The sequence below is a fragment of the Stegodyphus dumicola genome, chromosome X1 (assembly GCF_044657685.1).
Source record: "Stegodyphus dumicola isolate Sdum_Otavi_A_Nest chromosome X1, ASM4465768v1".
Taxonomy (NCBI): domain Eukaryota; kingdom Metazoa; phylum Arthropoda; class Arachnida; order Araneae; family Eresidae; genus Stegodyphus; species Stegodyphus dumicola.
In genome coordinates, this window is record NC_140780.1 from 6050869 (window position 1) to 6195047 (window position 144179).

General features: G+C 32.4%; 1 long non-coding RNA gene across 1 annotated transcript; it reads left to right on the top strand.

Annotated features, from left to right (window-relative positions):
• The first annotated feature begins 15943 nt into the window (after positions 1-15943).
• On the top strand, positions 15944-102285 carry LOC118204021 (uncharacterized). Its single transcript, XR_015038753.1, has 16 exons — positions 15944-16067; positions 20398-20515; positions 24844-24961; positions 29289-29406; positions 33734-33851; positions 42626-42743; positions 47071-47188; positions 51516-51633; positions 55961-56078; positions 60406-60523; positions 64852-64969; positions 69298-69415; positions 78179-78296; positions 82620-82737; positions 101473-101819; positions 101979-102285. It is a non-coding gene; the product is annotated as an uncharacterized LOC118204021 (long non-coding RNA).
• The last annotated feature ends 41894 nt before the right edge of the window (positions 102286-144179 follow it).

Here is a 144179-nt window from a genome sequence, read left to right on the forward strand (position 1 = left end):
GGTACTTCTACACGCGAAATCACGCTTTACAAGTCTGCGCTGAGCAAGTACCTGCCATATTAAAAATGATAAACTACGAAATGTGACTTTAAGAATCGTATGAGATATGTGGAATGCAGATTGGGAGTTAAGTCGTGATAAGTAAACAGTCTATACAGATGACCGGAAATAATAAAAATTTAGATGGGTGTACTATAAAGTATTTTACTCCTGGACCATGGATTAGTCATAAACAGTACTTGTGTAAAAACAGATTAAAGTATATGAATTCCCTGTTTAAGAAAGGAATTTTTCTCTGACAGTATGCAGTCTGTACCATAGCTGGAATAGCGAGGTATTGCGCCTTCAGGGAAACAAAATCTGTTATTCTGTAATTTTTACTGAAAATGAGTGTTTAAATTTTGTTACCTATATAACCTATATTTAACTCTTTCTATATGAAAATGAAACCAAATACAGACAAATAAATAAAATTGCATTCCTTCCCTTGGTGCAGTTATGCACAACTTTAACTTAATGGGGGCCAAATTTAAGTTTAGAAAATTTTGGCTAGCTGCAATTATATATTGCACTTTTTCATATTTCCGTTACAAGTGCATATAAGTGCATTCAACAAAGTATAAAAATGTGTGTTATAATATGTTAAAGAAAAGGTATACTCTTTGTATTATTTACAAGAAATTCAGCAAGATGAAAATTAAATACAGGGAAATCATATTTTAATGTGAAATTTAACACTGCATTTCTTCTGAGAGTTTTTTTTTTTTTTCCCTCTGGTGCATGCAATGTTATGGCTATATCCATGCAGTCGTTCGGATGTTTGTTTGTTATCCTGTACCTGAACATTGATTTTAACAAGTTCGTTCCTGAAAATCCTCTTTCACATTTTTAAGTAGATCAAAAGCAGTAATATATCTTTTTAAAAGATTAACAGTTCATGATTTTTCTGATCTAGGACTATTCAAATGGCTTTTTGTGATGTTCTTGATCTTAATTAGGATGAAAATCAGTTATTTCCATTTCTAGATCAGTAGAATTGTTATTTAACATATTTGCAATCTTTTACCAGTTTTCTTAAATACTAATATTATGTAATGGGTTTGAAGTGAATGAAGTAGTTGGCCTAATTTTAAATACACTCAAAACAGCTAATTTAGAAACTGATTTAAGTTCGATGAGATTTTCCAAATGTTTGTTTCAGGTTTCTTATATTTCACGCTTTAGTTCTCCAGATTTTCAAATTGGCAAAACGTACATTACATTATGGTGAAAATGTATATTCCTTATATTTGTGTAATATTTTCACAAAATTAATTTTGATTTAAAGTGCATTTAAAATACCCTTGAATTCAAAGACTCTAGTTTAGTTCTCTCCTCCCACTCAAGTTTAAGATTTTAGTTATTATGTCTGTAAGAATGACTTAATCATAGAACCAAATATAGTCAATAATTTCTTCATAAGTTTCGTTTCTGGATTTTTAAAATTCTTCTATGAAACTTTTGTAACAGAAGCTGGGATGGAACCCAGGCAGCCAGACAGAATGTCCCTTCCCTGAGTGAAAATTTTTATCATTTCACTGAAAGTGGCATTATAATATTTCAGAATAAACCCTCATAACACTAATAAATGTATATAGATTTTTTTTTACTGTTTGTATAATGCGTGTTTGGCTCTTACAATATTTTGAGCTATTATATTACTAATTCTGTATGTGAATTAAGACAGTTTAGTATAGAACACCTGCTTCAAGGCTAAAAGTAAAGTATCTGAATTGTATGTTTTACCTTTCGTGTGTTTTCAGACGTAGGTTCTATTCTACATTTTACAGAATTTCTCCGTATTGGACATCTCACATAGCTGAGTAAATTTCATTCCTATGTTTAGGTTTTATAGTACAATAAGTTGAGCGCCCCTACAATAGTATATGACTTTGATTCCTTCGAAAGAAAAAGAGTATCTTAGTTTTCTTTAATTTTTGGTCAAAATTTTAGTATAGGTAATTACAATAGCTCTTCCATGAAATTGCATTTAAATTTTTTGCATCATTTCAAAATGCTGTGTCATTCAATGGCATTTGATGTGTTTGGGCTTGCTGTATTAAAGCTGGGCTGGAACCCGGGCAGCTAGACAATATGTTCTTTCCCTGAGTGAAAAATTGCTATCATTTCATTAAAGTGACGTGGTAATATTTCAGGATAATTTCTTGTACATTGGACTAAGCGTTCCTCTCTCATGGATGAGAATACCTAAGTAAAGAACTTAAAATTAGAAACGGTTCTTACGTTAAAATTCTGAATAAAATATTTCTTTTATGGTTTATGACTTTTGTTTTCAAGATGTTCTTCAAAATCCGTTTTTAGAATGGTGTTTTTGAGCCCTTTTTTAAAAAAAAAATCTTTAAAAGTATATATGTATAGCTCTTTTTAATAATAATATATTGCGAGTTTGATTCTTACTCTTTTTTGATCTGTTATGTCACTAATTCTGTGTGTGAATTAAGAGAGTTTAATATATAACACACTTCAAAGCTAACAGTAAAGTTTATTTTGTTTATTTGTCATTTAAAATTACCTGCTTATTGTCTTTTCGTGCCATCTTTCTACCAGCGCTGAAATTATTTACTCTTCTCGAGGATCATTATCCATAACAACTGTCTAATTTTTTTTCTTTCATTGTTCATGTTGTACCCATACATTAAAAACCCCTTTCGCTTACTGTGCTTCTGTCGTATTAGGGAAATCATTTGCTTTTCTATCGACTGCATATTAGTAACAATGTAGCACATTGCTGGAATTTAAACCAAAGAAGCTACTTTTGAAGTTTTATATATTAAGAAACAATATTAGATAGTTCTCTTTGTGTATAATTATTCTTTAATTTCAAAGTAGTTAAAATCTAATGATTCCTTTTTTCCCCCCTTGGCCTCTTCTAGTGTGTTTTGTCATCATTTTTGTACACTCTTGGATTGCAGAACATGATATCGTGAAAGAAAAAGAACGGAGAAATAGTGCAGAGCAAAAAGACAGCTGTGGCTGGTAATTCTTGTTTTATATTAACTTTATTTCCACAAGAAATGCGTGAATGTTATAATTTGTACGTCCCTTTTCACATGTTGCTTTATATTAGAGTTTTACTAGTTATTTATTTTACATGAACGCTTCATATTACGTTTTAATGTTTAGGGTAGCATTTATGCATTAATTTCTTAGGTTTTGAATTCCGTATTGAGGTGTCTGAATCGGTGCCTTCTTTATATTGTGTTGTAATATTCGAAGTGAGGTCGAACTGTTAATCACACTATAATTATCAGAAGTCTGATTTTTGTTAGGGGTCTGTTGCTTTGTAATGGTTTCAAAATTACTGCTGTTGTGTAATTTTTTCCCAAGTGGCCTCCTTTTGCAGTACGAGGAGGAGGCTAAACATTTTCTTCTCTGTGTGGCCTAATATTTTCCCTGTCCAACAGGGTCTTCTCTTCACGACAGGTCAGTATAATTGCACTGCCTGTGTATAAACCAATTTTGTTTCAGTTTTTTCCGAATTTAGATTCTCTCTAACAAGTGCTGTTTCTCTTAAAACAATTGAAGGTTAAATGTTGAACAAAAGAAAAATGTAAATAAAAATTTAATGAGTACTCGTAAAGAAAGTTAGTGCAGCCAAATTGTCTTCTGTTAAAGCTGCTCAAAATGTGCTTTTTCTTAGTTGTTTTAAGCATACTTTATTATATTTTTCCCTTAATCTGAACTATTTCGGAATATTGTGAAGTTTTATGAACCAATTTGCGAAGATTTATTTAAAATTGATTTCATAAATTAAAATTCATTTTGAAATCAAATCCGAGATGTTTTATTATTATCGAAGTAAAATTCTGCAGATTAACTTTCAACTTTGTTTTGAAAAGCACTCTGAAAGTTTCTTTTGGACTTCTTTCTGTTCTCTTGGCAAATGCATGACAGGATTATTTTTTGAAAAAGCTGATGTCTTTTGCTTACAAATGGGTATACAAGAATGACTGAGGCAACTGTAACCGTGTCGCTGTAAAGAGCACGTTTCCCAGTAGCTCTTTTAAAGTATCCTGTTTTTTCTTTAATTGGGTCATTCTCTGCTAGAAGATCAGACGTTGCTTTTGTGTTATTTATCAATTCCTTCATCTTATCTTCAGTTAAAATCTCTTCTTCGTAATGAGCGCTTTTATTATCAAAGGGTTTTATAAGCACCCAATTCTTCTTTTCTCATTTTCTGATTTATTGTTTGACTTCTCTGTCTTCCATATGTGAAAATTCTTTGGTATCCTTTGCTTTTGAGATTTGTAAGATTTTTTGGATTTCATTTTCAGTCGATGGAAATTGTTTACTTTCCGGTGTTGGTGGATGAATGTCGAACCACGTATGAATGAAATTCTAGCAGTGGACAAATTAAATGGAATCCTTTAAGGTACTTCTACACGCGAAATCACGCTTTACAAGTCTGCGCTGAGCAAGTACCTGCCATATTAAAAATGATAAACTACGAAATGTGACTTTAAGAATCGTATGAGATATGTGGAATGCAGATTGGGAGTTAAGTCGTGATAAGTAAACAGTCTATACAGATGACCGGAAATAATAAAAATTTAGATGGGTGTACTATAAAGTATTTTACTCCTGGACCATGGATTAGTCATAAACAGTACTTGTGTAAAAACAGATTAAAGTATATGAATTCCCTGTTTAAGAAAGGAATTTTTCTCTGACAGTATGCAGTCTGTACCATAGCTGGAATAGCGAGGTATTGCGCCTTCAGGGAAACAAAATCTGTTATTCTGTAATTTTTACTGAAAATGAGTGTTTAAATTTTGTTACCTATATAACCTATATTTAACTCTTTCTATATGAAAATGAAACCAAATACAGACAAATAAATAAAATTGCATTCCTTCCCTTGGTGCAGTTATGCACAACTTTAACTTAATGGGGGCCAATTTTAAGTTTAGAAAATTTTGGCTAGCTGCAATTATATATTGCACTTTTTCATATTTCCGTTACAAGTGCATATAAGTGCATTCAACAAAGTATAAAAATGTGTGTTATAATATGTTAAAGAAAAGGTATACTCTTTGTATTATTTACAAGAAATTCAGCAAGATGAAAATTAAATACAGGGAAATCATATTTTAATGTGAAATTTAACACTGCATTTCTTCTGAGAGTTTTTTTTTTTTTCCCTCTGGTGCATGCAATGTTATGGCTATATCCATGCAGTCGTTCGGATGTTTGTTTGTTATCCTGTACCTGAACATTGATTTTAACAAGTTCGTTCCTGAAAATCCTCTTTCACATTTTTAAGTAGATCGAAAGCAGTAATATATCTTTTTAAAAGATTAACAGTTCATGATTTTTCTGATCTAGGACTATTCAAATGGCTTTTTGTGATGTTCTTGATCTTAATTAGGATGAAAATCAGTTATTTCCATTTCTAGATCAGTAGAATTGTTATTTAACATATTTGCAATCTTTTACCAGTTTTCTTAAATACTAATATTATGTAATGGGTTTGAAGTGAATGAAGTAGTTGGCCTAATTTTAAATACACTCAAAACAGCTAATTTAGAAACTGATTTAAGTTCGATGAGATTTTCCAAATGTTTGTTTCAGGTTTCTTATATTTCACGCTTTAGTTCTCCAGATTTTCAAATTGGCAAAACGTACATTACATTATGGTGAAAATGTATATTCCTTATATTTGTGTAATATTTTCACAAAATTAATTTTGATTTAAAATGCATTTAAAATACCCTTGAATTCAAAGACTCTAGTTTAGTTCTCTCCTCCCACTCAAGTTTAAGATTTTAGTTATTATGTCTGTAAGAATGACTTAATCATAGAACCAAATATAGTCAATAATTTCTTCATAAGTTTCGTTTCTGGATTTTTAAAATTCTTCTATGAAACTTTTGTAACAGAAGCTGGGATGGAACCCAGGCAGCCAGACAGAATGTCCCTTCCCTGAGTGAAAATTTTTATCATTTCACTGAAAGTGGCATTATAATATTTCAGAATAAACCCTCGTAACACTAATAAATGTATATAGATTTTTTTTTACTGTTTGTATAATGCGTGTTTGGCTCTTACAATATTTTGAGCTATTATATTACTAATTCTGTATGTGAATTAAGACAGTTTAGTATAGAACACCTGCTTCAAGGCTAAAAGTAAAGTATCTGAATTGTATGTTTTACCTTTCGTGTGTTTTCAGACGTAGGTTCTATTCTACATTTTACAGAATTTCTCCGTATTGGACATCTCACATAGCTGAGTAAATTTCATTCCTATGTTTAGGTTTTATAGTACAATAAGTTGAGCGCCCCTACAATAGTATATGACTTTGATTCCTTCGAAAGAAAAAGAGTATCTTAGTTTTCTTTAATTTTTGGTCAAAATTTTAGTATAGGTAATTACAATAGCTCTTCCATGAAATTGCATTTAAATTTTTTGCATCATTTCAAAATGCTGTGTCATTCAATGGCATTTGATGTGTTTGGGCTTGCTGTATTAAAGCTGGGCTGGAACCCGGGCAGCTAGACAATATGTTCTTTCCCTGAGTGAAAAATTGCTATCATTTCATTAAAGTGACGTGGTAATATTTCAGGATAATTTCTTGTACATTGGACTAAGCGTTCCTCTCTCATGGATGAGAATACCTAAGTAAAGAACTTAAAATTAGAAACGGTTCTTACGTTAAAATTCTGAATAAAATATTTCTTTTATGGTTTATGACTTTTGTTTTCAAGATGTTCTTCAAAATCCGTTTTTAGAATGGTGTTTTTGAGCCCTTTTTTAAAAAAAAAATCTTTAAAAGTATATATGTATAGCTCTTTTTAATAATAATATATTGCGAGTTTGATTCTTACTCTTTTTTGATCTGTTATGTCACTAATTCTGTGTGTGAATTAAGAGAGTTTAATATATAACACACTTCAAAGCTAACAGTAAAGTTTATTTTGTTTATTTGTCATTTAAAATTACCTGCTTATTCTCTTTTCGTGCCATCTTTCTACCAGCGCTGAAATTATTTACTCTTCTCGAGGATCATTATCCATAACAACTGTCTAATTTTTTTTCTTTCATTGTTCATGTTGTACCCATACATTAAAAACCCCTTTCGCTTACTGTGCTTCTGTCGTATTAGGGAAATCATTTGCTTTTCTATCGACTGCATATTAGTAACAATGTAGCACATTGCTGGAATTTAAACCAAAGAAGCTACTTTTGAAGTTTTATATATTAAGAAACAATATTAGATAGTTCTCTTTGTGTATAATTATTCTTTAATTTCAAAGTAGTTAAAATCTAATGATTCCTTTTTTCCCCCCTTGGCCTCTTCTAGTGTGTTTTGTCATCATTTTTGTACACTCTTGGATTGCAGAACATGATATCGTGAAAGAAAAAGAACGGAGAAATAGTGCAGAGCAAAAAGACAGCTGTGGCTGGTAATTCTTGTTTTATATTAACTTTATTTCCACAAGAAATGCGTGAATGTTATAATTTGTACGTCCCTTTTCACATGTTGCTTTATATTAGAGTTTTACTAGTTATTTATTTTACATGAACGCTTCATATTACGTTTTAATGTTTAGGGTAGCATTTATGCATTAATTTCTTAGGTTTTGAATTCCGTATTGAGGTGTCTGAATCGGTGCCTTCTTTATATTGTGTTGTAATATTCGAAGTGAGGTCGAACTGTTAATCACACTATAATTATCAGAAGTCTGATTTTTGTTAGGGGTCTGTTGCTTTGTAATGGTTTCAAAATTACTGCTGTTGTGTAATTTTTTCCCAAGTGGCCTCCTTTTGCAGTACGAGGAGGAGGCTAAACATTTTCTTCTCTGTGTGGCCTAATATTTTCCCTGTCCAACAGGGTCTTCTCTTCACGACAGGTCAGTATAATTGCACTGCCTGTGTATAAACCAATTTTGTTTCAGTTTTTTCCGAATTTAGATTCTCTCTAACAAGTGCTGTTTCTCTTAAAACAATTGAAGGTTAAATGTTGAACAAAAGAAAAATGTAAATAAAAATTTAATGAGTACTCGTAAAGAAAGTTAGTGCAGCCAAATTGTCTTCTGTTAAAGCTGCTCAAAATGTGCTTTTTCTTAGTTGTTTTAAGCATACTTTATTATATTTTTCCCTTAATCTGAACTATTTCGGAATATTGTGAAGTTTTATGAACCAATTTGCGAAGATTTATTTAAAATTGATTTCATAAATTAAAATTCATTTTGAAATCAAATCCGAGATGTTTTATTATTATCGAAGTAAAATTCTGCAGATTAACTTTCAACTTTGTTTTGAAAAGCACTCTGAAAGTTTCTTTTGGACTTCTTTCTGTTCTCTTGGCAAATGCATGACAGGATTATTTTTTGAAAAAGCTGATGTCTTTTGCTTACAAATGGGTGTACAAGAATGACTGAGGCAACTGTAACCGTGTCGCTGTAAAGAGCACGTTTCCCAGTAGCTCTTTTAAAGTATCCTGTTTTTTCTTTAATTGGGTCATTCTCTGCTAGAAGATCAGACGTTGCTTTTGTGTTATTTATCAATTCCTTCATCTTATCTTCAGTTAAAATCTCTTCTTCGTAATGAGCGCTTTTATTATCAAAGGGTTTTATAAGCACCCAATTCTTCTTTTCTCATTTTCTGATTTATTGTTTGACTTCTCTGTCTTCCATATGTGAAAATTCTTTGGTATCCTTTGCTTTTGAGATTTGTAAGATTTTTTGGATTTCATTTTTAGTCGATGGAAATTGTTTACTTTCCGGTGTTGGTGGATGAATGTTGAACCACGTATGAATGAAATTCTAGCAGTGGACAAATTAAATGGAATCCTTTAAGGTACTTCTACACGCGAAATCACGCTTTACAAGTCTGCGCTGAGCAAGTACCTGCCATATTAAAAATGATAAACTACGAAATGTGACTTTAAGAATCGTATGAGTTATGTGGAATGCAGATTGGGAGTTAAGTCGTGATAAGTAAACAGTCTATACAGATGACCGGAAATAATAAAAATTTAGATGGGTGTACTATAAAGTATTTTACTCCTGGACCATGGATTAGTCATAAACAGTACTTGTGTAAAAACAGATTAAAGTATATGAATTCCCTGTTTAAGAAAGGAATTTTTCTCTGACAGTATGCAGTCTGTACCATAGCTGGAATAGCGAGGTATTGCGCCTTCAGGGAAACAAAATCTGTTATTCTGTAATTTTTACTGAAAATGAGTGTTTAAATTTTGTTACCTATATAACCTATATTTAACTCTTTCTATATGAAAATGAAACCAAATACAGACAAATAAATAAAATTGCATTCCTTCCCTTGGTGCAGTTATGCACAACTTTAACTTAATGGGGGCCAATTTTAAGTTTAGAAAATTTTGGCTAGCTGCAATTATATATTGCACTTTTTCATATTTCCGTTACAAGTGCATATAAGTGCATTCAACAAAGTATAAAAATGTGTGTTATAATATGTTAAAGAAAAGGTATACTCTTTGTATTATTTACAAGAAATTCAGCAAGATGAAAATTAAATACAGGGAAATCATATTTTAATGTGAAATTTAACACTGCATTTCTTCTGAGAGTTTTTTTTTTTCCCCTCTGGTGCATGCAATGTTATGGCTATATCCATGCAGTCGTTCGGATGTTTGTTTGTTATCCTGTACCTGAACATTGATTTTAACAAGTTCGTTCCTGAAAATCCTCTTTCACATTTTTAAGTAGATCGAAAGCGGTAATATATCTTTTTAAAAGATTAACAGTTCATGATTTTTCTGATCTAGGACTATTCAAATGGCTTTTTGTGATGTTCTTGATCTTAATTAGGATGAAAATCAGTTATTTCCATTTCTAGATCAGTAGAATTGTTATTTAACATATTTGCAATCTTTTACCAGTTTTCTTAAATACTAATATTATGTAATGGGTTTGAAGTGAATGAAGTAGTTGGCCTAATTTTAAATACACTCAAAACAGCTAATTTAGAAACTGATTTAAGTTCGATGAGATTTTCCAAATGTTTGTTTCAGGTTTCTTATATTTCACGCTTTAGTTCTCCAGATTTTCAAATTGGCAAAACGTACATTACATTATGGTGAAAATGTATATTCCTTATATTTGTGTAATATTTTCACAAAATTAATTTTGATTTAAAATGCATTTAAAATACCCTTGAATTCAAAGACTCTAGTTTAGTTCTCTCCTCCCACTCAAGTTTAAGATTTTAGTTATTATGTCTGTAAGAATGACTTAATCATAGAACCAAATATAGTCAATAATTTCTTCATAAGTTTCGTTTCTGGATTTTTAAAATTCTTCTATGAAACTTTTGTAACAGAAGCTGGGATGGAACCCAGGCAGCCAGACAGAATGTCCCTTCCCTGAGTGAAAATTTTTATCATTTCACTGAAAGTGGCATTATAATATTTCAGAATAAACCCTCGTAACACTAATAAATGTATATAGATTTTTTTTTACTGTTTGTATAATGCGTGTTTGGCTCTTACAATATTTTGAGCTATTATATTACTAATTCTGTATGTGAATTAAGACAGTTTAGTATAGAACACCTGCTTCAAGGCTAAAAGTAAAGTATCTGAATTGTATGTTTTACCTTTCGTGTGTTTTCAGACGTAGGTTCTATTCTACATTTTACAGAATTTCTCCGTATTGGACATCTCACATAGCTGAGTAAATTTCATTCCTATGTTTAGGTTTTATAGTACAATAAGTTGAGCGCCCCTACAATAGTATATGACTTTGATTCCTTCGAAAGAAAAAGAGTATCTTAGTTTTCTTTAATTTTTGGTCAAAATTTTAGTATAGGTAATTACAATAGCTCTTCCATGAAATTGCATTTAAATTTTTTGCATCATTTCAAAATGCTGTGTCATTCAATGGCATTTGATGTGTTTGGGCTTGCTGTATTAAAGCTGGGCTGGAACCCGGGCAGCTAGACAATATGTTCTTTCCCTGAGTGAAAAATTGCTATCATTTCATTAAAGTGACGTGGTAATATTTCAGGATAATTTCTTGTACATTGGACTAAGCGTTCCTCTCTCATGGATGAGAATACCTAAGTAAAGAACTTAAAATTAGAAACGGTTCTTACGTTAAAATTCTGAATAAAATATTTCTTTTATGGTTTATGACTTTTGTTTTCAAGATGTTCTTCAAAATCCGTTTTTAGAATGGTGTTTTTGAGCCCTTTTTTAAAAAAAAAATCTTTAAAAGTATATATGTATAGCTCTTTTTAATAATAATATATTGCGAGTTTGATTCTTACTCTTTTTTGATCTGTTATGTCACTTATTCTGTGTGTGAATTAAGAGAGTTTAATATATAACACACTTCAAAGCTAACAGTAAAGTTTATTTTGTTTATTTGTCATTTAAAATTACCTGCTTATTCTCTTTTCGTGCCATCTTTCTACCAGCGCTGAAATTATTTACTCTTCTCGAGGATCATTATCCATAACAACTGTCTAATTTTTTTTCTTTCATTGTTCATGTTGTACCCATACATTAAAAACCCCTTTCGCTTACTGTGCTTCTGTCGTATTAGGGAAATCATTTGCTTTTCTATCGACTGCATATTAGTAACAATGTAGCACATTGCTGGAATTTAAACCAAAGAAGCTACTTTTGAAGTTTTATATATTAAGAAACAATATTAGATAGTTCTCTTTGTGTATAATTATTCTTTAATTTCAAAGTAGTTAAAATCTAATGATTCCTTTTTTCCCCCCTTGGCCTCTTCTAGTGTGTTTTGTCATCATTTTTGTACACTCTTGGATTGCAGAACATGATATCGTGAAAGAAAAAGAACGGAGAAATAGTGCAGAGCAAAAAGACAGCTGTGGCTGGTAATTCTTGTTTTATATTAACTTTATTTCCACAAGAAATGCGTGAATGTTATAATTTGTACGTCCCTTTTCACATGTTGCTTTATATTAGAGTTTTACTAGTTATTTATTTTACATGAACGCTTCATATTACGTTTTAATGTTTAGGGTAGCATTTATGCATTAATTTCTTAGGTTTTGAATTCCGTATTGAGGTGTCTGAATTGGTGCCTTCTTTATATTGTGTTGTAATATTCGAAGTGAGGTCGAACTGTTAATCACACTATAATTATCAGAAGTCTGATTTTTGTTAGGGGTCTGTTGCTTTGTAATGGTTAATGAGTACTCGTAAAGAAAGTTAGTGCAGCCAAATTGTCTTCTGTTAAAGCTGCTCAAAATGTGCTTTTTCTTAGTTGTTTTAAGCATACTTTATTATATTTTTCCCTTAATCTGAACTATTTCGGAATATTGTGAAGTTTTATGAACCAATTTGCGAAGATTTATTTAAAATTGATTTCATAAATTAAAATTCATTTTGAAATCAAATCCGAGATGTTTTATTATTATCGAAGTAAAATTCTGCAGATTAACTTTCAACTTTGTTTTGAAAAGCACTCTGAAAGTTTCTTTTGGACTTCTTTCTGTTCTCTTGGCAAATGCATGGCAGGATTATTTTTTGAAAAAGCTGATGTCTTTTGCTTACAAATGGGTGTACAAGAATGACTGAGGCAACTGTAACCGTGTCGCTGTAAAGAGCACGTTTCCCAGTAGCTCTTTTAAAGTATCCTGTTTTTTCTTTAATTGGGTCATTCTCTGCTAGAAGATCAGACGTTGCTTTTGTGTTATTTATCAATTCCTTCATCTTATCTTCAGTTAAAATCTCTTCTTCGTAATGAGCGCTTTTATTATCAAAGGGTTTTATAAGCACCCAATTCTTCTTTTCTCATTTTCTGATTTATTGTTTGACTTCTCTGTCTTCCATATGTGAAAATTCTTTGGTATCCTTTGCTTTTGAGATTTGTAAGATTTTTTGGATTTCATTTTCAGTCGATGGAAATTGTTTACTTTCCGGTGTTGATGGATGAATGTCGAACCACGTATGAATGAAATTCTAGCAGTGGACAAATTAAATGGAATCCTTTAAGGTACTTCTACACGCGAAATCACGCTTTACAAGTCTGCGCTGAGCAAGTACCTGCCATATTAAAAATGATAAACTACGAAATGTGACTTTAAGAATCGTATGAGATATGTGGAATGCAGATTGGGAGTTAAGTCGTGATAAGTAAACAGTCTATACAGATGACCGGAAATAATAAAAATTTAGATGGGTGTACTATAAAGTATTTTACTCCTGGACCATGGATTAGTCATAAACAGTACTTGTGTAAAAACAGATTAAAGTATATGAATTCCCTGTTTAAGAAAGGAATTTTTCTCTGACAGTATGCAGTCTGTACCATAGCTGGAATAGCGAGGTATTGCGCCTTCAGGGAAACAAAATCTGTTATTCTGTAATTTTTACTGAAAATGAGTGTTTAAATTTTGTTACCTATATAACCTATATTTAACTCTTTCTATATGAAAATGAAACCAAATACAGACAAATAAATAAAATTGCATTCCTTCCCTTGGTGCAGTTATGCACAACTTTAACTTAATGGGGGCCAATTTTAAGTTTAGAAAATTTTGGCTAGCTGCAATTACATATTGCACTTTTTCATATTTCCGTTACAAGTGCATATAAGTGCATTCAACAAAGTATAAAAATGTGTGTTATAATATGTTAAAGAAAAGGTATACTCTTTGTATTATTTACAAGAAATTCAGCAAGATGAAAATTAAATACAGGGAAATCATATTTTAATGTGAAATTTAACACTGCATTTCTTCTGAGAGTTTTTTTTTTTCCCCTCTGGTGCATGCAATGTTATGGCTATATCCATGCAGTCGTTCGGATGTTTGTTTGTTATCCTGTACCTGAACATTGATTTTAACAAGTTCGTTCCTGAAAATCCTCTTTCACATTTTTAAGTAGATCGAAAGCGGTAATATATCTTTTTAAAAGATTAACAGTTCATGATTTTTCTGATCTAGGACTATTCAAATGGCTTTTTGTGATGTTCTTGATCTTAATTAGGATGAAAATCAGTTATTTCCATTTCTAGATCAGTAGAATTGTTATTTAACATATTTGCAATCTTTTACCAGTTTTCTTAAATACTAATATTATGTAATGGGTTTGAAGTGAATGAAGTAGTTGGCCTAATTTTAAATACACTCAAAACAGCTAATTTAGAAACTGATTTAAGTTCGATGAGATTTTCCAAATGTTTGTTTCAGGTTTCTTATATTTCACGCTTTAGTTCTCCAGATTTTCAAATTGGCAAAACGTACATTACATTATGGTGAAAATGTATATTCCTTATATTTGTGTAATATTTTCACAAAATTAATATTGATTTAAAATGCATTTAAAATACCCTTGAATTCAAAGACTCTAGTTTAGTTCTCTCCTCCCACTGAAGTTTAAGATTTTAGTTATTATGTCTGTAAGAATGACTTAATCATAGAACCAAATATAGTCAATAATTTCTTCATAAGTTTCGTTTCTGGATTTTTAAAATTCTTCTATGAAACTTTTGTAACAGAAGCTGGGATGGAACCCAGGCAGCCAGACAGAATGTCCCTTCCCTGAGTGAAAATTTTTATCATTTCACTGAAAGTGGCATTATAATATTTCAGAATAAACCCTCGTAACACTAATAAATGTATATAGATTTTTTTTTACTGTTTGTATAATGCGTGTTTGGCTCTTACAATATTTTGAGCTATTATATTACTAATTCTGTATGTGAATTAAGACAGTTTAGTATAGAACACCTGCTTCAAGGCTAAAAGTAAAGTATCTGAATTGTATGTTTTACCTTTCGTGTGTTTTCAGACGTAGGTTCTATTCTACATTTTACAGAATTTCTCCGTATTGGACATCTCACATAGCTGAGTAAATTTCATTCCTATGTTTAGGTTTTATAGTACAATAAGTTGAGCGCCCCTACAATAGTATATGACTTTGATTCCTTCGAAAGAAAAAGAGTATCTTAGTTTTCTTTAATTTTTGGTCAAAATTTTAGTATAGGTAATTACAATAGCTCTTCCATGAAATTGCATTTAAATTTTTTGCATCATTTCAAAATGCTGTGTCATTCAATGGCATTTGATGTGTTTGGGCTTGCTGTATTAAAGCTGGGCTGGAACCCGGGCAGCTAGACAATATGTTCTTTCCCTGAGTGAAAAATTGCTATCATTTCATTAAAGTGACGTGGTAATATTTCAGGATAATTTCTTGTACATTGGACTAAGCGTTCCTCTCTCATGGATGAGAATACCTAAGTAAAGAACTTAAAATTAGAAACGGTTCTTACGTTAAAATTCTGAATAAAATATTTCTTTTATGGTTTATGACTTTTGTTTTCAAGATGTTCTTCAAAATCCGTTTTTAGAATGGTGTTTTTGAGCCCTTTTTTAAAAAAAAAATCTTTAAAAGTATATATGTATAGCTCTTTTTAATAATAATATATTGCGAGTTTGATTCTTACTCTTTCTTGATCTGTTATGTCACTAATTCTGTGTGTGAATTAAGATAGTTTAATATATAACACACTTCAAAGCTAACAGTAAAGTTTATTTTGTTTATTTGTCATTTAAAATTACCTGCTTATTGTCTTTTCGTGCCATCTTTCTACCAGCGCTGAAATTATTTACTCTTCTCGAGTATCATTATCCATAACAACTGTCTAATTTTTTTTCTTCCATTGTTCATGTTGTACCCATACATTAAAAACCCCTTTCGCTTACTGTGCTTCTGTCGTATTAGGGAAATCATTTGCTTTTCTATCGACTGCATTTTAGTAACAATGTAGCACATTGCTGGAATTTAAACCAAAGAAGCTACTTTTGAAGTTTTATATATTAAGAAACAATATTAGATAGTTCTCTTTGTGTATAATTATTCTTTAATTTCAAAGTAGTTAAAATCTAATGATTCCTTTTTTCCCCCCTTGGCCTCTTCTAGTGTATTTTGTCATCATTTTTGTACACTCTTGGATTGCAGAACATGATATCGTGAAAGAAAAAGAACGAAGATGAAAAGAACGGAGAAATAGTGCAGAGCAAAAAGACAGCTGTCGCTGGTAATTCTTGTTTTATATTAACTTTATTTCCACAAGAAATGCGTGAATGTTATAATTTGTACGTCCCTTTTCACATGTTGCTTTATATTAGTTTTACTAGTTATTTATTTTACATGAACGCTTCATATTACGTTTTAATGTTTAGGGTAGCATTTATGCATTAATTTCTTGGGTTTTGAATTCCGTATTGAGGTGTCTGAATTGGTGCTTTCTTTATATTGTGTTGTAATATTCGAAGTGAGGTCGAACTGTTAATCACACTATAATTATCAGAAGTCTGATTTTTGTTAGGGGTCTGTTGCTTTGTAATGGTTTCAAAATTACTGCTGTTGTGTAATTTTTTCCCAAGTGGCCTCCTTTTGCAGTACGAGGAGGAGGCTAAACATTTTCTTCTCTGTGTGGCCTAATATTTTCCCTGTCCAACAGGGTCTTCTCTTCACGACAGGTCAGTATAATTGCACTGCCTGTGTATAAACCAATTTTGTTTCAGTTTTTTCCGAATTTAGATTCTCTCTAACAAGTGCTGTTTCTCTTAAAACAATTGAAAGTTAAATGTTGAACAAAAGAAAAATGTAAAGAAAAATTTAATGAGTACTCGTAAAGAAAGTTAGTGCAGCCAAATTGTCTTCTGTTAAAGCTGCTCAAAATGTGCTTTTTCTTAGTTGTTTTAAGCATACTTTATTATATTTTTCCCTTAATCTGAACTATTTCGGAATATTGTGAAGTTTTATGAACCAATTTGCGAAGATTTATTTAAAATTGATTTCATAAATTAAAATTCATTTTGAAATCAAATCCGAGATGTTTTATTATTATCGAAGTAAAATTCTGCAGATTAACTTTCAACATTGTTTTGAAAAGCACTCTGAAAGTTTCTTTTGGACTTCTTTTTGTTCTCTTGGCAAATGCATGACAGGATTATTTTTTGAAAAAGCTGATGTCTTTTGCTTACAAATGGGTGTACAAGAATGACTGAGGCAACTGTAACCGTGTCGCTGTAAAGAGCACGTTTCCCAGTAGCTCTTTTAAAGTATCCTGTTTTTTCTTTAATTGGGTCATTCTCTGCTAGAAGATCAGACGTTGCTTTTGTGTTATTTATCAATTCCTTCATCTTATCTTCAGTTAAAATCTCTTCTTCGTAATGAGCGCTTTTATTATCAAAGGGTTTTATAAGCACCCAATTCTTCTTTTCTCATTTTTTGATTTATTGTTTGACTTCTCTGTCTTCCATATGTGAAAATTCTTTGGTATCCTTTGCTTTTGAGATTTGTAAGATTTTTTGGATTTCATTTTCAGTCGATGGAAATTGTTTACTTTCCGGTGTTGATGGATGAATGTCGAACCACGTATGAATGAAATTCTAGCAGTGGACAAATTAAATGGAATCCTTTAAGATACTTCTACACGCGAAATCACGCTTTACAAGTCTGCGCTGAGCAAGTACCTGCCATATTAAAACTGATAAACTACGAAATGTGACTTTAAGAATCGTATGAGATATGTGGAATGCAGATTGGGAGTTAAGTAGTGATAAGTAAACAGTCTATACAGATGACCGGAAATAATAAAAATTTAGATGGGTGTACTGTAAAGTATTTTACTCCTGGACCATGGATTAGTCATAAACAGTACTTGTGTAAAAACAGATTAAAGTATATGAATTCCCTGTTTAAGAAAGGAATTTTTCTCTGACAGTATGCAGTCTGTACCATAGCTGGAATAGCGAGGTATTGCGCCTTCAGGGAAACAAAATCTGTTATTCTGTAATTTTTACTGAAAATGAGTGTTTAAATTTTGTTACCTATATAACCTATATTTAACTCTTTCTATATGAAAATGAAACCAAATACAGACAAATAAATAAAATTGCATTCCTTCCCTTGGTGCAGTTATGCACAACTTTAACTTAATGGGGGCCAATTTTAAGTTTAGAAAATTTTGGCTAGCTGCAATTATATATTGCACTTTTTCATATTTCCGTTACAAGTGCATATAAGTGCATTCAACAAAGTATAAAAATGTGTGTTATAATATGTTAAAGAAAAGGTATACTCTTTGTATTATTTACAAGAAATTCAGCAAGATGAAAATTAAATACAGGGAAATCATATTTTAATGTGAAATTTAACACTGCATTTCTTCTGAGAGTTTTTTTTTTTCCCCTCTGGTGCATGCAATGTTATGGCTATATCCATGCAGTCGTTCGGATGTTTGTTTGTTATCCTGTACCTGAACATTGATTTTAACAAGTTCGTTCCTGAAAATCCTCTTTCACATTTTTAAGTAGATCGAAAGCGGTAATATATCTTTTTAAAAGATTAACAGTTCATGATTTTTCTGATCTAGGACTATTCAAATGGCTTTTTGTGATGTTCTTGATCTTAATTAGGATGAAAATCAGTTATTTCCATTTCTAGATCAGTAGAATTGTTATTTAACATATTTGAAATCTTTTACCAGTTTTCTTAAATACTAATATTATGTAATGGGTTTGAAGTGAATGAAGTAGTTGGCCTAATTTTAAATACACTCAAAACAGCTAATTTAGAAACTGATTTAAGTTCGATGAGATTTTCCAAATGTTTGTTTCAGGTTTCTTATATTTCACGCTTTAGTTCTCCAGATTTTCAAATTGGCAAAACGTACATTACATTATGGTGAAAATGTATATTCCTTATATTTGTGTAATATTTTCACAAAATTAATTTTGATTTAAAATGCATTTAAAATACCCTTGAATTCAAAGACTCTAGTTTAGTTCTCTCCTCCCACTGAAGTTTAAGATTTTAGTTATTATGTCTGTAAGAATGACTTAATCATAGAACCAAATATAGTCAATAATTTCTTCATAAGTTTCGTTTCTGGATTTTTAAAATTCTTCTATGAAACTTTTGTAACAGAAGCTGGGATGGAACCCAGGCAGCCAGACAGAATGTCCCTTCCCTGAGTGAAAATTTTTATCATTTCACTGAAAGTGGCATTATAATATTTCAGAATAAACCCTCGTAACACTAATAAATGTATATAGATTTTTTTTTACTGTTTGTATAATGCGTGTTTGGCTCTTACAATATTTTGAGCTATTATATTACTAATTCTGTATGTGAATTAAGACAGTTTAGTATAGAACACCTGCTTCAAGGCTAAAAGTAAAGTATCTGAATTGTATGTTTTACCTTTCGTGTGTTTTCAGACGTAGGTTCTATTCTACATTTTACAGAATTTCTCCGTATTGGACATCTCACATAGCTGAGTAAATTTCATTCCTATGTTTATGTTTTATAGTACAATAAGTTGAGCGCCCCTACAATAGTATATATATGACTTTGATTCCTTCGAAAGAAAAAGAGTATCTTAGTTTTCTTTAATTTTTGGTCAAAATTTTAGTATAGGTAATTACAATAGCTCTTCCATGAAATTGCATTTAAATTTTTTGCATCATTTCAAAATGCTGTGTCATTCAATGGCATTTGATGTGTTTGGGCTTGCTGTATTAAAGCTGGGCTGGAACCCGGGCAGCTAGACAATATGTTCTTTCCCTGAGTGAAATATTGCTATCATTTCATTAAAGTGACGTGGTAATATTTCAGGATAATTTCTTGTACATTGGACTAAGCATTCCTCTCTCATGGATCAGAGTACCTAAGTAAAGAACTTAAAATTAGAAACTGTTCTTACGTTAAAATTCTGAATAAAATATTTCTTTTATGGTTTATGACTTTTGTTTTCAAGATGTTCTTCAAAATCCGTTTTTAGAATGGTGTTTTTGAGCCCTTTTTAAAAAAAAAAAAATCTTTAAAAGTATATATATATAGCTCTTTTTAATAATAATATATTGCGAGTTTGATTCTTACTCTTTCTTGATCTGTTATGTCACTAATTCTGTGTGTGAATTAAGATAGTTTAATATATAACACACTTCAAAGCTAACAGTAAAGTTTATTTTGTTTATTTGTCATTTAAAATTACCTGCTTATTGTCTTTTCGTGCCATCTTTCTACCAGCGCTGAAATTATTTACTCTTCTCGAGTATCATTATCCATAACAACTGTCTAATTTTTTTTCTTCCATTGTTCATGTTGTACCCATACATTAAAAACCCCTTTCGCTTACTGTGCTTCTGTCGTATTAGGGAAATCATTTGCTTTTCTATCGACTGCATTTTAGTAACAATGTAGCACATTGCTGGAATTTAAACCAAAGAAGCTACTTTTGAAGTTTTATATATTAAGAAACAATATTAGATAGTTCTCTTTGTGTATAATTATTCTTTAATTTCAAAGTAGTTAAAATCTAATGATTCCTTTTTTCCCCCCTTGGCCTCTTCTAGTGTATTTTGTCATCATTTTTGTACACTCTTGGATTGCAGAACATGATATCGTGAAAGAAAAAGAACGAAGATGAAAAGAACGGAGAAATAGTGCAGAGCAAAAAGACAGCTGTCGCTGGTAATTCTTGTTTTATATTAACTTTATTTCCACAAGAAATGCGTGAATGTTATAATTTGTACGTCCCTTTTCACATGTTGCTTTATATTAGAGTTTTACTAGTTATTTATTTTACATGAACGCTTCATATTACGTTTCAATGTTTAGGGTAGCATTTATGCATTAATTTCTTAGGTTTTGAATTCCGTATTGAGGTGTCTGAATTGGTGCTTTCTTTATATTGTGTTGTAATATTCGAAGTGAGGTCGAACTGTTAATCACACTATAATTATCAGAAGTCTGATTTTTGTTAGGGGTCTGTTGCTTTGTAATGGTTTCAAAATTACTGCTATTGTGTAATTTTTTCCCAAGTGGCCTCCTTTTGCAGTACGAGGAGGAGGCTAAACATTTTCTTCTCTGTGTGGCCTAATATTTTCCCTGTCCAACAGGGTCTTCTCTTCACGACAGGTCAGTATAATTGCACTGCCTGTGTATAAACCAATTTTGTTTCAGTTTTTTCCGAATTTAGATTCTCTCTAACAAGTGCTGTTTCTCTTAAAACAATTGAAAGTTAAATGTTGAACAAAAGAAAAATGTAAATAAAAATTTAATGAGTACTTGTAAAGAAAGTTAGTGCAGCCAAATTGTCTTCTGTTAAAGCTGCTCAAAATGTGCTTTTTCTTAGTTGTTTTAAGCATACTTTATTATATTTTTCCCTTAATCTGAACTATTTCGGAATATTGTGAAGTTTTATGAACCAATTTGCGAAGATTTATTTAAAATTGATTTCATAAATTAAAATTCATTTTGAAATCAAATCCGAGATGTTTTATTATTATCGAAGTAAAATTCTGCAGATTAACTTTCAACTTTGTTTTGAAAAGCACTCTGAAAGTTTCTTTTGGACTTCTTTCTGTTCTCTTGGCAAATGCATGACAGGATTATTTTTTGAAAAAGCTGATGTCTTTTGCTTACAAATGGGTGTACAAGAATGACTGAGGCAACTGTAACCGTGTCGCTGTAAAGAGCACGTTTCCCAGTAGCTCTTTTAAAGTATCCTGTTTTTTCTTTAATTGGGTCATTCTCTGCTAGAAGATCAGACGTTGCTTTTGTGTTATTTATCAATTCCTTCATCTTATCTTCAGTTAAAATCTCTTCTTCGTAATGAGCGCTTTTATTATCAAAGGGTTTTATAAGCACCCAATTCTTCTTTTCTCATTTTCTGATTTATTGTTTGACTTCTCTGTCTTCCATATGTGAAAATTCTTTGGTATCCTTTGCTTTTGAGATTTGTAAGATTTTTTGGATTTCATTTTCAGTCGATGGAAATTGTTTACTTTCCGGTGTTGATGGATGAATGTCGAACCACGTATGAATGAAATTCTAGCAGTGGACAAATTAAATGGAATCCTTTAAGGTACTTCTACACGCGAAATCACGCTTTACAAGTCTGCGCTGAGCAAGTACCTGCCATATTAAAAATGATAAACTACGAAAAGTGACTTTAAGAATCGTATGAGATATGTGGAATGCAGATTGGGAGTTAAGTCGTGATAAGTAAACAGTCTATACAGATGACCGGAAATAATAAAAATTTAGATGGGTGTACTATAAAGTATTTTACTCCTGGACCATGGATTAGTCATAAACAGTACTTGTGTAAAAACAGATTAAAGTATATGAATTCCCTGTTTAAGAAAGGAATTTTTCTCTGACAGTATGCAGTCTGTACCATAGCTGGAATAGCGAGGTATTGCGCCTTCAGGGAAACAAAATCTGTTATTCTGTAATTTTTACTGAAAATGAGTGTTTAAATTTTGTTACCTATATAACCTATATTTAACTCTTTCTATATGAAAATGAAACCAAAAACAGACAAATAAATAAAATTGCATTCCTTCCCTTGGTGCAGTTATGCACAACTTTAACTTAATGGGGGCCAATTTTAAGTTTAGAAAATTTTGGCTAGCTGCAATTATATATTGCACTTTTTCATATTTCTGTTACAAGTGCATGTAAGTGCATTCAACAAAGTATAAAAATGTGTGTTATAATATGTTAAAGAAAAGGTATACTCTTTGTATTATTTACAAGAAATTCAGCAAGATGAAAATTAAATACAGGGAAATCATATTTTAATGTGAAATTTAACACTGCATTTCTTCTGAGAGTTTTTTTTTTTTTCCCTCTGGTGCATGCAATGTCATGGCTATATCCATGCAGTCGTTCGGATGTTTGTTTGTTATCCTGTACCTGAACATTGATTTTAACAAGTTCGTTCCTGAAAATCCTCTTTCACATTTTTAAGTAGATCGAAAGCGGTAATATATCTTTTTAAAAGATTAACAGTTCATGATTTTTCTGATCTAGGACTATTCAAATGGCTTTTTGTGATGTTCTTGATCTTAATTAGGATGAAAATCAGTTATTTCCATTTCTAGATCAGTAGAATTGTTATTTAACATATTTGCAATCTTTTACCAGTTTTCTTAAATACTAATATTATGTAATGGGTTTGAAGTGAATGAAGTAGTTGGCCTAATTTTAAATACACTCAAAACAGCTAATTTAGAAACTGATTTAAGTTCGATGAGATTTTCCAAATGTTTGTTTCAGGTTTCTTATATTTCACGCTTTAGTTCTCCAGATTTTCAAATTGGCAAAACGTACATTACATTATGGTGAAAATGTATATTCCTTATATTTGTGTAATATTTTCACAAAATTAATTTTGATTTAAAATGCATTTAAAATACCCTTGAATTCAAAGACTCTAGTTTAGTTCTCTCCTCCCACTCAAGTTTAAGATTTTAGTTATTATGTCTGTAAGAATGACTTAATCATAGAACCAAATATAGTCAATAATTTCTTCATAAGTTTCGTTTCTGGATTTTTAAAATTCTTCTATGAAACTTTTGTAACAGAAGCTGGGATGGAACCCAGGCAGCCAGACAGAATGTCCCTTCCCTGAGTGAAAATTTTTATCATTTCACTGAAAGTGGCATTATAATATTTCAGAATAAACCCTCGTAACACTAATAAATGTATATAGATTTTTTTTTACTGTTTGTATAATGTGTGTTTGGCTCTTACAATATTTTGAGCTATTATATTACTAATTCTGTATGTCAATTAAGACAGTTTAGTATAGAACACCTGCTTCAAGGCTAAAAGTAAAGTATCTGAATTGTATGTTTTACCTTTCGTGTGTTTTCAGACGTAGGTTCTATTCTACATTTTACAGAATTTCTCCGTATTGGACATCTCACATAGCTGAGTAAATTTCATTCCTATGTTTATGTTTTATAGTACAATAAGTTGAGCGCCCCTACAATAGTATATGACTTTGATTCCTTCGAAAGAAAAAGAATATCTTAGTTTTCTTTAATTTTTGGTCAAAATTTTAGTATAGGTAATTACAATAGCTCTTCCATGAAATTGCATTTAAATTTTTTGCATCATTTCAAAATGCTGTGTCATTCAATGGCATTTGATGTGTTTGGGCTTGCTGTATTAAAGCTGGGCTGGAACCCGGGCAGCTAGACAATATGTTCTTTCCCTGAGTGAAAAATTGCTATCATTTCATTAAAGTGATGTGGTAATATTTCAGGATAATTTCTTGTACATTGGACTAAGCGTTCCTCTCTCATGGATCAGAGTACCTAAGTAAAGAACTTAAAATTAGAAACTGTTCTTACGTTAAAATTCTGAATAAAATATTTCTTTTATGGTTTATGACTTTTGTTTTCAAGATGTTCTTCAAAATCCGTTTTTAGAATGGTGTTTTTGAGCCCTTTTTAAAAAAAAAAAATCTTTAAAAGTATATATATATAGCTCTTTTTAATAATAATATATTGCGAGTTTGATTCTTACTCTTTCTTGATCTGTTATGTCACTAATTCTGTGTGTGAATTAAGATAGTTTAATATATAACACACTTCAAAGCTAACAGTAAAGTTTATTTTGTTTATTTGTCATTTAAAATTACCTGCTTATTGTCTTTTCGTGCCATCTTTCTACCAGCGCTGAAATTATTTACTCTTCTCGAGTATCATTATCCATAACAACTGTCTAATTTTTTTTCTTCCATTGTTCATGTTGTACCCATACATTAAAAACCCCTTTCGCTTACTGTGCTTCTGTCGTATTAGGGAAATCATTTGCTTTTCTATCGACTGCATTTTAGTAACAATGTAGCACATTGCTGGAATTTAAACCAAAGAAGCTACTTTTGAAGTTTTATATATTAAGAAACAATATTAGATAGTTCTCTTTGTGTATAATTATTCTTTAATTTCAAAGTAGTTAAAATCTAATGATTCCTTTTTTCCCCCCTTGGCCTCTTCTAGTGTATTTTGTCATCGTTTTTGTACACTCTTGGATTGCAGAACATGATATCGTGAAAGAAAAAGAACGAAGATGAAAAGAACGGAGAAATAGTGCAGAGCAAAAAGACAGCTGTCGCTGGTAATTCTTGTTTTATATTAACTTTATTTCCACAAGAAATGCGTGAATGTTATAATTTGTACGTCCCTTTTCACATGTTGCTTTATATTAGAGTTTTACTAGTTATTTACTTTACATGAACGCTTCATATTACGTTTTAATGTTTAGGGTAGCATTTATGCATTAATTTCTTAGGTTTTGAATTCCGTATTGAGGTGTCTGAATTGGTGCTTTCTTTATATTGTGTTGTAATATTCGAAGTGAGGTCGAACTGTTAATCACACTATAATTATCAGAAGTCTGATTTTTGTTAGGGGTCTGTTGCTTTGTAATGGTTTCAAAATTACTGCTGTTGTGTAATTTTTTCCCAAGTGGCCTCCTTTTGCAGTACGAGGAGGAGGCTAAACGTTTTCTTCTCTGTGTGGCCTAATATTTTCCCTGTCCAACAGGGTCTTCTCTTCACGACAGGTCAGTATAATTGCACTGCCTGTGTATAAACCAATTTTGTTTCAGTTTTTTCCGAATTTAGATTCTCTCTAACAAGTGCTGTTTCTCTTAAAACAATTGAAAGTTAAATGTTGAACAAAAGAAAAATGTAAATAAAAATTTAATGAGTACTCGTAAAGAAAGTTAGTGCAGCCAAATTGTCTTCTGTTAAAGCTGCTCAAAATGTGCTTTTTCTTAGTTGTTTTAAGCATACTTTATTATATTTTTCCCTTAATCTGAACTATTTCGGAATATTGTGAAGTTTTATGAACCAATTTGCGAAGATTTATTTAAAATTGATTTCATAAATTAAAATTCATTTTGAAATCAAATCCGAGATGTTTTATTATTATCGAAGTAAAATTCTGCAGATTAACTTTCAACTTTGTTTTGAAAAGCACTCTGAAAGTTTCTTTTGGACTTCTTTCTGTTCTCTTGGCAAATGCATGACAGGATTATTTTTTGAAAAAGCTGATGTCTTTTGCTTACAAATGGGTGTACAAGAATGACTGAGGCAACTGTAACCGTGTCGCTGTAAAGAGCACGTTTCCCAGTAGCTCTTTTAAAGTATCCTGTTTTTTCTTTAATTGGGTCATTCTCTGCTAGAAGATCAGACGTTGCTTTTGTGTTATTTATCAATTCCTTCATCTTATCTTCAGTTAAAATCTCTTCTTCGTAATGAGCGCTTTTATTATCAAAGGGTTTTATAAGCACCCAATTCTTCTTTTCTCATTTTCTGATTTATTGTTTGACTTCTCTGTCTTCCATATGTGAAAATTCTTTGGTATCCTTTGCTTTTGAGATTTGTAAGATTTTTTGGATTTCATTTTCAGTCGATGGAAATTGTTTACTTTCCGGTGTTGATGGATGAATGTCGAACCACGTATGAATGAAATTCTAGCAGTGGACAAATTAAATGGAATCCTTTAAGGTACTTCTACACGCGAAATCACGCTTTACAAGTCTGCGCTGAGCAAGTACCTGCCATATTAAAAATGATAAACTACGAAAAGTGACTTTAAGAATCGTATGAGTTATGTGGAATGCAGATTGGGAGTTAAGTCGTGATAAGTAAACAGTCTATACAGATGACCGGAAATAATAAAAATTTAGATGGGTGTACTATAAAGTATTTTACTCCTGGACCATGGATTAGTCATAAACAGTACTTGTGTAAAAACAGATTAAAGTATATGAATTCCCTGTTTAAGAAAGGAATTTTTCTCTGACAGTATGCAGTCTGTACCATAGCTGGAATAGCGAGGTATTGCGCCTTCAGGGAAACAAAATCTGTTATTCTGTAATTTTTACTGAAAATGAGTGTTTAAATTTTGTTACCTATATAACCTATATTTAATTCTTTCTATATGAAAATGAAACCAAAAACAGACAAATAAATAAAATTGCATTCCTTCCCTTGGTGCAGTTATGCACAACTTTAACTTAATGGGGGCCAATTTTAAGTTTAGAAAATTTTGGCTAGCTGCAATTATATATTGCACTTTTTCATATTTCTGTTACAAGTGCATGTAAGTGCATTCAACAAAGTATAAAAATGTGTGTTATAATATGTTAAAGAAAAGGTATACTCTTTGTATTATTTACAAGAAATTCAGCAAGATGAAAATTAAATACAGGGAAATCATATTTTAATGTGAAATTTAACACTGCATTTCTTCTGAGAGTTTTTTTTTTTTTCCCTCTGGTGCATGCAATGTCATGGCTATATCCATGCAGTCGTTCGGATGTTTGTTTGTTATCCTGTACCTGAACATTGATTTTAACAAGTTCGTTCCTGAAAATCCTCTTTCACATTTTTAAGTAGATCGAAAGCGGTAATATATCTTTTTAAAAGATTAACAGTTCATGATTTTTCTGATCTAGGACTATTCAAATGGCTTTTTGTGATGTTCTTGATCTTAATTAGGATGAAAATCAGTTATTTCCATTTCTAGATCAGTAGAATTGTTATTTAACATATTTGCAATCTTTTACCAGTTTTCTTAAATACTAATATTATGTAATGGGTTTGAAGTGAATGAAGTAGTTGGCCTAATTTTAAATACACTCAAAACAGCTAATTTAGAAACTGATTTAAGTTCGATGAGATTTTCCAAATGTTTGTTTCAGGTTTCTTATATTTCACGCTTTAGTTCTCCAGATTTTCAAATTGGCAAAACGTACATTACATTATGGTGAAAATGTATATTCCTTATATTTGTGTAATATTTTCACAAAATTAATTTTGATTTAAAATGCATTTAAAATACCCTTGAATTCAAAGACTCTAGTTTAGTTCTCTCCTCCCACTCAAGTTTAAGATTTTAGTTATTATGTCTGTAAGAATGACTTAATCATAGAACCAAATATAGTCAATAATTTCTTCATAAGTTTCGTTTCTGGATTTTTAAAATTCTTCTATGAAACTTTTGTAACAGAAGCTGGGATGGAACCCAGGCAGCCAGACAGAATGTCCCTTCCCTGAGTGAAAATTTTTATCATTTCACTGAAAGTGGCATTATAATATTTCAGAATAAACCCTCGTAACACTAATAAATGTATATAGATTTTTTTTTACTGTTTGTATAATGTGTGTTTGGCTCTTACAATATTTTGAGCTATTATATTACTAATTCTGTATGTCAATTAAGACAGTTTAGTATAGAACACCTGCTTCAAGGCTAAAAGTAAAGTATCTGAATTGTATGTTTTACCTTTCGTGTGTTTTCAGACGTAGGTTCTATTCTACATTTTACAGAATTTCTCCGTATTGGACATCTCACATAGCTGAGTAAATTTCATTCCTATGTTTATGTTTTATAGTACAATAAGTTGAGCGCCCCTACAATAGTATATGACTTTGATTCCTTCGAAAGAAAAAGAATATCTTAGTTTTCTTTAATTTTTGGTCAAAATTTTAGTATAGGTAATTACAATAGCTCTTCCATGAAATTGCATTTAAATTTTTTGCATCATTTCAAAATGCTGTGTCATTCAATGGCATTTGATGTGTTTGGGCTTGCTGTATTAAAGCTGGGCTGGAACCCGGGCAGCTAGACAATATGTTCTTTCCCTGAGTGAAAAATTGCTATCATTTCATTAAAGGGACGTGGTAATATTTCAGGATAATTTCTTGTACATTGGACTAAGCGTTCCTCTCTCATGGATGAGAATACCTAAGTAAAGAACTTAAAATTAGAAACGGTTCTTACGTTAAAATTCTGAATAAAATATTTCTTTTATGGTTTATGACTTTTGTTTTCAAGATGTTCTTCAAAATCCGTTTTTAGAATGGTGTTTTTGAGCCCTTTTTTAAAAAAAAAATCTTTAAAAGTATATATGTATAGCTCTTTTTAATAATAATATATTGCGAGTTTGATTCTTACTCTTTTTTGATCTGTTATGTCACTAATTCTGTGTGTGAATTAAGATAGTTTAATATATAACACACTTCAAAGCTAACAGTAAAGTTTATTTTGTTTATTTGTCATTTAAAATTACCTGCTTATTGTCTTTTCGTGCCATCTTTCTACCAGCGCTGAAATTATTTACTCTTCTCGAGTATCATTATCCATAACAACTGTCTAATTTTTTTTCTTCCATTGTTCATGTTGTACCCATACATTAAAAACCCCTTTCGCTTACTGTGCTTCTGTCGTATTAGGGAAATCATTTGCTTTTCTATCGACTGCATTTTAGTAACAATGTAGCACATTGCTGGAATTTAAACCAAAGAAGCTACTTTTGAAGTTTTATATATTAAGAAACAATATTAGATAGTTCTCTTTGTGTATAATTATTCTTTAATTTCAAAGTAGTTAAAATCTAATGATTCCTTTTTTCCCCCCTTGGCCTCTTCTAGTGTATTTTGTCATCGTTTTTGTACACTCTTGGATTGCAGAACATGATATCGTGAAAGAAAAAGAACGAAGATGAAAAGAACGGAGAAATAGTGCAGAGCAAAAAGACAGCTGTCGCTGGTAATTCTTGTTTTATATTAACTTTATTTCCACAAGAAATGCGTGAATGTTATAATTTGTACGTCCCTTTTCACATGTTGCTTTATATTAGAGTTTTACTAGTTATTTACTTTACATGAACGCTTCATATTACGTTTTAATGTTTAGGGTAGCATTTATGCATTAATTTCTTAGGTTTTGAATTCCGTATTGAGGTGTCTGAATTGGTGCTTTCTTTATATTGTGTTGTAATATTCGAAGTGAGGTCGAACTGTTAATCACACTATAATTATCAGAAGTCTGATTTTTGTTAGGGGTCTGTTGCTTTGTAATGGTTTCAAAATTACTGCTGTTGTGTAATTTTTTCCCAAGTGGCCTCCTTTTGCAGTACGAGGAGGAGGCTAAACGTTTTCTTCTCTGTGTGGCCTAATATTTTCCCTGTCCAACAGGGTCTTCTCTTCACGACAGGTCAGTATAATTGCACTGCCTGTGTATAAACCAATTTTGTTTCAGTTTTTTCCGAATTTAGATTCTCTCTAACAAGTGCTGTTTCTCTTAAAACAATTGAAAGTTAAATGTTGAACAAAAGAAAAATGTAAATAAAAATTTAATGAGTACTCGTAAAGAAAGTTAGTGCAGCCAAATTGTCTTCTGTTAAAGCTGCTCAAAATGTGCTTTTTCTTAGTTGTTTTAAGCATACTTTATTATATTTTTCCCTTAATCTGAACTATTTCGGAATATTGTGAAGTTTTATGAACCAATTTGCGAAGATTTATTTAAAATTGATTTCATAAATTAAAATTCATTTTGAAATCAAATCCGAGATGTTTTATTATTATCGAAGTAAAATTCTGCAGATTAACTTTCAACTTTGTTTTGAAAAGCACTCTGAAAGTTTCTTTTGGACTTCTTTCTGTTCTCTTGGCAAATGCATGACAGGATTATTTTTTGAAAAAGCTGATGTCTTTTGCTTACAAATGGGTGTACAAGAATGACTGAGGCAACTGTAACCGTGTCGCTGTAAAGAGCACGTTTCCCAGTAGCTCTTTTAAAGTATCCTGTTTTTTCTTTAATTGGGTCATTCTCTGCTAGAAGATCAGACGTTGCTTTTGTGTTATTTATCAATTCCTTCATCTTATCTTCAGTTAAAATCTCTTCTTCGTAATGAGCGCTTTTATTATCAAAGGGTTTTATAAGCACCCAATTCTTCTTTTCTCATTTTCTGATTTATTGTTTGACTTCTCTGTCTTCCATATGTGAAAATTCTTTGGTATCCTTTGCTTTTGAGATTTGTAAGATTTTTTGGATTTCATTTTCAGTCGATGGAAATTGTTTACTTTCCGGTGTTGATGGATGAATGTCGAACCACGTATGAATGAAATTCTAGCAGTGGACAAATTAAATGGAATCCTTTAAGGTACTTCTACACGCGAAATCACGCTTTACAAGTCTGCGCTGAGCAAGTACCTGCCATATTAAAAATGATAAACTACGAAAAGTGACTTTAAGAATCGTATGAGTTATGTGGAATGCAGATTGGGAGTTAAGTCGTGATAAGTAAACAGTCTATACAGATGACCGGAAATAATAAAAATTTAGATGGGTGTACTATAAAGTATTTTACTCCTGGACCATGGATTAGTCATAAACAGTACTTGTGTAAAAACAGATTAAAGTATATGAATTCCCTGTTTAAGAAAGGAATTTTTCTCTGACAGTATGCAGTCTGTACCATAGCTGGAATAGCGAGGTATTGCGCCTTCAGGGAAACAAAATCTGTTATTCTGTAATTTTTACTGAAAATGAGTGTTTAAATTTTGTTACCTATATAACCTATATTTAATTCTTTCTATATGAAAATGAAACCAAAAACAGACAAATAAATAAAATTGCATTCCTTCCCTTGGTGCAGTTATGCACAACTTTAACTTAATGGGGGCCAATTTTAAGTTTAGAAAATTTTGGCTAGCTGCAATTATATATTGCACTTTTTCATATTTCTGTTACAAGTGCATGTAAGTGCATTCAACAAAGTATAAAAATGTGTGTTATAATATGTTAAAGAAAAGGTATACTCTTTGTATTATTTACAAGAAATTCAGCAAGATGAAAATTAAATACAGGGAAATCATATTTTAATGTGAAATTTAACACTGCATTTCTTCTGAGAGTTTTTTTTTTTTTCCCTCTGGTGCATGCAATGTCATGGCTATATCCATGCAGTCGTTCGGATGTTTGTTTGTTATCCTGTACCTGAACATTGATTTTAACAAGTTCGTTCCTGAAAATCCTCTTTCACATTTTTAAGTAGATCGAAAGCGGTAATATATCTTTTTAAAAGATTAACAGTTCATGATTTTTCTGATCTAGGACTATTCAAATGGCTTTTTGTGATGTTCTTGATCTTAATTAGGATGAAAATCAGTTATTTCCATTTCTAGATCAGTAGAATTGTTATTTAACATATTTGCAATCTTTTACCAGTTTTCTTAAATACTAATATTATGTAATGGGTTTGAAGTGAATGAAGTAGTTGGCCTAATTTTAAATACACTCAAAACAGCTAATTTAGAAACTGATTTAAGTTCGATGAGATTTTCCAAATGTTTGTTTCAGGTTTCTTATATTTCACGCTTTAGTTCTCCAGATTTTCAAATTGGCAAAACGTACATTACATTATGGTGAAAATGTATATTCCTTATATTTGTGTAATATTTTCACAAAATTAATTTTGATTTAAAATGCATTTAAAATACCCTTGAATTCAAAGACTCTAGTTTAGTTCTCTCCTCCCACTCAAGTTTAAGATTTTAGTTATTATGTCTGTAAGAATGACTTAATCATAGAACCAAATATAGTCAATAATTTCTTCATAAGTTTCGTTTCTGGATTTTTAAAATTCTTCTATGAAACTTTTGTAACAGAAGCTGGGATGGAACCCAGGCAGCCAGACAGAATGTCCCTTCCCTGAGTGAAAATTTTTATCATTTCACTGAAAGTGGCATTATAATATTTCAGAATAAACCCTCGTAACACTAATAAATGTATATAGATTTTTTTTTACTGTTTGTATAATGTGTGTTTGGCTCTTACAATATTTTGAGCTATTATATTACTAATTCTGTATGTCAATTAAGACAGTTTAGTATAGAACACCTGCTTCAAGGCTAAAAGTAAAGTATCTGAATTGTATGTTTTACCTTTCGTGTGTTTTCAGACGTAGGTTCTATTCTACATTTTACAGAATTTCTCCGTATTGGACATCTCACATAGCTGAGTAAATTTCATTCCTATGTTTATGTTTTATAGTACAATAAGTTGAGCGCCCCTACAATAGTATATGACTTTGATTCCTTCGAAAGAAAAAGAATATCTTAGTTTTCTTTAATTTTTGGTCAAAATTTTAGTATAGGTAATTACAATAGCTCTTCCATGAAATTGCATTTAAATTTTTTGCATCATTTCAAAATGCTGTGTCATTCAATGGCATTTGATGTGTTTGGGCTTGCTGTATTAAAGCTGGGCTGGAACCCGGGCAGCTAGACAATATGTTCTTTCCCTGAGTGAAAAATTGCTATCATTTCATTAAAGGGACGTGGTAATATTTCAGGATAATTTCTTGTACATTGGACTAAGCGTTCCTCTCTCATGGATGAGAATACCTAAGTAAAGAACTTAAAATTAGAAACGGTTCTTACGTTAAAATTCTGAATAAAATATTTCTTTTATGGTTTATGACTTTTGTTTTCAAGATGTTCTTCAAAATCCGTTTTTAGAATGGTGTTTTTGAGCCCTTTTTTAAAAAAAAAATCTTTAAAAGTATATATGTATAGCTCTTTTTAATAATAATATATTGCGAGTTTGACTCTTACTCTTTTTTGATCTGTTATGTCACTAATTCTGTGTGTGAATTAAGATAGTTTAATATATAACACACTTCAAAGCTAACAGTAAAGTTTATTTTGTTTATTTGTCATTTAAAATTACCTGCTTATTGTCTTTTCGTGCCATCTTTCTACCAGCGCTGAAATTATTTACTCTTCTCGAGTATCATTATCCATAAACACTGTCTAATTTTTTTTCTTCCATTGTTCATGTTATACCCATACATTAAAAACCCCTTTCGCTTACTGTGCTTCTGTCGTATTAGGGAAATCATTTGCTTTTCTATCGACTGCATTTTAGTAACAATGTAGCACATTGCTGGAATTTAAACCAAAGAAGCTACTTTTGAAGTTTTATATATTAAGAAACAATATTAGATAGTTCTCTTTGTGTATAATTATTCTTTAATTTCAAAGTAGTTAAAATCTAATGATTCCTTTTTTCCCCCCTTGGCCTCTTCTAGTGTATTTTGTCATCGTTTTTGTACACTCTTGGATTGCAGAACATGATATCGTGAAAGAAAAAGAACGAAGATGAAAAGAACGGAGAAATAGTGCAGAGCAAAAAGACAGCTGTCGCTGGTAATTCTTGTTTTATATTAACTTTATTTCCACAAGAAATGCGTGAATGTTATAATTTGTACGTCCCTTTTCACATGTTGCTTTATATTAGAGTTTTACTAGTTATTTACTTTACATGAACGCTTCATATTACGTTTTAATGTTTAGGGTAGCATTTATGCATTAATTTCTTAGGTTTTGAATTCCGTATTGAGGTGTCTGAATTGGTGCTTTCTTTATATTGTGTTGTAATATTCGAAGTGAGGTCGAACTGTTAATCACACTATAATTATCAGAAGTCTGATTTTTGTTAGGGGTCTGTTGCTTTGTAATGGTTTCAAAATTACTGCTGTTGTGTAATTTTTTCCCAAGTGGCCTCCTTTTGCAGTACGAGGAGGAGGCTAAACGTTTTCTTCTCTGTGTGGCCTAATATTTTCCCTGTCCAACAGGGTCTTCTCTTCACGACAGGTCAGTATAATTGCACTGCCTGTGTATAAACCAATTTTGTTTCAGTTTTTTCCGAATTTAGATTCTCTCTAACAAGTGCTGTTTCTCTTAAAACAATTGAAAGTTAAATGTTGAACAAAAGAAAAATGTAAATAAAAATTTAATGAGTACTCGTAAAGAAAGTTAGTGCAGCCAAATTGTCTTCTGTTAAAGCTGCTCAAAATGTGCTTTTTCTTAGTTGTTTTAAGCATACTTTATTATATTTTTCCCTTAATCTGAACTATTTCGGAATATTGTGAAGTTTTATGAACCAATTTGCGAAGATTTATTTAAAATTGATTTCATAAATTAAAATTCATTTTGAAATCAAATCCGAGATGTTTTATTATTATCGAAGTAAAATTCTGCAGATTAACTTTCAACTTTGTTTTGAAAAGCACTCTGAAAGTTTCTTTTGGACTTCTTTCTGTTCTCTTGGCAAATGCATGACAGGATTATTTTTTGAAAAAGCTGATGTCTTTTGCTTACAAATGGGTGTACAAGAATGACTGAGGCAACTGTAACCGTGTCGCTGTAAAGAGCACGTTTCCCAGTAGCTCTTTTAAAGTATCCTGTTTTTTCTTTAATTGGGTCATTCTCTGCTAGAAGATCAGACGTTGCTTTTGTGTTATTTATCAATTCCTTCATCTTATCTTCAGTTAAAATCTCTTCTTCGTAATGAGCGCTTTTATTATCAAAGGGTTTTATAAGCACCCAATTCTTCTTTTCTCATTTTCTGATTTATTGTTTGACTTCTCTGTCTTCCATATGTGAAAATTCTTTGGTATCCTTTGCTTTTGAGATTTGTAAGATTTTTTGGATTTCATTTTCAGTCGATGGAAATTGTTTACTTTCCGGTGTTGATGGATGAATGTCGAACCACGTATGAATGAAATTCTAGCAGTGGACAAATTAAATGGAATCCTTTAAGGTACTTCTACACGCGAAATCACGCTTTACAAGTCTGCGCTGAGCAAGTACCTGCCATATTAAAAATGATAAACTACGAAAAGTGACTTTAAGAATCGTATGAGATATGTGGAATGCAGATTGGGAGTTAAGTCGTGATAAGTAAACAGTCTATACAGATGACCGGAAATAATAAAAATTTAGATGGGTGTACTATAAAGTATTTTACTCCTGGACCATGGATTAGTCATAAACAGTACTTGTGTAAAAACAGATTAAAGTATATGAATTCCCTGTTTAAGAAAGGAATTTTTCTCTGACAGTATGCAGTCTGTACCATAGCTGGAATAGCGAGGTATTGCGCCTTCAGGGAAACAAAATCTGTTATTCTGTAATTTTTACTGAAAATGAGTGTTTAAATTTTGTTACCTATATAACCTATATTTAACTCTTTCTATATGAAAATGAAACCAAAAACAGACAAATAAATAAAATTGCATTCCTTCCCTTGGTGCAGTTATGCACAACTTTAACTTAATGGGGGCCAATTTTAAGTTTAGAAAATTTTGGCTAGCTGCAATTATATATTGCACTTTTTCATATTTCCGTTACAAGTGCATGTAAGTGCATTCAACAAAGTATAAAAATGTGTGTTATAATATGTTAAAGAAAAGGTATACTCTTTGTATTATTTACAAGAAATTCAGCAAGATGAAAATTAAATACAGGGAAATCATATTTTAATGTGAAATTTAACACTGCATTTCTTCTGAGAGTTTTTTTTTTTTTCCCTCTGGTGCATGCAATGTCATGGCTATATCCATGCAGTCGTTCGGATGTTTGTTTGTTATCCTGTACCTGAACATTGATTTTAACAAGTTCGTTCCTGAAAATCCTCTTTCACATTTTTAAGTAGATCGAAAGCGGTAATATATCTTTTTAAAAGATTAACAGTTCATGATTTTTCTGATCTAGGACTATTCAAATGGCTTTTTGTGATGTTCTTGATCTTAATTAGGATGAAAATCAGTTATTTCCATTTCTAGATCAGTAGAATTGTTATTTAACATATTTGCAATCTTTTACCAGTTTTCTTAAATACTAATATTATGTAATGGGTTTGAAGTGAATGAAGTAGTTGGCCTAATTTTAAATACACTCAAAACAGCTAATTTAGAAACTGATTTAAGTTCGATGAGATTTTCCAAATGTTTGTTTCAGGTTTCTTATATTTCACGCTTTAGTTCTCCAGATTTTCAAATTGGCAAAACGTACATTACATTATGGTGAAAATGTATATTCCTTATATTTGTGTAATATTTTCACAAAATTAATTTTGATTTAAAATGCATTTAAAATACCCTTGAATTCAAAGACTCTAGTTTAGTTCTCTCCTCCCACTCAAGTTTAAGATTTTAGTTATTATGTCTGTAAGAATGACTTAATCATAGAACCAAATATAGTCAATAATTTCTTCATAAGTTTCGTTTCTGGATTTTTAAAATTCTTCTATGAAACTTTTGTAACAGAAGCTGGGATGGAACCCAGGCAGCCAGACAGAATGTCCCTTCCCTGAGTGAAAATTTTTATCATTTCACTGAAAGTGGCATTATAATATTTCAGAATAAACCCTCGTAACACTAATAAATGTATATAGATTTTTTTTTACTGTTTGTATAATGTGTGTTTGGCTCTTACAATATTTTGAGCTATTATATTACTAATTCTGTATGTCAATTAAGACAGTTTAGTATAGAACACCTGCTTCAAGGCTAAAAGTAAAGTATCTGAATTGTATGTTTTACCTTTCGTGTGTTTTCAGACGTAGGTTCTATTCTACATTTTACAGAATTTCTCCGTATTGGACATCTCACATAGCTGAGTAAATTTCATTCCTATGTTTATGTTTTATAGTACAATAAGTTGAGCGCCCCTACAATAGTATATGACTTTGATTCCTTCGAAAGAAAAAGAATATCTTAGTTTTCTTTAATTTTTGGTCAAAATTTTAGTATAGGTAATTACAATAGCTCTTCCATGAAATTGCATTTAAATTTTTTGCATCATTTCAAAATGCTGTGTCATTCAATGGCATTTGATGTGTTTGGGCTTGCTGTATTAAAGCTGGGCTGGAACCCGGGCAGCTAGACAATATGTTCTTTCCCTGAGTGAAAAATTGCTATCATTTCATTAAAGTGATGTGGTAATATTTCAGGATAATTTCTTGTACATTGGACTAAGCGTTCCTCTCTCATGGATCAGAGTACCTAAGTAAAGAACTTAAAATTAGAAACTGTTCTTACGTTAAAATTCTGAATAAAATATTTCTTTTATGGTTTATGACTTTTGTTTTCAAGATGTTCTTCAAAATCCGTTTTTAGAATGGTGTTTTTGAGCCCTTTTTAAAAAAAAAAAAATCTTTAAAAGTATATATATATAGCTCTTTTTAATAATAATATATTGCGAGTTTGATTCTTACTCTTTCTTGATCTGTTATTTCACTAATTCTGTGTGTGAATTAAGATAGTTTAATATATAACACACTTCAAAGCTAACAGTAAAGTTTATTTTGTTTATTTGTCATTTAAAATTACCTGCTTATTGTCTTTTCGTGCCATCTTTCTACCAGCGCTGAAATTATTTACTCTTCTCGAGTATCATTATCCATAACAACTGTCTAATTTTTTTTCTTCCATTGTTCATGTTGTACCCATACATTAAAAACCCCTTTCGCTTACTGTGCTTCTGTCGTATTAGGGAAATCATTTGCTTTTCTATCGACTGCATTTTAGTAACAATGTAGCACATTGCTGGAATTTAAACCAAAGAAGCTACTTTTGAAGTTTTATATATTAAGAAACAATATTAGATAGTTCTCTTTGTGTATAATTATTCTTTAATTTCAAAGTAGTTAAAATCTAATGATTCCTTTTTTCCCCCCTTGGCCTCTTCTAGTGTGTTTTGTCATCATTTTTGTACACTCTTGGATTGCAGAACATGATATCGTGAAAGAAAAAGAACTAAGATGAAAAGAACAGAGAAATAGTGCAGAGCAAAAAGACAGCTGTCGCTGGTAATTCTTGTTTTATATTAACTTTATTTCCACAAGAAATGCGTGAATGTTATAATTTGTACGTCCCTTTTCACATGTTGCTTTATATTAGAGTTTTACTAGTTATTTACTTTACATGAACGCTTCATATTACGTTTTAATGTTTAGGGTAGCATTTATGCATTAATTTCTTAGGTTTTGAATTCCGTATTGAGGTGTCTGAATTGGTGCTTTCTTTATATTGTGTTGTAATATTCGAAGTGAGGTCGAACTGTTAATCACACTATAATTATCAGAAGTCTGATTTTTGTTAGGGGTCTGTTGCTTTGTAATGGTTTCAAAATTACTGCTGTTGTGTAATTTTTTCCCAAGTGGCCTCCTTTTGCAGTACGAGGAGGAGGCTAAACGTTTTCTTCTCTGTGTGGCCTAATATTTTCCCTGTCCAACAGGGTCTTCTCTTCACGACAGGTCAGTATAATTGCACTGCCTGTGTATAAACCAATTTTGTTTCAGTTTTTTCCGAATTTAGATTCTCTCTAACAAGTGCTGTTTCTCTTAAAACAATTGAAAGTTAAATGTTGAACAAAAGAAAAATGTAAATAAAAATTTAATGAGTACTCGTAAAGAAAGTTAGTGCAGCCAAATTGTCTTCTGTTAAAGCTGCTCAAAATGTGCTTTTTCTTAGTTGTTTTAAGCATACTTTATTATATTTTTCCCTTAATCTGAACTATTTCGGAATATTGTGAAGTTTTATGAACCAATTTGCGAAGATTTATTTAAAATTGATTTCATAAATTAAAATTCATTTTGAAATCAAATCCGAGATGTTTTATTATTATCGAAGTAAAATTCTGCAGATTAACTTTCAACTTTGTTTTGAAAAGCACTCTGAAAGTTTCTTTTGGACTTCTTTCTGTTCTCTTGGCAAATGCATGACAGGATTATTTTTTGAAAAAGCTGATGTCTTTTGCTTACAAATGGGTGTACAAGAATGACTGAGGCAACTGTAACCGTGTCGCTGTAAAGAGCACGTTTCCCAGTAGCTCTTTTAAAGTATCCTGTTTTTTCTTTAATTGGGTCATTCTCTGCTAGAAGATCAGACGTTGCTTTTGTGTTATTTATCAATTCCTTCATCTTATCTTCAGTTAAAATCTCTTCTTCGTAATGAGCGCTTTTATTATCAAAGGGTTTTATAAGCACCCAATTCTTCTTTTCTCATTTTCTGATTTATTGTTTGACTTCTCTGTCTTCCATATGTGAAAATTCTTTGGTATCCTTTGCTTTTGAGATTTGTAAGATTTTTTGGATTTCATTTTCAGTCGATGGAAATTGTTTACTTTCCGGTGTTGATGGATGAATGTCGAACCACGTATGAATGAAATTCTAGCAGTGGACAAATTAAATGGAATCCTTTAAGGTACTTCTACACGCGAAATCACGCTTTACAAGTCTGCGCTGAGCAAGTACCTGCCATATTAAAAATGATAAACTACGAAAAGTGACTTTAAGAATCGTATGAGTTATGTGGAATGCAGATTGGGAGTTAAGTCGTGATAAGTAAACAGTCTATACAGATGACCGGAAATAATAAAAATTTAGATGGGTGTACTATAAAGTATTTTACTCCTGGACCATGGATTAGTCATAAACAGTACTTGTGTAAAAACAGATTAAAGTATATGAATTCCCTGTTTAAGAAAGGAATTTTTCTCTGACAGTATGCAGTCTGTACCATAGCTGGAATAGCGAGGTATTGCGCCTTCAGGGAAACAAAATCTGTTATTCTGTAATTTTTACTGAAAATGAGTGTTTAAATTTTGTTACCTATATAACCTATATTTAATTCTTTCTATATGAAAATGAAACCAAAAACAGACAAATAAATAAAATTGCATTCCTTCCCTTGGTGCAGTTATGCACAACTTTAACTTAATGGGGGCCAATTTTAAGTTTAGAAAATTTTGGCTAGCTGCAATTATATATTGCACTTTTTCATATTTCTGTTACAAGTGCATGTAAGTGCATTCAACAAAGTATAAAAATGTGTGTTATAATATGTTAAAGAAAAGGTATACTCTTTGTATTATTTACAAGAAATTCAGCAAGATGAAAATTAAATACAGGGAAATCATATTTTAATGTGAAATTTAACACTGCATTTCTTCTGAGAGTTTTTTTTTTTTTCCCTCTGGTGCATGCAATGTCATGGCTATATCCATGCAGTCGTTCGGATGTTTGTTTGTTATCCTGTACCTGAACATTGATTTTAACAAGTTCGTTCCTGAAAATCCTCTTTCACATTTTTAAGTAGATCGAAAGCGGTAATATATCTTTTTAAAAGATTAACAGTTCATGATTTTTCTGATCTAGGACTATTCAAATGGCTTTTTGTGATGTTCTTGATCTTAATTAGGATGAAAATCAGTTATTTCCATTTCTAGATCAGTAGAATTGTTATTTAACATATTTGCAATCTTTTACCAGTTTTCTTAAATACTAATATTATGTAATGGGTTTGAAGTGAATGAAGTAGTTGGCCTAATTTTAAATACACTCAAAACAGCTAATTTAGAAACTGATTTAAGTTCGATGAGATTTTCCAAATGTTTGTTTCAGGTTTCTTATATTTCACGCTTTAGTTCTCCAGATTTTCAAATTGGCAAAACGTACATTACATTATGGTGAAAATGTATATTCCTTATATTTGTGTAATATTTTCACAAAATTAATTTTGATTTAAAATGCATTTAAAATACCCTTGAATTCAAAGACTCTAGTTTAGTTCTCTCCTCCCACTCAAGTTTAAGATTTTAGTTATTATGTCTGTAAGAATGACTTAATCATAGAACCAAATATAGTCAATAATTTCTTCATAAGTTTCGTTTCTGGATTTTTAAAATTCTTCTATGAAACTTTTGTAACAGAAGCTGGGATGGAACCCAGGCAGCCAGACAGAATGTCCCTTCCCTGAGTGAAAATTTTTATCATTTCACTGAAAGTGGCATTATAATATTTCAGAATAAACCCTCGTAACACTAATAAATGTATATAGATTTTTTTTTACTGTTTGTATAATGTGTGTTTGGCTCTTACAATATTTTGAGCTATTATATTACTAATTCTGTATGTCAATTAAGACAGTTTAGTATAGAACACCTGCTTCAAGGCTAAAAGTAAAGTATCTGAATTGTATGTTTTACCTTTCGTGTGTTTTCAGACGTAGGTTCTATTCTACATTTTACAGAATTTCTCCGTATTGGACATCTCACATAGCTGAGTAAATTTCATTCCTATGTTTATGTTTTATAGTACAATAAGTTGAGCGCCCCTACAATAGTATATGACTTTGATTCCTTCGAAAGAAAAAGAATATCTTAGTTTTCTTTAATTTTTGGTCAAAATTTTAGTATAGGTAATTACAATAGCTCTTCCATGAAATTGCATTTAAATTTTTTGCATCATTTCAAAATGCTGTGTCATTCAATGGCATTTGATGTGTTTGGGCTTGCTGTATTAAAGCTGGGCTGGAACCCGGGCAGCTAGACAATATGTTCTTTCCCTGAGTGAAAAATTGCTATCATTTCATTAAAGGGACGTGGTAATATTTCAGGATAATTTCTTGTACATTGGACTAAGCGTTCCTCTCTCATGGATGAGAATACCTAAGTAAAGAACTTAAAATTAGAAACGGTTCTTACGTTAAAATTCTGAATAAAATATTTCTTTTATGGTTTATGACTTTTGTTTTCAAGATGTTCTTCAAAATCCGTTTTTAGAATGGTGTTTTTGAGCCCTTTTTTAAAAAAAAAATCTTTAAAAGTATATATGTATAGCTCTTTTTAATAATAATATATTGCGAGTTTGATTCTTACTCTTTTTTGATCTGTTATGTCACTAATTCTGTGTGTGAATTAAGATAGTTTAATATATAACACACTTCAAAGCTAACAGTAAAGTTTATTTTGTTTATTTGTCATTTAAAATTACCTGCTTATTGTCTTTTCGTGCCATCTTTCTACCAGCGCTGAAATTATTTACTCTTCTCGAGTATCATTATCCATAACAACTGTCTAATTTTTTTTCTTCCATTGTTCATGTTGTACCCATACATTAAAAACCCCTTTCGCTTACTGTGCTTCTGTCGTATTAGGGAAATCATTTGCTTTTCTATCGACTGCATTTTAGTAACAATGTAGCACATTGCTGGAATTTAAACCAAAGAAGCTACTTTTGAAGTTTTATATATTAAGAAACAATATTAGATAGTTCTCTTTGTGTATAATTATTCTTTAATTTCAAAGTAGTTAAAATCTAATGATTCCTTTTTTCCCCCCTTGGCCTCTTCTAGTGTATTTTGTCATCGTTTTTGTACACTCTTGGATTGCAGAACATGATATCGTGAAAGAAAAAGAACGAAGATGAAAAGAACGGAGAAATAGTGCAGAGCAAAAAGACAGCTGTCGCTGGTAATTCTTGTTTTATATTAACTTTATTTCCACAAGAAATGCGTGAATGTTATAATTTGTACGTCCCTTTTCACATGTTGCTTTATATTAGAGTTTTACTAGTTATTTACTTTACATGAACGCTTCATATTACGTTTTAATGTTTAGGGTAGCATTTATGCATTAATTTCTTAGGTTTTGAATTCCGTATTGAGGTGTCTGAATTGGTGCTTTCTTTATATTGTGTTGTAATATTCGAAGTGAGGTCGAACTGTTAATCACACTATAATTATCAGAAGTCTGATTTTTGTTAGGGGTCTGTTGCTTTGTAATGGTTTCAAAATTACTGCTGTTGTGTAATTTTTTCCCAAGTGGCCTCCTTTTGCAGTACGAGGAGGAGGCTAAACGTTTTCTTCTCTGTGTGGCCTAATATTTTCCCTGTCCAACAGGGTCTTCTCTTCACGACAGGTCAGTATAATTGCACTGCCTGTGTATAAACCAATTTTGTTTCAGTTTTTTCCGAATTTAGATTCTCTCTAACAAGTGCTGTTTCTCTTAAAACAATTGAAAGTTAAATGTTGAACAAAAGAAAAATGTAAATAAAAATTTAATGAGTACTCGTAAAGAAAGTTAGTGCAGCCAAATTGTCTTCTGTTAAAGCTGCTCAAAATGTGCTTTTTCTTAGTTGTTTTAAGCATACTTTATTATATTTTTCCCTTAATCTGAACTATTTCGGAATATTGTGAAGTTTTATGAACCAATTTGCGAAGATTTATTTAAAATTGATTTCATAAATTAAAATTCATTTTGAAATCAAATCCGAGATGTTTTATTATTATCGAAGTAAAATTCTGCAGATTAACTTTCAACTTTGTTTTGAAAAGCACTCTGAAAGTTTCTTTTGGACTTCTTTCTGTTCTCTTGGCAAATGCATGACAGGATTATTTTTTGAAAAAGCTGATGTCTTTTGCTTACAAATGGGTGTACAAGAATGACTGAGGCAACTGTAACCGTGTCGCTGTAAAGAGCACGTTTCCCAGTAGCTCTTTTAAAGTATCCTGTTTTTTCTTTAATTGGGTCATTCTCTGCTAGAAGATCAGACGTTGCTTTTGTGTTATTTATCAATTCCTTCATCTTATCTTCAGTTAAAATCTCTTCTTCGTAATGAGCGCTTTTATTATCAAAGGGTTTTATAAGCACCCAATTCTTCTTTTCTCATTTTCTGATTTATTGTTTGACTTCTCTGTCTTCCATATGTGAAAATTCTTTGGTATCCTTTGCTTTTGAGATTTGTAAGATTTTTTGGATTTCATTTTCAGTCGATGGAAATTGTTTACTTTCCGGTGTTGATGGATGAATGTCGAACCACGTATGAATGAAATTCTAGCAGTGGACAAATTAAATGGAATCCTTTAAGGTACTTCTACACGCGAAATCACGCTTTACAAGTCTGCGCTGAGCAAGTACCTGCCATATTAAAAATGATAAACTACGAAAAGTGACTTTAAGAATCGTATGAGTTATGTGGAATGCAGATTGGGAGTTAAGTCGTGATAAGTAAACAGTCTATACAGATGACCGGAAATAATAAAAATTTAGATGGGTGTACTATAAAGTATTTTACTCCTGGACCATGGATTAGTCATAAACAGTACTTGTGTAAAAACAGATTAAAGTATATGAATTCCCTGTTTAAGAAAGGAATTTTTCTCTGACAGTATGCAGTCTGTACCATAGCTGGAATAGCGAGGTATTGCGCCTTCAGGGAAACAAAATCTGTTATTCTGTAATTTTTACTGAAAATGAGTGTTTAAATTTTGTTACCTATATAACCTATATTTAATTCTTTCTATATGAAAATGAAACCAAAAACAGACAAATAAATAAAATTGCATTCCTTCCCTTGGTGCAGTTATGCACAACTTTAACTTAATGGGGGCCAATTTTAAGTTTAGAAAATTTTGGCTAGCTGCAATTATATATTGCACTTTTTCATATTTCTGTTACAAGTGCATGTAAGTGCATTCAACAAAGTATAAAAATGTGTGTTATAATATGTTAAAGAAAAGGTATACTCTTTGTATTATTTACAAGAAATTCAGCAAGATGAAAATTAAATACAGGGAAATCATATTTTAATGTGAAATTTAACACTGCATTTCTTCTGAGAGTTTTTTTTTTTTTCCCTCTGGTGCATGCAATGTCATGGCTATATCCATGCAGTCGTTCGGATGTTTGTTTGTTATCCTGTACCTGAACATTGATTTTAACAAGTTCGTTCCTGAAAATCCTCTTTCACATTTTTAAGTAGATCGAAAGCGGTAATATATCTTTTTAAAAGATTAACAGTTCATGATTTTTCTGATCTAGGACTATTCAAATGGCTTTTTGTGATGTTCTTGATCTTAATTAGGATGAAAATCAGTTATTTCCATTTCTAGATCAGTAGAATTGTTATTTAACATATTTGCAATCTTTTACCAGTTTTCTTAAATACTAATATTATGTAATGGGTTTGAAGTGAATGAAGTAGTTGGCCTAATTTTAAATACACTCAAAACAGCTAATTTAGAAACTGATTTAAGTTCGATGAGATTTTCCAAATGTTTGTTTCAGGTTTCTTATATTTCACGCTTTAGTTCTCCAGATTTTCAAATTGGCAAAACGTACATTACATTATGGTGAAAATGTATATTCCTTATATTTGTGTAATATTTTCACAAAATTAATTTTGATTTAAAATGCATTTAAAATACCCTTGAATTCAAAGACTCTAGTTTAGTTCTCTCCTCCCACTCAAGTTTAAGATTTTAGTTATTATGTCTGTAAGAATGACTTAATCATAGAACCAAATATAGTCAATAATTTCTTCATAAGTTTCGTTTCTGGATTTTTAAAATTCTTCTATGAAACTTTTGTAACAGAAGCTGGGATGGAACCCAGGCAGCCAGACAGAATGTCCCTTCCCTGAGTGAAAATTTTTATCATTTCACTGAAAGTGGCATTATAATATTTCAGAATAAACCCTCGTAACACTAATAAATGTATATAGATTTTTTTTTACTGTTTGTATAATGTGTGTTTGGCTCTTACAATATTTTGAGCTATTATATTACTAATTCTGTATGTCAATTAAGACAGTTTAGTATAGAACACCTGCTTCAAGGCTAAAAGTAAAGTATCTGAATTGTATGTTTTACCTTTCGTGTGTTTTCAGACGTAGGTTCTATTCTACATTTTACAGAATTTCTCCGTATTGGACATCTCACATAGCTGAGTAAATTTCATTCCTATGTTTATGTTTTATAGTACAATAAGTTGAGCGCCCCTACAATAGTATATGACTTTGATTCCTTCGAAAGAAAAAGAATATCTTAGTTTTCTTTAATTTTTGGTCAAAATTTTAGTATAGGTAATTACAATAGCTCTTCCATGAAATTGCATTTAAATTTTTTGCATCATTTCAAAATGCTGTGTCATTCAATGGCATTTGATGTGTTTGGGCTTGCTGTATTAAAGCTGGGCTGGAACCCGGGCAGCTAGACAATATGTTCTTTCCCTGAGTGAAAAATTGCTATCATTTCATTAAAGGGACGTGGTAATATTTCAGGATAATTTCTTGTACATTGGACTAAGCGTTCCTCTCTCATGGATGAGAATACCTAAGTAAAGAACTTAAAATTAGAAACGGTTCTTACGTTAAAATTCTGAATAAAATATTTCTTTTATGGTTTATGACTTTTGTTTTCAAGATGTTCTTCAAAATCCGTTTTTAGAATGGTGTTTTTGAGCCCTTTTTTAAAAAAAAAATCTTTAAAAGTATATATGTATAGCTCTTTTTAATAATAATATATTGCGAGTTTGATTCTTACTCTTTTTTGATCTGTTATGTCACTAATTCTGTGTGTGAATTAAGATAGTTTAATATATAACACACTTCAAAGCTAACAGTAAAGTTTATTTTGTTTATTTGTCATTTAAAATTACCTGCTTATTGTCTTTTCGTGCCATCTTTCTACCAGCGCTGAAATTATTTACTCTTCTCGAGTATCATTATCCATAACAACTGTCTAATTTTTTTTCTTCCATTGTTCATGTTGTACCCATACATTAAAAACCCCTTTCGCTTACTGTGCTTCTGTCGTATTAGGGAAATCATTTGCTTTTCTATCGACTGCATTTTAGTAACAATGTAGCACATTGCTGGAATTTAAACCAAAGAAGCTACTTTTGAAGTTTTATATATTAAGAAACAATATTAGATAGTTCTCTTTGTGTATAATTATTCTTTAATTTCAAAGTAGTTAAAATCTAATGATTCCTTTTTTCCCCCCTTGGCCTCTTCTAGTGTATTTTGTCATCGTTTTTGTACACTCTTGGATTGCAGAACATGATATCGTGAAAGAAAAAGAACGAAGATGAAAAGAACGGAGAAATAGTGCAGAGCAAAAAGACAGCTGTCGCTGGTAATTCTTGTTTTATATTAACTTTATTTCCACAAGAAATGCGTGAATGTTATAATTTGTACGTCCCTTTTCACATGTTGCTTTATATTAGAGTTTTACTAGTTATTTACTTTACATGAACGCTTCATATTACGTTTTAATGTTTAGGGTAGCATTTATGCATTAATTTCTTAGGTTTTGAATTCCGTATTGAGGTGTCTGAATTGGTGCTTTCTTTATATTGTGTTGTAATATTCGAAGTGAGGTCGAACTGTTAATCACACTATAATTATCAGAAGTCTGATTTTTGTTAGGGGTCTGTTGCTTTGTAATGGTTTCAAAATTACTGCTGTTGTGTAATTTTTTCCCAAGTGGCCTCCTTTTGCAGTACGAGGAGGAGGCTAAACGTTTTCTTCTCTGTGTGGCCTAATATTTTCCCTGTCCAACAGGGTCTTCTCTTCACGACAGGTCAGTATAATTGCACTGCCTGTGTATAAACCAATTTTGTTTCAGTTTTTTCCGAATTTAGATTCTCTCTAACAAGTGCTGTTTCTCTTAAAACAATTGAAAGTTAAATGTTGAACAAAAGAAAAATGTAAATAAAAATTTAATGAGTACTCGTAAAGAAAGTTAGTGCAGCCAAATTGTCTTCTGTTAAAGCTGCTCAAAATGTGCTTTTTCTTAGTTGTTTTAAGCATACTTTATTATATTTTTCCCTTAATCTGAACTATTTCGGAATATTGTGAAGTTTTATGAACCAATTTGCGAAGATTTATTTAAAATTGATTTCATAAATTAAAATTCATTTTGAAATCAAATCCGAGATGTTTTATTATTATCGAAGTAAAATTCTGCAGATTAACTTTCAACTTTGTTTTGAAAAGCACTCTGAAAGTTTCTTTTGGACTTCTTTCTGTTCTCTTGGCAAATGCATGACAGGATTATTTTTTGAAAAAGCTGATGTCTTTTGCTTACAAATGGGTGTACAAGAATGACTGAGGCAACTGTAACCGTGTCGCTGTAAAGAGCACGTTTCCCAGTAGCTCTTTTAAAGTATCCTGTTTTTTCTTTAATTGGGTCATTCTCTGCTAGAAGATCAGACGTTGCTTTTGTGTTATTTATCAATTCCTTCATCTTATCTTCAGTTAAAATCTCTTCTTCGTAATGAGCGCTTTTATTATCAAAGGGTTTTATAAGCACCCAATTCTTCTTTTCTCATTTTCTGATTTATTGTTTGACTTCTCTGTCTTCCATATGTGAAAATTCTTTGGTATCCTTTGCTTTTGAGATTTGTAAGATTTTTTGGATTTCATTTTCAGTCGATGGAAATTGTTTACTTTCCGGTGTTGATGGATGAATGTCGAACCACGTATGAATGAAATTCTAGCAGTGGACAAATTAAATGGAATCCTTTAAGGTACTTCTACACGCGAAATCACGCTTTACAAGTCTGCGCTGAGCAAGTACCTGCCATATTAAAAATGATAAACTACGAAAAGTGACTTTAAGAATCGTATGAGTTATGTGGAATGCAGATTGGGAGTTAAGTCGTGATAAGTAAACAGTCTATACAGATGACCGGAAATAATAAAAATTTAGATGGGTGTACTATAAAGTATTTTACTCCTGGACCATGGATTAGTCATAAACAGTACTTGTGTAAAAACAGATTAAAGTATATGAATTCCCTGTTTAAGAAAGGAATTTTTCTCTGACAGTATGCAGTCTGTACCATAGCTGGAATAGCGAGGTATTGCGCCTTCAGGGAAACAAAATCTGTTATTCTGTAATTTTTACTGAAAATGAGTGTTTAAATTTTGTTACCTATATAACCTATATTTAATTCTTTCTATATGAAAATGAAACCAAAAACAGACAAATAAATAAAATTGCATTCCTTCCCTTGGTGCAGTTATGCACAACTTTAACTTAATGGGGGCCAATTTTAAGTTTAGAAAATTTTGGCTAGCTGCAATTATATATTGCACTTTTTCATATTTCTGTTACAAGTGCATGTAAGTGCATTCAACAAAGTATAAAAATGTGTGTTATAATATGTTAAAGAAAAGGTATACTCTTTGTATTATTTACAAGAAATTCAGCAAGATGAAAATTAAATACAGGGAAATCATATTTTAATGTGAAATTTAACACTGCATTTCTTCTGAGAGTTTTTTTTTTTTTCCCTCTGGTGCATGCAATGTCATGGCTATATCCATGCAGTCGTTCGGATGTTTGTTTGTTATCCTGTACCTGAACATTGATTTTAACAAGTTCGTTCCTGAAAATCCTCTTTCACATTTTTAAGTAGATCGAAAGCGGTAATATATCTTTTTAAAAGATTAACAGTTCATGATTTTTCTGATCTAGGACTATTCAAATGGCTTTTTGTGATGTTCTTGATCTTAATTAGGATGAAAATCAGTTATTTCCATTTCTAGATCAGTAGAATTGTTATTTAACATATTTGCAATCTTTTACCAGTTTTCTTAAATACTAATATTATGTAATGGGTTTGAAGTGAATGAAGTAGTTGGCCTAATTTTAAATACACTCAAAACAGCTAATTTAGAAACTGATTTAAGTTCGATGAGATTTTCCAAATGTTTGTTTCAGGTTTCTTATATTTCACGCTTTAGTTCTCCAGATTTTCAAATTGGCAAAACGTACATTACATTATGGTGAAAATGTATATTCCTTATATTTGTGTAATATTTTCACAAAATTAATTTTGATTTAAAATGCATTTAAAATACCCTTGAATTCAAAGACTCTAGTTTAGTTCTCTCCTCCCACTCAAGTTTAAGATTTTAGTTATTATGTCTGTAAGAATGACTTAATCATAGAACCAAATATAGTCAATAATTTCTTCATAAGTTTCGTTTCTGGATTTTTAAAATTCTTCTATGAAACTTTTGTAACAGAAGCTGGGATGGAACCCAGGCAGCCAGACAGAATGTCCCTTCCCTGAGTGAAAATTTTTATCATTTCACTGAAAGTGGCATTATAATATTTCAGAATAAACCCTCGTAACACTAATAAATGTATATAGATTTTTTTTTACTGTTTGTATAATGTGTGTTTGGCTCTTACAATATTTTGAGCTATTATATTACTAATTCTGTATGTCAATTAAGACAGTTTAGTATAGAACACCTGCTTCAAGGCTAAAAGTAAAGTATCTGAATTGTATGTTTTACCTTTCGTGTGTTTTCAGACGTAGGTTCTATTCTACATTTTACAGAATTTCTCCGTATTGGACATCTCACATAGCTGAGTAAATTTCATTCCTATGTTTATGTTTTATAGTACAATAAGTTGAGCGCCCCTACAATAGTATATGACTTTGATTCCTTCGAAAGAAAAAGAATATCTTAGTTTTCTTTAATTTTTGGTCAAAATTTTAGTATAGGTAATTACAATAGCTCTTCCATGAAATTGCATTTAAATTTTTTGCATCATTTCAAAATGCTGTGTCATTCAATGGCATTTGATGTGTTTGGGCTTGCTGTATTAAAGCTGGGCTGGAACCCGGGCAGCTAGACAATATGTTCTTTCCCTGAGTGAAAAATTGCTATCATTTCATTAAAGGGACGTGGTAATATTTCAGGATAATTTCTTGTACATTGGACTAAGCGTTCCTCTCTCATGGATGAGAATACCTAAGTAAAGAACTTAAAATTAGAAACGGTTCTTACGTTAAAATTCTGAATAAAATATTTCTTTTATGGTTTATGACTTTTGTTTTCAAGATGTTCTTCAAAATCCGTTTTTAGAATGGTGTTTTTGAGCCCTTTTTTAAAAAAAAAATCTTTAAAAGTATATATGTATAGCTCTTTTTAATAATAATATATTGCGAGTTTGATTCTTACTCTTTTTTGATCTGTTATGTCACTAATTCTGTGTGTGAATTAAGATAGTTTAATATATAACACACTTCAAAGCTAACAGTAAAGTTTATTTTGTTTATTTGTCATTTAAAATTACCTGCTTATTGTCTTTTCGTGCCATCTTTCTACCAGCGCTGAAATTATTTACTCTTCTCGAGTATCATTATCCATAACAACTGTCTAATTTTTTTTCTTCCATTGTTCATGTTGTACCCATACATTAAAAACCCCTTTCGCTTACTGTGCTTCTGTCGTATTAGGGAAATCATTTGCTTTTCTATCGACTGCATTTTAGTAACAATGTAGCACATTGCTGGAATTTAAACCAAAGAAGCTACTTTTGAAGTTTTATATATTAAGAAACAATATTAGATAGTTCTCTTTGTGTATAATTATTCTTTAATTTCAAAGTAGTTAAAATCTAATGATTCCTTTTTTCCCCCCTTGGCCTCTTCTAGTGTATTTTGTCATCGTTTTTGTACACTCTTGGATTGCAGAACATGATATCGTGAAAGAAAAAGAACGAAGATGAAAAGAACGGAGAAATAGTGCAGAGCAAAAAGACAGCTGTCGCTGGTAATTCTTGTTTTATATTAACTTTATTTCCACAAGAAATGCGTGAATGTTATAATTTGTACGTCCCTTTTCACATGTTGCTTTATATTAGAGTTTTACTAGTTATTTACTTTACATGAACGCTTCATATTACGTTTTAATGTTTAGGGTAGCATTTATGCATTAATTTCTTAGGTTTTGAATTCCGTATTGAGGTGTCTGAATTGGTGCTTTCTTTATATTGTGTTGTAATATTCGAAGTGAGGTCGAACTGTTAATCACACTATAATTATCAGAAGTCTGATTTTTGTTAGGGGTCTGTTGCTTTGTAATGGTTTCAAAATTACTGCTGTTGTGTAATTTTTTCCCAAGTGGCCTCCTTTTGCAGTACGAGGAGGAGGCTAAACGTTTTCTTCTCTGTGTGGCCTAATATTTTCCCTGTCCAACAGGGTCTTCTCTTCACGACAGGTCAGTATAATTGCACTGCCTGTGTATAAACCAATTTTGTTTCAGTTTTTTCCGAATTTAGATTCTCTCTAACAAGTGCTGTTTTTCTTAAAACAATTGAAAGTTAAATGTTGAACAAAAGAAAAATGTAAATAAAAATTTAATGAGTACTCGTAAAGAAAGTTAGTGCAGCCAAATTGTCTTCTGTTAAAGCTGCTCAAAATGTGCTTTTTCTTAGTTGTTTTAAGCATACTTTATTATATTTTTCCCTTAATCTGAACTATTTCGGAATATTGTGAAGTTTTATGAACCAATTTGCGAAGATTTATTTAAAATTGATTTCATAAATTAAAATTCATTTTGAAATCAAATCCGAGATGTTTTATTATTATCGAAGTAAAATTCTGCAGATTAACTTTCAACTTTGTTTTGAAAAGCACTCTGAAAGTTTCTTTTGGACTTCTTTCTGTTCTCTTGGCAAATGCATGACAGGATTATTTTTTGAAAAAGCTGATGTCTTTTGCTTACAAATGGGTGTACAAGAATGACTGAGGCAACTGTAACCGTGTCGCTGTAAAGAGCACGTTTCCCAGTAGCTCTTTTAAAGTATCCTGTTTTTTCTTTAATTGGGTCATTCTCTGCTAGAAGATCAGACGTTGCTTTTGTGTTATTTATCAATTCCTTCATCTTATCTTCAGTTAAAATCTCTTCTTCGTAATGAGCGCTTTTATTATCAAAGGGTTTTATAAGCACCCAATTCTTCTTTTCTCATTTTCTGATTTATTGTTTGACTTCTCTGTCTTCCATATGTGAAAATTCTTTGGTATCCTTTGCTTTTGAGATTTGTAAGATTTTTTGGATTTCATTTTCAGTCGATGGAAATTGTTTACTTTCCGGTGTTGATGGATGAATGTCGAACCACGTATGAATGAAATTCTAGCAGTGGACAAATTAAATGGAATCCTTTAAGGTACTTCTACACGCGAAATCACGCTTTACAAGTCTGCGCTGAGCAAGTACCTGCCATATTAAAAATGATAAACTACGAAAAGTGACTTTAAGAATCGTATGAGTTATGTGGAATGCAGATTGGGAGTTAAGTCGTGATAAGTAAACAGTCTATACAGATGACCGGAAATAATAAAAATTTAGATGGGTGTACTATAAAGTATTTTACTCCTGGACCATGGATTAGTCATAAACAGTACTTGTGTAAAAACAGATTAAAGTATATGAATTCCCTGTTTAAGAAAGGAATTTTTCTCTGACAGTATGCAGTCTGTACCATAGCTGGAATAGCGAGGTATTGCGCCTTCAGGGAAACAAAATCTGTTATTCTGTAATTTTTACTGAAAATGAGTGTTTAAATTTTGTTACCTATATAACCTATATTTAATTCTTTCTATATGAAAATGAAACCAAAAACAGACAAATAAATAAAATTACATTCCTTCCCTTGGTGCAGTTATGCACAACTTTAACTTAATGGGGGCCAATTTTAAGTTTAGAAAATTTTGGCTAGCTGCAATTATATATTGCACTTTTTCATATTTCTGTTACAAGTGCATGTAAGTGCATTCAACAAAGTATAAAAATGTGTGTTATAATATGTTAAAGAAAAGGTATACTCTTTGTATTATTTACAAGAAATTCAGCAAGATGAAAATTAAATACAGGGAAATCATATTTTAATGTGAAATTTAACACTGCATTTCTTCTGAGAGTTTTTTTTTTTTTCCCTCTGGTGCATGCAATGTCATGGCTATATCCATGCAGTCGTTCGGATGTTTGTTTGTTATCCTGTACCTGAACATTGATTTTAACAAGTTCGTTCCTGAAAATCCTCTTTCACATTTTTAAGTAGATCGAAAGCGGTAATATATCTTTTTAAAAGATTAACAGTTCATGATTTTTCTGATCTAGGACTATTCAAATGGCTTTTTGTGATGTTCTTGATCTTAATTAGGATGAAAATCAGTTATTTCCATTTCTAGATCAGTAGAATTGTTATTTAACATATTTGCAATCTTTTACCAGTTTTCTTAAATACTAATATTATGTAATGGGTTTGAAGTGAATGAAGTAGTTGGCCTAATTTTAAATACACTCAAAACAGCTAATTTAGAAACTGATTTAAGTTCGATGAGATTTTCCAAATGTTTGTTTCAGGTTTCTTATATTTCACGCTTTAGTTCTCCAGATTTTCAAATTGGCAAAACGTACATTACATTATGGTGAAAATGTATATTCCTTATATTTGTGTAATATTTTCACAAAATTAATTTTGATTTAAAATGCATTTAAAATACCCTTGAATTCAAAGACTCTAGTTTAGTTCTCTCCTCCCACTCAAGTTTAAGATTTTAGTTATTATGTCTGTAAGAATGACTTAATCATAGAACCAAATATAGTCAATAATTTCTTCATAAGTTTCGTTTCTGGATTTTTAAAATTCTTCTATGAAACTTTTGTAACAGAAGCTGGGATGGAACCCAGGCAGCCAGACAGAATGTCCCTTCCCTGAGTGAAAATTTTTATCATTTCACTGAAAGTGGCATTATAATATTTCAGAATAAACCCTCGTAACACTAATAAATGTATATAGATTTTTTTTTACTGTTTGTATAATGTGTGTTTGGCTCTTACAATATTTTGAGCTATTATATTACTAATTCTGTATGTCAATTAAGACAGTTTAGTATAGAACACCTGCTTCAAGGCTAAAAGTAAAGTATCTGAATTGTATGTTTTACCTTTCGTGTGTTTTCAGACGTAGGTTCTATTCTACATTTTACAGAATTTCTCCGTATTGGACATCTCACATAGCTGAGTAAATTTCATTCCTATGTTTATGTTTTATAGTACAATAAGTTGAGCGCCCCTACAATAGTATATGACTTTGATTCCTTCGAAAGAAAAAGAATATCTTAGTTTTCTTTAATTTTTGGTCAAAATTTTAGTATAGGTAATTACAATAGCTCTTCCATGAAATTGCATTTAAATTTTTTGCATCATTTCAAAATGCTGTGTCATTCAATGGCATTTGATGTGTTTGGGCTTGCTGTATTAAAGCTGGGCTGGAACCCGGGCAGCTAGACAATATGTTCTTTCCCTGAGTGAAAAATTGCTATCATTTCATTAAAGGGACGTGGTAATATTTCAGGATAATTTCTTGTACATTGGACTAAGCGTTCCTCTCTCATGGATGAGAATACCTAAGTAAAGAACTTAAAATTAGAAACGGTTCTTACGTTAAAATTCTGAATAAAATATTTCTTTTATGGTTTATGACTTTTGTTTTCAAGATGTTCTTCAAAATCCGTTTTTAGAATGGTGTTTTTGAGCCCTTTTTTAAAAAAAAAATCTTTAAAAGTATATATGTATAGCTCTTTTTAATAATAATATATTGCGAGTTTGATTCTTACTCTTTTTTGATCTGTTATGTCACTAATTCTGTGTGTGAATTAAGATAGTTTAATATATAACACACTTCAAAGCTAACAGTAAAGTTTATTTTGTTTATTTGTCATTTAAAATTACCTGCTTATTGTCTTTTCGTGCCATCTTTCTACCAGCGCTGAAATTATTTACTCTTCTCGAGTATCATTATCCATAACAACTGTCTAATTTTTTTTCTTCCATTGTTCATGTTGTACCCATACATTAAAAACCCCTTTCGCTTACTGTGCTTCTGTCGTATTAGGGAAATCATTTGCTTTTCTATCGACTGCATTTTAGTAACAATGTAGCACATTGCTGGAATTTAAACCAAAGAAGCTACTTTTGAAGTTTTATATATTAAGAAACAATATTAGATAGTTCTCTTTGTGTATAATTATTCTTTAATTTCAAAGTAGTTAAAATCTAATGATTCCTTTTTTCCCCCCTTGGCCTCTTCTAGTGTATTTTGTCATCGTTTTTGTACACTCTTGGATTGCAGAACATGATATCGTGAAAGAAAAAGAACGAAGATGAAAAGAACGGAGAAATAGTGCAGAGCAAAAAGACAGCTGTCGCTGGTAATTCTTGTTTTATATTAACTTTATTTCCACAAGAAATGCGTGAATGTTATAATTTGTACGTCCCTTTTCACATGTTGCTTTATATTAGAGTTTTACTAGTTATTTACTTTACATGAACGCTTCATATTACGTTTTAATGTTTAGGGTAGCATTTATGCATTAATTTCTTAGGTTTTGAATTCCGTATTGAGGTGTCTGAATTGGTGCTTTCTTTATATTGTGTTGTAATATTCGAAGTGAGGTCGAACTGTTAATCACACTATAATTATCAGAAGTCTGATTTTTGTTAGGGGTCTGTTGCTTTGTAATGGTTTCAAAATTACTGCTGTTGTGTAATTTTTTCCCAAGTGGCCTCCTTTTGCAGTACGAGGAGGAGGCTAAACGTTTTCTTCTCTGTGTGGCCTAATATTTTCCCTGTCCAACAGGGTCTTCTCTTCACGACAGGTCAGTATAATTGCACTGCCTGTGTATAAACCAATTTTGTTTCAGTTTTTTCCGAATTTAGATTCTCTCTAACAAGTGCTGTTTCTCTTAAAACAATTGAAAGTTAAATGTTGAACAAAAGAAAAATGTAAATAAAAATTTAATGAGTACTCGTAAAGAAAGTTAGTGCAGCCAAATTGTCTTCTGTTAAAGCTGCTCAAAATGTGCTTTTTCTTAGTTGTTTTAAGCATACTTTATTATATTTTTCCCTTAATCTGAACTATTTCGGAATATTGTGAAGTTTTATGAACCAATTTGCGAAGATTTATTTAAAATTGATTTCATAAATTAAAATTCATTTTGAAATCAAATCCGAGATGTTTTATTATTATCGAAGTAAAATTCTGCAGATTAACTTTCAACTTTGTTTTGAAAAGCACTCTGAAAGTTTCTTTTGGACTTCTTTCTGTTCTCTTGGCAAATGCATGACAGGATTATTTTTTGAAAAAGCTGATGTCTTTTGCTTACAAATGGGTGTACAAGAATGACTGAGGCAACTGTAACCGTGTCGCTGTAAAGAGCACGTTTCCCAGTAGCTCTTTTAAAGTATCCTGTTTTTTCTTTAATTGGGTCATTCTCTGCTAGAAGATCAGACGTTGCTTTTGTGTTATTTATCAATTCCTTCATCTTATCTTCAGTTAAAATCTCTTCTTCGTAATGAGCGCTTTTATTATCAAAGGGTTTTATAAGCACCCAATTCTTCTTTTCTCATTTTCTGATTTATTGTTTGACTTCTCTGTCTTCCATATGTGAAAATTCTTTGGTATCCTTTGCTTTTGAGATTTGTAAGATTTTTTGGATTTCATTTTCAGTCGATGGAAATTGTTTACTTTCCGGTGTTGATGGATGAATGTCGAACCACGTATGAATGAAATTCTAGCAGTGGACAAATTAAATGGAATCCTTTAAGGTACTTCTACACGCGAAATCACGCTTTACAAGTCTGCGCTGAGCAAGTACCTGCCATATTAAAAATGATAAACTACGAAAAGTGACTTTAAGAATCGTATGAGTTATGTGGAATGCAGATTGGGAGTTAAGTCGTGATAAGTAAACAGTCTATACAGATGACCGGAAATAATAAAAATTTAGATGGGTGTACTATAAAGTATTTTACTCCTGGACCATGGATTAGTCATAAACAGTACTTGTGTAAAAACAGATTAAAGTATATGAATTCCCTGTTTAAGAAAGGAATTTTTCTCTGACAGTATGCAGTCTGTACCATAGCTGGAATAGCGAGGTATTGCGCCTTCAGGGAAACAAAATCTGTTATTCTGTAATTTTTACTGAAAATGAGTGTTTAAATTTTGTTACCTATATAACCTATATTTAATTCTTTCTATATGAAAATGAAACCAAAAACAGACAAATAAATAAAATTGCATTCCTTCCCTTGGTGCAGTTATGCACAACTTTAACTTAATGGGGGCCAATTTTAAGTTTAGAAAATTTTGGCTAGCTGCAATTATATATTGCACTTTTTCATATTTCTGTTACAAGTGCATGTAAGTGCATTCAACAAAGTATAAAAATGTGTGTTATAATATGTTAAAGAAAAGGTATACTCTTTGTATTATTTACAAGAAATTCAGCAAGATGAAAATTAAATACAGGGAAATCATATTTTAATGTGAAATTTAACACTGCATTTCTTCTGAGAGTTTTTTTTTTTTTCCCTCTGGTGCATGCAATGTCATGGCTATATCCATGCAGTCGTTCGGATGTTTGTTTGTTATCCTGTACCTGAACATTGATTTTAACAAGTTCGTTCCTGAAAATCCTCTTTCACATTTTTAAGTAGATCGAAAGCGGTAATATATCTTTTTAAAAGATTAACAGTTCATGATTTTTCTGATCTAGGACTATTCAAATGGCTTTTTGTGATGTTCTTGATCTTAATTAGGATGAAAATCAGTTATTTCCATTTCTAGATCAGTAGAATTGTTATTTAACATATTTGCAATCTTTTACCAGTTTTCTTAAATACTAATATTATGTAATGGGTTTGAAGTGAATGAAGTAGTTGGCCTAATTTTAAATACACTCAAAACAGCTAATTTAGAAACTGATTTAAGTTCGATGAGATTTTCCAAATGTTTGTTTCAGGTTTCTTATATTTCACGCTTTAGTTCTCCAGATTTTCAAATTGGCAAAACGTACATTACATTATGGTGAAAATGTATATTCCTTATATTTGTGTAATATTTTCACAAAATTAATTTTGATTTAAAATGCATTTAAAATACCCTTGAATTCAAAGACTCTAGTTTAGTTCTCTCCTCCCACTCAAGTTTAAGATTTTAGTTATTATGTCTGTAAGAATGACTTAATCATAGAACCAAATATAGTCAAAAATTTCTTCATAAGTTTCGTTTCTGGATTTTTAAAATTCTTCTATGAAACTTTTGTAACAGAAGCTGGGATGGAACCCAGGCAGCCAGACAGAATGTCCCTTCCCTGAGTGAAAATTTTTATCATTTCACTGAAAGTGGCATTATAATATTTCAGAATAAACCCTCGTAACACTAATAAATGTATATAGATTTTTTTTTACTGTTTGTATAATGTGTGTTTGGCTCTTACAATATTTTGAGCTATTATATTACTAATTCTGTATGTCAATTAAGACAGTTTAGTATAGAACACCTGCTTCAAGGCTAAAAGTAAAGTATCTGAATTGTATGTTTTACCTTTCGTGTGTTTTCAGACGTAGGTTCTATTCTACATTTTACAGAATTTCTCCGTATTGGACATCTCACATAGCTGAGTAAATTTCATTCCTATGTTTATGTTTTATAGTACAATAAGTTGAGCGCCCCTACAATAGTATATGACTTTGATTCCTTCGAAAGAAAAAGAATATCTTAGTTTTCTTTAATTTTTGGTCAAAATTTTAGTATAGGTAATTACAATAGCTCTTCCATGAAATTGCATTTAAATTTTTTGCATCATTTCAAAATGCTGTGTCATTCAATGGCATTTGATGTGTTTGGGCTTGCTGTATTAAAGCTGGGCTGGAACCCGGGCAGCTAGACAATATGTTCTTTCCCTGAGTGAAAAATTGCTATCATTTCATTAAAGGGACGTGGTAATATTTCAGGATAATTTCTTGTACATTGGACTAAGCGTTCCTCTCTCATGGATGAGAATACCTAAGTAAAGAACTTAAAATTAGAAACGGTTCTTACGTTAAAATTCTGAATAAAATATTTCTTTTATGGTTTATGACTTTTGTTTTCAAGATGTTCTTCAAAATCCGTTTTTAGAATGGTGTTTTTGAGCCCTTTTTTAAAAAAAAAATCTTTAAAAGTATATATGTATAGCTCTTTTTAATAATAATATATTGCGAGTTTGATTCTTACTCTTTTTTGATCTGTTATGTCACTAATTCTGTGTGTGAATTAAGATAGTTTAATATATAACACACTTCAAAGCTAACAGTAAAGTTTATTTTGTTTATTTGTCATTTAAAATTACCTGCTTATTGTCTTTTCGTGCCATCTTTCTACCAGCGCTGAAATTATTTACTCTTCTCGAGTATCATTATCCATAACAACTGTCTAATTTTTTTTCTTCCATTGTTCATGTTGTACCCATACATTAAAAACCCCTTTCGCTTACTGTGCTTCTGTCGTATTAGGGAAATCATTTGCTTTTCTATCGACTGCATTTTAGTAACAATGTAGCACATTGCTGGAATTTAAACCAAAGAAGCTACTTTTGAAGTTTTATATATTAAGAAACAATATTAGATAGTTCTCTTTGTGTATAATTATTCTTTAATTTCAAAGTAGTTAAAATCTAATGATTCCTTTTTTCCCCCCTTGGCCTCTTCTAGTGTATTTTGTCATCGTTTTTGTACACTCTTGGATTGCAGAACATGATATCGTGAAAGAAAAAGAACGAAGATGAAAAGAACGGAGAAATAGTGCAGAGCAAAAAGACAGCTGTCGCTGGTAATTCTTGTTTTATATTAACTTTATTTCCACAAGAAATGCGTGAATGTTATAATTTGTACGTCCCTTTTCACATGTTGCTTTATATTAGAGTTTTACTAGTTATTTACTTTACATGAACGCTTCATATTACGTTTTAATGTTTAGGGTAGCATTTATGCATTAATTTCTTAGGTTTTGAATTCCGTATTGAGGTGTCTGAATTGGTGCTTTCTTTATATTGTGTTGTAATATTCGAAGTGAGGTCGAACTGTTAATCACACTATAATTATCAGAAGTCTGATTTTTGTTAGGGGTCTGTTGCTTTGTAATGGTTTCAAAATTACTGCTGTTGTGTAATTTTTTCCCAAGTGGCCTCCTTTTGCAGTACGAGGAGGAGGCTAAACGTTTTCTTCTCTGTGTGGCCTAATATTTTCCCTGTCCAACAGGGTCTTCTCTTCACGACAGGTCAGTATAATTGCACTGCCTGTGTATAAACCAATTTTGTTTCAGTTTTTTCCGAATTTAGATTCTCTCTAACAAGTGCTGTTTCTCTTAAAACAATTGAAAGTTAAATGTTGAACAAAAGAAAAATGTAAATAAAAATTTAATGAGTACTCGTAAAGAAAGTTAGTGCAGCCAAATTGTCTTCTGTTAAAGCTGCTCAAAATGTGCTTTTTCTTAGTTGTTTTAAGCATACTTTATTATATTTTTCCCTTAATCTGAACTATTTCGGAATATTGTGAAGTTTTATGAACCAATTTGCGAAGATTTATTTAAAATTGATTTCATAAATTAAAATTCATTTTGAAATCAAATCCGAGATGTTTTATTATTATCGAAGTAAAATTCTGCAGATTAACTTTCAACTTTGTTTTGAAAAGCACTCTGAAAGTTTCTTTTGGACTTCTTTCTGTTCTCTTGGCAAATGCATGACAGGATTATTTTTTGAAAAAGCTGATGTCTTTTGCTTACAAATGGGTGTACAAGAATGACTGAGGCAACTGTAACTGTGTCGCTGTAAAGAGCACGTTTCCCAGTAGCTCTTTTAAAGTATCCTGTTTTTTCTTTAATTGGGTCATTCTCTGCTAGAAGATCAGACGTTGCTTTTGTGTTATTTATCAATTCCTTCATCTTATCTTCAGTTAAAATCTCTTCTTCGTAATGAGCGCTTTTATTATCAAAGGGTTTTATAAGCACCCAATTCTTCTTTTCTCATTTTCTGATTTATTGTTTGACTTCTCTGTCTTCCATATGTGAAAATTCTTTGGTATCCTTTGCTTTTGAGATTTGTAAGATTTTTTGGATTTCATTTTCAGTCGATGGAAATTGTTTACTTTCCGGTGTTGATGGATGAATGTCGAACCACGTATGAATGAAATTCTAGCAGTGGACAAATTAAATGGAATCCTTTAAGGTACTTCTACACGCGAAATCACGCTTTACAAGTCTGCGCTGAGCAAGTACCTGCCATATTAAAAATGATAAACTACGAAAAGTGACTTTAAGAATCGTATGAGTTATGTGGAATGCAGATTGGGAGTTAAGTCGTGATAAGTAAACAGTCTATACAGATGACCGGAAATAATAAAAATTTAGATGGGTGTACTATAAAGTATTTTACTCCTGGACCATGGATTAGTCATAAACAGTACTTGTGTAAAAACAGATTAAAGTATATGAATTCCCTGTTTAAGAAAGGAATTTTTCTCTGACAGTATGCAGTCTGTACCATAGCTGGAATAGCGAGGTATTGCGCCTTCAGGGAAACAAAATCTGTTATTCTGTAATTTTTACTGAAAATGAGTGTTTAAATTTTGTTACCTATATAACCTATATTTAATTCTTTCTATATGAAAATGAAACCAAAAACAGACAAATAAATAAAATTGCATTCCTTCCCTTGGTGCAGTTATGCACAACTTTAACTTAATGGGGGCCAATTTTAAGTTTAGAAAATTTTGGCTAGCTGCAATTATATATTGCACTTTTTCATATTTCTGTTACAAGTGCATGTAAGTGCATTCAACAAAGTATAAAAATGTGTGTTATAATATGTTAAAGAAAAGGTATACTCTTTGTATTATTTACAAGAAATTCAGCAAGATGAAAATTAAATACAGGGAAATCATATTTTAATGTGAAATTTAACACTGCATTTCTTCTGAGAGTTTTTTTTTTTTTTCCCTCTGGTGCATGCAATGTCATGGCTATATCCATGCAGTCGTTCGGATGTTTGTTTGTTATCCTGTACCTGAACATTGATTTTAACAAGTTCGTTCCTGAAAATCCTCTTTCACATTTTTAAGTAGATCGAAAGCGGTAATATATCTTTTTAAAAGATTAACAGTTCATGATTTTTCTGATCTAGGACTATTCAAATGGCTTTTTGTGATGTTCTTGATCTTAATTAGGATGAAAATCAGTTATTTCCATTTCTAGATCAGTAGAATTGTTATTTAACATATTTGCAATCTTTTACCAGTTTTCTTAAATACTAATATTATGTAATGGGTTTGAAGTGAATGAAGTAGTTGGCCTAATTTTAAATACACTCAAAACAGCTAATTTAGAAACTGATTTAAGTTCGATGAGATTTTCCAAATGTTTGTTTCAGGTTTCTTATATTTCACGCTTTAGTTCTCCAGATTTTCAAATTGGCAAAACGTACATTACATTATGGTGAAAATGTATATTCCTTATATTTGTGTAATATTTTCACAAAATTAATTTTGATTTAAAATGCATTTAAAATACCCTTGAATTCAAAGACTCTAGTTTAGTTCTCTCCTCCCACTCAAGTTTAAGATTTTAGTTATTATGTCTGTAAGAATGACTTAATCATAGAACCAAATATAGTCAATAATTTCTTCATAAGTTTCGTTTCTGGATTTTTAAAATTCTTCTATGAAACTTTTGTAACAGAAGCTGGGATGGAACCCAGGCAGCCAGACAGAATGTCCCTTCCCTGAGTGAAAATTTTTATCATTTCACTGAAAGTGGCATTATAATATTTCAGAATAAACCCTCGTAACACTAATAAATGTATATAGATTTTTTTTTACTGTTTGTATAATGTGTGTTTGGCTCTTACAATATTTTGAGCTATTATATTACTAATTCTGTATGTCAATTAAGACAGTTTAGTATAGAACACCTGCTTCAAGGCTAAAAGTAAAGTATCTGAATTGTATGTTTTACCTTTCGTGTGTTTTCAGACGTAGGTTCTATTCTACATTTTACAGAATTTCTCCGTATTGGACATCTCACATAGCTGAGTAAATTTCATTCCTATGTTTATGTTTTATAGTACAATAAGTTGAGCGCCCCTACAATAGTATATGACTTTGATTCCTTCGAAAGAAAAAGAATATCTTAGTTTTCTTTAATTTTTGGTCAAAATTTTAGTATAGGTAATTACAATAGCTCTTCCATGAAATTGCATTTAAATTTTTTGCATCATTTCAAAATGCTGTGTCATTCAATGGCATTTGATGTGTTTGGGCTTGCTGTATTAAAGCTGGGCTGGAACCCGGGCAGCTAGACAATATGTTCTTTCCCTGAGTGAAAAATTGCTATCATTTCATTAAAGGGACGTGGTAATATTTCAGGATAATTTCTTGTACATTGGACTAAGCGTTCCTCTCTCATGGATGAGAATACCTAAGTAAAGAACTTAAAATTAGAAACGGTTCTTACGTTAAAATTCTGAATAAAATATTTCTTTTATGGTTTATGACTTTTGTTTTCAAGATGTTCTTCAAAATCCGTTTTTAGAATGGTGTTTTTGAGCCCTTTTTTAAAAAAAAAATCTTTAAAAGTATATATGTATAGCTCTTTTTAATAATAATATATTGCGAGTTTGATTCTTACTCTTTTTTGATCTGTTATGTCACTAATTCTGTGTGTGAATTAAGATAGTTTAATATATAACACACTTCAAAGCTAACAGTAAAGTTTATTTTGTTTATTTGTCATTTAAAATTACCTGCTTATTGTCTTTTCGTGCCATCTTTCTACCAGCGCTGAAATTATTTACTCTTCTCGAGTATCATTATCCATAAACACTGTCTAATTTTTTTTCTTCCATTGTTCATGTTATACCCATACATTAAAAACCCCTTTCGCTTACTGTGCTTCTGTCGTATTAGGGAAATCATTTGCTTTTCTATCGACTGCATTTTAGTAACAATGTAGCACATTGCTGGAATTTAAACCAAAGAAGCTACTTTTGAAGTTTTATATATTAAGAAACAATATTAGATAGTTCTCTTTGTGTATAATTATTCTTTAATTTCAAAGTAGTTAAAATCTAATGATTCCTTTTTTCCCCCCTTGGCCTCTTCTAGTGTATTTTGTCATCGTTTTTGTACACTCTTGGATTGCAGAACATGATATCGTGAAAGAAAAAGAACGAAGATGAAAAGAACGGAGAAATAGTGCAGAGCAAAAAGACAGCTGTCGCTGGTAATTCTTGTTTTATATTAACTTTATTTCCACAAGAAATGCGTGAATGTTATAATTTGTACGTCCCTTTTCACATGTTGCTTTATATTAGAGTTTTACTAGTTATTTACTTTACATGAACGCTTCATATTACGTTTTAATGTTTAGGGTAGCATTTATGCATTAATTTCTTAGGTTTTGAATTCCGTATTGAGGTGTCTGAATTGGTGCTTTCTTTATATTGTGTTGTAATATTCGAAGTGAGGTCGAACTGTTAATCACACTATAATTATCAGAAGTCTGATTTTTGTTAGGGGTCTGTTGCTTTGTAATGGTTTCAAAATTACTGCTGTTGTGTAATTTTTTCCCAAGTGGCCTCCTTTTGCAGTACGAGGAGGAGGCTAAACGTTTTCTTCTCTGTGTGGCCTAATATTTTCCCTGTCCAACAGGGTCTTCTCTTCACGACAGGTCAGTATAATTGCACTGCCTGTGTATAAACCAATTTTGTTTCAGTTTTTTCCGAATTTAGATTCTCTCTAACAAGTGCTGTTTCTCTTAAAACAATTGAAAGTTAAATGTTGAACAAAAGAAAAATGTAAATAAAAATTTAATGAGTACTCGTAAAGAAAGTTAGTGCAGCCAAATTGTCTTCTGTTAAAGCTGCTCAAAATGTGCTTTTTCTTAGTTGTTTTAAGCATACTTTATTATATTTTTCCCTTAATCTGAACTATTTCGGAATATTGTGAAGTTTTATGAACCAATTTGCGAAGATTTATTTAAAATTGATTTCATAAATTAAAATTCATTTTGAAATCAAATCCGAGATGTTTTATTATTATCGAAGTAAAATTCTGCAGATTAACTTTCAACTTTGTTTTGAAAAGCACTCTGAAAGTTTCTTTTGGACTTCTTTCTGTTCTCTTGGCAAATGCATGACAGGATTATTTTTTGAAAAAGCTGATGTCTTTTGCTTACAAATGGGTGTACAAGAATGACTGAGGCAACTGTAACCGTGTCGCTGTAAAGAGCACGTTTCCCAGTAGCTCTTTTAAAGTATCCTGTTTTTTCTTTAATTGGGTCATTCTCTGCTAGAAGATCAGACGTTGCTTTTGTGTTATTTATCAATTCCTTCATCTTATCTTCAGTTAAAATCTCTTCTTCGTAATGAGCGCTTTTATTATCAAAGGGTTTTATAAGCACCCAATTCTTCTTTTCTCATTTTCTGATTTATTGTTTGACTTCTCTGTCTTCCATATGTGAAAATTCTTTGGTATCCTTTGCTTTTGAGATTTGTAAGATTTTTTGGATTTCATTTTCAGTCGATGGAAATTGTTTACTTTCCGGTGTTGATGGATGAATGTCGAACCACGTATGAATGAAATTCTAGCAGTGGACAAATTAAATGGAATCCTTTAAGGTACTTCTACACGCGAAATCACGCTTTACAAGTCTGCGCTGAGCAAGTACCTGCCATATTAAAAATGATAAACTACGAAAAGTGACTTTAAGAATCGTATGAGTTATGTGGAATGCAGATTGGGAGTTAAGTCGTGATAAGTAAACAGTCTATACAGATGACCGGAAATAATAAAAATTTAGATGGGTGTACTATAAAGTATTTTACTCCTGGACCATGGATTAGTCATAAACAGTACTTGTGTAAAAACAGATTAAAGTATATGAATTCCCTGTTTAAGAAAGGAATTTTTCTCTGACAGTATGCAGTCTGTACCATAGCTGGAATAGCGAGGTATTGCGCCTTCAGGGAAACAAAATCTGTTATTCTGTAATTTTTACTGAAAATGAGTGTTTAAATTTTGTTACCTATATAACCTATATTTAATTCTTTCTATATGAAAATGAAACCAAAAACAGACAAATAAATAAAATTGCATTCCTTCCCTTGGTGCAGTTATGCACAACTTTAACTTAATGGGGGCCAATTTTAAGTTTAGAAAATTTTGGCTAGCTGCAATTATATATTGCACTTTTTCATATTTCTGTTACAAGTGCATGTAAGTGCATTCAACAAAGTATAAAAATGTGTGTTATAATATGTTAAAGAAAAGGTATACTCTTTGTATTATTTACAAGAAATTCAGCAAGATGAAAATTAAATACAGGGAAATCATATTTTAATGTGAAATTTAACACTGCATTTCTTCTGAGAGTTTTTTTTTTTTTTCCCTCTGGTGCATGCAATGTCATGGCTATATCCATGCAGTTGTTCGGATGTTTGTTTGTTATCCTGTACCTGAACATTGATTTTAACAAGTTCGTTCCTGAAAATCCTCTTTCACATTTTTAAGTAGATCGAAAGCGGTAATATATCTTTTTAAAAGATTAACAGTTCATGATTTTTCTGATCTAGGACTATTCAAATGGCTTTTTGTGATGTTCTTGATCTTAATTAGGATGAAAATCAGTTATTTCCATTTCTAGATCAGTAGAATTGTTATTTAACATATTTGCAATCTTTTACCAGTTTTCTTAAATACTAATATTATGTAATGGGTTTGAAGTGAATGAAGTAGTTGGCCTAATTTTAAATACACTCAAAACAGCTAATTTAGAAACTGATTTAAGTTCGATGAGATTTTCCAAATGTTTGTTTCAGGTTTCTTATATTTCACGCTTTAGTTCTCCAGATTTTCAAATTGGCAAAACGTACATTACATTATGGTGAAAATGTATATTCCTTATATTTGTGTAATATTTTCACAAAATTAATTTTGATTTAAAATGCATTTAAAATACCCTTGAATTCAAAGACTCTAGTTTAGTTCTCTCCTCCCACTCAAGTTTAAGATTTTAGTTATTATGTCTGTAAGAATGACTTAATCATAGAACCAAATATAGTCAATAATTTCTTCATAAGTTTCGTTTCTGGATTTTTAAAATTCTTCTATGAAACTTTTGTAACAGAAGCTGGGATGGAACCCAGGCAGCCAGACAGAATGTCCCTTCCCTGAGTGAAAATTTTTATCATTTCACTGAAAGTGGCATTATAATATTTCAGAATAAACCCTCGTAACACTAATAAATGTATATAGATTTTTTTTTACTGTTTGTATAATGTGTGTTTGGCTCTTACAATATTTTGAGCTATTATATTACTAATTCTGTATGTCAATTAAGACAGTTTAGTATAGAACACCTGCTTCAAGGCTAAAAGTAAAGTATCTGAATTGTATGTTTTACCTTTCGTGTGTTTTCAGACGTAGGTTCTATTCTACATTTTACAGAATTTCTCCGTATTGGACATCTCACGTAGCTGAGTAAATTTCATTCCTATCTTTAGGTTTTATAGTACAATAAGTTGAGCGTCCCTACAATAGTATATGACTTTGATTCCTTCGAAAGAAAAAGAGTATCTTAGTTTTCTTTAATTTTTGGTCAAAATTTTAGTATAGGTAATTACAATAGCTCTTCCATGAAATTGCATTTAAATTTTTTGCATCATTTCAAAATGCTGTGTCATTCAATGGCATTTGATGTGTTTGGGCTTGCTGTATTAAAGCTGGGCTGGAACCCGGGCAGCTAGACAATATGTTCTTTCCCTGAGTGAAAAATTGCTATCATTTCATTAAAGTGATGTGGTAATATTTCAGGATAATTTCTTGTACATTGGACTAAGCGTTCCTCTCTCATGGATCAGAGTACCTAAGTAAAGAACTTAAAATTAGAAACTGTTCTTACGTTAAAATTCTGAATAAAATATTTCTTTTATGGTTTATGACTTTTGTTTTCAAGATGTTCTTCAAAATCCGTTTTTAGAATGGTGTTTTTGAGCCCTTTTTTAAAAAAAAAATCTTTAAAAGTATATATGTATAGCTCTTTTTAATAATAATATATTGCGAGTTTGATTCTTACTCTTTTTTGATCTGTTATGTCACTAATTCTGTGTGTGAATTAAGATAGTTTAATATATAACACACTTCAAAGCTAACAGTAAAGTTTATTTTGTTTATTTGTCATTTAAAATTACCTGCTTATTGTCTTTTCGTGCCATCTTTCTACCAGCGCTGAAATTATTTACTCTTCTCGAGTATCATTATCCATAACAACTGTCTAATTTTTTTTCTTCCATTGTTCATGTTGTACCCATACATTAAAAACCCCTTTCGCTTACTGTGCTTCTGTCGTATTAGGGAAATCATTTGCTTTTCTATCGACTGCATTTTAGTAACAATGTAGCACATTGCTGGAATTTAAACCAAAGAAGCTACTTTTGAAGTTTTATATATTAAGAAACAATATTAGATAGTTCTCTTTGTGTATAATTATTCTTTAATTTCAAAGTAGTTAAAATCTAATGATTCCTTTTTTCCCCCCTTGGCCTCTTCTAGTGTATTTTGTCATCGTTTTTGTACACTCTTGGATTGCAGAACATGATATCGTGAAAGAAAAAGAACGAAGATGAAAAGAACGGAGAAATAGTGCAGAGCAAAAAGACAGCTGTCGCTGGTAATTCTTGTTTTATATTAACTTTATTTCCACAAGAAATGCGTGAATGTTATAATTTGTACGTCCCTTTTCACATGTTGCTTTATATTAGAGTTTTACTAGTTATTTACTTTACATGAACGCTTCATATTACGTTTTAATGTTTAGGGTAGCATTTATGCATTAATTTCTTAGGTTTTGAATTCCGTATTGAGGTGTCTGAATTGGTGCTTTCTTTATATTGTGTTGTAATATTCGAAGTGAGGTCGAACTGTTAATCACACTATAATTATCAGAAGTCTGATTTTTGTTAGGGGTCTGTTGCTTTGTAATGGTTTCAAAATTACTGCTGTTGTGTAATTTTTTCCCAAGTGGCCTCCTTTTGCAGTACGAGGAGGAGGCTAAACGTTTTCTTCTCTGTGTGGCCTAATATTTTCCCTGTCCAACAGGGTCTTCTCTTCACGACAGGTCAGTATAATTGCACTGCCTGTGTATAAACCAATTTTGTTTCAGTTTTTTCCGAATTTAGATTCTCTCTAACAAGTGCTGTTTCTCTTAAAACAATTGAAAGTTAAATGTTGAACAAAAGAAAAATGTAAATAAAAATTTAATGAGTACTCGTAAAGAAAGTTAGTGCAGCCAAATTGTCTTCTGTTAAAGCTGCTCAAAATGTGCTTTTTCTTAGTTGTTTTAAGCATACTTTATTATATTTTTCCCTTAATCTGAACTATTTCGGAATATTGTGAAGTTTTATGAACCAATTTGCGAAGATTTATTTAAAATTGATTTCATAAATTAAAATTCATTTTGAAATCAAATCCGAGATGTTTTATTATTATCGAAGTAAAATTCTGCAGATTAACTTTCAACTTTGTTTTGAAAAGCACTCTGAAAGTTTCTTTTGGACTTCTTTCTGTTCTCTTGGCAAATGCATGACAGGATTATTTTTTGAAAAAGCTGATGTCTTTTGCTTACAAATGGGTGTACAAGAATGACTGAGGCAACTGTAACCGTGTCGCTGTAAAGAGCACGTTTCCCAGTAGCTCTTTTAAAGTATCCTGTTTTTTCTTTAATTGGGTCATTCTCTGCTAGAAGATCAGACGTTGCTTTTGTGTTATTTATCAATTCCTTCATCTTATCTTCAGTTAAAATCTCTTCTTCGTAATGAGCGCTTTTATTATCAAAGGGTTTTATAAGCACCCAATTCTTCTTTTCTCATTTTCTGATTTATTGTTTGACTTCTCTGTCTTCCATATGTGAAAATTCTTTGGTATCCTTTGCTTTTGAGATTTGTAAGATTTTTTGGATTTCATTTTCAGTCGATGGAAATTGTTTACTTTCCGGTGTTGATGGATGAATGTCGAACCACGTATGAATGAAATTCTAGCAGTGGACAAATTAAATGGAATCCTTTAAGGTACTTCTACACGCGAAATCACGCTTTACAAGTCTGCGCTGAGCAAGTACCTGCCATATTAAAAATGATAAACTACGAAAAGTGACTTTAAGAATCGTGTGAGTTATGTGGAATGCAGATTGGGAGTTAAGTCGTGATAAGTAAACAGTCTATACAGATGACCGGAAATAATAAAAATTTAGATGGGTGTACTATAAAGTATTTTACTCCTGGACCATGGATTAGTCATAAACAGTACTTGTGTAAAAACAGATTAAAGTATATGAATTCCCTGTTTAAGAAAGGAATTTTTCTCTGACAGTATGCAGTCTGTACCATAGCTGGAATAGCGAGGTATTGCGCCTTCAGGGAAACAAAATCTGTTATTCTGTAATTTTTACTGAAAATGAGTGTTTAAATTTTGTTGCCTATATAACCTATATTTAACTCTTTCTATATGAAAATGAAACCAAATACAGACAAATAAATAAAATTGCATTCCTTCCCTTGGTGCAGGTATGCACAACTTTAACTTAATGGGGGCCAATTTTAAGTTTAGAAAATTTTGGCTAGCTGCAATTATATATTGCACTTTTTCATATTTCCGTTACAAGTGCATATAAGTGCATTCAACAAAGTATAAAAATGTGTGTTATAATATGTTAAAGAAAAGGTATACTCTTTGTATTATTTACAAGAAATTCAGCAAGATGAAAATTAAATACAGGAAAATCATATTTTAATGTGAAATTTAACACTGCATTTCTTCTGAGAGTTTTTTTTTTTTCCCCTCTGGTGCATGCAATGTTATGGCTATATCCATGCAGTCGTTCGGATGTTTGTTTGTTATCCTGTACCTGAACATTGATTTTAACAAGTTCGTTCCTGAAAATCCTCTTTCACATTTTTAAGTAGATCGAAAGCGGTAATATATCTTTTTAAAAGATTAACAGTTCATGATTTTTCTGATCTAGGACTATTCAAATGGCTTTTTGTGATGTTCTTGATCTTAATTAGGATGAAAATCAGTTATTTCCATTTCTAGATCAGTAGAATTGTTATTTAACATATTTGCAATCTTTTACCAGTTTTCTTAAATACTAATATTATGTAATGGGTTTGAAGTGAATGAAGTAGTTGGCCTAATTTTAAATACACTCAAAACAGCTAATTTAGAAACTGATTTAAGTTCGATGAGATTTTCCAAATGTTTGTTTCAGGTTTCTTATATTTCACGCTTTAGTTCTCCAGATTTTCAAATTGGCAAAACGTACATTACATTATGGTGAAAATGTATATTCCTTATATTTGTGTAATATTTTCACAAAATTAATTTTGATTTAAAATGCATTTAAAATACCCTTGAATTCAAAGACTCTAGTTTAGTTCTCTCCTCCCACTCAAGTTTAAGATTTTAGTTATTATGTCTGTAAGAATGACTTAATCATAGAACCAAATATAGTCAATAATTTCTTCATAAGTTTCGTTTCTGGATTTTTAAAATTCTTCTATGAAACTTTTGTAACAGAAGCTGGGATGGAACCCAGGCAGCCAGACAGAATGTCCCTTCCCTGAGTGAAAATTTTTATCATTTCACTGAAAGTGGCATTATAATATTTCAGAATAAACCCTCGTAACACTAATAAATGTATATAGATTTTTTTTTACTGTTTGTATAATGTGTGTTTGGCTCTTACAATATTTTGAGCTATTATATTACTAATTCTGTATGTCAATTAAGACAGTTTAGTATAGAACACCTGCTTCAAGGCTAAAAGTAAAGTATCTGAATTGTATGTTTTACCTTTCGTGTGTTTTCAGACGTAGGTTCTATTCTACATTTTACAGAATTTCTCCGTATTGGACATCTCACGAAGCTGAGTAAATTTCATTCCTATCTTTAGGTTTTATAGTACAATAAGTTGAGCGTCCCTACAATAGTATATGACTTTGATTCCTTCGAAAGAAAAAGAGTATCTTAGTTTTCTTTAATTTTTGGTCAAAATTTTAGTATAGGTAATTACAATAGCTCTTCCATGAAATTGCATTTAAATTTTTTGCATCATTTCAAAATGCTGTGTCATTCAATGGCATTTGATGTGTTTGGGCTTGCTGTATTAAAGCTGGGCTGGAACCCGGGCAGCTAGACAATATGTTCTTTCCCTGAGTGAAAAATTGCTATCATTTCATTAAAGTGATGTGGTAATATTTCAGGATAATTTCTTGTACATTGGACTAAGCGTTCCTCTCTCATGGATCAGAGTACCTAAGTAAAGAACTTAAAATTGGAAACTGTTCTTACGTTAAAATTCTGAATAAAATATTTCTTTTATGGTTTATGACTTTTGTTTTCAAGATGTTCTTCAAAATCCGTTTTTAGAATGGTGTTTTTGAGCCCTTTTTTAAAAAAAAAAATCTTTAAAAGTATATATATATAGCTCTTTTTAATAATAATATATTGCGAGTTTGATTCTTACTCTTTCTTGATCTGTTATGTCACTAATTCTGTGTGTGAATTAAGATAGTTTAATATATAACACACTTCAAAGCTAACAGTAAAGTTTATTTTGTTTATTTGTCATTTAAAATTACCTGCTTATTGTCTTTTCGTGCCATCTTTCTACCAGCGCTGAAATTATTTACTCTTCTCGAGTATCATTATCCATAACAACTGTCTAATTTTTTTTCTTCCATTGTTCATGTTGTACCCATACATTAAAAACCCCTTTCGCTTACTGTGCTTCTGTCGTATTAGGGAAATCATTTGCTTTTCTATCGACTGCATTTTAGTAACAATGTAGCACATTGCTGGAATTTAAACCAAAGAAGCTACTTTTGAAGTTTTATATATTAAGAAACAATATTAGATAGTTCTCTTTGTGTATAATTATTCTTTAATTTCAAAGTAGTTAAAATCTAATGATTCCTTTTTTCCCCCCTTGGCCTCTTCTAGTGTGTTTTGTCATCATTTTTGTACACTCTTGGATTGCAGAACATGATATCGTGAAAGAAAAAGAACTAAGATGAAAAGAACAGAGAAATAGTGCAGAGCAAAAAGACAGCTGTGACTGGTAATTCTTGTTTTATATTAACTTTATTTCCACAAGAAATGCGTGAATGTTATAATTTGTACGTCCCTTTTCACATGTTGCTTTATATTAGAGTTTTACTAGTTATTTATTTTACATGAACGCTTCATATTACGTTTTAATGTTTAGGGTAGCATTTATGCATTAATTTCTTAGGTTTTGAATTCCGTATTGAGGTGTCTGAATTGGTGCCTTCTTTATATTGTGTTGTAATATTCGAAGTGAGGTCGAACTGTTAATCACACTATAATTATCAGAAGTCTGATTTTTGTTAGGGGTCTGTTGCTTTGTAATGGTTTCAAAATTACTGCTGTTGTGTAATTTTTTCCCAAGTGGCCTCCTTTCGCAGTACGAGGAGGAGGCTAAACATTTTCTTCTCTGTGTGGCCTAATATTTTCCCTGTCCAACAGGGTCTTCTCTTCACGACAGGTCAGTATAATTGCACTGCCTGTGTATAAACCAATTTTGTTTCAGTTTTTTCCGAATTTAGATTCTCTCTAACAAGTGCTGTTCTCTTAAAAGAATTGAAAGTTAAATGTTGAACAAAAGAAAAATGTAAATAAAAATTTAATGAGTACTCGTAAAGAAAGTTAGTGCAGCCGAATTGTCTTCTGTTAAAGCTGCTCAAAATGTGCTTTTTCTTAGTTGTTTTAAGCATACTTTATTATATTTTTCCCTTAATCTGAACTATTTCGGAATATTGTGAAGTTTTATGAACCAGTTTGCGAAGATCTATTTAAAATTGATTCCATAAATTAAAATTCATTTGGAAATCAAATCCGAGATGTTTTATTATTATCGAAGTAAAATTCTGCAGATTAACTTTCAACTTTGTTTTGAAAAGCACTCTGAAAGTTTCTTTTGGACTTCTTTCTGTTCTCTTGGCAAATGCATGACAGGATTATTTTTTGAAAAAGCTGATGTCTTTTGCTTACAAATGGGTGTACAAGAATGACTGAGGCAACTGTAACCGTGTCGCTGTAAAGAGCACGTTTCCCAGTAGCTCTTTTAAAGTATCCTGTTTTTTCTTTAATTGGGTCATTCTCTGCTAGAAGATCAGACGTTGCTTTTGTGTTATTTATCAATTCCTTCATCTTATCTTCAGTTAAAATCTCCTCTTCGTAATGAGCGCTTTTATTATCAAAGGGTTTTATAAGCACCCAATTCTTCTTTTCTCATTTTCTGATTTATATTTTGACTTCTCTGTCTTCCATATGTGAAAATTCTTTGGTATCCTTTCCTTTTGAGATTTTTAAGATTTTTTGGATTTCATTTTCAGTCGATGGAAATTGTTTACTTTCCGGTGTTGATGGATGAATGTCGAACCACGTATGAATGAAATTCTAGCAGTGGACAAATTAAATGGAATCCTTTAAGGTACTTCTAAACGCGAAATCACGCTTTACAAGTCTGCGCTGAGCAAGTACCTGCCATATTAAAAATGATAAACTATGAAAAGTGACTTTAAGAATCGTATGAGATATGTGGAATGCAGTTTGGGAGTTTAGTCGTGATAAGTAAACAGTCTATACAGATGACCGGAAATAATAAAAATTTAGATGGGTGTACTATAAAGTATTTTACTCCTGGACCATGGATTAGTCATAAACAGTACTTGTGTAAAAACAGATTAAAGTATATGAATTCCCTGTTTAAGAAAGGAATTTTTCTCTGACAGTATGCAGTCTGTACCATAGCTGGAATAGCGAGGTATTGCGCCTTCAGGGAAACAAAATCTGTTATTCTGTAATTTTTACTGAAAATGAGTGTTTAAATTTTGTTACCTATATAACCTATATTTAACTCTTTCTATATGAAAATGAAACCAAATACAGACAAATAAATAAAATTGCATTCCTTCCCTTGGTGCAGTTATGCACAACTTTAACTTAATGGGGGCCAATTTTAAGTTTAGAAAATTTTGGCTAGCTGCAATTATATATTGCACTTTTTCATATTTCCGTTATAAGTGCATTCAACAAAGTATAAAAATGTGTGTTATAATATGTTAAAGAAAAGGTATACTCTTTGTATTATTTACAAGAAATTCAGCAAGATGAAAATTAAATACAGGGAAATCATATTTTAATGTGAAATTTAACACTGCATTTCTTCTGAGAGTTTTTTTTTTTTCCCCTCTGGTGCATGCAATGTTATGGCTATATCCATGCAGTCGTTCGGATGTTTGTTTGTTATCCTGTACCTGAACATTGATTTTAACAAGTTCGTTCCTGAAAATCCTCTTTCACATTTTTAAGTAGATCGAAAGCGGTAATATATCTTTTTAAAAGATTAACAGTTCATGATTTTTCTGATCTAGGACTATTCAAATGGCTTTTTGTGATGTTCTTGATCTTAATTAGGATGAAAATCAGTTATTTCCATTTCTAGATCAGTAGAATTGTTATTTAACATATTTGCAATCTTTTACCAGTTTTCCTAAATACTAATATTATGTAATGGGTTTGAAGTGAATGAAGTAGTTGGCCTAATTTTAAATACACTCAAAACAGCTAATTTAGAAACTGATTTAAGTTCGATGAGATTTTCCAAATGTTTGTTTCAGGTTTCTTATATTTCACGCTTTAGTTCTCCAGATTTTCAAATTGGCAAAACGTACATTACATTATGGTGAAAATGTATATTCCTTATATTTGTGTAATATTTTCACAAAATTAATTTTGATTTAAAATGCATTTAAAATACCCTTGAATTCAAAGACTCTAGTTTAGTTCTGTCCTCCCACTCAAGTTTAAGATTTTAGTTATTATGTCTGTAAGAATGACTTAATCATAGAACCAAATATAGTCAATAATTTCTTCATAAGTTTCGTTTCTGGATTTTTAAAATTCTTCTATGAAACTTTTGTAACAGAAGCTGGGATGGAACCCAGGCAGCCAGACAGAATGTCCCTTCCCTGAGTGAAAATTTTTATCATTTCACTGAAAGTGGCATTATAATATTTCAGAATAAACCCTCGTAACACTAATAAATGTATATAGATTTTTTTTTACTGTTTGTATAATGTGTGTTTGGCTCTTACAATATTTTGAGCTATTATATTACTAATTCTGTATGTCAATTAAGACAGTTTAGTATAGAACACCTGCTTCAAGGCTAAAAGTAAAGTATCTGAATTGTATGTTTTACCTTTCGTGTGTTTTCAGACGTAGGTTCTATTCTACATTTTACAGAATTTCTCCGTATTGGACATCTCAGGAAGCTGAGTAAATTTCATTCCTATCTTTAGATTTTATAGTACAATAAGTTGAGCGTCCCTACAATAGTATATGACTTTGATTCCTTCGAAAGAAAAAGAGTATCTTAGTTTTCTTTAATTTTTGGTCAAAATTTTAGTATAGGTAATTACAATAGCTCTTCCATGAAATTGCATTTAAATTTTTTGCATCATTTCAAAATGCTGTGTCATTCAATGGCATTTGATGTGTTTGGGCTTGCTGTATTAAAGCTGGGCTGGAACCCGGGCAGCTAGACAATATGTTCTTTCCCTGAGTGAAAAATTGCTATCATTTCATTAAAGTGATGTGGTAATATTTCAGGATAATTTCTTGTACATTGGACTAAGCGTTCCTCTCTCATGGATCAGAGTACCTAAGTAAAGAACTTAAAATTAGAAACTGTTCTTACGTTAAAATTCTGAATAAAATATTTCTTAGATGGTTTATGACTTTTGTTTTCAAGATGTTCTTCAAAATCCGTTTTTAGAATGGTGTTCTTGAGCCCTTTTTTAAAAAAAAAAATCTTTAAAAGTATATATATATAGCTCTTTTTAATAATAATATATTGCGAGTTTGATTCTTACTCTTTCTTGATCTGTTATGTCACTAATTCTGTGTGTGAATTAAGATAGTTTAATATATAACACACTTCAAAGCTAACAGTAAAGTTTATTTTGTTTATTTGTCATTTAAAATTACCTGCTTATTTTCTTTTCGTGCCATCTTTCTACCAGCGCTGAAATTATTTACTCTTCTCGAGTATCATTATCCATAACAACTGTCTAATTTTTTTTCTTCCATTGTTCATGTTGTACCCATACATTAAAAACCCCTTTCGCTTACTGTGCTTCTGTCGTATTAGGGAAATCATTTGCTTTTCTATCGACTGCATTTTAGTAACAATGTAGCACATTGCTGGAATTTAAACCAAAGAAGCTACTTTTGAAGTTTTATATATTAAGAAACAATATTAGATATTTCTCTTTGTGTATAATTATTCTTTAATTTCAAAGTAGTTAAAATCTAATGATTCCTTTTTTCCCCCCTTGGCCTCTTCTAGTGTATTTTGTCATCATTTTTGTACACTCTTGGATTGCAGAACATGATATCGTGAAAGAAAAAGAACGAAGATGAAAAGAACGGAGAAATAGTGCAGAGCAAAAAGACAGCTGTCGCTGGTAATTCTTGTTTTATATTAACTTTATTTCCACAAGAAATGCGTGAATGTTATAATTTGTACGTCCCTTTTCACATGTTGCTTTATATTAGAGTTTTACTAGTTATTTACTTTACATGAACGCTTCATATTACGTTTTAATGTTTAGGGTAGCATTTATGCATTAATTTCTTAGGTTTTGAATTCCGTATTGAGGTGTCTGAATTGGTGCTTTCTTTATATTGTGTTGTAATATTCGAAGTGAGGTCGAACTGTTAATCACACTATAATTATCAGAAGTCTGATTTTTGTTAGGGGTCTGTTGCTTTGTAATGGTTTCAAAATTACTGCTGTTGTGTAATTTTTTCCCAAGTGGCCTCCTTTCGCAGTACGAGGAGGAGGCTAAACATTTTCTTCTCTGTGTGGCCTAATATTTTCCCTGTCCAACAGGGTCTTCTCTTCACGACAGGTCAGTATAATTGCACTGCCTGTGTATAAACCAATTTTGTTTCAGTTTTTTCCGAATTTAGATTCTCTCTAACAAGTGCTGTTCTCTTAAAAGAATTGAAAGTTAAATGTTGAACAAAAGAAAAATGTAAATAAAAATTTAATGAGTACTCGTAAAGAAAGTTAGTGCAGCCGACTTGTCTTCTGTTAAAGCTGCTCAAAATGTGCTTTTTCTTAGTTGTTTTAAGCATACTTTATTATATTTTTCCCTTAATCTGAACTATTTCGGAATATTGTGAAGTTTTATGAACCAGTTTGCGAAGATCTATTTAAAATTGATTCCATAAATTAAAATTCATTTGGAAATCAAATCCGAGATCTTTTATTATTATCGAAGTAAAATTCTGCAGATTAACTTTCAACTTTGTTTTGAAAAGCACTCTGAAAGTTTCTTTTGGACTTCTTTCTGTTCTCTTGGCAAATGCATGACAGGATTATTTTTTGAAAAAGCTGATGTCTTTTGCTTACAAATGGGTGTACAAGAATGACTGAGGCAACTGTAACCGTGTTGCTGTAAAGAGCACGTTTCCCAGTAGCTCTTTTAAAGTATCCTGTTTTTTCTTTAATTGGGTCATTCTCTGCTAGAAGATCAGACGTTGCTTTTGTGTTATTTAACAATTCCTTCATCTTATCTTCAGTTAAAATCTCCTCTTCATAATGAGCGCTTTTATTATCAAAGGGTTTTATAAGCACCCAATTCTTCTTTTCTCATTTTCTGATTTATATTTCACTTCTCTGTCTTCCATATGTGAAAATTCTTTGGTATCCTTTCCTTTTGAGATTTTTAAGATTTTTTGGATTTCATTTTCAGTCGATGGAAATTGTTTACTTTCCGGTGTTGATGGATGAATGTCGAACCACGTATGAATGAAATTCTAGCAGTGGACAAATTAAATGGAATCCTTTAAGGTACTTCTAAACGCGAAATCACGCTTTACAAGTCTGCGCTGAGCAAGTACCTGCCATATTAAAAATGATAAACTACAAAAAGTGACTTTAAGAATCGTATGAGATATGTGGAATGCAGTTTGGGAGTTTAGTCGTGATAAGTAAACAGTCTATACAGATGACCGGAAATAATAAAAATTTAGATGGGTGTACTATAAAGTATTTTACTCCTGGACCATGGATTAGTCATAAACAGTACTTGTGTAAAAACAGATTAAAGTATATGAATTCCCTGTTTAAGAAAGGAATTTTTCTCTGACAGTATGCAGTCTGTACCATAGCTGGAATAGCGAGGTATTGCGCCTTCAGGGAAACAAAATCTGTTATTCTGTAATTTTTACTGAAAATGAGTGTTTAAATTTTGTTACCTATATAACCTATATTTAACTCTTTCTATATGAAAATGAAACCAAATACAGACAAATAAATAAAATTGCATTCCTTCCCTTGGTGCAGTTATGCACAACTTTAACTTAATGGGGGCCAATTTTAAGTTTAGAAAATTTTGGCTAGCTGCAATTATATATTGCACTTTTTCATATTTCCGTTACAAGTGCATATAAGTGCATTCAACAAAGTATAAAAATGTGTGTTATAATATGTTAAAGAAAAGGTATACTCTTTGTATTATTTACAAGAAATTCAGCAAGATGAAAATTAAATACAGGGAAATCATATTTTAATGTGAAATTTAACACTGCATTTCTTCTGAGAGTTTTTTTTTTTTCCCCTCTGGTGCATGCAATGTTATGGCTATATCCATGCAGTCGTTCGGATGTTTGTTTGTTATCCTGTACCTGAACATTGATTTTAACAAGTTCGTTCCTGAAAATCCTCTTTCACATTTTTAAGTAGATCGAAAGCGGTAATATATCTTTTTAAAAGATTAACAGTTCATGATTTTTCTGATCTAGGACTATTCAAATGGCTTTTTGTGATGTTCTTGATCTTAATTAGGATGAAAATCAGTTATTTCCATTTCTAGATCAGTAGAATTGTTATTTAACATATTTGCAATCTTTTACCAGTTTTCCTAAATACTAATATTATGTAATGGGTTTGAAGTGAATGAAGTAGTTGGCCTAATTTTAAATACACTCAAAACAGCTAATTTAGAAACTGATTTAGGTTCGATGAGATTTTCCAAATGTTTGTTTCAGGTTTCTTATATTTCACGCTTTAGTTCTCCAGATTTTCAAATTGGCAAAACGTACATTACATTATGGTGAAAATGTATATTCCTTATATTTGTGTAATATTTTCACAAAATTAATTTTGATTTAAAATGCATTTAAAATACCCTTGAATTCAAAGACTCTAGTTTAGTTCTCTCCTCCCACTCAAGTTTAAGATTTTAGTTATTATGTCTGTAAGAATGACTTAATCATAGAACCAAATATAGTCAATAATTTCTTCATAAGTTTCGTTTCTGGATTTTTAAAATTCTTCTATGAAACTTTTGTAACAGAAGCTGGGATGGAACCCAGGCAGCCAGACAGAATGTCCCTTCCCTGAGTGAAAATTTTTATCATTTCACTGAAAGTGGCATTATAATATTTCAGAATAAACCCTCGTAACACTAATAAATGTATATAGATTTTTTTTTACTGTTTGTATAATGCGTGTTTGGCTCTTACAATATTTTGAGCTATTATATTACTAATTCTGTATGTGAATTAAGACAGTTTAGTATAGAACACCTGCTTCAAGGCTAAAAGTAAAGTATCTGAATTGTATGTTTTACCTTTCGTGTGTTTTCAGACGTAGGTTCTATTCTACATTTTACAGAATTTCTCCGTATTGGACATCTCACATAGCTGAGTAAATTTCATTCCTATGTTTAGGTTTTATAATACAATAAGTTGAGCGCCCCTACAATAGTATATGACTTTGATTCCTTCGAAAGAAAAAGAGTATCTTAGTTTTCTTTAATTTTTGGTCAAAATTTTAGTATAGGTAATTACAATAGCTCTTCCATGAAATTGCATTTAAATTTTTTGCATCATTTCAAAATGCTGTGTCATTCAATGGCATTTGATGTGTTTGGGCTTGCTGTATTAAAGCTGGGCTGGAACCCGGGCAGCTAGACAATATGTTCTTTCCCTGAGTGAAAAATTGCTATCATTTCATTAAAGTGACGTAATATTTCAGGATAATTTCTTGTACATTGGACTAAGCGTTCCTCTCTCATGGATGAGAATACCTAAGTAAAGAACTTAAAATTAGAAACGGTTCTTACGTTAAAATTCTGAATAAAATATTTCTTTTACGGTTTATGACTTTTATTTTCAAGATGTTCTTCAAAATCCGTTTTTAGAATGGTGTTTTTGAGTCCTTTTTTAAAAAAAAAAATCTTTAAAAGTATACATGTATAGCTCTTTTTAATAATAATATATTGCGAGTTTGATTCTTACTCTTTTTTGATCTGTTATGTCACTAATTCTGTGTGTGAATTAAGATAGTTTAATATATAACACACTTCAAAGCTAACAGTAAGGTTTATTTTGTTTATTTGTCATTTAAAATTACCTGCTTATTGTCTTTTCCTGCCATCTTTCTACCAGCGCTGAAATTATTTACTCTTCTCGAGGATCATTATCCATAACAACTGTCTAATTTTTTTTCTTTCATTGTTCATGTTGTACCCATACATTAAAAGCCCCTTTCGCTTACTGTGCTTCTGTCATATTAGAGAAATCATTTGCTTTTCTATCGACTGCATTTTAGTAACAATGTAGCACATTGCTGGAATTTAAACCAAAGAAGCTACTTTTGAAGTTTTATATATTAAGAAACAATATTAGATAGTTCTCTTTGTGTATAATTATTCTTTAATTTCAAAGTAGTTAAAATCTAATGATTCCTTTTTTCCCCCCTTGGCCTCTTCTAGTGTATTTTGTCATCATTTTTGTACACTCTTGGATTGCAGAACATGATATCGTGAAAGAAAAAGAACGAAGATGAAAAGAACGGAGAAATAGTGCAGAGCAAAAAGACAGCTGTGGCTGGTAATTCTTGTTTTATATTAACTTTATTTCCACAAGAAATGCGTGAATGTTATAATTTGTACGTCCCTTTTCACATGTTGCTTTATATTAGAGTTTTACTAGTTATTTATTTTACATGAACGCTTCATATTACGTTTTAATGTTTAGGGTAGCATTTATGCATTGATTTCTTAGGTTTTGAATTCCGTATTGAGGTGTCTGAATTGGTGCTTTCTTTATATTGTGTTGTAATATTCGAAGTGAGGTCGAACTGTTAATCACACTATAATTATCAGAAGTCTGATTTTTGTTAGGGGTCTGTTGCTTTGTAATGGTTTCAAAATTACTGCTGTTGTGTAATTTTTTCCCAAGTGGCCTCCTTTCGCAGTACTAGGAGGAGGCTAGACATTTTCTTCTGCGTGTGGCCTAATATTTTCCCTGTCCAACAGGGTCTTCTCTTCACGACAGGTCAGTATAATTGCACTGCCTGTGTATAAACCAATTTTGTTTCAGTTTTTTCCGAATTTAGATTCTCTCTAACAAGTGCTGTTTCTCTTAAAACAATTGAAAGTTAAATGTTGAACAAAAGAAAAATGTAAATAAAAATTTAATGAGTACTCGTAAAGAAAGTTAGTGGAGCCAAATTGTCTTCTGTTAAGGCTGCTCAAAATGTGCTTTTTCTTAGTTGTTTTAAGCATACTTTATTATATTTTCCCTTAATCTGAACTATTTCGGCATATTGTGAAGTTTTATGAACCAATTTGCGAAGATCTATTTAAAATTGATTCCATAAATGAAAATTCATTTTGAAATCAAATCCGAGATGTTTTATTATTATCGAAGTAAAATTCTGCAGATTAACTTTCAACTTTGTTTTGAAAAGCACTCTGAAAGTTTCTTTTGGACTTCTTTCTGTTCTCTTGGCAAATGCATGACAGGATTATTTTTTGAAAAAGCTGATGTCTTTTGCTTACAAATGGGTTTACAAGAATGACTGAGGCAACTGTAACCGTGTCGCTGTAAAGAGCACGTTTCCCAGTAGCTCTTTTAAAGTATACTGTTTGTTCTTTAATTGGGTCATTCTCCGCTAGATGATCAGACGTTGCTTTTGTGTTATTTAACAATTCCTTCATCTTATCTTCAGTTAAAATCTCTTCTTCGTAATGAGCGCTTTTATTATCAAGGGTTTTATAAGCACCCAATTCTTCTTTTGTCATTTTCTGATTCATTGTTTGACTTCTCTGTCTTCCATATGTGAAAATTCTTTGGTATCCTTTGCTTTTGAGATTTGTAAGATTTTTTGGACTTCATTTTCAGTCGATGGAAATTGTTTACTTTCCGGTGTTGATGGATGAATGTCGAACCACGTATGAATGAAATTCTAGCAGTGGACAAATTAAATGGAATCCTTTAAGGTACTTCTACACGCGAAATCACGCTTTACAAGTCTGCGCTGAGCAAGTACCTGCCATATTAAAAATGATAAACTACGAAAAGTGACTTTAAGAATCGTATGAGATATATGGAATGCAGATTGGGAGTTAAGTCGTGATAAGTAAACAGTCTATACAGATGACCGGAAATAATAAAAATTTAGATGGGTGTACTATAAAGTATTTTACTCCTGGACCATGGATTAGTCATAAAGAGTACTTGTGTAAAAACAGATTAAAGTATATGAATTCCCTGTTTAAGAAAGGAATTTTTCTCTGACAGTATGCAGTCTGTACCATAGCTGGAATAGCGAGGTATTGCGCCTTCAGGGAAACAAAATCTGTTATTCTGTAATTTTTACTGAAAATGAGTGTTTAAATTTTGTTACCTATATAACCTATATTTAACTCTTTCTATATGAAAATGAAACCAAATACAGACAAATAAATAAAATTGCATTCCTTCCCTTGGTGCAGTTATGCACAACTTTAACTTAATGGGGGCCAAATTTAAGTTTAGAAAATTTTGGCTAGCTGCAATTATATATTGCACTTTTTCATATTTCCGTTACAAGTGCATATAAGTGCATTCAATAAAGTATAAAAATGTGTGTTATAATATGTTAAAGAAAAGGTATACTCTTTGTATTATTTACAAGAAATTCAGCAAGATGAAAATTAAATACAGGGAAATCATATTTTAATGTGAAATTTAACACTGCATTTCTTCTGAGAGTTTTTTTTTTTTTTTTTTTCCCCCTCTGGTGCGTGCAATGTTATGGCTATATCCATGCAGTCGTTCAGATGTTTGTTTGTTATCCTGTATCGGAACATTGATTTTAACAAGTTCGTTGCTGAAAATCCTCTATCACATTTTTAAGTAGATCGAAAGCGGTAATTTATATTTTTAAAAGATTAACAGTTCATGATTTTTCTGACCTAGTACTATTCAAATGGCTTTTTGTGATATTCTTGATCTTAATTAGGATGAAAATCAGTTATTTCCATTTCTATATCAGTAGAATTGTTATTTAACATATTTGCAATCTTTTACCATTTTTCTTAAATACTAGTATTATGTAATGGGTTTGAAGTGAATGAAGTAGTTGGCCTAATTTTAAATACACTCAAAACAGCAAATTTAGAAACTAATTTAAGCTCGATGAGATTTTCCAAATGTTTGTTTCAGATTTCTTACATTTCACGCTTTAGTTCTCCAGATTTTCAAAGGCAGCCAGACAGAATGTCCCTTCCATGAGTGAAAATTTCTATCATTTCACTGAAAGTGACATTATAATATTTCAGAATAAACCCTCGTAACACTAATAAATATATGTAGATTTTTTTTACTGTTTGTATAATGAGTGTTTGGCTCTTAGAATATTTTGAGCTATTATATTACTAATTCTGTATGTGAATTAAGAGAATTTAATATAGAACATCTGCTTCAAGGCTAAAAGTAAAGTATCTGAATTGTATGTTTTACCTTTCGTGTGTTTTCAGGCGTAGGTTCTATTCTACATTTTACAGAATTTCTCGGTATTGGACATCTCACATAGCTGAGAAAATTTCATTCCTATGTTTAGGTTTTATAGCACAATAAGTTGAGCGTCCCTACATTAGTATATGACTTTGATACCTTTGAAAGAAAAAGAGTATCTTAGTTTTCTTTAATTTTTGGTCAAAATTTTAGTATATAGGTAATTACAATAGCTCTTCCACAAAATTGCATTAAATTTTTTGCATCATTTATAATGCCTTATCTTTAAATGTCATTTGATGTGTTCCGGCTTGCTGTATTAAAGCTGGGCTCGAACCCAGGCAGCTAGACAATATGTTCTTTCCCTGAGTGAAGTATTGCTATCATTTCATTAAAGTGACGTGGTAATATTTCAGGATAATTTCTTGTACATTGGACTAAGTGTTCCTCTCTCATGGATGAGAGTACCTAAGTAAAGAACTTAACGGTTCTTAAGTTAAAATTCTGAATGAAATATTTCTTTTATGGTTTATGACTTTTGTTTCCAAGATGTTCTTCGAAATCTGTTTTTAGAATCGTGTTTTTGAGCCCTTTCTAAAAAGAAATCTATGAAAGTCTATATGTATAGCTCTTTTAATGTTAATATATTGCGAATTTGATTCTTACTCTTTTTTTATCTGTTACGTCACTAATTCTCTGTGTGAATTAAGATAGTTTAATATATAACACACTTCAAAGCTAACAGTAAAGTTTATTTTGTTTATTGGTCATTTAAAATTACCTGCTTATTGTCTTTTGGTGCCATCTTTCTACCAGTGCTGAAATTATTTACTCTTCTCGAAGATCATTATCCGTAATAACTGTCTAAATTTTTTTCTTTCATTGTTCATGTTGTACCCATACGTTAAAAACTCCCTTCACTTACTGTACTTCTTTTGTATTAGGTAAATCATTTGCTTTTCTATTGACAGCAGTCATGATTTTAGTAAGAATGTAGCACATTGCTAGAATTTAAAACAAAGAAGGCTACTTTTGAAGTTTTATGTATTAAGAAACAATATTAGATATTTTTGTGTATAATTTTTCTTCAATTTCAAAGTAGTTAAAATCTAATGATTCCTTCCCCCTCTTGGCCTCTTCTAGTGTAATTTGTCATCATTTTTGTGCACTCTTGGATTGCGGAACATGATATCATGAAAGAAAAACAACGAAGATGATAAGAACGGAGAAATAGTGCAGAGCAAAACGACATCTATTCCGTACAGTGTTACCACTTCTCGCTATAAAATTTTTGACTTTTTAATCAAAAATTCTTTACAAAATATAAAATAGATTGTAAAACAAATTCGAATTTCCAAAAAAACTTGGACTTCCAGGTGCCTATGTTCAGTACACTATTCAAAACTGAACGGCTCTTGTATCGTTGTTTTTTTCCCAATGCAAGAAACATACGTACATTCATGCAGAATGTTCATTATTTAATTTCTTAAGACAATACTGGACAGTAATATTTGGTGGCAACAATATGAAAAGTGATTCAATGCTTTTGGTGATTCTACGCAAAATACCGTTGGGAGATTAAGAAACAACAGCCAACAGGAGATTAAAAACATTAAAGCCTTAATCCTGTATCACGCGATTATAAGGGGAAAAGTTGTGAAATTCTGTGATGTAATAAAAGAAACTATTTTAAAAATTCAAATTGTAGCTTTCAATGTGTTCAAAATAAAATTAAATAAGTTAAAAGATTGTAGCCTTTAGAAAAACAAACTTCTTAAAGGAGATGACTAGTATTTACATTACTCACCGGGCAAAATATGAACACCGTACATTAGGATTTAAACCCACATCAAATGTCTCTCACTGCCAGACATAAAAATGTCACGTCAAATGTCTCGACTGCTGGTGGCATTGAGTTATGAAACTTTTGTAATTTCATTTAGCTCCCTAACTACCAACCGGTGTGAAACAGATTACTATTTTGATAAATATTTTTACTGCATTTTCTTTTGAGTTATACATTTAATCCATTATTACAATATTTATTATTACGAATCGTAGTAGTAGTGGTAAAATGACAAAATATGAGTCATCTTTTCCACAGTAAAGTAACTCCAGATTTTCTAGTATATTGATTTAATTTTTCAAGGATTACATTTTCATCACTTCTCTTAAATCTTTTATTTTTTATGAACTGACTGCCAGAATAAATCTGTTTTTTAGTCTAACGGGGCAATTTGCCCTGAAGGACGATTAATTTCGTTTTGGGATTTTGCGCCAAAAACTTTAACACTTTTCAAATCGTTGCCACCCTATATTATATCCCTGTCATATATGTAAAGAAATTAAATAATGAAGAATCTGCATAAGTCGATGTATGTTTCTCGCACTGTGATAAAACAATACCTAGAGCCATCCAAATTTGAGTAACATAATTTTCCATAGAAGATGGGCATGTGGAAGCCCTAATTTAAATTTGAAATTTGTTTTATTATCGATTTCATATTTTGTAACATTTCCAACGAGCATTTGATTAAAAAAACTAGACGATTTCAGAGCGAGCAATGGCAACACTCTACGAAAAATTTTATTTTTCGTAGAGTGTTGCCATTGCTCCAGCGTGCAAGACTCTGTATCGGAAATTCTAAAGATATGCTCAGTTTAAAATTAAATTGCGATAGTGCTGTTGAACTGAGATTTATATTTTGAGTACGTAGATTATAATATTTAATAAATAAAGGTAACACACAAAACATTGAAAAAAGCTCATTTAGACGTAATTTAAAATCTGAAACCTTTCAGATTTTTTTGGTACTTTTTCTACATGAATCGATCAATTTGGAGATGATTTTTTAAACCTGCGTTTTGAAAGGTTTAAAATTTGCTAGAAGAGAATAAAATAAAAGAGCGCTGAGTCTTCAAATCTCGTTATTCTTTGTAATTTTTTGTTTATCATTTAGAGTATTAGCAGTTAGTTTTTTTTTTACTGTTATGTAATTATAAATGTTATATTCATAAGCATTTTTTTCAGAAAAATTGAGAAATCAAGATTGGAAGACCTTCCTTGTGAGAAATTACTTCATAATATCATTATAATAATTAAATAGGATGTAAATTGTATTTAATTTACGAGAAAGGGAGGGTCATCTTTAATATTTAATGGTGTTTTTATAGTTCATGCGATTTCACGTTTAATTTACCAGAATAAGTGATGTGAGACATTTGTACTTTTAGAATGAAATTTCATTAAAACTCAATATAATTTAATTACTAAAATGAAAATTAATGTAAAATAAAACGGCTCAACCGAATTATTTGACGCATAGGAATTTTGCTCAAATAAATACAATTATTTCTTTGAGTTTTATAGGTATGTTTATGTACAGCTGCTATGGCTATCTAAGGTATCTACACAACCAAGTCTGACCGCAAATTATAACCTCAGTATTGGGCGGGAGGTGGATCTGTCAAAGTGTGTCCGTCAAAATGTTCCTGCCAGTTCTATGCGGGCAGGCCCGCACTGAAGGAATGACGCAGAATTACGGTGTTAAACAACGGAAGGGTCTCTGCACCGCTGCTGATACCGTGGGATTACATGGAATTCGGAACAAATGGCAAGCCATGCCCGCTACCCAGGGCAGTTCTTAGCGGGGGTTCAGCGCGTAAACTACACGGCAGCTGGACTCTCGCGGTACCATGACTAAATATTTTAAATTCATTATACTTGTCATGTGTAAGTACTTTTTATACCATTTGTCACATGTAAGTACTTAATGAATATGAAATAAAAATTTAATTCATCACTGAGCAATTTTTTTTTTTTTTTTTTTTTAAATTTGGGGGCGACAATCTTCGGAAAGTACGCAGGCAGCCAATGGCCTAGGAACGGCCCTGCCACTACCGATACCACCAGACTGGGCCCCTCCCCTTTGTCCATCCGTATAAAACAGGGTTTTTTAAACTGTAGGTCGCCAAAACTTTTAGCAGTTTTGATATTTCTTTAACTTATTATGATAATTTTACAATTACCAAATATTTTGACACAATGTATCTGAAAATAGATAAAGATAAGACAATACAGACAAAGAAAAAAAACGAAAACGCTTCGATGCATTCTTTCTATAAACGTTCCTTTTACTTGCTTTGCATGTGATGTTGTCATTTCGTCGGTTACTTATTTAAAATGTTCACATTGTTCTATGTCTTAAAATTAGAAATTAAAGTTCATGACCTAAAACTGCAATAGTATAAGTGAAAAAATTGACAGTTTCACTCACGTGTGTCTTTGATTTATGGGGTCCCACAAAATGGGTCGCGAAAAAAATCTGTGATAAAAAGGGGTCGTGAGTGAAAAAAAAGTTTAAGAAACCCTGCTATAAAACAATCTTTCCCCAGTGTTCTGGAACCACCAGGTTCGTAATTATTGTCTCCCGAGAGTGCTAGTGTTGTGATAAGTATTTTATATGTATCTAGCACCCATAGCGAATAGGTTCTTAGGTTTAAAAAATTTTTTTTAAATAAATTCATGCTTCGGTTACGGAATTTCAGTGCCTTACAGAATGACGCGCATCTTTTCCATCCAGAAATTTTTCGCGATTTTAAACAGCAAAAGTAGTTGTATTTTTATAGTGAAAAATATCGGTTTTATCTGAAAATGAAACATGTGTCACTTTTTTTCGCATTAGTCTTAAGTCTAGTTTGCTGAGTTAATGCAAAAATATTCATTATGCAACATTTTTTGTTGCACAGATCGCCTGAGGTCTATTATTAAGGTTAAATCTATTTGCCTGAAACCCAGTTACAAAATCCGAAGTATTTCCCCCTTCACCATGTCTACATTTCATCTCTCACCCTTTCTACAACTTGCAGTCCCATAAAGAAAATAACTGTGCTATAACACTTAAGCTCATGTGTAAGCTCATGTAAGATGTGTGTCTTTTGGAGGAGGAAAACGATATGAAGATACGATAATCTTCGGGCTCGAAACATAATATTAATTTGTCTAAGAAGTGAACTGATGCCACTCTACTACGTATAGTATATAGAATCTTTACTGGCCCGGTTTCCTTCTTTAAAAAAATGTAGGTCTACATGTATACAAATGGCGATTTTGTACAGTTTGATTTAGCATTGAATCTCCTTTTGCAGGTTTTCTTGCTTTGCTTCAATGCGCCCAGTTAAGATCGACGTCTGGGCCCACCAGCGACCGAGTGGTAAAGTAGCTGAACACTGGTAGTTAGGTCCGAGGTTCGAATCCCGCAAAATGGGCTGGCTGCATGGGCGTTTTCGGTCTCTTCCTCATGTGTAAAGTGTATACGAACCAGTTTCCCTTAGAAAGTCCTCCACGAAGGTGTTCTTCTCCTTAGGCAGGCTTCTCAAGGCTTTGCCGTAATCTCATAAACCAAACCAAGATCGCCGTCTTCAGCAGTTACACATGAGGGATCTTGACCTGATGAAGGCCCAAATAATCCAAAAATTTCAAAATATGAAATCCATAATAAAACAAATTTCAGATTCCAAATTAGGGCTTAAACGTGCCCATATTCGATGAAAGATTACATTATTCAAAATTGGATGGCTCTGGTGGTTTTATCACAATGCAAGAAACATACATACATTTATGCAGATTCTTCATTATTTAATTTCTTTAAATATAACACAGGGCGATAATATTGGGTGGGACCAATTTGAAAAGTGAACCGACATTTAAAGTTTTCAAACGCAAAATGCCAAAACAAAATTAATAGCCTTTCTGGGCTAATTCCCTTTGGGCTAAAAACTAAGAGATAAACAAAGAATAAAAATTTTGTGTTTTTTTCATATGAATGATATATTTAATGATAAATTTTGCCAAAAACGTGTCATTGATCGGCGGCGGATCTTTTCTTTTTTTAGGGGTCCACATATAAGTCAAACCCCTTCATCAAACTTTGATTTTTTTTTCCCCCCCCTTCTTTAATATTGTTGACTCAGCAGTCAGATTCCCAGCAGTCATACACGGGTATATACGATATATGGAATCCCAAATTTGTAAACTTTCAAATTATTTAGCGAAGATTTTTTCATTAAATGGGAGGTGATCAAAGAACAAGTCACTTAAATGCATTTCTAATTCAAAGCGATTTGATCTAGAAACATTCAGAACAGAAATAACATCGCTCTTCAAGTAATAAAGACACAAGAGTTTGTAAACAATACTTTGCTTGAGATTAAAAATCGATGACTCTTAAAGTGGAAAAGATCTTTACATGGCAATACAGCTGAAAGCAAAACTTAACATCCATGGAAAATTGTCATAAATAATAATTGCTAAAGTACATGCACAAAGTTAAGCAAGTTGAAATATGAGTAAGATTAAAATTACTCATATTTCAACTTGCTTAACTTTGTGCATGTAAACTAATTGCATAAATACAAGAAAATTTTTAATTTCAATATGATAACTTGGACAGCAAACTTGTCAGTGTTTTATAATTTTTATTAAAAAAATTGTTCTGTAAATGTCCTAGAAGCACTTATTTCCAGAAAGCTATTTAAAAACAGACAATCTCGGAAACAAGGGCCATTGGGACTTAATAGCAGGTCCAATTTTAAAATCAAATCAATATATTTGCTCTTATGTGAATAATAATATCACTACTTATAAATCACCTCCATATGAATGATCAAAATCCGAATGAATATTGACAGCTTCACAGTCAGAAGACTGGAGACCATTCAATTATTAACTACTTTTCCGCATCAGTAGGATTTTGTAATGGTACTTACTATACAGGTATTTGTTTCTTTATTGAAAAAATATCTTTGCAATTTAACTTTTTTGTTTGGTGGTTTTCTTGTTTTACAAGTTTTGAAGTAGACTTAGACACACTTACTTGTAGTAGAATTAAAAATAACCTGATGGCAGAGTAATTAATTCTCTTTGTTATACAAAATGCAGCAGAACATCCAGAATCAAATATATTTATGATTAATAATGTGGTTAAATGAAAATCATAAGGACTCGTGAATGTGCCACAAGTGCTATCCACACATATGCCTAACTTTATTATTATTATACATTTAAATGCATCTTATTCATTCTTCAAATTTAATGATGAAATAAGTTTAGAAATTATGCAGATTTCTATTTCAAGACAAGTAAGTTTTGTCTCTTGAAGATGCATGGCATGTACACTACAAAAAAAAAGATCGCAGTTCTATAGCTCTCCTTCTACTGGGCCAATTGACGAAATTCAACTTGCGGTTTTCATGTCTCGAAAGCGCAATTTAAGATACGTATTACATTTATACATAGCATTGTTCAACCGTACTACAACCTACGAAAAATAAAAATTTGCTTCATAATATTTCATGTAAAAGAAAACTAAGCAGCGGTTAACTAAGATTCATTCAATCATATAATTTCAGTTTAAGCATGTCAGAATTTAATATAGTAATTTTGACACAAAATCGGACTTTTTCTGAAATGACATACCAATTTTTTTTCCATACATTTATTTCTTTATACATATATTTTTCTGTAACGAAATAATGGATTCGAGTCCACAAAAACTTTTTATTCACCACGGTCAACATGACATTTCCTTCATCTTTGTACATTCAGTCCATGACAAAGTGCGTACATTTTGTTACCTGTCAGTTTGTCTGCTGTGTAATCCAACAATTCTGACACTCTGGGAAGAAATAATGGAAAATTAAAATAAAGCTTTGGCAACAGTAATTACTGAAATTTATTTTCAAGTTCCATATTATTTCGGTTCACAGTGTGCCACTCGATATTCGAATGCGAGACGCGTCACGAACATGTTGCTATCTAATCTCACTTAGTTGATAGAAGGCCATGGCCACCATTTCCGTCAAATTTGCTGATCTCTGTTTCCTGCCGTTAGAGAAGCTGTATTCAGTCCTCAAATGAGACAGTATTAGTACAACCTACGAAAATTAAAAATTTGCTTCATAATATTTCATGCAAAAGAAAACTAAGCAGTGATTAACTAAGATTCATCAAATCATATAATTTGAGTTTAAGCATGTCAGAATTTATATGCTGGGTGTTTCACTTACTTTGACTACAAATTTAAAAAAATTTGTTTTTGCCTCGTTTTCTATCAAAGTGGACAAAATATGTGATAACGAAGGTAAATTTAGCATTTGGGATTTTTTTGACAAATGGTTTTCAAGCCAAAGGCTGGGACACGTATGTCCCAGCCGTAGTTAACGGTAAGATACGTATGTCCCACACGTAGCGATCGACTTACTGTAAGCACACCTATTATTCAGGAAAACATTGTTATATGAAATAGATTTACATCCTATGATACAGGGTAAAAATCATTCTTTGCATAACCCAACATTACACATTGGGCAGCTCATATTTGTTCTTTTCGCTACGTTCATTTGTGTATAATGAACACGGCGGCGTCTCGATTTTCCAACTATTGGAAGACGATCCCCAACTGTGAGAAGATTCTAAGTACTTTTTATCTTAGCAGTCATTAAGCTTTTAATGGGACGTACATATTCCTTAGTAGTCAAAAAGTTAATGAAGACTTGGTTGCAAATGGGCATGCAAACAATTATTCCATACCAAAATATGTCACACATGGTGTAAGAAAAATATTTTATTTATTTCAACAATGCAAATGTTTATGAATATTTTCACTTTGTGAATTACAAATCACGAGAGCTTCATGTAATTTCCATGTATTATAAATTACACAGTTACAGATATTACTAAACATTAAATTAAAATTATTAATAAGTATACACTGCATTTAAATCAGGAAATTAGGTAAGCAATGCAATGTTTCAATTTAAGACACGCATTAAAGATCTTATAGAGCGTCGAATGGCAGGCCTTTTGAAAACTGGCAGTTTGCCAAGTTATGTCGATTACAAACATATTGCTAGAGCAAGTCTGTCGGTTGACGCGGAATTCCTCCTAAAGCGCGAAATTGGGCAACTTCAGGTTTTTTTTTTTTTTTTTGGTTGAATGGCAACGATTATTGTTATTTCTTAAGAAAAGTTTCCCCCCCCCTTTTTACGCAATGTTTAGAAAACGCAGTGTTCTCAGCTTATTCTAATGATGTTTATGTTTGCAATGCTAATTTAAGGCTGCATTTTACTTGAATAAAATAGCTGTTATTCTTTAAAATTATCGTATTCATTCATCTGGAGAACTTGCATTTCATTTGAGTGATTTTAAAGGCTTCCGTAACTTTTCGTTTGCAGTTGGTTTTTACATCTGATAACAACAACAAAATGCCTGTGCCTATCAACTTTGCTGCAGCCTCAAAGCAGGATGATGAGATTCTTATTTATGTTTATGTTTGCATTTGCTTTATTTATTTTTTTAATTTTTGGATAAATTAATGGAAAATTGCAATTATTGTTTTCTTACCAAATCTGAGACAGCGTAGTAGGCATAGGTTATGTTTAACCTCCAGTCTACTTGGCTGCTTCATTTTCATTTGCAAGCTAGTTATATCTAATTCCGTTTAAAACGTGTGATTCGCAAAGATATATCAACACAGATGGAAGCAGTGCACATACAACTAACCTTATTCTACGACTGTCATCATCTTGAAATGAAGAATAAGCCAAATGGCCTTCGTCTTTTGTACAACATTTTGATACCCATGACTATACCGCTCATCGTTCCTTGATCTGTATTGTCTAATAATGAAACTGGTGCAGGTTTTATACCATTTCATTCCTCAATTCTTCGGTGCGTATTCGAAAGGTCTGTGGTTCGAGCCTCGGCGAGGGCATTGCTCATTTTTCATCTCTCCTACTTTCAAAAATTACCTATTGTCTCTGCAGTGGCACCCGCACTAAAAAAGGTGGTGGATGATGATTCTCCGCCACCAGAAATTGGCGATTGTGTTCCTTGATCTCCAGGCGCCCTTTAAAAGGGGGAAGTATATAAGGTATTTCTCCCACTTAGCATGCCTTCGTAGCGTAATGGGCAGCTCACTCAGCGCGTATGAGAGGTCCGTGGTTCGAGTCCCGGCAAGGGCACTGCTCATTTTTCCCTTCTTCCTGCTTCAAATTAACCTAGTATCTCTACGTCTATTCGGCATATATAATCTTTCAGGTTATGCACCAGGAACTGCACCTCATCCTCAATCTATCAATCTTCAGGTCGCATGGCTGGATTAAATTTTCCTCAGTTTCTGTATTCTTTCCCCCTGGTTTGTTATCTCGAGAGCTACGATACAGGAAACTTCCATAGTCTCATGATCTGCTTCATGGAATTATGCGTCATCTCTTATAAAAGAAAATACATAGCGAGCGAAAAATACTCTTGTCTTTATATTCAGTGGGAACATTGTAAACATAAAACTGTTGGAAAAAAAAGCAATCGAGGAAAAACGGAGCCAGAAATTCGAAACACAGCATGCAAATGTGGTTTGTTAAATTAAGTTAAATGATTAAACTTGCAGCACACTCAGAATTGTGGAGCGATACAGTGCGCGTCTGAAGTTTACAGCTGTTAGAATGTTAAAGGGCAGGTGTGATGAGGGACGAGCATTTACAACCTCTGATATGCTGACGGCTTGGATAGATTGTAATAAATTTGTAATGTGGCATTGCAATGAAAGATGCGTTTGATACGTACTCGATGACATTACAAACATTTGTCATACTTTGAGAAGGGTCGCAATCATAGGGCTAAAAGAGGCAGGTTGGCTGAATAAACGGATCTGAATATTGGTCAAAGTGACGTGGTCGATGTTATGTCATGTTATGCTATCGCCGATTAAATGCCATTTGCCTACTCGCATGGATTCTGGAATATCCAGGGATACGATTCGCAGGAGACTACAAGCTGGGTTAAGATCTTGACGTCTATTAAGATGCTTACCATTGACATTCTAGCGTAAGCAGTATCGTTTGCATAGTGCAGAGCAGTGCCGCTGTCGCTCAAGCTGGATAGTGTCCGATCGGAGAAAGTGATATTCAGTGATGAATCCCACTTTTTTGTCAATGCCTGATGACCGCTGTGTACGTGTCCGAAGACGAAGAGGTGAGCGGTCCAATGTAACCAAGCAGAATATAGAGTGTTATAGTCTGAGGAGCGATCAGATGAGACAGCCGTTCACCATTAGTCACGCTGCGAGGTATTCTGACTGCTGAAAGGTGTGTTGATGAAATTTTGCAGTCGATCGTACTGCTTGTGCTAGCTGATAGTCCAAGTTGTGTTTTCCGACAGGACAGTGCTCCGCCACATACAGCATGACTTTCCAACAATGTCTTCAACATGTCCTTGACTGACCTTACAGCTCTCGCTTATCAAACATGTTGGGCAACTAAATTCAGCCATGTACAAATATGAAATACTGAATAAAATTATAGATTTGTATGACTTACAAACAAAAGGACACTCTTCTTTATATTATTATGTGCGCACCGATGATAGCTCGATAGCTTTTCAAAAGCTATTTAAAGTTCTGGAACTTCAGATTTTTCTGCTCATTTAGCGAAATAAAATTTAAATAGAGAAAATAATACTACAAAAGTAAATCCCACTATTATCATTAAGATTGCAAGCGACTTTTATGACCGCTAATATTACAAGCTCGCAGAGTGATCTGAGCTAAACTCTAAACTAAATTGAAAAACTAATGCTTCCTCCAATTTTATATAGCTTTTCCCTGTCCGCTCAAAAATTCCCAGTGCCTTCGAGTTCTTGAAATTGCTAGAAGGTTTAGACAGTTAAGAGTTACACAGAGATCGAAATAGTTACAGTTACACAAGAATCGGACCAAAATGTCGCTAAGCTTGGCGACAATACCCCAGCTTCGTGCTATTTCGCCAGTTTGGCAAGGCAGCTAAACGTTATAATGTTAACGATGCTAAATTGGACTTACCTTTGTAGCCCTGTTTTTGTGACGATGCTTCGCCCTCTGACGCCTTTCATGTCACATTTTACAGGTGGTACTACAATTTACGCATAGGTTCATTAAAATTATTTACCCTATGTACAAAATTCATAGCATTTCCCCTTCCGAAAGACTGCATATCTCGGGCAGTGAGATTCCCGGACAGGTAGCCATAATTACAACTAAGGAAAATCAATAACTGAACACCAACGCAATACTAAAATAATAATTTCAGTAAATAACGTACAACAAATCAAACACCAAGTCAATAAATAAATGCATACATTTACAAATTTATATACCTGAAGGACCATGATCTATTTACATTATATACACTATGGCCATAGTAAGGAACTAGCCTCTTGTAATGAACCATTTATACTTAGAATCTGATGACATATGGATCCGAACTACGTTGCCGTTCAGCTTGGTTCTTTCCAAACATCGGCACAGAAATTAGAAGCTGCAAGCCATTCCTAACTTATTATCTCACCGGTCATGTCCCATATCCAGATTATTTTCTGAAAAGGAACCTCTCCAATAGCGACAATGGCGTGTGTGGAGTCAAAGGAGATGCAGACCATTATCTATGCTTCTGCCGTCTCACACATTCGGAAACCCACCAATCTAGATTCTAACTTTAAAAGACTGGAAATTTTCTCTTTTTACATCCCTGTGGGGCGAGGTACTGCGTTTGACGGTTAAATTGCTGCGATTCGCACTGCTCTGTACCAGCTACCATGCCACTTGGAAAAATTCACAAGAGCTGTTATACTCAGTGATTCCCGAGCTGCTCTGTTGGTTATCGTTTCAGATAAAAATCCCACATCACAGGATATATTGGATTGTCGACATTATCTACAAACCCTGCTTCACTTGAGAAAACTATAGTCCTCCAGTGGGTTCCTACCCACTGTGGGATTCCAGGTAACCAGAAAGCCGACTTCTTGGCAAAAAAGGGTGCTTTAATCATGCAGAATATTTCTCGTCCTTTGCCTTTCCATACTGTTAGGAGCCTTATTAAAAGATCTATCAAAGTGCGTGCTCAGGAAGATCTCTATCATCGTGTTTCTCATAGGTCGTGGAAGAATGCTATCCCGAATTTGTGTAATGGCCCAAGGCGTAGAGCGGTCGCTGAATTCCACCTTGTCACCGGACATGACTGCCTACAATATCATTTTCATAGATTCAATATTGTTCCTTCTCCAATATGCACTCCGTGCAGCTCTAGAGAGGTGATGGATGCCGCACATCTATCCCACTGTCCTGCTCTGCTCAAGACTTTTCTCGGCGCGCGTTACTGGGAACTGGGAGGCAAGAGATATGTTAGATTAATGGACTCTGTTACAGCTGGGTGGTTTTTTTTTTTTTTTTTTTTCATTATGATGTTATATTCTACGTCCTTGTCTTTTGCTGTAACTGTTCATAATCTGCCATTTTGGAGGGGGGAAAATAAAAAAAGAACCCTTTAAAAGACTGCTGATAGCTCAACACAACCTATATCCAAAAATCATGTTAAGTACACAAAAAGCTCGGTGCTTTAGGACTGGACCTATGCCGAAGCACAAGTCGTATCCGAAAACGATAAAGCCGAAACGAAAGAGCAATGTCTAGGTCACACACCAATAATTTACTCCGTGCTAGAGTAACAATTTCCATACTGCTCCAAAATACCTAACTTATTAAGCTGAGACCATGAGCCTATGACTTATGACTGAAAGATCTGAGGTCAGATCTGATTACCTGTAACAAATGCCATATAACAAGATTCCGACTCCCAACATATTAGCAAAATCAAATCGCGTATATACTTCCATAAAAATGCAAAATTTCCCATACAACGATCTCCAAAATATCAGCTCTACTATATTTACGTAATCCAATATTTTAATGAGTATTCTAAACAGTGTGTAATTTATGTAACTTCGTATGTAATTTCATGTTATTATCTTCTTATATTTAAATGTAACAATTCCGATGTATGACTTCAGTATTACTTAGATATAGCATATAGTCGGTTCAATTATATCATACTCTAGCTAGTTAGTGTATTGGGGCAATACTTGTTTGATTCTGTAGTGAAGTTTTTTTGCTCCCATTCACTTTTACTTGTTTACCTGTTCAGGATTGTGTAGGGACCGTCCCAGGGTGACTGTAGTTTAGGAGGAACTCCTTTCTTTCGAATCGGATTCCATAACCACACTTTGTCATTTTTGTTAAATTAATGTACTCTAGTTCTCGTGTCGAACTGGGCCTTCATCTTCTCCGTCACCAAGCTGACTTGCTGTCGAGCAAAATTATGCATCATTTGAAACCGTGCCTGGAGAATGGCACCTCAGGCGATCCGAAGGGCAATCAAACAATAAATCAAATAGCTGACGGAGAGCGTCTGGAATCGAAATAGCACCACGGTGGGCCAGTATGGTCCTAGTCCTGTTGATTTCTGGAAACAATTAGGGAGTAGTTACTAAAGGTAGTTAGATTAAACCTCTCTACCGTGGCTGTGGGTGTAAAGGAGTCGTTTGGGTTTTGTCTATGCCGAGTAATTTACGAAGGTCTTTTATTACAGCCGAGATAAAATTCCTTCTTCAATTTTCGTACATCAAGGAGCAAAAATGGAATTGGTCGCTCATCCTTTGTATTCTGGATAAGTTATTGGTTGGATAAGACTTGTTATGGCGGGTGGCAGAAACGCAACACAGATTTTTTTGCATGTTCCTTAGCCCCTTTTAATATATTAGTAGCCAGCTTATTTTCTTATCCCATTTCATGTTTTTTAATCTCACAGGCCTGAATTTCTGATTTAAATTTAGATCTTCAAAAGTACCTTTAATTTGATATTGGCGGTTATGAGGAGTTTCATGGTACTTGATTTAAATCACCATGTTTGCCAATTGATCAATCTGAAAACATTAAATTTTTAGTCGTTTTTATAGGAACCGACAGAGAAATCTTTACTTAATATCTGGTATGGTGACTTCGGACAGATATGGGATCTTCACACCTTGATGTCATAAAGTTTAGTGAATTGTTTTGGAATTCCACGCCAGTCTTCTGAATGTGCACTATTTAGATCCTGACAGACATCGGGCTCGGTGCAGTTTTGTTATCCAATGCATGCTTACTAGGACTGAAGTGTGTTGAATAGACTAGTCAATCCACTGGAGAGATATCTTCTGTTTCCGGAAATTCTGAGAACAGCGTTATTAGTCATTACCAAAACGTCTGGGCCAATAGCATCCCTAAAAAGCCTTACATATGATTCCACTGCAAACCATGCAACTGCTTCCCTGGATTTGTATGAACAAGGTAAGGCAAGTTGCGTGTTCCTGGTTCTTTCCAGTTCTTCCAGCTGCAATTCAGGTTTTTACCTGGAGTCGTTAATAAACAGTGCAAGCTCCCATTCCTCTTGGCTGTACTGAGTGTGATGAGGGTACCACGTTAAAGGGGTAGCTATAGAAGATGGAAGGAGTGAGACACAAACTATCGATTTTTCGCGCATAACGTCAAACTTCATGCAGCAATAGAACGCTTGATTGGAATTTTCTGTGTCACCAAATCTTTTTCAATCGCTTCGACAATGAAAGCAAATGTTCTTCGGATTAAATTGTTAACACCTTACATTTTTGATGACGCTGTCTATTAATTGAATGATTGCGGTTTGAAGTTACTGAAATGTATATTGAGATCTTGCGCCACCTCTATGTGCGTACGAATGAAGTGCGAGTTTTGTCTTTTTATTTGACGGCTTAGGATAAATAATAATCCTGAAAATCTAAATTAAACATGGTTATACATTCACATTTTAGCATGTGTGCTTTGGGGAACATGTTGTTAGTTGCGTACTTTTGAGCGTTGAAGTATGGGAGGGAAGAAGGTCCGGTTTTACTTTACTTTTCAGATAATCTAGATATTCGTTTATAACTTTATAACTAATCATAATTTTTTTTTTCAGATTGCTGAAGACTGGAAGAAGGAGGGAAAAAAAAAAAAAAAAAACTTATCTTGTATGTAGCGGTCTTGAAGTGGAACCTCGTTTGGGTAGCGTAGAATCCATCAGAATAGGAAAAGGATCTGTTCGTTATTTTATAGAACGCATTGTTGTTCAAAGTAATGACGGGAACTAGGGGAAAAAAAAAAAGAAGAATTGCACCTATTGCTGAGGGAAAATACGAAAGAAAAAGTAATGTTTTAAAAGCGAATTGGGTTGAAGTACCTAAGAAAATAATCATCTTCCGGGGCCCCAGAGAGAGGTTGGCAAGGCACTCGGCTTCTACAGAACGGTCTCAAGATCTATCCTCGGTAAGTAAGTGATATTGAATCCTAATAGTTAAATGTATTATTTTACATTTAACTATTAGAGATATAAGTATGGAAAGAAGTATTGAATTGTAAAAATGAAGGAATAATGTAGAAGTATAAGGGAGGTGGTGTAATAAAGAAAATTGTTGTAAGTTTCAGGTTAAACGAAAGAAAAAACAAAGAAAGGAAAGGAAGTCCCTACAGAAGAAAATTAAAATAGGTACGTAAATAAGGAAGAAAGAAGATAAGAAAACATCCGGGTGGCACAGGAAGCAGCCCCGAAAAAAAAGAAAGAGGAGATTAATTTAGGAAGAAAACGGTGCCACCCGGAAAGGGGCTTTTGTAAAATTTTTCCAATCTCCAGAGATTTTGTACGTGAACCTTTGATTTTATTTTGAAGTTTATTTCTAACACAAATGTTGTTGATCTGGTGTGTACAAGTAAAAATAAATTTGTTTTACGGTGTTATGGGTCTTTATTGTTTATGTTTAAATATTCATCAAGATATTTTTTTGCGTCTAAAATTCAGTTCATCTCGGCGTTTAAAAATCAGTTCATCAAGATATGTTTTTGGCGATTAAAAATCAGTTCATCTCGGCGTCTAAAATTCAGTTCATCAAGATATTTTTGCGGCGTTTAAAAATCAGTTCATCAAGATATTTTTGGGGCGTTTAAAAATAAGTTCATCAAGATATTTTTGGGGCGTTTAAAAATCAGGTCGTCAGTTAAATTTATCGTAGTTTTAAAATTTTAGCCTCTAACCTCTTCATTTTTGTAGAATATATTAACTTGCTTTATTTATGAAAGTAATTATAAATTAATTTTATGAACTCGAAGTATTTACGTTTTTCCTATATTTCAATTCATTCTTCACAAAATCCAGCTCTTTTGTATATTGTTAACCCTCTGGCCTATAACGGCCTATCACGCGTCTGACTGGTGATAAAGTATTTGCGCCATAAACAAAAGCTACGACTCTGACTCGTGGTGAGGAATTTGTGTATAAAATGCCAAGCAGAGCAAGCAATTGGAGTTATTCTACATCGAATATTTTTCATTTGATTGTAACGCTTTTTTTTTTTTTTTTTTTTTTTTTTTTTTCAGTTGTTTTTGACGAAACTGGATGATCTGTTACTTCCTCGTATAGCTCCGTTACGTTCACACGTTTCAGGTATAATTTCGTATAAAGAATTAAAAACCTCTTATACCCATCATGCCAAACTCTCATACCATCATGCGATTATTTTTGTCAACTGATCAATTGATTATGATTACATCCTAGACTTCTTAAAATGAACTATTTGTACCTAAGCATTGTTTATTATTTCACAATTCTTTTCGTTACACGGAAATATATATGTCATGAAGCTATACATTTTGCGCCAGTTCGGATACACGGCTGAACAGTTTTATGGCACGGCGCGCGACTGACTTTCTTGTTTACTATAGCTCGCGCAACTGGCAGATATCGTGTAGGCCAAGGGGTACATGATTAAAACAAATTACCTTTCTAAGCATATTGGGGTCTTCCATTTATTAGGAAACATTTATTAACAGCATCCGCTGTCTAATGTTATCTGATGTTCGGGTAAATCATGATAATCAGAAATATATCTCCAATGAACTTTATCTTATCAGCTTTATTTTTATTGCACTTTACGTTATTTTATACCTCTACACCGAATTTCCATTGCATAAAAATAAGATTTAAAGAACTCTGTGGATTTCTATGAATGAAATTTTTTACGAATTTCTTCAGAATTTCTACACGTTTTAACTAAAGTAAAGCATTCTTACTCTTTAAAATCATCTAAATTTTGAATGTTAGGAGACATATCTTCCCCCCCCTCCCGAAATTAAATTACCGTGACACGCTTTTACATTATTGTCCTTTTATCTTCGCTCCTACGTTTTTATACATTCCAAACAAAAGCTAAACTGAGCAGATATAACATCTGCTTTTTGGAGTACCAAAATACACACTAAACACAGTTTGCGACACCAAAGAACTTGAATGGGATCTCTCATTCCATTGAAGGTGTTTGGATAAGCTATTCACACAAATCTCTCTTTAAAGCTGATCAGAGCTTAAATTGCGCCGGAAGCGCACCGCAGCCCTAAATAAGAAGGCTTTGGCACTTCTTTTATCTAACTAAACAACAATTTTAGTAGAAATGGGATATCAAAATTTTATTTTTAGCAATAAAATTATATTAAAAATTGGTCATTAAACTTTAATTTACCTCTTTGCAATTTATTTAGTTTAATCATTTAATTACTTTACTCCTTAATTAATAAATTAATACACAATAGTAAATTAACTATGAATTCAATAATAATTATTAATAAATATTCATTATTAACATCCATGCTACAGTTAAATCATTTTTAAATTATTAATGATTTTAATAGTCATTTTATTCCTGTATTTACTCTTGTTTCTCTTTCCTTCCTGTTTTCTATAGGGCTCCGACACTTCTACTTTTAGAAATTAAGCCCTGAAGCTGACGTTATGATGGAAATTTTTGCTATTCAAGAAAAGAGGAAGTAGTGGATAGATAGTATGAGCTTGGGAAGAATAAAATTTTCTTTTATCTAACTAAACAACAATTTTTATTAACTAAACTTCTTTTATCTAACTAAACAACAATTTTAGTAGAAATGGGATATCAAAATTTTATTTTTAGCAATAAAATTATATTAAAAATTGGTCATTAAACTTTAATTACCTCTTTGCAATTTATTTAATTTAATCATTTAATTACTTTACTCCTTAATTAATAAATTAATACACAATAGTAAATTAACTATGAATTCAATAATAATTATTAATAAATATTCATTATTAACATCCATGCTACAATTAAATCATTTTTAAATTATTAATGATTTTAATAGTCATTTTATTCCTGTATTTACTCTTGTTTCTCTTTCCTTCCTGTTTTCTATAGGGCTCCGACACTTCTACTTTTAGAAATTAAGCCCTGAAGCTGACGTTATGATGGAAATTTTTGCTATTCAAGAAAAGAGGAAGTAGTGGATAGATAGTATGAGCTTGGGAAGAATAAAATTTTCTACATCCAATAAAATACATAAGTCATTTCCAAGCAATAAAAATAAATAAATATATAAAATAAAAATACAACCATCAAACCAAATACATCCTTAATTCTAAAAATAAGGATGAAATGCAATCTTATCTACATATCTTTTTAGACCAGTAGGATTTCCTGAACCAGTTTCATGAACAAATAAGTATAAAACAACAAAATTACAAACTGCAAAATTAAATGAAAAGCAAAAAAAAAAAAAATCGAATCAAAGTAGAATTCCTCACTGCAAATCCATCTCAATTGGTGTATTGGTGTATTTAATTATGGCAAAGCACACTAGGGCTATCTACCTAAGGCGAGGGATGCCTTCGTGGAGGACTTTCTAAGAGAAACTGGCTCGTATACACGTTACACATCAAATCCATCTCAAACTCGCTCTACTAATATTACTCCCACATAAAGTACAGCAGACACAGGTGATTCATCTTTTAGGAAATGAACATTTTCCATCGTTATCAGTTTGTTTTAGTTCGGTATTTAAAATGCTTATTAAATCCTTTCTTGTGAGTGGGGGGATTTTGCATTCCTTAGGTCTTTCGCAGGATTTTAGAACGTTATTTATAATTTAACAAATATTCTAGAAACAGCTAATCCACTGAATATATCTTTCTATGCCAAAATAATTTTTTAAATGCCAGGAGAAATAGCAGTTAAAATTAAATACGAAATGACAAGACTAATCTGGATATCAAGTACCAGTTCAGGCATCATATTTGAAAGTCCAACACAGCAAGACCACACCCATTCGGGTTGTTCTCCAATAAAAACACTGTACCTGCAATCAATGAAGTTCTATAGCAGATGAAAAAATAAAGTGCAGAATCAGGACTCGGCTTTGATGTGCCTACACCTCCAAAAAACCTTCGATTCCTGCTGCTGGCCGGAGGTTCTAAGAACATTGGAAAATATAAACTGCCCAAAAAAACAATTATGAAAGTTTTCAAGATTACTTCACTAACAAACGCAATGTAATTATAACTAACCACGGTATGACTGAAAATGTCAGAGTCTGTCCACAGGCCTCATACCTAAGTGCAGATTTTTAGAATCTGGAATTTGACAAAATCACTAAGCACAAATAGCCTTAACTCTGAATGCATAGCTTTCATGGACGATGTGGCTTTTGTTATGAGTGATAGTTCCAGAGCCGAATTACAAAGAAATGTAAGCAACACAGTAGGAAATCGCAATTCTCTATGCAAACAGCAAAAGCTAATAATTTCTCAAGAAAACTCCCACGCCCTAATTATTCACAAACCCTCATAAAACGTACCAAGACTTCCACGATTCGAAATCGAAGGAAACAGAATGAAGATAGTTAACTCCCTAAAATACTTAACCCTTTTCGGCACGCTACCTTTTAGCCTTTTAAAATTGGAGTCTTGATTTAAAAAAAAAATAGGTAGGCAGTCTAATTAGGCCTAGAGGAGTACACAAGTAAAATTTTGTGAAGATAGCACTTATCGTTTAATTTTGTGGATGTGTCCAAAGTGGCACACTGATTGAATAGAGCTTCGAAAAGAGTGCTTAAACGAGCAATGTTGGCAATGAACTGACCGATGAGATGCGGAGAAACAAAGAATACAGAATCTCAGTTGTCCTAGATGATCGGTGAGCCCGGTCTGGGCACACCTAGGGTTCACCGTTTGATTTTAAGCAAGATTTCAAGGTAAAAATTTAAAACTAATATAGAATAAGGAGATCAGCATACAGCCAAAAAAATAACATCGAAATTTCTTTCCAAACAATTCCTTTTATACCCTAAAAAAAAAATCTGGAAGATTTCTTTGAAAAATGAGGGTCATAAAAAAGCTAAACATGGCTAAAATATATGGACTGGTTTGTGTTGAGCTTCCATCTACTATTAATAAAGAAAGTTCAGAGTAACCTATAAATCCTTTTTCATTCAATTTTTCTGTGCGTACAGAAGGAAATTTTTAGGTGCGCCCAGACCGGACACTCTGTGCCGCAAAGGGTTAAGCATCATCATGCATAAAAAGCTTCTGAAAAAATGTTCCACTTATACTATTCCAAGCGGAATCAGTACAGCTCCTGGAAGCAACAAAATACAGGACAAACGGAGAAAATACTTCAAAAGAAAATGGTTACCAACACTTAACACTGCATCAGGAATTCTAAACACTTGCTGCTTTTAAAATTTTTGTAATTTTGCCTTTCAATTGCATATAGCATAAGTTCAAAAAAAATGAAACTTTTCAGGTATTTTTTCCCTTTTTTCTGCATACCTTCGTGGTGTAACGGTTAGCACACGGCGCGTATTCGAACGGTCCAGTTGCGAGCCCCGGCAAAGGCATTGCTCATCTTTCATGCACTCTTGCTTCAAAAAAACCTGATGTCCCTACAAGCTTAATAATAAAGCTAAAAGTACACAAATAAATGGATTAGCAGAAGTGAGTAGGACAGAGACTGGAAGACTGCTAGCTCAACGATAGCGTAGAAAAACCTTAACAAACTCTTTGGGCAAGATTTTTTTCAGCCTTTCTTTTATGTTAAGAAAGAAGAAATTTCATTTATTAAGGAGTGAATGAAACAGTTAAAAAGGTGAGAAATACTTATTGATTTGAATAGTTCAACTGCCTGCGGCATAGCCGAAATTCCACCTATTTCTGAGATATCAAAACATCCATATCTCAACTAGATCAGGTAAGACTAAGCACTATGACCATCCCCAAACAATATTGTCAAATTTAAAATTTAAAATTAGAGATCAGAATTGCACGTTCTTTAAATAATTTAACGTTAATTACGAAATTTTTTCAAATATTTTATATAAAGTATTTACAGAAGGTGTTCTTGAAGTTAGTTAGAAATTATTTAATATGAAAATTTCCAAGTACCGCCAAATTATAGCTCTGGAGATTTTTTGAATACCTCGTAAATTATACGTCACTTTAATAGATGCATAGTGCTTAGAAACATGATGTATTTTTTAATTACAAACTATTGTCGTGTAAAGAATGTAGAGCAGTGAAAATTTGCTAGACCTATACTAAAACACATTTAAATTTCTTTACCTTATTCTACATCAAAGTTACTAGAACCTAGGAATTGAAATCTTTTAATTCAGAGACTTCTTTCGCGTTATAAAGTGGAAACACAGACATATTTATCTTTATTGTTTGAGAATACTGTAAAGTAGTTTCGTTTGCAACAACGTCAATACTGCAAAAAAAAAAAAAAAAAAAAAAAAAAAAAAAAAAAACTACAAACTTCTAATGTTCTCAATTCATATTTGGTATACAACAGTAAATTTATCTCGAATTTCTGTGATAATTTTTTCTATTTGCTTATACCTGGTTATAAATGAAATTTTTTGTTAAATTTTTTAATTGAATAAAATTTATTTTTATTTTGTTTATTTTATTTTTGGTTGCATTTAGTTTTGTATACAGTAGTAAATTTGTTTCTTATTTCTGCGATTATTTTTCCAAAATTCAGTTAATTTTTTACACGTTTACGCGGATATCGAACAAGCCAAGTGTTTTTATTTATTTATTTTTCCAATTATTTTTATACCTTTTTTAATTACTATTTTGTTAACCGATTTGTGCTACATTTCTTCAGAATTCCCGAAAAAAATGCATTGCGAAATACAGTAAAACTCCAGTAATCCTAACTCCAACTATCCGAATCGCTTTCAGAATTTCAGTTTTTTTTTCAGAATCAACTGAAGAAGAGAGGAAAAAGAAGCTCAAGAAAAGGAAAGGGAAGAGACAAGAGGAGAATGAGGATGACGTGTCACCTTGAGAAATTAAGAAACATTCTTTTGCAAATTCCTCGATATTCAGAAGTCAATGCTGAGGATACAGCAGAATGGATGGTATGCGATTCGACAATCCCTAATTTTAAGTGATGAACTTATCGAAAGTGTGAGAAAAGAAACTGTCGAGAAGATAACCTTGATGTCGAAGTTGAAGCAGACACGGGACCATCAGCTAGTGAAGCGTTTGCCGGCCCTGAAACGGATGGAGCGTCAGCCTGAGTGTGACCACATGCAATTTCTTATTGTCGAGCGGACGCGCGACTTGGCTGCCGGAAAACGGATGAAGTCAGTGAAACAGTTTACTTAGAACGAGATGTTCAGCAAGCAATGACTTTCAAGCACTTGCACGTACTGTACGAGAATCCTCCCGTATTCTATATGTAGCGAAACGAAATAAATATTTTATTAACTTGAAATTTTGATTTACAGGTACCATACAAAATTTTGGATCTTTACATATACAACTTCTCCCAGTATTCACAGTACTGAAACTGTTTTCTTATAATTATCGATTTTGGTTTTGATGAATTCTGTGACAGGAAGTATGTGTCTAATATCAATATATGAGAATCAAAAACCTGTAGCCACTTTTTTAAACACTTTGCATGATTCATTGCTTTGTAATTAACGAATTTCGAGAAAGAGGTTAAACTAATGATGGGAATAATGCAGCTATTTTAAATTTGGGTTTTGTAGGATATCAAAATTTCTAACGAGGAAGCATGAAATCAAAATTATTTACCGCCGCGAAACTTGTTAGCATCCTGATCTCACTTAGGGCTGCTCAGCAGAGAATTTGCAAGCTTTTAAAGCCTTGGTAATTTAGGTTCCCAAGGAGAGAGGCCCTCTATAAGGGCTTGTTTTTGCAATACATGACACGAATTCACTAAGTTAAAAAAAAACAGCGCTTTTGAGTCAGTTTGTCTTAGAAAGTGCATGTGTGTGTTACCAGAGAAACGGCCACTGGAACAAGTTGAATATATTTTTAGAGCATCTCAGAAATAAGTAAAGTTCTAAAAAATAATTTACAGCGAAATACATAAAAACGACTTTAGCAAGAAACGCTGAAGAAAAAAGTTGAACTACTTTCTTTTGAGAACTGTTTCCCTCGCAAAATATCCTGAACTTTCAAATGGTGTTCAATGTTTGGTTCTTAACTGACTTTTTTATTTCATACGTAATCCTAATACAAAATTTATGTAATTTATTAATCTTACAACGTAAGAGCTCTAATTTCATTATATAAATCATTGCAATACAAACTTAATTGAGTCCAGAGAAAAGTTTAAAAAAAAAAAAAAAACTTAGGTTTTTACATATTTTTCTGATTTTAAAGACTCAACTGAAAAATGCTAGTTTATTTCTATTATCTTGTTGAACCGATGCAGGAAAAAATAACTTGCTTCGTATAAATGAATTAAAGCAAAAACTTACGAAGCCATTTCACGAACTTACAAAAAGAATTTTAACTTCCCTAAGTTTTCCCCTCCAGCGAAACGCGGAGACAACTGTAAAGCCAACTAAGATGAAGCCATCGCCTCTTTAAAGTCACGTTTTAACTCCTTACTACATATTTGCGATGTCACTGTTTCCGTAATCCATTTAAAGTCGTCAAATTCCCATGTAGCAAAAGGCGTAAAACAAATATTGAAGGCAGTGAGGATCCGCGCCTAATTATCCCTGGTCACCATGGTTACCTGAGTATCGTCAGGTGTATTTATCACGTCGTGTTTTACCGCGGTTATTAAGATTCGATCTCATCCGGCCCATTAACCGAAGACAAGTGTTAAGCAGAGGAAACAGTGAGGAACTTTGCGATAGAGAAGCAGAAAGGGAGAGAAGAATGCAGGAAAAACTGCTTCCGATTTATTTTCCCGAGTGGGACTCAATGTTCATAAATTTTGCATTCCATAATGCCACCTTCAGGTAGAGGGCAAATGGAAGTTAGTTTCAAATAACAGATGTCCCGCCGGGGGCGCCCCAACATATTCATTTTCTAGACATAAGCTGGAGCACATATTCACTTTCTGCCGCTATTCCGAGACTAACAGCGCCGTCTTAAGCGTGTGCATTCTCTCACACGAGGCCGCGATCTTCGTGTTTCCTTCATTTCTTCCAAAGGATCAGTCTATCATTGACCAACTGTCTACTTCCCATTATGTTTTATATATACTAGACCCGTGCGCATTTTTATACGGTTTTTGGGGCTGGAATTTCAGACGATCATCAATGCTTCACATTACACTCGCTGTGCGCTCATTAAAATAGCTCGAGTGCTCCAAAAAGTTGTCCCTCGGGCGCTGGAAACGCGTTCCGAAAGGAAACTCGCATTGTACCGCTCGCACCGTTAGTAGATGGTATAAATACCGTGGCGCCATGTTCGGCTTACTTTACCCCATTTCTCGATGGATATAAAAGGCATTATTGGCAAAACTTACAAATGGTAAAAAATGAGACAACCACTAACTGCTGTAAAAATAGGCTTGCTGGTTGAAAGGAAGGCAGGTATATTTTACGTGAAAGTGAATATAGCATCTGCTTACATATAAAAGGCTACTTCTATGACATGTATGAATTTTTGAGTAAACTCGATTTCTTTTCGGCTTCATATTTGTCAGTTGCTCCAAAATTTTGAGAACTTAGAGAAATGATGCCTGTATTGAATGTACAAAGTGATTCATCACGACAAGGGTAAACGTGTAAATTTCACGTGGAATTTATCATTGAATGAAACATTATAAGAAACACCTTAATGTTAAAACTCTGGCCTTACTCGTATTCGTTGAGGCTTAATGAGCATAATGTTTTAGCTCTGCCTTCGCATTTCATACTCTAGCGAGTTTTCAGTTCAGCCGTTTCATGGCATCAGCGATAAAGACGCACATTCTGGGACTCAGTATATTTCTTATTGCAGGCAAACTTCTTTGTCTCGAATCTCGGAAAAGTTAACAGACAGTATAAACTATACTATACTATAGAATATGTTTGGTTTTAATGTATTTTGGTAATGAACAAAACTCCTCTAGCTCGACATCACAAAACGAATATCGCTTAGGTCAATATAAATTCATCTCTCTCTCGCTCAAAAAGACCTTTACTCTGCATTTTCCAAGATGAGGAAAATCGCTGATATTAATTAATTGGTTCAATTGTATTAATTGTATTAATTAATTGGAATTCAAAGTAGTTGGAATAAACATTAGAAAATTACAAAATATAAGATAAATAATGCAAACTTTGTAAATCTTATTTATTTATTAAGAGATCTTATAGAATTCGTGTTCTAGAAAACACTCAAGCTTCAGTAATAGCACAGTGCAAATTCGTAATCTTATTTTCCTGAATCAACAATTAAAACTATTTTCAGTTTAATGACTTTTCTTGTGAATTTTATATAATTATTTTAAAATAATAAATATCCATAAGGAAATTCATAGCGCATTTTTACTTCCTCGTACGAAGTAAAGGAAATTTTGTAATTACAATAAATTTCGGGCATCATTTTTCTACGAAAATAACCATTTTGACCGTTTTCGAATCCATTTGAACGATGTTTTTGCTTGACATCTGTACGTACGGACAGAATAAAGGAACTTTTTTTGAAATGGATTGTAAAATGAGTTTAAAATGAATTCAGAAGAGATATTTTCCGTGACATCTGTAACTCGAAAATGAGTTGCTTAAAACGTTGAAATTTTGTATATGCGACTGCTATAACATCTAGTTGTGCACCTCCCGTTTTTCCTGCAACAGACCACACCAAACATATATATATTCCTACCCTGTTACAGAGCTCTGTGAGCTCAGTATTTTTATTCTTAGATGTTGGCATAATGTACAATTTTTTTTTTTTTTTTTAAATGGTTGAATTATGTTGTTCTTATATTCGAGCTAAGGTTTTTGTGCCTTTATTTAATCTGCATGCAATAATTGTAGAATTATCAACAGTTTAAAAGTTTAAGTGGTCCTAGGCCTAATGAGTTCGCCATCATTTGTTTACATTTGAAATTCTTAGTAGAGCAGTCAATTAACTCATTTGGTGCACCAAATTCAGCGTCTTTTGTCTAGTGGTATCAAAAGTTAACTTTCACTTTTGTATGCCGAAAATATTGTCTTCCTGCCCGCTAGACGAATTACTTGTTTTAAATTACTTGTTAAATTCAGAATTGGGTTTACACCTGGCAATTGATAATGAGCTTCTTCATGGAAGGAAAATGAGGGATCGTGAGATTTTAAATAGAGTACATAAATTATATTTTAAGTTCATCAGAACGACCTTCCAACAAACGCTACAAGTTTAATCTTTTTCTTTCGAGAAATGTTTACCCTGCAAAATACGGCAAACTTTCAGCAGATGTTTTATTGTTATACTCATAATTCATTTTTATTTGATATATGATTCTAATAAAAAATTCATGTAATTTATTAATCTTATAACGTTAGAATTAAATCCATAATATTAATTGCATTACATAAATACATATAACTGCATTAATAAGAATTATTTTATAATTTAATCATTATTAAATTAAGTATATTTAATTATAATTTAGAGACATTAGCTAATTTTTGGAAGCAGATGAGATGAAAAATTAGCAACGCCTTCGCCGGGAATCGAACCACGGACCTCTGAAATACCGGCTCAGTGTGCTCACCACGAAGGCACGCTAGGAAGGCAGGAGAAATACCTTACAATATAAATATATTTATGAATTTATAAAATATTTTAATTATTTATATATTTATATTACTAAATTAAATATATTTAATTATATAAATATATTTAATTGTATTATGTATCTCATTGCTGTATAAGCTAAGTCTGGAGTGCAATAAAAATAAAAATAATTAATTTGTTTTTACACATTTTTCTGGTTTTAAAGACTAAATTAAAAATGCTAATTTATTTCCATCATCTTGTACCGAAAAGAGAAAATATAACCTGCTTCAAGTGAATTATTTGAAGCAAAAACTTATAAAACTTTATTTCCCTTTTTGAATGTTGAGATATTTTTGATTAGTTAGAAAATTCACAATTTAAAGTTAAACTTTACACAATGAAGTTTTACAAACTTTACATTAAATTGTTGATATCTTCGAGCTTAGAAACATTTTATTGATAACAAGTACACAAATGTATTTATTTCCCATTTATCTTGTGTATATAATGTCTCAGGCTATCTACTAATATTTTAAATGAATAGGCATTGAATATGTATTAGACATTGGAGTCATATTATCTTTCTCAGATTGAAATTTGTTTTCTAATGAAGAAAATGAATGAATATTCCTATTTTTGTATAAATTTAATCAAAAATACTACTCCCTTTTAATAAATATATTTGTTTTCGATATCTTTGTATTTTTTATTTTATAGTTAAGTATAAAACAGAATTTATCTTTACTTTTTCGGTATAAATAGACTTCTCAGATTAAAATGATATTTATTTGATATGGAGTTCCCATATTTGAAACAACCTTTCTCAATGATAAATAGCGGTCCGTCTAATTCAGGCAAAACTTTTTTCTTAAAAAAATAATAGATGAAAAAATTATAAACCATTTCCTTGTAAAGTTATTTGGTGCTATGGAGCATATCAGAATCTGTTGGATGAAATAACTGGTGTAGAATTTTATAATGGGTTGCCCTCAGATATCAATCGAATATCTGGTGCACTTATTATTATTGATGATCTTATGTCTGAATTAGGAGCTGATTCTATACTATCTAAATTATTTACCAAAAGAAGCCATCACAGGAATTGGCGAGTTATTTTTATAGTACAAAATATGTTTCATAAGGGTAAAGAAATGAGAAATATTTCTCTAAATGCTTCCTTATTGCGCTTTTTCAAAAATATAAGAGATAAATTACAAGTTCACTGTTTAGTAAGGCAGATATATCCAGGTGAAACTAAATTTTTTCAGGAAACTTTTTACGATGCAACTAGTTAACCTTATGGTTATCTTCTCATAGATTTAAAGCCGGAAACAGATGAAAAGGTTTGCTTACGTACGGGTATTTTCTCTGCTGATAAAACTTCGTGCATGTTCCACGGAGATCAGTTTTGAATTGAAACATCATGATGCTTGTCGTTATTAATTTCATCTCAGACCAGAATGTTTCATTATTAAACAATTAGCGTTTCAAAGTATTGGCGATTCCTACTTTGGATTCCTATTGGACATTTCAGCCTCCCAAGCCATGGGAAAAGCTCAGCACAAAGCAGAAAATCGTTTTTTCATGGTTGGAACGCAGTATACTTGGAATGCCATGGAATTCTAGTGAATTTCCTTACGAAAACCTTCAAGCCATTCTACGTTATTTATTAGATCGCTATCATTATTTATTAGATCGCTTGTAAAAGGATCTGAAAAATGTAAAGTTTTAGAGCAATTGATCAAACCATGAAATTTTAAATCTGGATAACTTTTGTTGCCTCAAGGTGAATAATTTACTGCCAGATCCCTTTAAATGCAGATTTCATTCTCCAAATCACTCGCACTGTGCTTTATTCAAGGTAACTACTTTTGCAAAATGTATTTCAAATATGTACCGTGACTTAAGATATATGATATCCTTCTCCGTCAATATGCCAACGTGCGCAGATCGAAGTATAGTTACATGAATTAGAGCTATTATCTAAAAGTTAAAAGGAAAGTAAATATTCTTCGAAACTATGCAAAATCCTCTAATTAAAACTGTCCGTGAATACGTTATGAATTTATTGCAAGGAAACTTTCCTTTGACTGAAAACCAGAAAAAAAAAAATTGTGCCTTATGAAAAAGAACTGCGCCAGTTAGCGAAGAGAAAAATTCCATTGTACAAAGAGCGTCAACTTCTGATTTAAAGGAACGAAAGGTTTTTAAGTTTTATTATTCCAGCAGCAATAACTGCACTATCCTCGTTATTCAAAGGAACACGCTAACATGAACATTTTGAGCATGAACAACTTCTAGTAGATAATCATTTATCTGAGTTGGACAAACAAATGAAATCCGTCCTCAAAAATGTCTAATTTAAACGACAGTGAAAAGGTCACTCTTTATACGCAAGCGTTTCAAAAGCACATCGAAAATCTGAGATTGTATCGAAAGTAAATAAAACGAGTACCATAGAGAAAGGAGAAGTTTATAAGGTTAAAGGAATTAAAAGAGAATATTTTTTTAGACATTTTACACTCAACTCCCCGCTACTGGAAAAAATTTGGTTAAAGATATACTTCATTTTCTTCAGCTGCATAGTGATAAACTCTCTTGAAATGCATCGAAAGAGTTGATAGTACATGGAAAAGCTGAAACAGGCACCAACATCGTCGAACTAGTTAACGACTAGCTTCGAAGCAGAAGAAAAGCTCTTTGGAGTCGTTTTATGTTCTATCATATTTTGAAAGGTATAAGATTTCTTTTGATGTATGCTCTACCTTAACAACCGGGGTAAAATGTTGCAACCTAAGCATGTAACGAGATTGTATACAAGAAAGAATAACTGGATTTCATCTTAAAAACTGATTTTAACTTATCCAATTTCTTATTTTTTATTTTGCTTTGTTATGTTTTAATAACAAATGACTTCAAAAAATAAAAAATAAAATTACCTTTATTATCAAAAGAAAATAATAATAAGTCGAAAAACACCATCTTATGCGGTACAAGACCTTAACTTAGAACCGTCATAAAAGACCTTTTAATTTATTACAAAAGTTTAACTGTTAGAGGATAAAATAGCCTCTTTTGTAGGAATAAAACTTTGCTTTACAAAGTCCAAAATCACCTCAAGAAATATAATTGTACAATGTAAAACCCAATAGATTTCTATAAACGTAAACTAGTCTTTAAAAGAAGAAAATTACCTTTTATTTATTAAAAGAATTTTATATTTAAAGGTCGAAAACTCCTTTTTGTCTGATATGAAATTTTAATTTCAAAAGAGAAAAATTGCATCTATATTTACGTTTTAAAACTTAAATTTCATAAAATGAAAAATGACCTTACATTTTACTTGATATCGTTGTGCAATTCATAGATGTCAGGACGATCTTTTCCTCTTAAACAAAGTTGTAGCCAATTATATGCAGAAATGCAGTTTATCAGGAATGCAGATATTCACAATGAACTTAAAGTTCTAGAAATTAAAAAGTTTATGGCCAAAATTGCCAGAAAATTCTTTAAGAACATTTACTAGGTTGAGAATGAAAGTATTCCTGTACTTAGCTACGATTATAATGAAATTAATAACGCCAGAAGGCCAGGAGCATTTCTAAGGGCATTAAACTAATGATTATGAAGAATTTTATTTAATTCAGCATTCTCTGGAAATATATTTTCATAATATGCCTTACAGCTTTCATTTTTGAACAGTAATTTCTTATTATTGATTCTGTTTTAAATTTAATACTCATACTTAAAAAAAAAATTGTAATTCCTAGCAGTAGATAATCATGTGACATAGTAAACCCCGTCCCCTTTTCGCCTCTAGTAATCCTCTAAAAGTATGGCTCTGAACCCCGCCTCCCTCCTATTCCTGTCAGTAGCGAATGTTTGCGCCCCACTTTCTCTTCCCACTTAGCACTCTCACCACGAGAATCCAGCTCAATTAGATGGAAGACACCGAAGGCAGAGGTTTGTCTAACAGCTGGGCTTAAATTTTTCTATTTTACTTTTCATTTATCCAAATACCCTTAAAAATACTTGTATTTGTGCAAACTCAGTTTTACTGCTTAAGTTTTTATCAATGTTTAATACCAAGCCTTACTCCCCTCCCCTTTTTCGGCTTGACCAATCAAAATCGTCTGGCTCTGAAAACGCTCCTCTACCAAAAATGCCTGCCGATAGCGCTCATGCTACACTTTCTCTCCTCCTTCTGCTACTTCCCTCAATGAAATCTGCATTTAAAATAGAAGAGAAACACGCCAATGTGACAATCAAAATCGCAATAACAACTTTGTATTTAGCGTAAGTATATTAAAACACTCAATCGATTTCGAGGGTATCTAAAGGTCCCTCCTCGTCAGAGAACGAAATTCCTAGAAAGGGGGAAAAAGAAGACAAATAAAGCATCGGCAAAGGAATCTCAGAAACACGTGGTCCTTATCAGCACTAGGGTTTTTCACCCAGGTGCCTGAATGTGCGACTGCGTCGCTTGACCAAGGCGTTTGAATTACGGAGTACCTTTGCAATTAATTGCAATTACCTCCACACCATCGTTCAGAAAAATGAATTAAATAAGGGAGAAGCAGTCGCTAAAGTTTATGAAAGAGCAGATAAGCTAAAATCAGGAATCGCTAAGAGTCCTCTTATTAGGACACAGGAGGAGAGTACAAGAGTTTATCACAATTGAAGGCGTTTAGCCCCCCGTCGTGAGTCAACTTCTTGCATTCAGTAACAAAAGAGAAGGCAACCGGGACGCGAAGCGCGTGGATGGTTGCCATGGAGACAAACAGCTGATGGAGTGAGGGACGGTTGAATTGACCGGTCCTCGGCAAAGTTCTTTAATTTTAAGGCAAGGTTTCTCCTTCTTCGGTCAGTGACCCCGTTTGTCCCCGCTCCGACCATCCCAAGGCTAAACCATGGAGGGGCTAAACGCTTGGATACAATACCTTACATTTCCCGAGGACCCTTGGGAGAAAGAGTCGAAAAAGCGCGGTTGCAGAGAGTTTAATCAAAGTTAACTGGCGGAATAACTGGAGTAAGCTTAGAGCGAAGAACCGATGGGTGAACTTTAAGTGCAGGCGAAGTAATGCGTGGTTTGCAAATTAAATTGTGAATGGAATCTTGAGTGTAGCATAGTGTTGTAAAAGACAGCAGTATGCGTGGTTTTTAAAGTATTAATCTGAGATAAATATTTTAGGAAATTATATAATTAATTTAAATTTATTTAAAGTAAAAATATTTTAAAAAATGATGAAGTCTGGCAGAAAAGGTCTTGGCAAGGGCAGGTATAAATATTAAAGCCAGATTAGGTCTGGGGGGTAAGAACAATTAAAAGTAGCTTGAATATCCGAAGGCAGAGGTTCGTACCCCGGTCAAGAAAGATGTAACTGACTCTTCGACGCCGAAATGAATTTACTCCTGAGCATCCGTTTGCAGCTATCATCCAACTGTTTCACGCATCAGCTATAATTAATCCAATGCCAAAATTGTTATATTCTCGATTCAATCTAGGTTAAATTACTCATTTAACTTCTACAGCTCAGCGCTATAATTGCATCAAGATTTACATGCCGATTATTGCTATTTACAATCCTCATTATTTAATTTTAGACTGTAATATTTAATTTTAGGACTGTAATATTTAATTTTAGGGCTTTCATGATATGCTACGCAAATTTAAAGACATGCACACCATCTTACGTTGCTAAACACAGGGTAGGAACGTGTTCCAGGGACCTGAGTGCCCATCAATGGAAAAAAGAATAAATATAAATATTTACATGAACTTTAAATTTTTATTTATTAGTGAATGGTATACAGAAAAGTAGGTTGCATTTTCTTCAATAGGATTTTGATACTTTAGTTGCTGTTTTTAAGTTCTACAATCGAGCGACTCTATAAAATTTGAAAACTTTGCACACATTACATAGACTCATAAATGCTATGATAGTCTTTTAATATTACGATTATTTTATTTTTAATTAATAATTTATAATCCAAAGTGTTTACTTCTTAATGAACGAAAGAATTTGTGAAAAAGAATTTACGTTACATTCGTAGATTATTTCATTCTTAAGAATAATCCTATTCAAAATGTTGATTATATGGGTCATAAATATTTTCTCTTTTTAATATGCATTATTTAAGCAATTTTGAGGCTATAAAATAAGTAAAACAATATGTTTAACCTTAACGGCCAAGCAGTAATATTTCCTTTTCGAGCTTTCAAAAAGATTAATGTCCTTCAACTAGCTAGAGAAACTTCAGTTTAAATCAGGACTTAGCACTAAGTTAAATTAGGTTAAATTATTTAATTACGACAAAGCCTCGAGGGCTATCTGCCTAAGGGGACGGATGCCTTCGTGGAGGGCTTTCTAAAAGAAACTGGCTCTTATACACGTTACACATCTAAGTTAAATTAAGAATATAAGTAAATCACAAATAAATTTTGTTAAATTCTGCTGCTTAAAGAAGCATCAAGGAGTGATCACTTTACTTCCAATACTTTCGCATTCCCATTAGCATCACATTACCATTTAAAGGGCATTGACTGACTACTTTGTTGACGCTTTAAGAGAAAATCGAAAGTGTTTTTTTTTTTTTTAACAGATTCGGAAAGAAAGGCAAAAATGGTTACAACTAATATTGTTTCTTAAATCCGTAACATTTTGCGCAGAAGCCAGATAAATTTTCAACAAGAGCATTTAGAAAAATCTGGAATTAAAACTCTGCAAATAAATTAACGTATTGAAAATGAACTCAACGAAATTTGTCGACATTTATCCAATAAAAAATGTCAACAAGAAGGATCAGAGAAATATGTTTCAGTTTTACTTGAAGAAACTATACACTGGTGTGCAAAAATTAAGGACGAGACGGTTTTTTCAATATAACTTTGTACAAAAGCAAATCAACACATTTAATACCGTAAGATCCCCAATACGTAAGGACAAGAGTAATGTAAGCAACACTTACTAAAAGAGAAATCAGAGGGATAAAAAGAAGCTTTATTGAAAACGTAGCATGGAGCGCAATGCTACTGAAGGCCGAAACATCCTTGTGATGGGTGTCCAGCAAGAAAAATCCGGTCTTTAATAGGGGATATGATCTCCCCTGACTGCTAGGCAGGTTTCACAGCGTCTGCCCATGCTGAGAATGAGGGTGTCAATGAGTTGTTAAGGCATTGCTGCCCATTCGTCTTGCAGCGCCAATCGAAGCTCCGGAATCGTTACTGGTGGTAAGGTACGAGCTGCCAAGCGTCTGCCCAGAAAATCCCATACATGCTCGATGGGATTGAGATGCGGAGATCGTGCCGGCCAATCCATACGTTCAATATCCTCACTCTCTAAGAGCTGTTCGGCAGCTACTGTGCGATGACATGATGCATTGTCGTCCATGAAAAGGAACTGCGGACCCATAGCGCCTCTAAAAAGACGCACATATGGAAGAAGAATCTCGTTACAATAACGGGTCCCGTTGACTGAACCTGCGTCGAAGATGTGAAGGTCTGTACGACTACCAAGCATGATGCCTTCCCAAACGAGAACACCGCCACCTCCATACCTTTCCCTTTCAATGATGTTCGAGGGGTGATTGCGGCTTCCCCGCTCTCTCCAGATGAGTATGCGATGAGAATCGCTACTCAGACTGAATCTGCTCACATCTGTAAAGAGTACTCGTCCCCATTCATTGTCTCTCCAATTCCGGTGTTTCCGGCACCACAGAGAACGCCTTCTCCGATGGACAGGCGTTAGAGGTACACACCGTACAGGCTGTCGTGCAAATGGACCACCACCGTGCAGTCTTCCGGCCACGGTAAAACGCGATATCGGTCGTCCAGTCGTGTGTCTAGCAATTTCTCCCGCTGTCTACCGCCTGTTTCTTCTGGCCTGTAAGGCAATATACCGGTCATCTGCGGGTGTGGTTCCTCGTGGACGACCAATACTAAACCCCCGGATAGCTGTTTCTGTAGTTTGAAATTGTCTCCAAAGTCGGGAAACGATGCTGTGAGCATTTCCGAACTCTGCAGCCACACTTGTCACACTGCGGCCTTCCTCCAACTTCCCAATGATTCGACCTCGGGTAAAAGCATCCAGATGTCGTCTAACAGATTGATTATTCGCCATTTCTCGCTGAGGCAGCAACTCGGTGTGATTTTAACTGCTATACGGCGTGCAATCTCTTTGCCAGAAATACTGATCTTACAGCGACAACATGCTTTATACTACTCAGACACTCGCCCATTACGTCTACCTGCATATCTGCGCATGTGCTACCGTACATCACCTTACTTAATCTCCTGATTGGTCTTTCTGTCCGCTCTGCCTCTTCGTTCAGCTGATATGCTAATTTTTCCTTAATTTTTGCACACCAGTGTAGATAGCAAACTTAGACTAATATGAACTAGCTCTTTGCATCATTTATATAGATAAAAATGTAGCTAAATGTGTAGAAAACTGTTAGGAATCAACGCTGAGTTGTTAATATCGCTGAATACTGGAAGTTCGACTTGGGTTTAAACCCAGGCAAACGAAGTAGCTGCATATTTAGCTTTCGTGATTATCCTTATGTGTATCATGAAAAAGCACATCTTTCCTTGAACAGATAGCCCTTCTGTGCCCCTTCAGGCGAACTTCACGATATATTAGATATTCATAAATATTCAAAGATAATAAGCTGAAATATCCCAGAAATCGACCGAAAACTATAAGATGTTTGATGTAAGATAATAATTGCGTGAAATTTCTTCTTTCATTTATATCGTTCTTCTTCAGTATTCGCAAATATTGAAAAGTTGATTGCTTAAAACAGTTGAGCTTTCAATCACGAAATCACGCAAAAAGTCACGTTGTTGAGCTATTTTTGAGAATCTACAAAGCGGTATACAGATGAAAGTCATAAATTGACAAATCTTGAAGAATATCCAACCATTAATACCAAAGAATCAAGGTAAGTTTTCAAAACAATTTTCAGTCCCTTTCCCCCCACTGTATATCCTGTTTCCAAAGCTGAGGACTTCCTTCACAGAATAAACACTTTTTAAGCCTCAAATAACAGAAAAATCAAGCAATAATCAATAAAGTGCATTCTGATTAAAATAAATTATGGGAAGAAAATATAGTTAGGGTTATCTGACCATAGCCAAAGCATACGAAAGCTATGCCTAGGGAGAGGATTGCCTTCGTGGAGGGCCTTTCTAAGGGAAACAGGTTCGTACTCGCTTTATACAGGGTAACTAGAGGATTTTGGCTTTCCTGCTCCGGGAACTTAAGCCCACTAAAGGTCTACTACCCCTTCGGGCACATCGTGGAGGTTCAACCTCCACTATTACCCTCCAGGAAAGCAGCGCACCACCTGGAGATAAACCCCAGGCAGCACCGGTCGTCTAATGCTCCTACCAGTCGCTTGGGCGAACCCGTCGCAGCGGGACATTACCCAGCGACCCCGGAGGAGACCCCCGGGTTACTAGAACCACGCCGCGCTAGGACGTGCCAGACTCCGGGGCCGGCCAATAAGTGACCTTTCCCAGAGCCTTCAGAACCACCAAGTTCATAAATTTTATACCCCCGTGGCCGAGACTGCCTAGGTACAGGTCCTAGCCAGTAGCTTCGCAGAGTTCTCTACGCCGACCCCCGGGGGGTTATACAGGGTAAGAACTACAGAAACCAACCATTCAGCCAGTCCGTTCTTCTGGGTGTGTGTGTGATTATGGCAAAGCCTCGAGGGCTATCTGCCTAAGAGGAGGGAAACCTTCGTGGAGGACTTTCTAAGGGAAACTGGCTCGTATACACGTTACCCGTTCTTCTGGGATCGAACTCCCCTGCTTAACTGTCTTACCCACACGGTAACTACTAGGGCAAGAAAGTACGGAAAAGAAGATCTCTGTGCATGTTATCTAAACAATCATTTTATTTCTTTCGAAATTCTAGCAAAACTTTGTAGGGTTTATATTTATTTTAACTAACATTTATTTTAAGTTTAAACTATCTTTCCTGTCAAGCCTTACTTTTCCCTGGAAATGCCAATGCCAGAGTATGTAAATTTTAGTAGAACGCGCAAGGATTCAAATTATCAGCGGAAGTATTCTGAGTTAAATAGAAAGGAAACGAATTCGATGGTGCGCTTTCTTGCTTCAAGAGTGTGGAAGTGGCTAGTTAGAAATTGAAGAAACGCGCGTTTCGGCCTGTGTGCTTGCCTCGGCAATTTGTTAATCTTTCAACGTAATATTCAGAGTTTGCTGAATTATCAGCGGTATTTTAGAACGCGGTGAGGTTAGTTACGTTTAGAGAGCCTCGTAGTTAGTCTCTTGTTATTATCTTTTTTCAGTTATTATTTTTATTTTACCGCCGGGTCGGCGTAGTTTGTGAGCGTCAAGAGCACGCATTTGTAACTTCTAAAGTTGAATAAAAAGGGACTTAAACCCTTCTCAAGACTGTCTAATTTCCAGTTTCAGCAGTAACCACTTTGTTGCGTGCAGGTTGGAGGCGCGCAACTGTACAACTTGAAGAGTTAAAAGCAGCGGTATTTTTAAATATAACTAATTACACGTAAATAAACTAAACAAGTAACGTTCAAATAATTCAAAGGGTAATTTTACATGAACTATTTCAGTATCTGTTCGAAAATTGTCTGAGAGTGCAAGCTGCTTAAAAGCTCAAATAAAAGTAAATAAAACATGAGAGGAAAGATTTTCAAATAAAGCTACAGTAAAAAATAATAACGCAATTTCTGATAAAGGTACAATAAAAAAAACGTAAAGAAAGAAATAATTTTTTTGTTTAAAAATGTATATGGGGATGAATTAGTTATTCGGCCTGAATAGAAAAAGCTTTGAATTTTCCAAGTAGAAATAGGTCGTGAAGAACTTCGCTTTCTCTACAGTAATTTGCGAAAATAACAAAGAAAACTAAACTGCACTAGCTTTAGTTGCATTAAAACTGGCTGCCCAGAAGAAATTTTCATTACGTTTAGCAAGTGAATGGTTTACAGTTTTGTTACTGTTGAGTAGATCGTCGGGCTATCGATATATATCGTAAGTCGGAAAGCATTATAAACATATCAAAACCAAAAAATTAAAAATACAATTTAAATGAAAAATGATGTCTTAAATATAATTCACAATTAAAACAACAATACAAATTTAAAATACACTGATATGTTAAACATTGCATATAAAATATGTTACATTACAGCTCGGCATCACACATTATCTCGTTTTCCCTTGTACACAACTATCCGTATTCGCTCGAAAAACATCAAAGAATTGCACAAACTCGGTGTCCATGTACACATCAATCTATTTTCACCTTAAAAATATCAGAGAATTGCACAAACTCGGCATTGCGCACTACATTGGCTCTGCCCATGTACACATCAATCTATTTTCACTTAAAAAAAAAATCCGAGAATTGCACAAACTAGGCATCGCGCACAACCTCGGCATTGCGCACTACATTGCCTCTGCCCATGTGCACATCGATCTATTTTCACTTAAAAAAACGGTGCTACTTTGGTAGACGGATGCACGGATTTTTCGCGATTTACGTTGGCGCGGTTTTTACAATCGTCAGCCATCTTGAAAAACTCTGTTTTTACGTATTTTACGCATATTTTTTTTTTTTAAAGACGGGGAACTTCAGAATACGATTCAATTCCTAAAAGCTTTTCGCACTAATTTGTTTTTGAAATTTAGAACTAAAAAGGGTTTTAGTTAAAATTACAATAAACTGTGTAAATACTTTGCTTTTTTTCTTAAATAAAAATAATATCTACTGCCGTCAATTCATAAAACTAAAACTGCGCTGTTGAATAGAATAAAATATCAGAACTGGACTAAAAACCAATTTCAATTTCAAAAACTTCGGCGTTGATTTTTGCATTTCTTTCCGTAAATACAAAATACTGGAAACAAAAGCATATCGAAATATTAAATAAATGAATTACTGTTTGAATAACATTAAAATAATAAATACACTGAGAGGATCATAAATTGAGTATCACCACAAAACTTTATTATCGGCATTTTACTATACTTTAGGTTTAAACGACAATGTGAAGAAGTAGTAGATTTTCAAACTCTATAATCGATAAATGATAGAGTATTAAATGAGAGAGGGATAATACACCTTATTAATCCCATTTATGATCTAAAATAACATTTGCTGAAAACTGATCCTGGATTGGCAGCAACGTGTTTTTGCTCTTCTGATCTTTATTAAGGTTTATTAAGGATAAGATTTCAAGGTTAACGGAGGAAAATAATAACTTGCCAAGGTGTTAAAAATTCTTTTATTAAAAAAAGTCGCGAAATTAATTTTAAATATATAACTTATTGTACTATTGAATATATGTGAACGAATTTTATGTGAGGAAACGCAGGAGAATGAATTCAATTTAAATACATAACTTCAGTTGTATCAAATAAGATATGTATTCGAAATAGTTACTTTTCGAAGTTTACGACAACCTGAACGTAACTTATTTGAAACTTGGAGCCATCTGTTAAAATAACATTAGGGATGCATAACACATTGATTTTCGAAAACATTCTAAAGTTTGTGTTGTGTTTTTCGTTGTGTTTTCGGGGTTTTAAAATCGGATGAAAGGGAACAGACATTGCATGTAAAGGCCATGCAGATTGTTCACATTGAGCTTTAAAAGTCGTGAGGCTACAAATGGCTTCCTCGCAATCCGTGCCTTATTTCATCTCCATTTATCTGCGGAAAGGCGCATGCTTTCGGGAAAAGATGGGAAAAAGAGTGCCGGCATAGAAAAATTCCCTCTTCAGTCTTTTTCTTTTCTTCTTTCTCCCTCCAATTACTCTGTTTTTCTCTCCGTCCTTCCATTCTTTTTCGATAGATGTTTCCGGGACTTACACTGAAAACATTTGGCATAGGCGAGCTAGTTTGGCGGAGATCTTAGACGCACAATCTCTTCCAAGAAAATGAAAAAAAAAAAAAAAAAAAAAAAAAAAAATGTTTTTTCTCATACTTCGGAAAAAAAAAGAGTTTGTAATAAAAGATTGTTACTTATTCGTCTTACGCAAAATTCAGCCAGAGAGTTGGAAAACAGAGTTCTTTTCTTTAAGCAACTTTCAAATACCATTATCAGCTGGAAAACAAACATTAATTGCTCTAATTCATAGGGTTAATTAATGTCTTTCTACAACTACTGCTTTGTCAGGGCCTACCAGCGGCCGAGCGGTAAAGACGCTGAACACTGGTAGTTCGGTCCGAGGTTCGAATCCTGCGAACGGGCTGGCTGCATGGGCGTTTTCGTGGTTTTCCCCATGTGTAACGTGTATACGACCAGTTTTCCTTAGAAAGCCCTCCCCAAAGGCATCCCTCCCTTTAGGCAGATAGCCCTCGTGTGCTTTGCCATGTTTGAATAATCCAATACAATCCTGACATAATTGAATAATAATTGCCATAATTGAATAATCCAATCTCCGAGATGCCTTGTCATAATACACATAGATTAACTACAGCTGTTTAAGTAAGCTAATATTAGAAACATATCTTATAATTATACATTGAAAAACAATCAGTTGCTGAGATAAGTTGTTAAGTTTATTAGCTGTAGAATAAAAGCTTTTTATGACAGTTACGTATAATAAGCAGAGCAAACGTGCAGCAACTGTACGATACGTGAGTAATCAAGTATTAAATCTGAATCTACAAAGCAAAAATAGTAAAACATAATTTTTCCTTCATTAATCTTTACTCGTACATTTTAAAGACTCTTTTCATGTTTTTATCGTTAAAATATTTGTATCTTATCTTCTGTGTAATCTAAAAGAAGAAATCAAAGCAGTAGTCTAACATTTTAGATCACATCCTAAATACTATATACGTGGTTTGAGGATGCCTGTTGGTCATATTGAAACACAATTGAGCTAAATGATGAGTAACTAAAGCAGTTGTTCAAGAACTCAGTTTGCTTTTGTAACATTTTCTATGAAAGATATTTCGGTATATTAAATTCATAAGCAAACTTATATCTTAATCTAAAATGCAAAGAAACATGAAAAGCAATTAAAAATCCTCTTAGGCAAAGCTCATGAAAATAAAATTCCTGAGAAACATATAAAACCTTAGTCAGAAATCTGAACTGTCAGACCGTATTGTGTTGGATACTATTTTTCATTTATTTAAAGAGTCATAAAGCGAATAAAAAATCTTAGAAATCTCATTTTTGCAAGCGTAAAAATCATACTGAAAAAATTTTAAAAATCGAGAAGAGCAATGAATGCCGAAACACTCGGTAATAACTCAAAATGTCACAAAAAATCTTATGAAAAGCTATTTATCCGTTACTGGATATTGAGTCATGATATAAATTCTAGTACTGGAACATTAATATAAGTATATTGATACCATATCCAAAATATTTCTTATCAGATAGCTGAAATGTAAAATATAATTATTTACCAATTAATGAAGAAATAGGCAAAATTTTAATAAGAACTTTGATGAAAATGTAAAATTGAATGAGTTAATCGAAGGACATCTATGAATTATAGAGTCATTAGATTATTTTGAAGCAGGAGACATGGAAAATGTACCATGCACCTCATCAGGACTCGAACCATGCGCCTCTGAAATATGCTTCAATTATGCTTCCTATTACACCCGACGCATGCGGGAAAGAGGGAGAAAATACCTTATAGAATAGGTAACAGTCTTTTTCCATGGTCAGTGGAAAACGGCCGCTGGTAAAGTTCAGCGACTTTACCAGCGGCCGAGCGGTAAAGTCGCTGAACACTGGTAGTTTGGTCCGAGGTTCGAATCCCGCGAACGGGCTGGCTGCATGGGCGTTTTCGTGGTTTTCCCCATGTGTAACGTGTATACGAGCCAGTTTCCCTTAGAAAGTCCTCCACGAAGGCATCCCTCCACTTAGGCAGATAGCTCTCGAGGCTTTGCCATAATCACACACACACACACCATGGTCAGTGATTTGATGTATTCTAACAAGAGCATGCTATCGTCAAGAACCTAAATTAAATTCCTTTTTAATGGGAATTAGATTTGTAAGCAAGTAATTTCACGAAGAACCCAAAATATCACTTGAATTTCTGTTGGAAATAAAAACCTTTCTCCTAGCAGGTACCTCTAATATTGCTATGCTTTAATTAATAAACAAGTAAATAAGAATTAAAAGGAACAAATGGAGCTTTACTCGCAAATGTTAAAACCCTTTGTATAAGCACTGTAAAAACTTTGGATTTAATTCTTAACTGTTCATTGACACACTATTTGAGATCCGATCACAAACAAATTCCATCGCGTATTTTAAACGTGAATGATCAATAGAGAATTGAGATAACGCTTCGTAATATTCTTTCAAATATTTCTCAGTATTCGTTTCCTTATGTTATTCCCCCCTTTTTTTTTGCGAAGTTTTTTGAGTAAGGGCGGAAAATAAAACTTTCAACTGGTATGTATAGTTATATGGTGTTCATCCTCGAAGGAGAGATTTTCACACTCGATTTGTTTTTCCCTAAATATTTTTCTTTTTATCGATTTTATTTCAATTATAAGGATTAACTTCATACTGCTTATTTGTTTTAATTTCCTTACTTTTACATAATAGTATAAATATATTTATGTTTTGAAATATTGCACACTTTAGATATTTTTCCTCCTAGAATATTTTAAATACCAACTTCAAAATATTCAATATAATACTTGAAAAAGTACTTTAAACTTCTTCAAAACTGCAGAAATTTCAGTATTGGATTCTATAGAAACATTCTGTACAAATAATTATGAACATCAAGACTAAGAGAATTAAAGCTGTCAACAATTATGAACAATTCTTAGTAAGCGCCTAACATGTTAATAATACGTCGTGTACTATTTATCCTGGAATTTTTAAGCAAGTAACTATTCGCTGGCTGTCTTATTATTGCACATACAAATTGCTAACTAATCCTCCTAAAACAGAATTATGCACAAATGCACGCAATCTGCCTTGTATGGTGTAATAGCTTTTTATTTAATAAATAACTATAACTATTGTTGAAGTGGCAACGCCATATTTGTATTATGTAACCGTTGCTCAGCAACGTGAGAAATTGTTTTAAAAATTAGAATTCTGAAGTTTTTACCAGCTAGAGTAGTATGAAAGTTTTGCTACTAAAGAATTTCTTCAAATTATCTATCTCCGTGAACTAGAAATAAAATTTATGTTCTAATAAGAAGATTGCCTGTTTTGTCAATTTCTGAAAAATGCATTACAGTCTTAATTAATTGGAGGTCCCACCGAGATACTGGAAATTAGGAGTGCAAATATCAATTTCGATGGTGCTGGTCTCCTAATCCCAGAAAGTTGCTGAAATTTTTTAGAACAAGTTTGGTAGTACCAATTGAAGTTTATTTCAAGGAGAAATGGATGTCAGAAGTCTGCCGTTTTAAAGCGGATCATTCAAAGGTTATCTTCTGTATTTCTATAACTTGTGTCGCAGCAAATAATTGACAGAACAGGATATTAATTATCTCTGAAGATAAGATTAACTTAAAAAGGCTTTTATTGAATTTTAATACTTTGTTTCAGAATTTTTATATTATTAACATTAATATAATTATATTAATGTTAATTCAAAGGAATTAATTGAATCTCAGCATCAAAGCAGAGATCTAGCGTCATTCCTTAACGAAGCTAAAAATGAAAATTCCAGGAAGACAAATGATTTCAAAGTAAAGGAGAACGGGCTGTTGATGAAAAAGAAATTAGATAAAAATGCAAATGAACGGGAATTAATTCTTATTCCTGAAAAATATAAGGATCAAATGCAGAACTATACATCTTTGATACAGAACCAAACAAATACTAGTGCTAAAACGCACGGTAATTTGGTTAATACTCACCCTCCTAAAGGTCAAACTTCTGTCAATGATTCACAAAAGTCTGATAAAGAATCTAAACGTTCATCTCCTGATAAGAAAACTGAAGTTATTGATAGGGAAGTTGGCTCACCTTATTTACCTGCTGATTCATCTTCTGTAGATAGTGTGTATGATTATTCCTCTACAAGTTCCCCAGTTCCTTCTTCTCCAAAAGAAAGAAATATGTTGGCACAGCTTCAGTATAGCCCACCCGGAATTTTAACCCAAAAAATATCGCCAAGAGCGGCGATAAATGATATGATCTGGTAACCCATACGCAATGTAAACAAAAGGATGGAATTACGGTTACAGCTAATACAGTAGTCAGTTACATTTATTCAATTTTAATACAAATTACCGAGATATCCGTTTACTCAAAGTTGAATACACGTGCTCTGTATTTTTACTTTTGCGGTATAGATTTCTCTTAAAATTTGTCTCACGCTGCGTTGCGGGGGGAAATACAACATTTTAAATTAGAATTCTACTAAAATTAATATCTAAATAAATACACAATTCGTAACACTGTTATTGGCGATTGTTTAACGCTCAGATACTGTGAATAGTATTTTGTATATATTTTTTTGCCTACTTTTGAGGTGATATTTTTTCGTTTAGTTATTGCTTGCTAACGTTTAGTTAAACTTAGTTAACTAACTTAGTTAGTTAAACGTTTAGTTAAAAGTTAGTTCGTTTAGTTAAACTGCTATTAGTGATGTTGTAATAAAGTATCAGGAGATTATAAAGGAAAATTTAAGGTGGGAGTTTTCAAACAAGCGTAAAATTTTGGAAACAGATATTTTATGTATGAATTAATAAGAGAGTATGAACTTTTTAGAGGATTTTTGATAGATTGTCGATTATTAAAGGGTAACGTTTGTTGTGAAGAAAGCAAGATACCATGCTGGTTAGTTAGTCAGAAAAAGTCATCGAATGGTAGTATTTGGAGATGCAAGAAGTGTAGGGCTGAGAAATCAATTAGGCTAGGATCTTGGTTAGCCTGTAGTAAGCTCAATTTTTCTAGAAATATTTCTTTTTTTTTTTTTTTTTTTTTTTTTTTTTTTTTTACAACGCAGATCAATGGAGTTGCTTATGCGCGAGTTTCTGCAATTCTCCGATTTCTTTTAAGGGAAAGCAGATTTCTTAGTATATGAGCAATGCAGAGTTTATTCAATGTCTGATTTTTAAGTGAAAAGATATCGCTATATACATGGGCAAAGCCAATGTAGTGCGCAATGCCGAGGTTGTGCGCGGTACCTAGTTCGTGCAATTCTCGGATGTTTTTTTAAGTGAAAATAGGTCGATGTGTACATGGGCAGAGCCAATGTAGTGCGCAGTGCCTAGTTCGTGCAATTCTCGGATTAAGTGAAAATAGATCGATGTGTACATGGGCAGAGCCAATGTAGTGCGCAATGCCGAGGTTGTGCGAGGTGCCTAGTTTGTGCAATTCTCGGATGTCTTTCTAAGTGAAAATAGATCGATGTGTATATGGGCAGAGCCAATGTAATGCGCAATGCCGAGGTTGTGCGCAGTACATAGTTTGTGCAATTCTCGGATTTTTTTTAAAGTGAAAATAGATCGATGTGTACATGGGCACAGCCAATGTAGTGAGCAATGCCGAGGTTGTGCGCTGTGCCTAGTTTGTGCAATTCTCGGATATTTTTTGGTGCTACTTTGGTAAACGGTTGCACGGATTTTGGCGATTTTTTTTGGCGAGCGATACGACTTATGGTAAACCCATTGCTCGACAAGTTATTTATGGTAACCGATACTTTGTCATCATTTTATTTAAAAAATAATGCGCTTTATTATGCATAAGTTCCGTATTTTAAATATTATTTATACCTCCTAAATATTAAAAATAAATATAATTTTGCATTTTTATTTGAAATAAAAATTTTATTATTTATGATAATTTATGGAATTTTATGTTGTGGATGATGTAATGAATGACGTCACATTACTTTAAAAGTAATTGGTTTTAATATCTATAAATTTAATCTAATGTTTTAAACATTATTTATGACTGTTAAATATTAAAATACAATTTAATTTTGCATTTTTTAAAATGATTTTATTATGTATGATTATTTAAATAATTTTAATTATATTCGTGATGTAATCAGCTTCCTGATTGGTTACAGAATATTTGTGCATTAACGAGCTGTAATCAGCTCTCTGATTGGTTACTGAATATTTGTGCATTACCGCGCCATTTTAAAATTTTATTATTCATCTCTTCGAATTCCTTAGATTACATTTTTTAATTTTTTTCCTTAGATTACATTTTTAAAATTATATTACATTTTTCAAATTTTTTTCATTGATATCTAAATTATGATTCTGATTTTTTTTGTGGTACTTATCAATATACGACATATACTCAAAAAAAATGTAAGTACATATTTTTCTTTTACTTTATAATTGCATACTTTAATTTTTATTAAAAAAATTATACACTGTTTTCAAAAATTGCCGAGATATTTATTGCCACATATGTTTTAATGTTAAATAATTATATCCTATAAAACTTATCTTAAAGGATTTGAATTTAAGTAATATTTTAATTCTTTTAAACGTTAGTATGGTTTCGTTAGTAATTCGATATTCGATAGGTAGTTTAGTTAGTAATTCGATATTCAATTTCGAATAATTCAAGAGCTCTTCAGTACTTTTTTAGAATACAGTCCAAACTCTTCAGTGCAGAGCACACGTCCAGATGAGCAACGTCCATGACTTGTCCAGAATCACACATAGTACATAAAAGTAAGACAGTCAGATTAAAACGAAACAAATGAGCACCAAGGCAGTCAAGTCCAGTCTAAACTGTAGGAAGTGAGGTGCAAGACTCTCATATTTTATCGCCGGTTGGTCTTGTTTACATTTTGATTTACACAAAACACATTTCGTAACACATGAAATATGATTAAGACTCAATAACACCCGGAACAAACACTAATTCAGAAGTCAAACAACAAAAATCAGCGTTATATTTTCAAATTTTCAGACACCTCATTTGTTCATTTGTTGTTTGACTTCTGAATTAGTACATGAAATATGGTTTGTATTCAATCAGCGAGACTTCGCGTATTTTGCCTTAATAAATCTAAATAGCACTCAACAATAATAAGTTTATAGAGCAATATTGTAAATGAATTCAAAAATTACTTTGTTTCGTTTCAAGAATTACTTTGTTTGCTGATGGAACAATACTGTAAATGAACTCAAGAATTACTTTTTGTTTGTGACGCGAGAAACTTAAGAACAAAAATTATATTCCAGAAGGAAGGGAACAAATGGGAATAACGAGCAAAATTAAGCACACGACAAAATGATTATGCCCTAATTAATACCGTAACATTAAGGAAATTCAATTTCGACTGCGTTCGGAACCCATATTTTATTCTGAAAATGTATTTAATGTCTGAAGATGCATGATGCGCTATCGCTATTCTAATATTAGTTCGCCTGTGTATGACCTCACTAAGTGTGGGGGGGGGGATGAATGTAATTTCTCGCGCATTAGCTAACAGTACTGATTCATATTTGAGGAACAATATGTCCCGATTTAGAGAACCGTAACTTCCATAATTGCTCAGTTAATTCCTTCTGCACTTGAATATGATATGCACCTAGCAAAAAGTTAAACTAAAAATGCTTCCAAGATTCTAAAGTTCACCGATGGTATTAAAACGGTAGCACTTTTCCAGAAAGTCTGTAATGTATGTGTTGTAATGTATTTTGCAGTAATTGACAAACAGGCAATCTTCTTATTAGAACATAAATTTTATTTCTAGTTCACGGAGATAGATAATTTGAAGAAATTCTTTAATGGCAAAACTTTTATACTACTACTCCTAGCTGGAAAAACTTCAGAATTCTCATTTTAAAACAATGTCTCACGTTGCTGAGCAACGGTTACATAATACAAATATGGCGTTGCCACTTCAACAATAAATTAATTAAATAATAAATAAATTTATTAAATAACAAGATATTACAACCTCTTCCCCCTCCAGATAAACTTTAATTTATGTTTTTATAAATTAAAGTTTAAGGGGTTTTTTTTTTTTTTTTTTTTCCAAAACAACAATATTAGCACCATAGAGTTTTGAAATACAAGAATTTAAAGAAGAATTAAACAAGAAATAACATAATAACATACACTGAGAAAGAGAGGAAGGAACAAAATATTTTTTTTATCTATATACAGAAACAAATTATTTAATCAGGCCAGGGAGTACGACTTAATGCGTCTACATTTTAATGATTTTTACCACTTCGATGAACGACCGTGTAATTGTAGGGTTGTAGTACTAGTGCCCATCTCATAAGTCGTGGATTTAGACTCACATTATTTTTGAGCCAAACTAAGGGATTATGATCGGTCATGATGAGGAATTTAGTATGCCCGTCTAAATAACATTGAAGTTTCTTTACAGCAAATATTATGTAGGCGCATTCCTTTTCTGTGGTAGAGTACTTTTCTTCAGTTTCTGTAAACTTTTTACTGAGGTATAATACTGGATGTTCATTGTCTCGATCATCTTTTTGAGCTAAAATGACACCCATACCAGAGTTTGAAGCATTAATTTGCAAAATAAACTCCTTATTGAAATCAGGTGCATGTAGTATAGACCTTTGATACAGTTCCTCCTTTAGCTCTTCAAATGCTTTTGTGCACTTTTCTGTCCAATTTATTTTCCCTTTATTTAAGTTTCCTTTCAAAGTTTCTGTTAAAGGTGCTGCTATAGATGAGAACATGGGAATTTAATTATTATAATATCCCGCTAATCCTAAAAATGATCTGATTTGACATTTTGTGGATGGCACTGGAAAATCAAGAATAGCTTTTACTTTGACTTCACTTGGCATTCTTATACCACGACCTACAATATGTCCTAGATATTTTACTCTTTCTTGAGCAAATTTACATTTTATTCATTTAATAGTGAAACCAGCGTCCTTTATTTTGGTCAAAACGGCTTTCAGGTGACTTAGATGTTCTTCCCAGGTGATTGAAAAGATTGCCACGTCATCTAAATATGGAACAGCAAAGTTTTCACAACCGTGAAGGATTTCGGCCATCATTTTACTAAATGAAAATGGTGCATTTTTAAGTCCGAAAGGCATCCGTAGAGGTCTAAATGTGCCAAAACTTGTAACAAAAGTGGCTAATCTTTGAGCATTAGGTGTTAAAGGTATTTGCCAGTATCCCTTTGTTAAATCCAAAAGAGTTATATATTTTGCGCCTGCTACCGGTTTCTACTCCTTGTTCGATGTTAGGCAAGGGAAAGAATTGTGTTTTTGTCAACTTATTCAATTTTCTATAGTCGATGCAAGGTCTTGGATCCGTCCCTGCTACTTCTACTAAAATCAAAGGAGAACTATAATCAGTATCTCCTATTTCAATTATTTTATGCTGAAGCATTTTATCAATTTCAGTTTTTAATATATCCGTTTGTCTAGGAGACATTCTGTATGGTTTACAGTGGATTGGGATGTTTTCTGTCAATTGAATATCATGCGTTATTAAAAGAGTTTTTCCAAGCTTATTAGAAAAGATTTTTGAAAACATCAGCAGCATATCATGCAATTCTTGAATCTGTTCTTCATTTAGCTTATCACTTAAGGAACTATTTTCTTTAATGTCCTCAAAATCAAACAACGTTGGTTCAGAGTCAATTGTTGGGAAATTTTCCTCTATATCATCAATTTCAGATTGATCTTCTGTAATCATAATGTTAACTTATTCTGCTCGCCTATGATAAGGTTTTAGCATGTTAACATGGTAGACTTGATTAAAGTCTTTTTTTCCTTTCGAAACTCACAACATAATTAGTTTCGGATAATTTCTTCTCAAACTTCCCAGGACCTTTCCATTCAACTGCTAGTCTGTTTGGTTTATTCGTTGATACAACTAATACTAAATCTCCTTCAGAGAATCCTCTTTTGATAGCCTTACGACCGTACCACACTTTTGTTTTGGTCTGCATTTCCAGCATTTTATCTGTAGCCAGCTCTTTGCATCATTTTAACCGATTTATCAATTGAAAAACGTATTCAACAACATTATTTCCTTCGTCTTCAGGATTCATCCATTGTTCATATAATAATGTTACAGGTGTTCTAAGATTTCTGGCATATACTAATTCTGCAGGTGTAAATCCCGAACTCCCGTGCGTTATTGTTCTTAATAGTGTTAAATAGAGCTGCGGGAACTTGCTTTTCCCACTCAGGGGCTGCTTCGATACATAAGACTTTTAAAATTCGTTTGATTGTTCGGTGAAATCTTTCAACAGGGTTGCTCTGCGGATGGTGTACTGAGTTTCTAGTTACTTTTATTCCAAATTTTTCTACAAATTCAATGGCTATATTGCTCATAAAGGAGGTACCTTGATCAGTTTGTATTTCTTTCGGGAAACCCATTCTACTAAATATTTGTAACATGGCTTCAATTACTGACGTTGTGCCAATATTAAGAACAGGTACAGCATCCGGATATTTTGAATCTAAACAAATAGCTGTAATTAAATATCTATTGCCATTCGGTGTTACTGGTAAAGGGCTGCATGCGTCAAAGTTAATTTTTGAAAATACTTCTGCAGTAATTGGTACTAAAGTCAAAGGCGCTTTGGCTTTATTATTAGATTTTCCCACTCTTTAACATGGATCGCAAATTTTAACATTATCTTCTATTTCTTTATAGCAATTAGGCCAGTAAAAGTATCTTGTTCATCTATCTTTAGTTTTGAAGACGCTTAAATGTCCTGATGTGCTATCATGACATAATGACTTTATTTGATCCCTATATTTTTCAGGAATAACAATTAATTCCCTTTCATTTCCATTTTTATCTATTTTCCTTTTCACCAACAATCCGTTTTCTTTTACTTTAAAATCATTTGTCTTGCTGGAATTTTCATTTTTAGCTTCGTTCAGCAATGAGGCTAGATCTCTGCTTTGATGCTGTGATTCAATTCATTCCTTTGAATTAACATTAATCACTTTCTTAATTTCCTTCTCTTCCTCATCAGCTTGCGGTAAAATATCTTCTTCAGTCTCAATAAACGTCAGTTCTTCTAGTTTCTCCATTTCGGTTTCTCTACTTCGATCTTCTTCATGAGATCTTTTTACTTGAGATCGTGTCAAAACTGCATTTATTTTTGAACAATTGGGCAGTTTTGTTACCCCAAACATATCTGCCGGGATCATTTGTAACAACAGCTGCCTTTGTCTTTATCTGACCAAGTTCGCAATAAATTTTAACTTCCGCTAACGGTAGACACACTAAATGGTCATTTAAAATATATTATACCCAGACATGTTCTCTAGTCATTTTTGCGTTATCCGAGAAATAACATCAACCGTGGCTCCTGTGTCTCGAAGAATAGGCATTTCATGCCCATTAAATAAACCGTTAATTGTATATGTCTCTAACAAATCATCATTCGAAGATACGCAATTTACCTTTTCATTTGGTTTTAAGAGAGGGCACTGAGGCTTAAAATGTTCGTATGACCCACACTCGAAACAACGTGGTCGATATCTTTTGTCATATAAATTTTCTTGGTTCTTGTTTTGAAATTGACTTCTTTGTTGGTGATCTTTCTGGTATTTTGAATCATCCCATTTATCAAAATGCTTAAAATGAGGCGGATGCTCTATTTTTTTCACAAAATTATCATAACGCGGTTTAAATGATCCTTTGTTAATTTTCTCAGTCTGATTGGCAGAAAATTTCGGTTTTATTGTTTTTCTCACATCTTCAAAATCTTCAATTTTCTTAACCATTTCAGTTGGTGAAATGATGGTTGTCCATTGATCCATAAAATGTTCTTTGAAATCAGAAGTACGCTTTTTAATTTGATCAACCAGCATGAGATCTTTTAACTGTTCAAAAGTTTTAATGTTTAATCCGTTAAGCCATCCTTCTAAATAATTCTTTAATTCAAAGTAGAAATCATACCAAGTACTTACAGTAGATTTTTTGTGTTTATTAAATAATTGTCTAAATTTTTCCGCACTCAATTTAAATCGTTGTAACAGTAAAGTTTTTACATATTAATACTTTTTCGCGTCCTTTTCTTGTTCTCTAGCATTAAGTTGAACAATATCAGAAGGCAGCAATGAAATAAGTTGAGTCACTTGATTTTCAGCAGGTATATTCATAATTTTAGCTTGACGCTCAAATAACACCAGAAATAAACTTATTTCATCTTCTTTAGGGTTGAAACGTGGCATGACATCGTGAATTCTGATTTTTAAAGGCTGCTCAGGTAACTACGTAGTTTCTACCGGCTGTGCTGTTGCAGCCATTGCTTCCAACTGAAGTTTCTGTAGCTCAAAGGCTCTAATTCGCTCTTCTCTTTCACGCTTTTCTTTTCTTTCTCTTTCGCGTTCTTCTTTCTTTCTCTTTCACGTTCTTCTTTTCGTTCCCTTTCTTCTCTAATTGCAGCCAGTAGTTCTCGAGTAAACTCCTCATCATAATCGGGACTTTCAGTAATCAGTTTATGCAACTGAGCAATCTTAAATTCAGGTTTCACGGTTAAACCGAGTTAGGTTTAGGCAGAAGAGTTATTCTGCTAGTACTTTTAAATCCTGTTTTTTACTCCTAGCTAAGAATGACATGTTGACACAAGTTACCTTTATTAGACTTCTTTTTGAAATTGAATCTAAAAGATCGTACTTGTACTAAAAATGTATAATTTCTGGCGAGACTTAATTTCTCAAATACGAAATTCACACTATCCGAGAGAATTATTTAAACAACTTTGCCAGGTTGGCACTAAATAATATAATACTACGTTGGGTTGACGTTTTAACTCCCTATTCACAAGCCTCGTTAGCCTATATAACTATATAAACACCTTTGCCAGTTAGGCAATACAATGGAATTTTATCCATGTAAGTTTGACGATTTTTCTATCTATCTCCACGCCTGGTTGGCGATAACAAAAATAAATTTTGCCACTTTGGCAATACAACTTTTAGAATATGCAATCTGTAATACGTCGGGGTGACGTTACTATCTATCACACCCCTGGATGATGAGAACTAAGAAAAGATTTTTGCCAATTCTGCAGTATAATCAAATCACACTACGTCAGTTTGACGTTGCTACTTATTTTCCACGCGCCAGCTTGGCAACAAATTCAAAACTCAGCTAGCAGTTTTTTTTATAAACGCCGGGATGGCTTACACATATCAATTATCAACATAAAATTTCAATACAAATAAAAGTAAAGCATAAATAATAATTTTAAAATACTTCTTTACCACAAATATCAATTATAAATTTAAGCTGAATATTTTTAGTGTCAGTTATTTTAAACAAAATCTTACACGATATAACTATAATTCTGAAACAAAGTATTAAAATTCAATAAAAGCTTTTTTAAGAAAACCAAAAGTTAATCTTATCTTCAGAGATCATTAATATCCTGTTCTGTCAATTCTTTGCTGCGACACAAGTTATAGAAATACAGAAGATAACCTTTGAATGATCCGCTTCAAAATCTGGCTTTAAAACGGCAGACTTCTGACATCCATTCCTCCTTGAAATAAACTTCAATTGGTACTACCAAACTTGTTCTAAAAAATTTCAGCAACTTTCTGGGATTAGGAGACCAGCACCATCGAAATTGATATTTGCACTCCTAATTTCCAGTATCTCGGTGGGACCTCCAATTAATTAAGACTGTAATGCATTTTTCAGAAATTGACAAAACAGGCAATCTTCTTATTAGAACATAAATTTTATTTCTAGTTCACGGAGATAGATAATTTGAAGAAATTATTTAGTGGCAAAACTTTCATACTACTCCTAGCTGGTAAAAACTTCAGAATTCTAATCTTTGAAGCAATTTCTCACGTTGCTGAGCAACGGTTACATAATGCAAATATGGCGTTGCCACTTCAACAATAAATTAATTAAATAATAAATAAATTTATTAAATAAGAAGATATTACAGTGTATAAAAGAGAAGTAACACAATAACAAGCTTTAACATTAACAAGCAATAACAGTAACAATAACAATAATAACAAGCAATAAGTAGAGCAATAACAAGCTTTAAAAGTTTATATTCAAAACTTGCATGAAACCCAAAGTAATTATATTTAATTTGTGATAAAGAACATAAGCGCAACTTCGAATTCTTATCCATCACTATTCATGTCATCTTGATTCATAGCACTATTCTATCAGTATCTAGGGTATTATCCACGAATGTTCCAATTTTCTCCATTTGCGACATACTGATACATTACCTTGCATTAACTATACTTTTTATCCAAGCTTAGGTTGTTTGAATTATGTCAAAACAAATATGAGTTATCTTTCAAATGGAAGGAACTTTTTCGTTGATAAAATTTTAAGGAAAACTATCCTGTATCACGTTCTACGTAGAAAAAGCAAGGAAACCAACCAGGGAGCCAGCTCGTTCGCGTGGGCTCGAACCCAAGTTAAACTCTCACTATTCAAAAATACTTTTCCTTAAAATAACACAGTATTAACTTTGTATTGTCAGCGTACGAATGTATTAAATATTTTGAAAGATTTCTTTGCTCCTGATGAAAAGGAACCTGTACCTTTTTACTCTCGAAATCAACACAGTCTTGCCTAAAATGTACGCCAAACACTAACTTTTTGCTTTACTAATTGAGTGTTTTAATTCGGCGTGTATCTCTTCTGTCTTTATTAAAGGTTTATTCTGAATAATTAACATAATCATCAAGACCGCTATTAAAACTTTCATTATAAAATTATTTATACCACATTTCATAAAATTCAATACCCATGGTAGCTTCGTAAGGCAATGTTCCTAGGACACGAAATATGTTTCGTGTTTCTACTCAAACTATTTTTTGTTAGTGATGCAAATATACTACTGATCGACAGATCAAGGTCTTTGAGGAAAGCGGGTTATTTAGTTGTTCTTTCTTATACGTAATGTTAATATGAACCAGCTTCTCTGAGACGTTGTTGGCTCGCAAGTAGCTCAAAGGCTGCAGAGTAGTAGGTACCATTTCTTATTGGCTTCGGTTCTCCACGGTTGCATGGGCTAGTTTTCCCCCCATGTAACTGGCCAGTTTTCTATAAGAAATTTTCCATAAAGCCATATCTCCCCTTTCGGCAGACGGTCTACATATGCTTGGTGGTAATTCATTAATTCATTTAGTTCATCAGTTAGAACCCTTTAAGCTAAATTTCCTAGCGAAAGGTGAGATAATGTTCATGCGCTCTGCTGGAGAAGTGTTTATCAAATGATGTGAAAGTCGTAACTCTCTTTTTCAATTTAAAAGAAAGTACTTACGAAAATTTCAATGCATATTTTGCTTTAAAATTTTAAGATAAAAGTCAACCGTCTAAATGTTCTTTTATTTCCGTCTTAAAATACTTTCTTATAGTTTAGTCTTAATTGGTCATTCTAATTAAGCTGAAAAATGTATGAAAAGTATTTTTTTAAGGGAGTATATCTGATATATACATTAGTCCTTTTTTCTTTCTGCGTTTTCATACGTGTAGGATTCAACACAAAGTTTACTAGTGGTATTTAATTTCACCCTCAGGAATATTTTCAGTGTCTTAAGCATTTCTGTTAGTCGAGTACTCATTTCGTTTCCACATTCCCTTATTCTTAAACAAGGATTATTTCTTTCAATTTACCTTTGGTTCATTCTTTTCAGTAGTGTAATAAGAAAACTTCATCTTAACTGCTTTCTAAATTATTATTTCAATTTTTCTTCGGTCTTAGTTCCCTTAGTATGATATTCATACTTTAGGACGAAGAAAGATGCGATGAAAAGAGTAGTAGACAACGATATCGAGTATATTACTAGATATGGTATTCTAATAATTGTAGAAGTTGTCAGTAATCCTTTGAATATACGAAAGAGAGATGCTAAATTATTTTTAAGATTATTAGTTTGTTGTGTTTTTTAACGGTCACTTAAAATAATCATCTAAATATATTTTAAAGAGTTTGCAGTGCTTGGATATTTTGATTTCACTTGCAGATATAAAATCACATTATTTCACTTCTGAGGAAGTTTGCTAATTTGTTTATGTCACGCTTGACTAAGAAGAAACTGCGTCATGAACTACAAGAACGAAGTAATTTAATCCCTATAGAATAAATAATTCATCCCAAAAACATTTGCAAACCTCAGCATCGCAGATGAAATTTTTCTGAATCCATGTTTCGAATCCATTTTAAATTAGACTTATCCCATAGCCATATCATTTTTAATTGAATTTTTGGAATAGTTCCGTCAATACATTTCTTTCATTTTAAATTAGGAACTAGAATCTGCACGATTCTCTAATCTCTGGTGGCATCTCAGATCAGATGCCACCAGATTTCTGCATCAAGAGTAAGAAATCAGCCAACCGTTATCTTGGTTGATTTCTTTCTCTGAATAGGGGAAAAAAAATCACAAAACATGAAAAAAGAGGTAAAACGAATCTCAAGCAACTTGTAGCTACACGATTAGAGGATGCAGTCATAACACGTGCTCTTCCGTGAAATATAAACCAAGGATCAAGAGAAAGGAAGGGGGGAGGAAATGGTTTTCTAGTTGCATTGTTCCTGTTGGTAGGAGTTCCCCATCATCAAGCTGGGTCATGGCACGGTTTCTTTTTCTTCAAATTATGCAAGTAGACTTTTACTTGTTTGCCTCAGTTTCCAGTCTGTGTAAATGCTCTCCGAATTTGCTTGCACGGATATGATGCCCAAGGCAGGGTAATTACGTTAGGATTATTTGGAACTCAGTGCAGTGCAGGAAACCTCATTTCATGCACCCTATCAGGGTAAGTATAGAACATCCAGCCGCTCTTTAGGAGCTCTATCATGCTGAGCAAGGATTATTCCTTCTCCGGCAAAGCTCTCTAAAGCTGCCTTTCCTTTTGCTTTCTATATATCTATGTCAGAAAACTCAGGAAACAATCATTATCGACACTTCTCCACTAACACACTTTCAGAACCTCGGATGTGAAGCCGGAATAATAATAATATACGCACGCTGAGCTGATATTCGATACGACTGACTTTGATGCTGATTCACCGACTGCACCCTGAAGCGAGGGAACAAAGAAAAGGAGGCGAATGAAATAAGGAAAAAAAATGTTGGCTATGTCCTTAACTGCGTCCATATTGAGACTTGTAGAGGTTGTTACCTAACTTTGTTTCGTGCAAGGTGGGTACGAATATATGGAGATGGAGGTTTGTGCTCTTTAGTGTGATTGATAGTTGATTTGGAATAAACATAGCTAAAAGTTCGGGGAGGATTTTTATTTTTATTTCCTTTCTGGAAAAACTCGAAGAAAGAAACAAACAAATAAATAAAAATAGATTTCTTTCAGCGAATTTGTTTCACTTTTATTCTTCTATAGGAACGTGAATAGAGTTGAATGTCTTTGATACAAGTGTTTGGAAAGAAAACGTTTATTCAAATGTGTAGTCTCATCTGACAGTTGGTATTTCGAGAGATGAATGAAATGAAGCCTTCTGGAAGTTCCACATTTAACGCAAAGACTACAAAATTCACTCTTGTTTCCAAACATTAAAAAAAGAAAGGAAAAAAGTGGAAACTGCTTCTGACTCTCATACATAAACACGTAATGAAATGAAAATAAATTAACTGCTTGTTTGAAAAACATGTTCAGTATAATGCAGCATAATTTCCTATGCCCTCTTAATAATATGCTCTTTCCATTAATGCTCTTTGCATTTTTAGCTAAGCTCTTTGTTACTTTATTACTCTGATTTTAGGTATTTATTTTAAAATATAGAAAAATTTTCCGAAGTGTTTAAGGAAACGAAAAGGATGATTATTTCACAACCAAAGACGTTTTGAGCAAATTTGAACGTAAGCTAAAGGAACATTGTATAAATAATTATTGCAGAAACACAGCTCATT